The sequence below is a fragment of the Leopardus geoffroyi genome, chromosome B4, assembly GCF_018350155.1.
Source record: "Leopardus geoffroyi isolate Oge1 chromosome B4, O.geoffroyi_Oge1_pat1.0, whole genome shotgun sequence".
Taxonomy (NCBI): Eukaryota; Metazoa; Chordata; class Mammalia; order Carnivora; family Felidae; genus Leopardus; species Leopardus geoffroyi.
In genome coordinates, this window is record NC_059341.1 from 41,811,421 (window position 1) to 41,953,129 (window position 141,709).

Sequence of the window (141,709 nt, forward strand, 5' to 3'; positions counted from 1 at the left end):
GCTTGTGTTCTCTTTCAAAATAAATAAATAAACTTAAAAAAAACATCATCACAGATCTTTATTTTTTTTTTTTTTAACGTTTATTTATTTTTGAGACAGAGAGAGACAGAGCATGAACGGGGGAGGGGCAGAGAGAGAGGGAGACACAGAACCGGAAGCAGGCTCCAGGCTCTGTGCCATCAGCCCAGAGCCCGACGCGGGGCTCGAACTCACAGACCGTGAGATTGTGACCTGAGCTGAAGTCGGACGTTTGACCGACTGAGCCACCCAGGCGCCCCCATCACAGATCTTTAAAAAAAGTTTTAAAGTTTGTTTATTTTGAGAGAGACAGAGAGAACATGAGAGGAGAGGGTCAGAGAGAGAGAGAGAGGTAGAGAGAGAGAGAGAGTATCCCAAGCAGGTGTCACACCATCAGTACAGAGCCCAACTTGGAGCTTGAACCCAAGAACTGCGACGTCATGACCTGAGCCGAAATCATGAGTCAGATGCTCAACCAGCTGAGCCACCCAGGTGCTTGTCAAATTATCACAGACTCTAAAACTCTTTGAAAAAGAAATTGAAACAAAGAAATGGGATTTTACCTTTATGCTTGAAAGGACAAGAGAGTCCCAAAGGTCTAACAAACAAACAAACAAACAAACAAACATCAATCTCACAAGTATTTATGCCTTTGAAAACTGAAGAGGTTAATTTAAATATTGTTTTCAGAGTAATAAGTTATCAACGGCCAACCAGAGTTGCAGACTTTTAAGATTTATAGATTACATTGTATTGGTCATATAGCAATCATCGCTGATGGCTGAATGTCTTAAAAGATTCCTTTGCACAAATTACACTTCCAAAGATGATATAAATATAACATAGAACAGGATTGCATGTTTTCACACCAGTGGGACTGAATGTTCTTGATTTACCACCTTATCAGAATCAACTCTATGAGGCAGAATCGTGTCTGATTTTCTGCAATTCTAGGATAAGAGGGAATATAGTCTCCTCATCTTGCCGAGATTTATTTTGTTAGTATTTGTGGGGCTTGCTTTTTAAAACCAGGCACCAGAATTTCATTTTAGGGTATTTAGAGGGTAAAAAAGGCAGGCCTGAGAAGCTTAAAATGTACAAAAGAGAAAGTTGACAAATGGAATATGAAATACTTTCTGGTTTTCATCTACAATTGGAAGACAGGTCCATCTTACTCCAAGTCAAGTGAGAAGGTTTGGCCCAAGTGAGGGCTGTGGCCTGGAGAAGCAGGAGGAACAGAAGATCACTGGAAATATAGTAATTCCCAGAATGACTGTTAAAAAAAATCTCTAGAGTAGACACAACTTACTGCCTGGCTCAGGAACGGCTAAAATATTGGAGATAGTTTTTGCCCAAATTGAGGCTTGATATCTCTGAGATTGAGAAGACCTCTTATCCACCAACACCCAGACTTGACTTGAAGGAGAAGCTGAAGGAAAGTTCTGTGGGGACGATGCCAGGGGTTCACTTTTAAAAGCTTCTCTGTTTCAAAGACTGTTTCTATTTCTTTATGCTCCTGGTTCTCTGTTAATCACTCCCCAGCCTGTGGTTGTCTCTCTCTGTGCCCTTTCTTTCCATACTGGGTGCTCTGGGGAGAAGAGCAATGGCCATGTGGAGGCCCCAGGATGCCACCTCACAGTGGAGAAAGGAAGACTCTGGTGGAAGTGAGTAGAATTCACCTCCGTGGACTCCTCCTCAGATCCTGGCCTGTACTCTTCCTTCCACCTGGCCTTGAAGAGGAAATTTTGAGATACAGCCGCTGTCTGAGGTCCTGCCTTCTCATTGGATGTCCGAGTACGTAAGGCAGCTGGCTGTGGCCTGCTTGGCCCATGGGCAGGAAGCATGATGGGCCTTGGACGTCCAGATTGGGTCACTTGGTGCCAATGGCAGCAGGAGGAGGCAAATGGAGCCGCAGAAGAGGAAGCCTTCTACTGCCCTCTGCAGGTAAAGCTGGGACCTGCAGCAACTGCCCATGAATAAGAGGGACTATGGCACGAGCCCCAAGAGACCTCTTCTGGGAGGAAGGGGACCATGGCATGAGCCTCCAGGGATCTGCCCTGGAAGGAAGGGGTACCCAACCAGCCGCTGGATCATAAGGCTTACGGGCTGGGTACTGTGTTCTTTGTCTCCGACGTTCTTTTGGTCATGCTTCACTATACCTGTCCTTCCTCATACACCCGTCTAACCACCTATCAGCCCTAACAATACTGGCCACTTTAGCACTTGTTTTCACCCGCCCTGATTCACTTTATTGCCTCTAAGAAATTCTTAGAGGCAAGAGTGTTCCTACCTCCCCATGATGGTCATCGGCAACCTGAGTGAGTCTGATAGGCCTAATAAGATTGTTAGTGCTTTACCCACCAGGGTATTAACTCTCTCTCTTTCTCTCTTTGCAGCTTTGGTGGACCAACTTTATCCAATATTCCAGAACACTCTTTTGGGTCACCCATTGGGAGAGCATATGTCCCCGTTTGGTTGGAACAGTCCCAGTTTACGCTGGTTGTCCTGGTGTAATTATTAATAGCACCCTCCTTCTCTTTCAAAGGAGTCCTGGTTTGGACAATAAGCTATATCGTCATCTTTGTGCAAAGTGCTTTGCAGCTACTTCAGTATGCTGCATGAGACCTTCCTTCCTCTCTCCAGCCCTTGTCATTGTCATTGTGGTCACTTGTCACTGTGGTCACTACCCCAGGCTGAGCTCTGGATACCTGAAGCACTTTCTGGCAGCTCCACACCCACTGCATCGGTCAGCATGCTTTCATGAGCAACACGATACTCTCCTGGAATAACATGTGGGAAATGTGCTCAGTAACATATCTCTGCTCTCTCCTTCTCCACCAAAATCAGAGCCTTCCTTTTTTTTTTTTTTTTTTTTAATACTTAAAAAAATGTCATCTTAGTGTACTCAGGCCTGAAAGGTGTTTGTGGATGGGTTTGTCCCAAAGTTCTGAGGTCTGTCTACTAGCCCCTAAGAACTCATCATGAGAAAGAGGCTGGGAATATCCCCCAAAGGACTCTTCTATTTCCACCCTGCCAAGGTGGCTGGAAGGAAGGGCGGGGGTGGGGGGAATCCTCAAAACAGAAAAAAAAAAAAAAAAAGATCACCACCAATGTGGTGAAGTAGTGTTGTGCTTCATTCTGCCTGTTGGGGGCAGTATAGGCTGCCCTGTCCAAAACAGTCATCGGAGAGGGGGGTTTGAGGCTGAAGCCTTTCGCCCACAGATTACTCAGTGAAATAATTCATGTGGAATTTGGGGATTGTTGTAGAAGGAATTCTTCATATGGATGGGAGAATATCAGGCCTAAGAAGAACTTACCATTCAGGGATGCCTGGGTGGCTCAGTTGGTTAAGCATCCAACTCTTGGTTTTGGCTCAGGTCATGATCTCATGATTCGTGAGTTCAAACCCCTCGTTGGGCTCTGAGCTGACAGCATGGAGACTGCTTGGGATTCTCTCTCTCTCCCTCCCTTTCTGTCCCTCCCCTGCTTCTGCTTAAAATAAACATTAAAAAAAAAAAAAAAAAAGAACTTACCATTCAGACCCTGAGACATGCACATGTAAACACGTTCATTTATTCAACCAATATTTCTTTTTTATAAATTTTTTTTTCAACCTTTATTTCTTTTTGGGACAGAGAGAGACAGAGCATGAACAGGGGAGGGGCAGAGAGAGAGAGGGAGACACAGAATCCGAAACAGGCTCCAGGCTCTGAGCCATCAGCCCAGAGCCTGACGCGGGGCTCGAACCCATGGACCGCGAGATCGTGACCTGGCTGAAGTCGGACGCTTAACTGACTGCACCACCCAGGCGCCCCACAACCAATATTTCTTGAATGTCTGCTATGTGCCAGGTGTAAGTATGTGGAATGTATGGAAACTCTTACATTCCATTTGGTCCTACATTGTAGACACACACACACACACACACACACACACACACACCATTTCATAGAAGACTCCATTGTTTCTTCCACTTTGCAAGCAGTAATGTGAATCCTCACAAATGTAGTAAGTTATAGACCCAAACAGGGTATGTTCTGGATCTTTGGCTTTCCCAAGTTGGAAAGTTTCAGGAGAACTATGTTCATGGTTCTGAAAGGGATGACAGAAGGGAGATGGCCAAGTCATACACAATTTCCCAGACACAGTCCTGGTATCAGTCTACCTGTCTTCCATATCCAACACCTACCACACCTGGGAACAATCTCCCATATCCATATTTTGAGGAGTAGGCCCCTCTGGCCAGGATTTCTCCCCATTCCTGGGAGCACTGACACCTGCCCTCTTATATAATAACCCTTAGGATCACATGGAACATCTGAGAAGCCAGAGACACATCCATAAGAGTGAACAGCGGTCTTAGTCTATGACCCATCTGGTGGGAAGAAATCAGATAAGGCTGCAGCCAGAGCTGGGAGTCCACCCTCGTTTCCCTTCAGAGCATCATTCCCTATTCTCTTTGATAGTCTGTGATGGGTAGGATTGTACTGTGCCCCTAAGCTTGTACTCCATTCTAAGAGGGGCACATACCAGAGTCCCTAGGTTAGCCCATCAGAGAAGACTTTCTTGAGATGATCTGGAGGAAAGGAAGAGAAGAGCCTTAGAAGAAAACTCCGGGGCACATCAGATGACCAACTGTTCAGACTTGCCTGGAACTGAGGGCTTTCCTGGGATGGGGGCCTTTCAGTTTTAACACTAGGCAAGTTCTGAGGGAACCAGGATAATTTCCACTAATGGACAGGGGTTCAAGTGCTGGGTGGAGGCTGGGTGGGAAAGAGGCAGGGAGCTAAGAGTGTGAGGAGGCAGTGGCCACACTGCAGCTGATGCCTTGAGCGGTCTTGAGCCCAGACGTGGTCCCTGTTTTGAAAAATCTGACACTTTGACTATAAAGGCTTGCCTTGGTCCCATATAGGTGGTGTGGCTGCAGTGAGCATTGGGGTCAGGGACAAAGCCTCCAGGGATGTGGGACTGGAGAAGGGGCCTGATGGTTCTCTGTGCAGCTGGTTGATGCAGGCCCATGTGGAGGTGGGATTGGGTAGCTATGCCCCCATCCTGCTTTCAGGACCATCTCTCTTGCACTGGGGCCCCCTCTCTGGCTGGAAGAGAGAGATAGAAGTGATGTTGCTCTGCAGGTTGTAGCCTGGCAGGAGGAGCAGAAGTGGCTACCAAGCAATTACGGCATTAACACAGGTACAGGGGCTCTTCAGGGCTGGTGCCATGTGGGATGCTCCCTTGTTCACATCTGGGAGTAGGGACACAGAAAGAATGCCAGGAGTTGACGACTTGGGCTCAGGAGCCTTGGGGAGGGGAACACGTCTGAGGGAAAGCTAGCACTATTTTCTTAATTTTATCATCATGAGACACTTTTGCTTCCCTTACTCTCTCTAGGGGCACAGGTGTTGGGACTGGCTGTGGGGCTATAGCCCTGAGCCTTTGAACCACCTCCCTGAGCTTCTGGTTCGACAACGTGTTGTTCTCTCATTTTGTGATGTCTGGCTCATAATCAGGTTGTCAGCTACTTGAGTGACTCAGAGATTTCTACCTTCGTATCCCTAAACAATGAATGCATGGGTCAGACTCCAGGCAGCCTAGCTAAGACAGAAAGAATTCAACTTAAATTTGAACTACTCCTCTGTCAAGAAAGCCTGCAGTTTGAGTTAAGCCAAATTAACTGCCTACTTGAAAAAAAAAATCAATACTCTTTCGAATAACATCACAGAATCCACAGTCTTTATAATGTATTATCGCCATGTCCAGGATACAATCCAAAATTACTCCAAATATGAAGAACCAGGAAAACACAAACCACACTCAAGAGAAAAGACAACAGAGAGCATTTCCCAGGATGACCCAAATGTTGGAATCAGTACACAGGCTTTTGGCACCCAAAGATGCAAAGAGGAATATGTTCATGGTACAGAAAAAAAAAAAAAAAAAAAAAAAAAGGAAACATAAGCAAAGAAACAGAAACTTTAAAGAAGAACCAAATGTAAATTTTAGAATTGAAAGATGCAATACTCCATGAAATTAAAGAAAAATCATTGGAGGGACTTAACAGAAGAATGGAGATGGCAGAAGAAAGAGTCAATGACCTTGCAGATAGATACATAGAAATGATCCAATCTGAAGACCAGAAGAAAAAATTTTTAAAAATGAGCCGAAACTCAGGGACCGGTGGGACAAAAAAACCCCTCTACTATATGTGTTCTTGAGTACCAGAAGGAGAGGAAAGAATGAGGCAGAAAAAGTATTCAAAGAAATATGCTGGAAATTTCCCAACTCTTGTGAAAAAAAAGAAAAAAAAAAACCCAAACATTTTTAGATCCAAGAAGCTTGGTAAACTCAAAGCAGAATGGAAAATTAAAAACACAAAAGGCACATCTAGGCAGGTCATAGTCAAACTGCTAAAAACCAAAGGTAAAGAGAAAATCTTGAACACACCCAGAGCAAACAAAACAAAACAAAACAAAACAAAACAAAACAAAACACCAAAAAACCACACTGCACACAGAGAACAACATTTTCAATGCCCCTGTTTTCCCATCAAAAACAACGCAGACTGGAAGTGAGTGGAGCAACATCTTTAAAATTCTGGAAGAAAAAAAAATCGTCAACTCAGAATTGCCTTTCCGATGAAAATCTTCCAGAATGAAGATGAAATAAAACCATTCTCAAATAAAAGAAATCTTGGAGACTTTGTCATCAGCAGACCTACAGGATGAGAAATGCAAGAGACCAAGAGAGAGAGAGAGAGCGCGCGCAAGCAAGAGCATCTGGGGCAGAAGGGAAAGGAATCCAGGTGGAAGAGGAAGCTGCAAGTTGCAATAAAGAGAAATGGTAAGTTTGTAGCTAAATATAAATATCTATGTTTTATTCTTAAGTTAAAAATGTATATACCTGTTGAAAGCAAAAATTATAACATTGTATCATGGGTTTTATAACATATGTAGATGTCACATACATGAAAACCATAGCATAATGGAGAGAGTTGGACTACAGTTCTTCATGCAGTATTAATTCTAAGGAGATGAAAAAGCTAAGGATGTGGAGAAGAAATTCTCTCTGGGGCAGTGGCTCTCTACTCTACCTGTGGTCTGGCAAGCCCTGGGGGTCCCTGAGATCCTTTCAGGGTGGTTGTGAGGTCAGAATTATTTTCATAATAATTCTAAGATATTATTTGCTTTTTTCTCATGAGAGTACCATGGAGTTAGCAGAGGCCACGTGAGGTGTGGAGACATCATCTCCTGACAACTAAAGGAAGATGTATTTGTGTATCCTTGTGTTTTACAATGTTCTCTGTTTTGAATTGCTCAAAACAGATATAAACAATATATCTGAACAAGAATTTAGAATAACAGTTATAAGACTAATAGTTGGGCTTGAAAAAAGCATAGAAGACACCAGAGAATCTCTTGCTGCAGAAATCAAGGAACTAAGAAATAGTGACGATAAATTAAAAACTGCTATAACTGAGATGCAAAATAAACTAGATACAGTGACAGAGAGGATGGAGGAAGCAGAGGAGAGAATAAGCAAAATAGAAGAAAAAATGATGGAAAATAATGAAGCTGAAAAAAAGAGGGAAAGGAAACGACTAGATCACAAGAGGAGAATTAGAGAACTAAGTGATTCCATGAAATGAAACAACATCCATATCATAGGAATTCCAGAAGAAGAGTGATAGAAAGGGGCGGAAGGCTTATTTGAACAAATTATAGCTGAGAAATTCCTTAATCTGGGGAAGGAAACAGGCATCCAAGTCCAAGAGACACAGAGAACTCCGTTTAAAATCAACAATAACAGGTCAACACCATGACATATCATAGTGAAACTGGAAAAATACAAAGATAAAGAGAGAGTTCTGAAAGCAGCTACAGACAAATGGTCCTCAACCTACAAGGGTAGACACATAAGGCTAGTAGCAGACCTGTTTACTGAAACTTGGCAAGCCAGAGGGGGTGGCAGGAAATATTCAATATGCGGAATAGGAAAAATATGCAGCCAAGAATCCCTTATCCAGCAAGGCTGTCGTTCAGAATAGAAAGAGAGATAGACTTTCTCAGACAAACAAAAACTAAAGGAGTTCGTGACCACTAAACCAGTCCTGCAGGAGATCCCAATGGGGACTCTGAGTGGAAAGCAGCACTTTGTAGTGGAAAGACTACAAAGGACCAGAGATATCACCATAAGCACGAAACCTACAGATAACACAATGACACTAAATCCATACCTTTCAGTAATCACTCTGAATGTAAGTGGACTAAATATCCCAATCAAAAGACATAGGGTATCAGAATGGATAAAAAAAACAAGAACCATCTATATTCTGCCACAAGAGACTCATTTTAGACCAGAGGACACCTGCAGATTAAAAGTGAGGGGATGGAGAACCATCTATCATGCTAATGGACATCAAAAGAAAGCCAGAGCAGCCATACTTTTATCGGAAAACTAGATTTAAAAAAAAAGACTAGGGCACCTGGGTGGCTCAGTTGGTTAAGCATCCGACTGTGGCTCAGGTCATGAGCTCGTGGTTCATGGGTTTGAGCTCCATATCGGGCTGGAGCCTGGAGCCTGTTTCAGATTCTGTGTCATCTTCTCTCACTCTGCCCCTCCCCTGTTCATGCTCTCTCTCTCTCTCTCTCAAAAAATAAATAAATAGGGGCGCCTGGGTGGCGCAGTCGGTTAAGCGTCCGACTTCAGCCAGGTCACGATCTCGCGGTCCGTGAGTTCGAGCCCCGCGTCGGGCTCTGGGCTGATGGCTCAGAGCCTGGAGCCTGTTTCCGATTCTGTGTCTCCCTCTCTCTCTGCCCCTCCCCCGTTCATGCTCTGTCTCTCTCTGTCCCAAGAATAAATAAACGTTGAAAAAAAAAAAATTAAAAAAAAAAAAATAAATAAATAAACTAAAAAAATTAACACTACAACCAGAGATGAAGAAAGGCATTATAAAATAATTAAGGGGTCTATCCATCAAAAAGAGCTAACAGTAGTAAATATTTATGCCCCCAACGTGAAACACTCAAATATATAAATCAATTAATCACAAACATAAGCAAACTTATTGATAATAAACTGTAATTGTAGGAGACTTTAATACTCCACTTACAACAATGGGCAGATTATCTAGGCAGAGAATCAGTAAGGAAATAACAGCTCTGAATGACACATTGGAGCAGATGTACTTAACAGATATATTCAGAACGTTTCATCCTAAAGCAGCAGAATACAATTCTTCTCAAGGGCACATGGAACATTGTCCAAAATAGATCACATTTTGGGTCACAAAACACCCTTCAACAGGTACAAAAAGATTGAGATCATGCCATGCATATTCTCAGATCACAATGCTATGAACCTTGAAATCAACCACAAGAAAAAATGGAGGTTAAAGAACATCCTACTAAAGAATGAATGTGTTAACCAGGAAATTAAAGAAGAAATTTAAAAATACATGGAAGCAAATGAAAATGAAAACACGACAGTCAAAAGAAAAGGAGCAGCAAAATAAAGCCTAAAGCCAGTAGAAGAAGGGAGATAATAAAGATTAGAGCAGAAATAAATAATGCAGAATCCAAAAAAAAAAACAAAAAAAAAAAAAACAAAAAAAACCCAACAGAACAGATCAATGAAACTAAGAGCTTGTTTTTTGAAAGAATAAACAAAATTGATAACCCCCTAGCCAGACTTCGCAAAAAGAAGAGAGAAGACCCAAAAAGATAAAATCACAAATGAAAGAGGAGAGATCATAACCAATAACACAGAAATACCAACAATTATTAGAGAATACTATGAAAAATTATATGCCAACAAACTGGACAATCTGGAAGAAATGGAAAAATTCCTACACTCACACACTACCAAAATTCAAATGTGAAGAAATAGAAAATTTGAACAGATCCATAATTAGCAAAGAAGTTGAATCAGTTATTAAAAATATCTCAACAGGGGCGCCTGGGTGGCTCAGTCGGTTAAGCCTCCGACTTCAACTCAGTTCACGATCTCACGGTCGGTGAGTTCCAGCCCCGCGTCGGGCTCTGGGCTGATGGCTCAGAGCCTGGAGCCTGCTTCTGACTCTGTGTCTCCCTCTCCCTCTGCCCCTCCCCCGTTCATGCTCTGTCTCTCTCTGTCTCAAAAATAAAAATAAACGTTAAAAAAAATTAAAAAAAAAATCTCAACAAATAAAAGTCCTGGGCCAGACGACTTCCCAGGGGAATTCTACCAGACATTTAAAGCATAGTGAATACTTATCCTTCTCAAACGGTTCCAAAAATAGAAATGGAAGGAAAGCTTCCAAACTCATCCTAGGAAGCCAGCATTACCTTGATTCCAAAACCAGACAGAGACCCCACTAAAAAGGAGAATTACAGACCAATATCCCTGATGAATCTGGATGCAAAAAGTCTCAACAAGATACTAGCAAAATGAATTCAACAGTACATTAAAAGAATTATTCACCATGATCAAGTGACTTTCATTCCTGGACTGTAGGGTTGGTTCGATATTCACAAATCAATCAGTGTGATACATCACATTAATAGAAGAAAGGATAAGAACCATATGATCCTGTCAATCGATGCAGAAAAAGCATTTGACAAAATACAGCATCCTTTCTTAATAAAAACCCCCAAGAAGGTTGGGATAGAAGGAACATCCCTTAACATCATAAAAGCCATATATGAAAGGCCCACAGCTAATATCATCCTCAATAGGGAAAAACTGAGAGCTTTCCCCCTAAGATCAGGAACATGACAGGGATGTCCACTCTCACCACTGCTGTTCAACATAGTGTTGGAAGTCCTAGCCTCAGCAATCAGACAACAAAATGAAATAAAAGGCACCCAAATTGGCAAAGAAGAAGTCAAACTTTCACTCTTCACAGATGATATGATACTCCACATGGAAAACCCAAAAAAACTGCTAGAACAGATACATGAATTCAGCAAAGCCACAGGATATAAAATCAATGTACAGAAATTGTTTGCATTTCTATATACCACTAATGAAGCAACAGAAAGAGATATCAAGGAATGGATCCCATTTACAATTGCACCCAAACCCATAAAATACCTAGGAATAAACCTACCAAAGAGGTAAAAGACCACCTGTATGCTGAAAACTATAGAAAGCTTATGAAAGAAATTGAAGAAGACACAAAGAAATGGAAAAACTTTCCACGCTCATGGATTGGAAAAGAACAAATGTTGTTAAAATGTCGATACTACCCAAAGTAATCTACACATTTAAGACAATCCCGATCAATATAACTCCAGCATTTTTCACAGAGCTAGAACAAACAATCCTAAAATTTGTATGGAACTGCAAAAGATCCCAAATAGTTAAAGTAATGTTGAAAAAGAAAACCAAAGCTGGAGGCATCACAATCTCGGACTTTAACCTGTATTGCAAAGCTGTAATCAAGACAGTATGGTATTGGCACAAAAACAGACACATAGACCAATGGAACAGAATAGAGAACCCAGAAATGGACCCACAAATATATGGCCAACTAATCTTTGACAAAGCAGGAAAAAGTATCCAATGGAAAAAAAGACAGTCTCTTTAGCAAATGGTGCTGGGAGAATGGGACAGCAACATGCAGAAGAATGAACCTGGACCACTTTCTTACACCATACACAAAATTAAGCTCAAAATGGATAAAAGACCTAAATGTAAGACAGGAAACCATCAAAATCCTACAGGAGAAAACAGGCAGCAACCTCTTGACCTAGGCCACAGCAACTTCACACTTGACATGGCTCCAAAGGCAAGGGAAATAAAAGCAAAAATGAACTATTGGGATAAAAAGCATCTGCACAGTAAAGGAAACTTTGAACAAAGCTAAAAGGCAACTGATGGAATGGGAGAAGATATTTGCAAATGACATATTGGATAAAGGGTTAGTATCCAAAATCTATAAAGAACTTACCAAACTCAGCACCCCCCCCAAAAAACCCCCAAATAATCCAGCAAAGAAATGGGCAGAAGACATGAATATATATTTTTCCAAAGAAAACATCCAGATGGCTAACAGACACGTGAAAAAATGTTCAACATCACACATCATCAGGGAAATACAAATCAAAACCACAATGAGATACCACCTCTCACCAGTCAGAATGGCTAAAATTAACAACTCAGGAAACAACAGACATTGGAGAGGATGCGGAGAAAGAGGAACGCGTTTGGACTGTTGGTGGGAAGGCAAATGGTGCAGTCACTCTGGAAAACAGTATGGAGATTCCTCCAAAAGTTAAGAATAGAACTACCCTATGACCCAGCAAGTGCACTACTAGGAATTTATCCAAAGGAGACAAAAATGCCGACTCGAAGGGACACATGTACCCCCATGTTTATAGAAGCTCTATCAATAATAGCCAAGTTATGGAAAGAGCCCAAAATGTCCATCAGCTGATGAATGGATTCAGAAGATGTGGTGTATATACACAATGTAATACTATTTGGGGATGACAAAAAATGAAATCTTGCTGTTTGCAACAACGTGGATGGAACTGGAGAGTATTATGCTAAGCGAAATAAGTCAGTCAGAGAAAGACAGATATCATATGATTTCACATTTCATGCATATGTGGAATTTGAGAAACTCAACAGATGAACATAGGGGAAAGGAAGGAAAAATAAGATAAAAAGAGACAGGACCCCTGGGTGGCTCAGTCGGTTAAGTGTCCGACTTCAGCTCAGGTCATGATCTCGCAGCTTGTGAGTTTGAGCCCCACATTGGGCACTGTGCTGACAGCTCGCAGCCTGGAACTTGCTTAGAGTTCCGCGTCTCCCTTTCTCTCTGCCCCTCCTCCGCTTGTGCTGTCTCTCTGTCTCTCTCAAAAATAAATACACATTAAAAGAAAACAGAGAGGGAGGCAAACCACAAGACTCTTAAATACAGAGAAAAAACAGAGTTGATTGGGGCGGGGGTGGGGGGTGGGTTAAATGGATGACAAGCATTAAGGAGGGCACTTGTTGGGATGAGCACTGGGTGTCATATGTAAGAGATGAACCACTGGGTTCTATTTCTGAAGCCAAGACTACACTGTATGTTAACTAACTTGAAAATAAATTAATAAAAAAAGTTCTGTTTTAAATGCTTTAAAATTAAAAAAAAAATGTTTACTTTTGAGAGAGAGACAGAGAGACAGAGAGACAGACACAGAGCATGAGCAGGGGAGGGGCAGAGAGAGAGGGAGACACAGAATCCTAAGCAGGTTCTGTGAGCTGTCAGCACAGAGCCTGACTCATAAACTGCGAGATCATGACCTGAGCCGAAATCAGACGCTTAACCGACTGAGCCACCCAGGTGCCCCTGTTTTAATTTCTAATACAGAGACTATGAATAGCTATAACCTACATAAACAAAAGTTCTTTGGGGTTCTCAATTTTTAAGGGGATAAAGTTTAAGAGGAACTTCTCTAAACCAACCCCTAAAACTGCTCTACAATAAATACAATACAACGAATACAATACACTATCACACACTATAATAGTTTGTTAAAAAGAAAGACACAGAGGTATAGCTGAAAGGTCAACCTATCAATTAAATTGAAATTGGATTCTGAACTGGCTTACCTTGCAGGACTTGTTTCTAACAGGGTGACCTATTAGAAATCGTTTTGGTTGGTCTGGGACCAAGCGGTTTCCTGGGATGCAGGACTTTCAAAACTAAAACTGGTTCAGCCCCATGCAAATTGGGACAATTGGTTATTTCTAGCCCTTCAATCAGCTACTTTGTCCCCCTTTCCCTTGGCCAAACGTGAGTCTCTGAAGAGCAAAACCACATCTGTGCTATGTGTAGGCCCCTGACAGGTAAGAGGATAGAGGAAGGAAGGGAAGCAAGCTACAGAAGTATAAGCACACCACGTTCACAAAAGTAGGAAACACTCACAAGAACAATCTAACATAACTGTGGCCATCTTAGAGTAGAGGGATGTGGATAGTTTAAGAAATGTTTCTCTGTGTAGTGAAATTTCTGTAACATTATTGAATCACTTTAATAATTACAGAATAAATGTATTTAGAGTTATAGCTGTGACCAGATGGCTCTTTCTAGGCCAGGCAAAATTAGAAGGGTGAGGCCATGGATCCTGAAGATGATGCTAGACCCTGGCTCTGGGGGCATCTTTAATCTGTGTGATTAATGAAGAAGGACTTTCTGTCCTTGGATACAAACTCAGGCCAGGCACAGATCCTTTCAACCTTGGGGGGCTTCTGTCTAAGCACAGGTTGATATCCTGTAGTCTCAACACCTTCCTGCATCTCTGTCTCACTTATATCTTCTGAACCTGCTTCTGGGTCCATTGAATTTTGTTTCTCCTTAACTGAGGAAGGGCAAAGCCCAGAAGCAGAGAGGGGCGCAATCCGCAAAGTTGTGAACGGATTCGAGAGAAAGCAGAGGGAATACATGGTGTGAGTGCAGGAGTGCGGGAGTCCATTTTCAGTTTGGAGTTTTAGTTTTAAGTTTTGAAATTCCTTTTCATGATGCCACCTGCTGTCCAGCATTGGGAAGGGCCTGTGAGGAATAGTGCTGGGTTTTCCAGACCAGGGAGGTTTTCCTGCAGCCTTCATTAGACCCTAGAATTTAGAGAGGCGTTTGCTCTCTCTTGGAATCCAAACAGCCATGGGAGACCCTGGGCTGAGAGAGTGGGGGAAGTTTCCTGTCTTTAGACACCTTGCCCTGGGCTAGGACACGTTGGGCCTTTTATGCCCCACATCAGGTAAGGAGAGAGATACGGGAAAGAGGTGGAGAGCAGAGGGAGTGGAAGAGGCCTGAGTCAGTTGCGCTGGGATCCTGGGCTTCTATCCTTAATGGACACTAGAGATGTGGATAGAGATTTAGGGGATGAGAGTGACTCTATCAAGAGTTGGGTCTGTCCTGCAAGCTCCACTATCCGCAAGTCATCTCAGGTATGCAAGTTAGGACATTGATATCCATAGGTTAGGGATATTTGGGCAGAGGCTAAATCAATGCCAAAGGAGTGCCAGCCACCTCTGTTGGCCCTCCAGTCTACCTTCCCTACTCTGCCAGCTATCTGTCTATGGCATCTTGCTCCTCCCAGCTTAAAACCTTTTAACGACTGGACCCTCTGATGCACAAGATGGAGCCCAAGCTACTTGGCCATCATGGCAGATTCTTCATTGGTAATTGGGCTCTGCTTGCCTTATTCCATGCAGTTTCCTCCTCTCATATGCATTCCAGCCTCACTGGTGATCTTGCTATTTCTTAAACAACACCTTGCATTTGCACATGTGACTCTTTGGCCAATTCTGTGTTTTTCAGTCATCAGAGACCAAAAGGTAGCATAACACGGTGGCTAAAGGAGTGGGCTCCTAAACCAGGCTCGCCAGGTTCAAATCCAGGCACTGCCTCTTAGAAGCTTTGTGACCACAAGCAGCTCATGCACTTTCTCCTTGCCCATAAAGATCCTCACCTATAGAAGAAAGATGAAGACAGTGGTCCCCACTTCCATAGGGGTGTTGTGAGGATTAAGTGAGCTAATCATTTAATTTCTTTGGAGAGTGCCCAGCCTTTGGTAAACCCTCAATAAATATCACTACTTGTTTAGAAAGGCAGAATAGCAAAATGGTTAGGTCAGTGGTTTTCAACCAAAAGCAATTTTGCTCCCCAGGGGATATTTGAAAATATCTAGAAATTTTTGGTTTTCACAGCTGCAGGGATGCTACTGGCATCTAGTGGAGAGATGCCAAGGATGCCGCTAAACATTCAATAATGTTTAGACATCACCTCCCATAACAAAAAACTATCTGGCCTGAAATGTCAACAGTGCTGAGGTTGAGAAATTCTGGGTTAGGTGGCCAGGTTATTCTGGAACCAATTTGTTTGGGTTCAAATCCTGGCTCTGCCTTTGATATGTGACCTTTGGCAAATTACTAAGGAACTCTGTGTTCTTCAGTTTTTGTGATGGTGAGCTTTATGTGTCAACTTGACCAGGCCAAGGGATGGTCCAGATAGCTAGTTAAACATTATTTCTTGGTGTGTACATGAGGTGTTTCCAGAAGATATTAACATTTCAATTGGTAGACTGACTAAAGCAGATGGGCCTCCCCACTGTGGTAGGCATCATCCAATCCATTGAGGACATGAACACAACAAAAAGCAGAGGAAGGGAGGATTAGTTGGGACACTGGTCTTCTGCCCTTGGACTGGGATTTACACCATCAGCTCCCCTAGTTCTCAGGCTTTCAGACTGGGACTACAATTACACCATCATCATCCCTGGATTTCTAGCTTGCAGCTGGCAGATTGTGAGGCTTCTCAGCCTCTATAATCGCTTGAGCCAATACCTTATAATTAATCTCTGGAGAATGCTGACAATACGGTTTCCTTACCTGTAAAGTAAGGATAACAATATGTCATAGGATTCTTGGGAGGAGTAAATGAGTTGAGAGGTGAATGTCTGGCATGCAGTAATCATGCCATGGATGCCATCCATTATATTATGACTTCTCTCCTCATGTGTCCCCTCCTCTGGGAAGCCCTCTTTGACTCGGGGTTAGATTACTTTCCTGTGCTTATCAGCACATTAGCACTTATCTTCATATATGACAACCACCTGTTCGCTTGGCTATCTTTCTTCTAAGACTGTGAGCTCCTTGAGGGAGGGCTTGTTCTATAGGTTTCAATATCCACAGAACTGAGCATGATGCCTGGTTCATGTATCCACAGGATGAATTCATGGGATGAGGTAAAGAAGAAGAGTATGGACGAGGTATTGGAGTTTTCAAGGAAGGTGCCCAGGGAGGAAGAGAGCATGTAAGTAGAGAAAGCAGGCGTATGAATACAAGATGCCCTTGAGAGGGCTTGGCTGGTCCTAACCTGGGCGACCTGGCTTCTACCCGCTCTGATCTTCACTAAGTAATGGGGCTTCTGGCAGTGGTGGTAGATCTGGGCCTGGTGAGTGTCCTGCATCTGTTGGGTGAAAGCAGAAGTTATTATATGGCAGGCTCAGGGGCTGCCCATAGCCTGTGATTGCTGGGGAGAGTATAGCAGAGCAGAGAGCCATTAAAACACCTTCCCTGGTGTCCCCCTCTTTCTAGCCATCAGATTTGGCTACACCTGGTGGCCTCTGCACAGAGCCTTCTGCTATCTATGTTTCTCCATTTCACCCTCTTTTTCAACAAAGAAATCTTTGGATCTGGTATTGCTGTGCTGGCCTCGGAAGGCTGGGGAGGACCCCAAAGATTTCTTACTCTGTGAGGGATAGCTTACCATGCAGGCGTGGGTCTCCATTGCGTTGTATGTCTGGACACCAACTTCCCCTCATTACTGCTGGTATTCAGGACCCTGATGCTCTGCCATCATAGAATTTGTCAATTAGCTTCCTGCCAGTAAAGATCTGATGCTATCTGTGATAATCTCCCTGCCCCTCGATATGCACTCTCTCTATTGACATGAGGTTTATTGAGTTGTATTCTGCTGCAGTTGTCCTATTAAAGCCACAAGGTAAACTTATACATCTGTGAAAGTGGGGGGGGGGTATTATTGAAGATTTGGACATTCTTTTTAACAATTACCTAGGGAAAAGGTGGGTTCTCAGAAAGTACTCCGGCAGGTGGGCCTAAGAGAGGAAGGAAAGGGGGCACCTGCCTATCTCTGAACTTCAATTTCTTTAGACTTCTAGGGGGACACTGAGATGTGGGTCCCTGGTGCTGGGCACGCAGATGGTGTCTGGGCTTAGGGCTAGGATGGAAGGGCCTATAACGCCCTTAGGTGTACAGCCATATCTTTTTTGTGGCTGGACAGGTTTATACTGCCCTAAGTCACTCATCTACATCCTTTTGCCAGCTTGGCAAATACTAAGGCTATGGTGCTAGGAGGAGGGCCATTTGTGTTGAAATTCAAAGCTGAGAATATGTGTTGGTTACCTGTTGTATAATAAGTCACTCTTACATTTGGCTGTTTAAAACAGCAAATATGTATTACTTCACACAGTTTCTGAAGGTGAGAAGCAGCTTAGATGAGTGATTTTGGCTAAGTCTCTCACAAGGCTTCAATCAAGGTGTTGGCCATGGCTGCATTCATCTGAAGGCTTGACTGGGGCTGGAGGGTCTGCTTCCAAGATGGCTCCCTTACAGGACTATGGGCAGGAGGCCTCAGTTCCTTCCATGTGACCCTCTTCACAGGACCCTTCCCTGATACAGTGTAGGAGGAGAATGCACAAGGAAGGGAATGCCAAGAAGCAGGGATCATTGGGGGCCACCTTGGAGGTTGGTTGGGTATCACAGAAATAGACATATATTATTTTAGTACAATAAATCAGAAGATCAGTTAGTAAGATGTTATTTTTGCTAGGCATGGTTGTATTTCAGATGCATTACGCTAAAGTCAGAGTGCCTTTGGGGGCTTCTGACCCTCTCCTTCACCTTAGATCTGAAGGGCTCCTTCACTTGTCCCCATCAAGTAGCAGGACCATACAGATCAAAGTAGGACCTGCAGGAGAACAAACACAGAGGAGGTGAGGCTTTGGAAGGATAGCAAAGAGTTAAAAAAGGACCAAGAAGCTGTTGAAAAGGATAAAGGAAGAGAAGCAAGGAGAAGCCCTAAATAGAATGCTTTTTCCAACGTAAGGGAGGGTAACCATAGCACGAGTCTTAAGAATCTAGGACAATGGTCCCACACCAGCAGATTGTCTAACAGGACAAGTTCAGAGGCTGGAGATTCCAGTTCCGAAATCTCCCATACCCGATGGGCTTTGTGTGGACTTTCAAGCCTGAAATAAAGTCCTCTAGTAAAGAACTCTTTAAACATACTGCGTATGTGCTTTGCTTGTGAATAGGAAGGCAGTTCTGCTATATCCTGCACCATCCCTGCCATTCACAATGAGTTTATGGGTGAGGCTGCATTTGGACCTCAGATAATTGACTCTGATATTACTCTCTGTTCTATTTGGCTTTTGCTTTCTCCAAGACTTTAATAAACCCTTGTTCAAATGATGCACCCTTGTCCCGTCTATGCTCCTCAGTAACAAATGAGTGGAGGGGAAACAAAACAGGGTGGTGAGTGGCAGTAGAGATTAGGGGAGCCACCTTAAGGAAAGAGAGAATGCTCTGTGATCTAGCCGTTCCTTCCCACGTTGGGGTTCTCTCTCCAGTGGGGACGCTGCAGGCTAGACTTCAGTTACATTAAGGATGACAATTTCTTGACTGCTGGGTCAAGGGCAGGGAGCAAAGCTTTTCTAAAAACAGTGGCGGAAAAGAAAGGAATCCAAGGGGAGGGTGTGGGTGTGGAAGGCGAGATAGATCAGTCATAGAACGCTGAGGCTGAACAGGACCAGTCCTGCGGCACAGAGAAGTGACATAATTTCCCCGAGATCATGCAGCGAGGCAGCAATAATGACTCCTCAGGCAGTGCTTTTAGCTCTGCCTTGCGGTCTGATGAGGTCAATGAGTACCCACAGCTATTGTGTGCGTGAAGGAAAGAGAAGGGTGGGTGCTGGCTTTCGGCAGACTTGCAGAACACTGGATGAAAAGGCCACGTGGACAATACGCACACCTCTCCCCACACACGGTACGTGGAAGAGACGAGTGTGAGACAGACTCAGGAGCGACACGCACATTTCCATGGGAGGAAAACTGTAGTTGATACTTAAGTAGACCCTCCTCCTCCTCCTGGCTCATCTGTGGGGTCAGCAGGGCTGGTGAAGCCCAAACTGGGGCCTGAATGGGGGGTTGCTGAGGACAGGGGATATTCTGCAGGGGATCAGGGACGGCGGGGTGGGGGAAGGCTTCTCGGGCATGAGGGAAGCATGAGGAAAAAAAACTTACGAGGAAGAAAACAGGGTGCTGGCTGGTTTTGGCATCCATGTGGAAGACGAGTGAGGACCAGGAGGGCCAAGGGTTAGTGGCCGCACCTGCAGCTGGTAACTGACGGAGCTCGTGCTGGGGGTCCAGTCCCTTAAATGGTGCGGCTTCAGTGTGTGCTGTGGGGGAGAGACCCCTGAGGAACTCGGGGGTGCTGCTGGAGCCTGATGGCTCTGTGTGAGCTATCACTTCAGTGGCAGTGGCGCCGGGGCTGGGCGGCTGCCTGCCATCGGCTCCCTCTCCCCTGCAGAGAAGCCTTCTCTTGATGGGAAGGCAAGAGTGGCTGTTACTCCTGCAGGTCTAGCAGGCAGGAGCAAACGTAGCTTTCCAGTTTCCAGCACAGGGGCTCTGCAGGGCAGCACTGTCTGGGACAGCACACTTGTCCTCATGGGGATGAGGGGACCACAGGATACAGGGAGAGGTTCTCTTTCTGGAGGCCTGGGGGAGGCAACACCCCTCCATCTCCCCACCGGCCCCGGGCAGACATTTTATCTGCCTGAGTAGCCAAGGTGAAGGCTATACTGTCTCTGAATCTCTGATCTCAGTCCCTTAACACTTGGGTATAAATATAAGGCACTGTGTGACTTCACAGGCATTGGCAGGGGTGCCTTATCCTTAACGGCAGAGTGCAAGGCTTTGCTTCCGGTTAAGAGAATTGCGATCATCAAGTCAAGAGGTAAGAGAGAATCGAAATAATAATAGCTAATACTCACCAGTTCTTATTCTGTTCCAGGTATTATGCTGAGTGATTTCACATGGAATTGTCACAAAATTCCCTGGATGAAGGAAATACCCGGTATTGCTTTGTATGACCAGCAAATGGGTCTTATTTACTGAAGGTTAGTGGATGGATATGCTCACACAGCTGGTAAGATGTGGCAATTTGACACCAGACCCTACTCACTTGACCACTGTGGAATACTCCTTCCCAATTTTGGTGCGATTTTAGGTTGATCTAGAGCCTCTGAGGCAAGTGATTTATCCGTGAACCCAATGGCTTGGTGACACTGGTGACCCTCTGCTTGGGCACTGGCCATGGGGGACAGAAAAGAGGCTCCTAGGGATGCCCCCTCTCTCGAGGAGCCAGAACAAAAGTGAGGGCAGAAGGAAGTGAGACATGGGACTGGGTGGGTGGAGGAAGGCAGGAGCCCCAGCTAGACAGTGGGCCAGGAAGTCCTTGAGAGAACAGTGGTGCCCTTGTCTTGCTGGAAGGTCAGCTCCATCTCATGCCTTTGGAATCTAAATGACCTCTGGTGAGAGTGGGTATACAGTGTGGAGCTGTCCCAGAGCCATCCTGTTGGCTGAGATCTAGGGGAGGAGGAGGCCCTGATGGATGCAGATCCTGGCTCCTGGTCAGGCAGGGCCACTGCTTGCATGCTTGGCCTCAGAGACTTTGGCTACCTTCTTTCTTTTTTCCTTCCTTCCTTCCTTCCTTCCTTCCTTCCTTCCTTCCTTCCTTCCTTTCTTTCTTTCTTTTTCTTTCTTTCTTTTCCTTCTTTCTTTCTTTCTTTCTTTCTTTCTTTCTTTCTTTCTTTCTTTCTTTCTTTCTTTCTTTCTTTCTTTCTTTCTTTCTTTCTTTCTCTCTTGCAAACCCAGGTCACAGAGCCCCTTTGATTTAGCCGTCATCCCCTCACCTGCTATCTTTTCCCCTTCTGCTATACCTACAAGGTCTCCCCATCCTCACCTGACCATAATCATGGACACAGCCCTGGGATGGCTCCAGATCAGTCCCTGGGGACCCTGATGGCATGGGTGCTGCTGTGATTGAGGGGATTAGAGCCAGGGGGAAGTGGGGGGGAGATATGTCAGAGAGCTGGATGGAGGTACCGGAGGTGGTCCCCAGGCTGGGGAGGAGCAGCGAGTTCCAGAAGAGGAGGAAGAGCCTGTGGAAGAGCAGGGAGAGGCAGGAGGGGAGGGGCAGGTCATGGTCAGGGTCAGCCATATCAGCAACTGCTGGCCTCTTACTGGCCTTTGGGTACTGAAGTCTAGACCAGATGTAGTTTTTGCCTCTTAGGGGATAACATTTGGGTTGGGGAAAGGAGTCAATATGGCCAAGCCTCTGCTGTCTCTTGGGCTCCCAGGATTTGCAGTGCCTTTTAAGGGTTCCCTTCTGCTAGTAAGGGGTCCAACCCTGTTATAGAATGGAGCTCCTGGCTGCGATGGCCTTTGTGCTTTAAGAGTTGAGGAAATTTCCTGCTTTTTTCCTGAGCTTTCTTTTCAACACGCGGGTCTGGGCATGTGGAGTGGGGGGGTCACATGGGAGACAGTGGCTGAAGGGAGGGGGCAGTGGGGAGGAGCGTCTGGCTAGACTTTGCTGCTCCTGCCTACCCTCTGGTCCCCTACCAGAACGTGGAGCCCGAGGCCTCGGGCAACACGTGGCTCTCTGCTTCAGAAGACACACACCTGCTCTTGGCGTATACGCTGTTGCCTACTTTCTTCTGAGATGAGGATCTGTATTGATATAAGGGATCAAGACTAAAGGACCATCTGAATTTCAGGCCAGAAGGTCGTTTGTGACCATATGGTGCTATCTGGGCCTGAGGAAGAGGGAATGGGGTAGGGGCCCTGCATGGGGCTGGCTCAGAGGGATGCAGTTATTCCCTCTCACATGGAAATAAACATTTTGGATCCCTGATCACCTCCCTGGGGGCGAAGATCCTGGTCAAAAAAGTCAAAGTTGGTCCCCTGGATTCACAGCTTTGTGTGCTCCAAGACAGGCAGGTGGTGGGACTTTCTTTGAGGGCTATTTCCCTCTGGCCTGGTTTTTCTTCTTTCACAGGTTGGTGTCCCTCCTAACCATCTCTTCCATCTGAAGACAGAGGGAGCAGCCTGATCTGAATGAAGGGTTGGGGTTTTGTCAGGGTGAGTATGTGGGTTCAAAATTGATGGGGGTGGGGGTGTGGTGTGTATGTGCGTGCGTGTGTGCGTGCGTGTGTGTGGTGGGGAATGGAATATTCGAGAATGTGGCAGAAGAGGGAAGATTAAACTTGGTGCTTCTTCAGCGCCCACTGCACTGAGTGGCGCCCCCTGCTTCCCACACAGGGGAAACAGCAGCCCCAGCTTCCCAGTCTCAGGTACCTGCTTTCACCCACCCCCTTTCCCACCCACCCCCTTGGTGATGTTTCTGAAGCTGCTCAGTCATCCTCTGACTGCTTTTGCTCTTTTGCGGATCTCCAGGCTTCTTGTTGGACTCTGGCTCCTGAAGGGGTGAGGTCAAGTGAAGGATTTGAACTTGCAGTGTGGATGGCTGGATATTCATGTCACACGGGTTTTGAGGGGTTCAGCTTGGACCTGATATTTGCCATGGAGGACTCCAAGCTACTGGGTCAGGCCCTCTGGCAAGACTGCAGCGAGGGGTGCTGGACCAGCATGCAGAGTACAGGGGACTGTCCTGTGGGGAGAGGCTTGGACATGCACTGTAAACTCAGAGTGACCATGACGTTGTATTGCCCTGGTGACTTAGGCAATGGGTGTCTACACATGGAACATCTTCCTTTGCCTTCGCTGTTCCTTGGAAAGGGACAAGGTAGGATCCAGCAGTCCTCAGAGCTTCTGCTGGTTGGCTTTGCCCAGAGGAGGGCTTTCTACATCCTACTCTACTGGGGACATTTGCAGAGAGGCTGGCAGGGAATAAGCTATTCAGTTCCACTCAGTTCTTTCCCAAACTCATTCCAGAGTGTATAGTAGGATCAGTGTTTCAAAACTAGTGACTGTCTTGAATGTGTAGGGGCTTAGCCATTGCAGGAAGAAGGGGCAGCGGTGATCATCTAATGAGCCAGGGACTTTCCAACAAGCCCTGCCTCCCACACAGTCAGGCTCCGTCCCCACCCCATACAGCCCTCTGGTCCCATGGGACTTTTATTCTGAAAGGACCAACGCCCTTGGAGGTTTGGGTGTGTGTGTGGGGTATCCAGAGGCTGGAGCTGGCCCTGACCCTGAACAGGCCCTGCCCTCTGGGCTGTTTTCCCGGTAGTGATTCCAGGACCCTAAAGGAGGGGACTTACTGTCCTCACTTCTCCCCCTTATCCTCTGTCCCGGCCTTGCTGGCCTTCAAGCAAAGGGTCCCAATAGCCAGGCGTGTTGGTCTTCTCCCTACTGTTGCCTTCACGCCCCTGTGTCCTCATCTTTCTAGCCCTTAGCCTTATATCTTCCATCGGTTTCTAGCCTTCTTGCTGCCTGTCCTTCCCAAAGCAGACATGGAGGCCAGGTCACTATTCTGAAGCTTTGTAGCCTCCCCCAGCACTGAACAAGGGTCTTACTCTGTCCCATCCTCTTCCCCAAAGTGTAGGATGGAAATATAAGATAGCTAGGATTCATTCAGACATTGGCACGTGTGGTCTGTTGAACTCTGTGTGGGTGAGGCTGTGCCTTGGGATGGGTTCTGTTGAGCACATGAGGCTTTCTTGAGAATAAGGACAAGGAAACAGACGACAACAACAACAACAACAACAACAACAACAACTCTACCAGTAGCTCCTGTTTACATTCTTGAACCCAACTCAGTTTTCCAGAAGTTTCACCAGGAAGAGTTCTTACTAGTCCTCAAATGCTCAAAGCTTAGTTCTTTCTTAGATGGAAAAGAAGAAACCAAATGAAATGAAGAGAGTTGAGATCCACTGTTCTCAAGGGGTCTTTCCCCTTTGCCTGTTTCTTTCATCCAGGAGGCCAGACCTTGAACCAGATGTGAGGCAGTGGAGTGTGACAAAAGACTTTGGCCTGGGGGCTACAAGTTATAGATTAACATGGGGAGGAGGGAGGAGGGACCTGGAGGGAGAGTAAGTGGCCCAAAAAAAGGGACTGCTGACCTGAACAATCTGGCTTGAAGGGGTACAAAGCCTCCTCCCCAGGAGGAGCCTGGGGATCGGTGCAGTCTGGAGGGCCCCTCAGCTCCTCTCTGGCTATTTGACCTTCCTGAAGACCTGCTCGCACACTGCATCCCTTGCAGTCAGTTCCTGGGGACACAGTAGGAATAATGAGGAGAGAGAAAGAAAGTTCTTGCCAGCCAGAGTTCCTTTCTTGAGGTCCTGGAGCCCCATTTAATCCTTCAGGATACAGCAGTCGGAGTGCTTGATGTATGGGGAATTGTATCATTGTCCCAAACCTTCAACTTTTCACCCCAGAGGAAGGAAGGAAGCTGGGTCACAGAATGTGAAATGGCTAAGTCTCCATCTCTCCAGTCATGATTTATGGACATTCATCTGATTTGTAGCCAGGGGCCCAACTGGCCCCTCTATTTCTTCCTCTCTCTCCTCTTCCCAGTGCTTTTGTTTTCCTTTCTTGCTTGCCTTCCTTGGAGGGGGGCAGGGAGTGGAGTAGGAGACTGCTTTGATTTGGGCAAGGGGATGAGTCGTAGCCCAAATAGGGGGATGAAACCCCTCTCCCAGCCCTCACCGAGCTTACCAGATACAGCTTCTCTCCCTCCAGCCAGTGTCTCCAGCCTCGGTTGGGGACCTCCCCTTTCTGCACACATACTAGCTGCTCCTCCTCCCAGGTTACTATGGTCTATAGGGAAAGCAAGAATAAGGGAAGATTTGGAGGCAGAACACCCCAAATGCATCCAACTCACTCTGGGCTGCCCCACTTCACACTGCAGCAGATACTGTCTTGCTCCAGCCTCTTCATTCTGAGTGACAGGGTGGTTTTGATTCAACATGACCCCCCCCCCCCACCCCCACTGCCAACTCCTACAGGCTACTGAGGCCATAGTTTGTCTATGGTGACTACTAGGGTAGGGCAGGGATGGCACAGGATAAACCAGGGGTAAAATTGGGTGGTGGGTGATGAAGAACAAAGACTTGGTCCTTGGGATACTTCCAGCTGGCCTGGAAGGTCATTTGCGAAAGAAGAGAGATTGGTTGGGAGTCCCACCAGGGAATCTCTCCTCTTTCTCAGTTTCAAGGACGGCTGAAGTGTCCCTGAGAGTAAAGAATCACCCCTCCTCCCCCATCGGAGTGGGGCGGGCCTGGTATTCCAATCAGCATTTCTTAAACCCTCCTATAGAATAGGCCTTGCTAACCAAGGTGCTGAGAATCTTGATCAGATTGAGCAGGAAACAGGTGTCTACGATGCCAGGCAAGCGCTGGGGAAGAGCTGAGTCTTCAAGGAAGCGAGGGGTTGGTTAGATTGGAGATACTGAGACATTTCCAGCAAGGAAAGGAACAGATAGAGGTAAGAGAGAAGGTCAAGTAGTTGTAAGAGGCTCTAAACTAGGGTGTTTGTGGAAAAGACCCTTGTATTCCATAGACCTCATCTGGAACATAATGGATTGTCACTGAAAGGGTTTAATTCATGGCCACTTTTACATTTTAGATGAATCCTTGTGGCTATAGCATGCAGAGTAGATTAGAGGAGGATTAAGCCTGGGGGCCAATTTCGGGCACCAGGCGAGAAGAGAGGGCTTAAATAAAGGTAGTAATTGCAAGAAAGGCTAGGAAGGATCAGTGATGTTCAGTGAAGTAAAATGGGCCATGAACGTAAGTCACATATGTAACTGCAAGATTTCTAGAAGCCACATTAGAAAAGGAAGAAGAAACAGGTGAAATTAATTTCATATTAATTTCATTAATTTCATTAATGACATATTTTATTTAACCTAGAATATCCCAAACACTAAAATTTCAGCACGTGATTAAAATAAAAATTACTGAGATGTTTTACATTTTTTTTGTACTGTCTTAAAAAACTCACTATATATTTATACTTATAACACACCTCGGTTTGGACTAGTTACATCTCAAGTGTTCAGTAACTGTATATAGCTAGTAGCAATTATATCAGACAGTGTAGATGTTATAAGGATTTCTTGACCAACTAGATGTGGGGTGTGTGTGTGTGTGTGTGTGTGTGTGTGTGTGTGTATGTGTGTGAGTGTGTTGGGACGAAGGGGTAAGGGAACAGAACATGTTGACTGTGATTCCCAGGTCTCTGGTCTGCCTGGTTATCACCATTAACAAAGGCAGTAAATATAAAAGCAGAAATAGGTTTGGGTAGGAAGATAATGAATTTGGATTTGAGCTTGGCGCGTGCAGATGGAAACATTGTCCGACAGATGAAAGCTTCACCCTGAAGTTCGGGAGACAGATCTGGCTGGAGAATACAAGTTAAGGACAGTTTATAGATGGGAGCAGAATGCATGGGTATAGATGATTTAGCTGATGGCTGTGTACAGACAAGAGAGACAAAGTCAAGAACAAAACACTGGGGGGGGGGAACCCAGATAAAGGGGTTAATAGGGGAACTAGGGTCTGCAAAAAAGACCAAAAAGACGGCATGAGAAACAGAAAGAAATAGAAGAGAGTGGAGTCAGAGAGGCTAAGGGAAAGGAGACTCTGCATTGACCAACTGTGTCACAGGCTAGAGGGTGAGCAAATATTTCTTCTTTGGACTCAAGGTGACCTGCTCTTTTTGTCCTTTAGCTGGTGATAAGAGGGGGCAGGAGAGAGTGGTTTGGGGGAAGCACCCGGAGACTGTTACCTTGGGGATTCTTCAGCCTGCTGTGGTGGTCACTTTCTCTGGCTGGGAGAGGTCCCTTCGTTTTGCCTCAGACTGTTAAGAGGCACCTATCTGCTCTCCCACATGCCCTCCCCCAAGCCCCCCGGAAAAGTACCTGGCATTTTCGTCCATCCACGATCCTTAGATCTTCTTCAAACTCAACTCCCACATCGAATTCCAGAATGTAGTTGCGGAGGGTGCTGAGGGTCTTGACTATCACGTGGTTGCCCTGATGGTCAATCTCCTTGTCTGGCTTGAGCAGCAGCGCTATCTTCCGCAAGGCCATGCCGATGTCTGTGGGGGGCTAGCTGTTAGCAGGGGTCCCACCAGCCAGCCAGGAACTCCCCTCCTGCAGCAGTACCTTGGGGCTGTGAGCTTCCCTTTAGCTGGGTGTAAGACTAGAGACTGACTCTCCTACCAGTGCTCCTGGCTAGAAACGGATCCCAGCTCACCTGCCCCCACCTGAGCCTTTCCACAGCTTCTAACCCCAGCACTCCTCCTTCTCAGTGGGACAGAGAGGAAGGAAGGGAAAGGGGAAAAGGGGAGTGAATGGGGCCTGGGGGAGGGGTGAGGCCATTACTTAGGGCTTGCAGGTAATGTTCCATGTTCTTCTGCGAGACAAAGCGGTAGTAGCCGGTGAGGTTGGGAGGCATTGTCTGGGCTGGCCAAGATGGAGATGGAAATTTCAGGAGAATACAGCAGACAGGATGAGGAGGGAGCAGATGTTGTCTGGCAGGTGAGGTTGAGAGACTCCAGGCCAGCCTCTATACACACACACGGTCACACGCGCGCGCACACACACACACACACACACACACACACACAGAACACTCTCGGACACAGAGGCTGCGTAAAGGTCTGTCCTTACCAGGGCTTTTATAGGGCTGGGCCCTGATGCAATAAGAGCTCCTACCAGACTTTCCCCCCTCCCCCCATGATGAGTTTGGGACTGGTGCCTGCAGCCTGAGGGAGGGGTAGGAACTTGGCAGCTTTGTGCCTGACCTCGGCTTTTCCTGAGGAAGGAACCTGAAGTAGTATCTGGGGCTGTCTGTCATCCAAGACTTGACCCTTTTCGAAGGTCAGTTTTGGCTTCCAGCCCATTTCTGGCAGGTTTGGGAACTGTTCCAGAGCTCTGAGGGGGGCAGTCTCCCCTGGGAGAGGTCCGGTCCTGCTGTGTGGTGGGGGCAGGGGGAGCTTCCAGACTCATCCAGGGACGAGTTCTAACAATATCCTGAGATCCTGGGATTGAGTCAGGGATCCCGAAAGGTATGAGGGGGAAGAGGTGGGGAAAGAAGGGGTGACAGTCAGCTGGCCAGGAGCCACCGTGAAGAGAATTCTCCAGTGCTGCCTCCCACAACTCCCTCAGACAGCTTCACCGAGTTGGGGCCCCAACTCTGGATTCCAAACTCTTTGTCCAATAGTGCTCTTCCCAAGCACAGAGAGGGTTGTCAGCGCGAGGTATTGGGTTCAAAGTCCAGAGCAGAAAGTGAGGGAGGAGTTTGGTTAGCTATTTTGGAGAATTTTCTACTCTTTGGCTTGGGACCCAGGGGTTTCCCTCTCCCTCTGAAGTCACTGATGGAACCATCACCCCCCAGTTCCCAGCCTTTGGACAGCCTATGCTTACCAGATGTATTCCCGTGGCTGGGGCTGCCTAAATTATTGTGTACCTCGCCTCCACCCCCTACCCCCTTCTCTCTCTCTCTCTCTCTCTCTCTCTCTCTCTCAGACCTACCAACTTCCCTGGCTTCAGAATCAGCTGGATTGGTTCATCATGGTTTAAGGTGGGAAAAGCAGGGAGAGGGAGGCAGAGAGCCTAGGCAATGGAAAAAAATCCCACCTGCTAGTGACTTGTTTCCACAGGTGTGTGTGTGTGTGTTGGGGGGTACACAAACAGCACACTCTTCTTCCAGTCCCGGAACTCTTTCCACCTCCCTGCTGACCATCCCATGGTTTCCTCAGATACTGGGGCCAGAAACTGAAATGCTACCATCTCTCCAGTTTAGTCTGGGTTTTGCTTCACGGGCTCCCGGGAGGCACGCAGCAGGAACCTGCTGTTGGAATGGGCTGTGAAAAGAGGTTAATGCAGAGCTGCTGCTGGTGGTGGTGGTGGTGGTGGTGGTGGGGTGACGTGAATAGTGCCCCTCCTTGCCTAGCTCAGGTCTTCGTTGACGTCTCCCCTTCCCTCCCCCGGGCATCTAGCTTCTCCCTATGTCCCTCTTATTTCCCACCCCCTCTACGGCTTTCCAGCTTCCTCCCCAGCCCCCGCAGTTCCCTTGCGCCCGCAAATTGCAGTCTAGGGAAAAAGCCCTAACACATTCTCCCGCCCCTGCTCCCCAGTCCCATTGGCTCCCTCCCCCGCCCTGCAGCACCTGGGCCCCCCCCGCCACCCGATTGGCCAGCGACCCCATCAATCCTCGCCTGGCTGTGCTGACGTCATCCTGCAGTAGCGGGGATGGGTTGGGAATGAGGGAGAGAGTGAGGACGCCCGGCTCCAGAGCAAACGAGAAGCCTCTGCAAGTCCCCCACCTCAGCCACCCGGGTTGAGGTCTGCCCAGGTCTGCTGTATGGACCAGTGTGGGCGGCAGGCTCCTTTCTGTCTGTGCCCTGCTGCCCCCTAGCTTCCCCCCCACTGCTTGGAGAGCCCCTGCCTCCCTCCCCCAAGGTGGAATCAGCCGGCTAGAGGCTCTCCGGGGAGAGCGATCGCCTGGCCCTGCCCTGCCCTGCCCACACCACACCATGACCCTCCTGCTGTTGCCCCTCTTGCTGGCCTCCCTGCTCCCCTCCAGCTTCTGTAACAAAGGTGAGTGAGGTGGGGGAGGGGGCCACTGAAAGAGGGGTATGGGGAGAGCCATGTGGGGGTAGGGGTGGGCAGGGGCTGTTGAAGCTCTCGGGCAAATGACAGGTGTGGGTTCTTGCCACCATCCCCCTTCCCACCCGTTTTCTCGGAGCTGCCCCCTTCTCAGCCTCACATCCCCTTCCCCACACCATCCTTTCTGGTCTGTTTCTACCCATGTGCTTCTCTTGCTCCCGTTTAGTCCTCATTTCTATCCTGGGCTCTCTGCATCCTCCCCCCCCCCCCCCCTTCAATTTCACCTCGGGGAGCTATCTCAGGTCTCAGAAGGCCTTGCCCCTGGAGGGTAATGTACATCTCTGGGGGGTTCTCCGTTGTCACTGGGGTGTGCCCGCACTAAGGGTGTGTGGTAGATCCATCTGGTTCATTTCCCTCCCATCCTGGATGGAAACAGTTGCTTGCAGCAGCTCAGCAATTCGGAGCACGTATGTTTTGGCGTGTTCCTCTGCGTCCATACCCGGCATACAGCTGGGCTGAGGGTTACCAGAGCTGCCCTCTCTGGCAGACAGCAGATAAATTCAGCTGGGTGAGGCCATCAGAGGGACGAGGGACGAGGGGTGAGGGGCTAAGGCTCAGGTGGGTGGAGGAAAGCAGGCAAGGGCAAAAGTGGGTGTGTAGGGGGTGCCAGATGAGCGGTGAGAGGAAAAAGCTGAGGACGATGGACATGAGGTGTGGGAGGGGGGTAAGAAGGAGATGGATGGAAGAGGGTAAAGGTGGAGGCAAAAAAAGAGAGAGGATTGAAAGGGACAGAAGAGGGGGAAGGGGAAGTCGAGGAAGGAAGGGCAGGGAGCCAGCAGCGAGTGAAGGAAAAGAACACAAGGAGAGTCTGTGGCCAAGAGGAGAGGAGCAGGGAGACTGGGGGTGAGCTGTGGAGAAGGCGCCCAGCCCTGGCCCTGCGGCACCACAACCCTTCCATCTTCAGGCTGTGGCTCCTCGCCTCAGTGTCTGACCTCAACCCAGCTTCTTAGCCTCCTGCCACTTCCTGTGCTGCCTTTTGAGCACCATCTTGTGGCTTCCTCCTCTGCCATTCAAGAAGGGGGTTCTGGTGGTCATCTGCTAGAAAGGGGCAGGCATTCCGATACCAGAAGCCTTTTTTTTTTTTTTTTTTTTTTTTTTTTTTTTTTGTGGTGTAGTTGGAGGAAAGACTGGAAGACGGGATTTTTTGCTCACCATGACATCCTGGGGAAGTTTCCTTTTGGTGACTCAGTTTCCCTCTGATGATATGTCTTCTTCCACCCATGTTCCATTGATGGGCCATCATGAATGTGCTTTGGGAGTCTGGGGGCTGGCATGGTGGGATTACATAGAGCAAACGGTGGCAGCTGAGGTGGAGGTGATGTAGAAGGGAAGGGAGCACACTGTGCCTTCCCCAAGGCCCCTCACTGGGCTAGGGGGAGATCGGTCCCGGGGAGGAGACACAAGTGAGCTGAGTCTGGCAAGAGGTAGGGAAATCTAGAGGCTGAGTGAGTCCTGTATCCTTCCTGGCTTGGCTGGTGGTTGAAGGGAAGAAAGGGGTAAGCAAGAAGGAGGACTAACTCATGAGTCTGAATAAGAAGTGGGGGTCAGGGAGTGTGGGGATTGGTGGCCTTGTGGGGGACGTAGCAATGTGCTGGCTGCGATTGTGCTCTCTTGGGTGTAGGGATGAGAGGCAGGCAGGAGATTTGTCGTGTTTCTAGGCCAGCTCAATAATCCCTTAGGATGTCGGCTGTGCTGGGTCCGGTCATTTGGCATTGATTCCTCACCTCCATCCCTGCCCCTTTCTGTCCCCCTCCTTCTGTCCTATATATTTTCTCTTCTCTTAGGCTGGATGGATTTAGGCTGGGGCTTGGCTTGGAGAAGGGCAGAGTGAGGGGATCAGGACTGAAATGGGGGTGGGGGTGGTGGTGGTGGTGAAGATAAACACGCAGGATCTTAGGAAACGTCTAGATCTTTTTTCTCTAATCTCAACTCTGCCCTTTCCCAGGGCCTTCTGATGGCCCACCACTGCTCTCCGAATCTCCAGTCTCCACTCACTAGCACTTGAAATCCCTCAAGAAAATTCTTTACCCCCTGACCATGTTTCCCAGGGGAGATAGTGGTCCTCCTCCTCCTCCTCCTCCCCCAGGGTAGGCTGTTGCCATGGAAACAGTCTATCCTGCCATGGGCAGAAGGCTGTGACATCCCACAGACCCTCTGACTCCTTTAAAATGCTGATTTCTTGACCTCAGCCCTTCCTCCTGCACGTGCTTCTGCAGAGGGTGGAAAGGGGGATAATAGTGGAGTGTAAGTGGGTCGGGGTTGTGCAGGAGTGGAGGGCCAGCTCACAGGTGCGTCCTCTCCTCTCCCTGGGCGGGGGTCAGCCAACAAGCACAAGCCATGGATCGAGGCAGAATACCAGGGCATCGTCATGGAGAATGACAACACGGTCCTGCTGAACCCACCACTCTTTGCCCTGGACAAGGATGCTCCCCTGCGCTATGCAGGTAATTGGGGTTGGGGGATGCCAAGGTGGGTGGGACGGAGAAAAGTGGTTGGGCCGGCAGAGGGCAAGGTGGGGAGAGGGGAGGTCCTGGGAGAGGAGAGCAGAGGAAGTGGGGAAGAGGCCTCGGCAAAGTGGTAGAAGTAGGCTTAAGGATGGTGGCTGAGTACAGGGAGCCAGAGAGAAGGACGCGGGCAGGCAGAGGTTAACTGCATCACGATTTGGTCACATCTCAGACCCAGTAGCTCTGAGAGGCTGCAGCTTGGGGACGCTGGTGTTGGAGCTATACGTCTGATAATTAACACTGTCACGTGTACAAGAGAAGGGACGGGGGTTTGGGAGGGAAGGCGAAGTGGAACGGAGGCAGGGAGGCTGGGCAGAAGGTGCTGGAAGTGGTGAAGGAGAAGGAGCCTCATCCTTCCTTCCCCACCCCCCCTCCCCGGGTCAGGTGAGATCTGTGGCTTCCGGCTCCATGGGTCTGGGGTGCCCTTTGAGGCCGTGATTCTGGACAAAGCAACCGGAGAAGGGCTGATCCGGGCCAAGGAGCCAGTGGACTGTGAGACCCAGAAGGAGCACACCTTCACCATCCAGGCCTACGACTGTGGCGAGGGCCCCGACGGGGCCAACACCAAGAAGTCCCACAAGTGAGGAAGCCCTTGTCCCCTGCTCCTGGCTGCTGAGCCCTCCCTGCTCCTCCCAAGCCCCTCACCCTCCTCTGTCCATGCTGTCATTGAATACCTACCCCCTCCCCTCTCTGTTCATCGGGGTCTTTTCTTCCAGGAGCTTTCACTCTAGGTGACAGAAACATGTAGAAGAACTCATGGGATCTAATCCTAGTTCTGCCTCTTATGACCTTGGGCAACTTACTTAGCCTTCCTGGATCCGCTTTTCCTGCTCTATAAGATGGGGCGAATGACGATCCTCCTTCCTTAGATTGCCGTGAAGAGTAAAGGCAATGGTTTATGTAAAAAGCAGGCACCACAGTGCCTGATGCACGGGAAAGGCTCAGTACATGGGTCATGAGGAGGAGGAGGGGAACGAGGAGGAGGAGGATGAGCACATCAGCACACATCCGGATTTCTTCCGCCTGCCCCACCAGTCTGCAGCGCGTCCCACACTCACATACTCATGATGTACACATGCACGATGCTAGGTGAGGGTGCGCAGGAAATGGCTCCGGCACGGCCAAGCCTGGGGCCCGAGACTCCTATGTCTGTTCCCAGCCCGCTTCTCATCAGAGAATGGGAGAAAGGTTGGCAGTCAGGGTTCCTGGGCCACTAAGAGGCACCGCACCTTGTGACTCAGTTTCCCATTTGGAGACAGGACCCTGCCTCTGGGCCCCGGGTGCCTAGATCTTGGTGGGAGGCCGCGCTCGCATGAAAGGCATAGCCCCAGGGCTGTCCGCCCCATGGGCCCCGAGTAGGGGGGCCACACCTGTCAAACACGTTGCACACATGTGCACAGAAGACGGCCCTCCGCTCACGCTCTTGTCGGATGACTTAATGGCTTTTATATAAATACCACTTCCCTTCCCCTGGTTGGTTTTAAAGATTTTATTTTTAAGTAATTTCTACACCCAATGCGGGGCTCGAACTCACAACCCCAACACCAAGAGTTGAATGCTCCACCAACCGAGCCAGCCAGGCGCCCCACCCCCCAGTTGCTTTTAATTTGGCTTTTATTCTGTGTCTTCCTCGGTTATCCCGTTGGATCTGACTTGTTGTGGAGGAACAACCAGCTGGACGCAAAATTCTGTCTTAGCCCTTGTCTTAGCACCGAACCTATAGGACTCTGTACAGGAGTTCTCCAAGTCAGCTGAGGGTGTCCTCTGAGGTTGTCCTTTACCCCTGACATCAGTCACCCCTTCCTGTGTGGTGCCTGGTGCCCTGGAGGGTGGGATGAGCATGCCCACAGCCCCAGGCTCGGGACGCACTGGCTCCTGTGTGCTCTGACTCCCGGTCTGCATTCCCCTCTTTGGGTTTTGAGGCCGGCTGACTCTTGCTTGTCCCTCCTTCTGCTCGGGTACTGTGCAGGGCGACTGTGCACGTGCGGGTCAATGACGTAAATGAGTTTGCCCCCGTGTTTGTGGAGCGGCTGTACCGCGCTGCGGTAACTGAGGGGAAGCTGTACGACCGCATTCTGCGGGTGGAAGCCATCGATGGTGACTGCTCCCCCCAGTACAGTCAGATCTGCTACTATGAGATCCTCACCCCCAACACGCCCTTCCTCATCGACAATGACGGTGAGTGCATCCCCTGCGGCCCCGCCCCTGGGCGCCCACATCCCTCCGAACACCCCGGGGGCTGAACTCTCCACCTGTGTCCCTCAGATCCTCTTTCCACACCCGCCTTCCCAATGGAGAGCCTTTTTCCCCCAGATACCTCCTTCCCCGTCTTCCTGCTGCCTGATTCACCTGTTGCCCAATTGGCTCACGAGTCCTCCCCTTTCCTCCCTAGCCTTTCCCTGGCGCACCTTATCCTCTTTGTCTTCCCCCCACACCTATCCCAGGAAACATCGAGAACACGGAGAAGCTGCAGTACAGTGGCGAGAGACTCTACAAGTTCACGGTGACAGCTTACGACTGCGGGAAGAAGCGGGCAGCGGATGATGCCGAGGTGGAGATCCAGGTGAAGCCCACCTGTAAACCCAGCTGGCAAGGTGAGGAGCTCTGCGCTGCGCTGTCACCCATCTTGTAAATCATCTCTCACCTGGGTCTCCCTTTTGTCCCTTCTGACAATCACAGGGCTAGGTTAAGAGCCAGGGGAGAGAGATTTGGGGGCAGGCTTGCAGCTGTCTACCTTGGCTGTCTACCCAAGGGTGTCAGCGGACACGACAATGGCAGAATGGATAAGAGGGGCTGCCTTCCTCTCTCTCTGCTACCCTCTCCTTGTCCCCCGTGCAGGCTGGAACAAAAGGATTGAATATGCACCAGGCGCAGGGAGCCTGGCTTTGTTCCCTGGTATCCGCCTGGAGACCTGTGATGAACCTCTCTGGAACATTCAGGCCACCATAGAGCTACAGACGAGCCATGTGGCCAAGGGCTGTGACCGTGACAACTACTCAGAACGGGCACTGCGGAAACTCTGTGGTGAGTGTGCCCTCCTCTCCCCAGGCTTCTGCCTGACCCTCCTCTGCCTCTTTCCGAAGAATCTGCCTCACATCTTCCCTTGCCCGCCCACAGGTCTATATGTATATATATATCCACAGAGGTTGTAGCACGTGGTTAACTCCTGTGGCCCCCAAAGCAAATCATTGGGTCATTGGCAATGATGCATAATCATAATCGTAGCACAAGACAGTCACCAGGTACATTGCGGAACAATGGTAGGGAGAGATGACGAGTTGGAGATTGAGTTCATTGGAGAGCCATTTCTAGAAGAGAGGTCCACCCTCTGGTGTCTTTGAGGGGCTGGGAGAGGGGGTGAGACTAGCTGTGGGGAAACCTCTCTCCTTCATTCGCTCTTTCCCTGGCTGCTTCCCATTTCCCCATCTGCTGTGTCTCAGCTCTGACACTTGTGCCTTCTGGGGCTTCTGCAGGTGCCGCCACCGGGGAGGTAGACCTGTTGCCCATGCCCGGCCCCAATGCCAACTGGACGGCCGGACTCTCGGTGCACTACAGCCAGGACAGCAGCCTTATCTACTGGTTCAACGGCACCCAAGCCGTGCAGGTGCCCCTAGGTGGCACAGCCGGGCTGGGCTCTGGGCCCCAGAACAGCCTCAGTGACCATTTTACTCTGTCCTTCTGGATGAAGCATGGTGTGACCCCCAACAAGGGCAAGAAGGAAGAGGAAACCATCGTGTGTAACACTGTCCAGAATGGTGAGCCTTCCCCAGGCCACTGGTCTGAGAGTGAGGAAACTGGCTTTTTATCCTGTTTCTGTCACCATCCAGTGTGTGGCTGTGGACAGGCCACTGCCTCTTTCTTCACTTGTAAGAGGTGGTGCTGGCTTTGGTGCTCCCTGAAGCTGTGTGGTTTACTGCCTGCATGAGTTGAGACCTTGCTTACTCTCAGAGGGCAATGGGACTGCTCACTGCCCTTCTCACCTGCAGTTGCCCAATCCCCCTGCCTCCCGCCATGTGGTAGGCTGCTCCCCAGTCTACTCCCATTAAAACCTGTTCACTGCAGTGGAGAAGCCTGGATGGTGGTGTGCCCCATTCTTCCTCTCCTACCACTATCCCGTCCTCCTCTTTGAAGGGCTAGTTGGCTCCATTTCCAAGTCCCCATCTTCCTTCAACTGCATAGCACGTCCTTCCTAGGAGGGCTCAGTCTTGACCTGACCTCTCATTTCTGCCACTTCTCCGAGCTCACTTCTCTTGACCTAAGGAAGGGTTGTCACCCATGTATTAACCAAAGGAGTAGTAGAAATCTGGGTGGGAACAGGCTGCCCAGTGTTGCACCTTGGCCGATCAGAATGCTCGAGAAGCCCTAGTTATCGCTTGGCCTGGACTCTGCGCATGTGTCAGAGAGAAAGAGAAGAGACACTAGGGAATACGGGAGGGAGAGCACCTAAGAGCGTAATGAGAGTAATGAGAACCTGTTCTTGCCTCAGGCCCTGTGTTTGACCCCTGTCTCTGTCCTCTCTCCTCAGAGGATGGCTTCTCTCACTACTCGCTGACCGTCCATGGCTGCAGAATTGCCTTCCTCTACTGGCCTCTGCTTGAGAGTGCTCGCCCAGTCAAGTTCCTCTGGAAGCTGGAGCAGGTGAGGCCAGTGCCAGGCTCCTGGGAGAGCTGGGTGGATGGAAGGAGGGTCCCGGGACCAGGGTTGGCATTTTCTGCATTGCCCTGTGCCCCTCTTCATGCTTCACCTTCAGTTCCTGACCATTCTACTCCCAGGTTCTCTGGTTCTTTTCCAAGGCTTGTCTCCTGCAGGAAGCACTCCAAGATTAAAAGGAATTTGGGAGCACATTACTACTAACACCATATCCAACCAACTATCTTTTCCCTCTTGTTTGATTTCATCTCTTTCTTACCTAGAACCTTAACAGTGCATATCCCTGACTCTCAAGCAGTTAGCATGCTGTAGTAAGTGAGAAAGTAAGTAATTCTGGGGGACGCAGCCAGGGGAACTCACTAGCCAAGAAATCTCTATTAGTCTGTCTAAATCCCAGTTTCTTGGCCTATTAAATGGGAATAATATGAACTTTATTTAAAAAAGTTTTTTTTAATGTTTTATTTATTTTTAAGACAGACAGAGCATGAGTGGGGAGGGGCAGAGAGAGAGGGAGACACAGAATCTGAAGCAGGCTCCAGGCTCTGAGCTGTCAGCACAGAGCCTGACGCAGGGCTCGAACTCACAAACTGTGAGATCATGACCTGAGCTGAAGTTGGACGCTTAACCAACTGAGCCACCCAGGTGCCCCAATAATATGAACTGTATATCCGAGGGTTGTTGCAGGAGCGAATGATGGACTAGACCTTGTAGGCAGGAAGGATGTCAATTTTCACTATTATTACGCATGATTATGAAGGATAAATAAAAACGGACAAAAAATATGTAAAATCCTCTCTTGAGTCGACAGTTACAACCTCTTCTTTACTCTCTCTGTAAGCTGACCGTGAGGACAAATGGGGACTAATTTGAGTTCCCATCTCCTTCTACTTTTCTTGCAGGCCCCAGTAGAGTGGCTGAGTAAGCAAATAGCTGCAAAAAGGCAGGAAGTGGAAGAGAGAGAAAGAGAAAGGAAGGGCCTAGAAAATCCACAGACTGGATAATCGAGGGCTGTCTACAAAAGCTTTTGCTTTCTCTGGTACTCCGTGAAGGAGACAGTCTGCCATTTGCTGCTTCTTGATCTTTCCCTCTTGTTGCTAATGTTAGTAACATCTGTTTTTCTTTTATTTTCCTTTATTTATTCAACACATGTTAAATATCAAGTACGTGTCTGCCATTCTGCTTGGTTCTAGGGATACAGTGGAGTATAAGGGAAAGAAAATATTTGCCTTCTTTGAGCTTACATTTTAGTTGGAGAGGTAGATTTTTAGAAAGTAGGGAGACATATGTAAATGGTAAATTGTGATGAATTCTCTGAAAGAACAAGCAGGGGCTGAAGTAGAGAGTGGGGGAGGACAAAGAGGGGGAATTCACTTTAGATCTAATGCTCAGGGAAGTCCTGATGGAGGTGAAATCTAAGTTTTGTTCTAAAGGATGGGAAATAGCTGAGAAAAAAGTGTTCTAGGCAGAGGGAAGGGCTGATGCAAAGGCCCTGAGGCAGGAAAGCGCTTTGCCTGTTCCAAGCATGGGAAGAAGGTCAGTAGGCTGGAATACAATGAACAAGGGGGAAAGACTGGACATGACGTTGGAGAGCTGGGCAGTGATCAGGTTGTGCAATGGACTTTGTCCAGCTGTAGTTTGTTTAGATTTTTTTAAGGTTAGGTTTTTAAAAATGTTTTATTTATTTTTTTTCGAGAGAGAGAGAGAAAGAATGTGAGCAGGGGAGGGGCAGAGAGAGAGGAGGACAGAGGATCTGAAGCAGGCTCTGTGCTGACAGCAGAGAGCTCAATGTGGGGCTCAAACTCAAGAACCATGACATCATGACCTAAGCTGAAGTTGGACGCTTAACCAACTGAGCCACCCAGGTGCCCCAGTTTGTTTAGGTTTAGCCCTGTAAGAGGTAGGAAGCCTTTTGAAGGGTTTAAAGCAGGGAGGTGATCTAATCAGATCAGATTTATATCTGCAACTCTAATCAGATGTGTATTTTAAGAAGATCCCTTTGGCAACTATGGGAAGAACTTATTGAAAAGACATAAAAAGGTAAAGACCCAGACAAGACTGTTGCCATGGTAAGGTTGAGGACTGGACTGATGCATGGCATTATAAAGAACTGCACAGAAATCCACAGCTTTTGGCTCCGTTTGGATCTGGGATCAACAACACTGCTGATGGGTCGGATGTGTAAGGTGATGGAAAGAGAAGGATCAAAGGCATCCTGTAGGTCATCCGTTTGAGCAACTGGATGGACAGTGGAGTGTTTATGCTGCCCCAGGGAAAAGTGAGGAAATTGGGAAGGGGTGTGGGCTTCTGTCTTACACATGTTAAATTTGAGATACCTCTGAGACATCCAAGCGGAAAGCCCAGGGTTCAAAGGAGAGCTCTGGGCTGGAGATGCAGATTCTGGAATTAACAGCATAAATATGGTACCTGAACTCATGGGAACAGATGAGGTAACTCCTAGGAAGAGTGTGTAGAGAGAAAAGGGAGAAAAAGGGCCTAGGTTGAACCGTGAGGCATTCCAGCACTTGGAAGCTAATAAGGCAGAGAACTGGCTACCCTTCATTCCTCTGACCATCCCCCACACCCATCTTGATTGACCCTAGGAGAAACTGCCAAGGAGAGCGGGTTTGTTTTTACTGTTGGGATACAAACTTCTGTGGACCTTCCAGTGCCATGCATACATACAGTTTTGGGCAAAAAATTATTCAGAAAATAGTGTGTTACTTCTCTTAGGAATGTTTATAGTTTTAGAGATTTGCCTGAAGAACGGAATTTTAGGTACCTACTTGGTTGGTGCCTGATAGATTTTGGGCAGGGATGTTATTTCCTGAGCTGGGTAGGCAACAATTCACTCGTCAGCCCTGCTGATAGAGCTGAGAATATAAGGGACTGTACCCTGTCTCCCAGGAGAAGGGGCAGTGCCTTGTGTTAGTTCCCTGGAGATAAAGCACCTGCGGGTTCTTACCCTCACACTGCTTTGCCAGGTCTGCGATGATGAATGGCACCACTATGCTTTGAACCTGGAGTTCCCCACAGTCACGCTTTATGCCGATGGCATCTCATTTGACCCTGCCCTCATCCATGACAATGGTCTCATCCACCCGCCCCGAAGGGAACCTGCTCTCATGATTGGGGCCTGCTGGACTGGTAAGTCCCTCTGAGCTTCTCAGTGAAGACACTGAAGGTTGGAGCCTTTAGAAAGTTAGGATTAATGAAGGAGCAAGGGTAGCCTGACTTCATGCATCTCTCCTTGCAGTTGGGCATGGTGACTCAGAGAGATCTCTGTGGAGGAGACCACAGGACCCCTCCCCCCCACCCAGTATCTCCCACCTGTTCAACTAGTCATTACCTCAGGCATCACCGGAATCTCTCTTTCTGTAACTTTGGCCAATGCCCACATTGTTCCATCAAAGAGATGATGTCCACAGTGCATTCCCTTGCTGGAGGCCAGTAATACCAGTAATACTTCAGAGAGTTCTCAATCTTCCTTAAGCTCTTTCTTTCATTTTTTTCCCTTCTGGGAACTTGGGTGCATGCCTGCATTTGTGTGTGTGTGTGTGTGTGTGTGTGTGTGTGTGTGTGTGTGTGTCTTACCAAAGCCCTTGTGTTTTCTCAGCCGTGTATTTGGGGGCTGGTTTTCAACAGAAGCTGGAGAGATTGAGATGTGAAATTGGTGAACAGGTTGCAAGCCCTACATTGGCGGGGAGAGAACAGGGAAGACCCCTTCTTCCTTGCGGTCAGTCTGTCCCCACAACGCTGAATTCATTGCTACTTTTTTTTTCCTCCAGAGGAGAAGAACAAAGAGAAGGAAAAGGGAGGAGACAACAGTACAGACACCACACAAGGTACTCTGTGCACAAGAACTGGAGACCAGAGAGCTCTCACCTTAACTTTCTGTGCTATGCTCCTGACTCCACCCCAACCCCAAATCCCAGCCAGCCTCATAGTTACTGCTGCACATGCCACCAGGGGGCAGAGCCTCCATGAACTACTGCAGGGCAGGGCTCCCTTGGAGAGGTAAGGCCAGATGGAGCTTGGTGGCCTCCTGAGTGTCCCTTCCTGCTCACAGAAGGAAGTGGGAGAGTTCTCTCGCTGGCTTTCCACGTAGCAGATCGTGGGAGGCAGGAGGTGGTCCCACACAGGGAGATCTGGGCATCTGTGAAGCTCCACACGTTCCCCTGGGTCCCCTTGCATGCCCTGTGACCACGTCCTCTCACCCTCCCCTTCTTTTCCTCCGTGGGCTCCTCTTTCCTCCCTTTGGTCCCACTTTCCTCCTTCCCTTTCTCCCTCTCCTGGGGGCTTTTCTCATTTCTGTTGCTTCTGTTTTTCACCCTTCTCTTCTCCTTGGATTTATTCCCTCTTCTGTCCTCTTTTCTGCATTCTCCAGTCCCCCCCCCCCCCCCCGCCCCCACCAAGCCTCACTTTCTGGTCTCTTCTTTCCTTTCCATTTCCACATTTCTCCTTCTTACACTTTTACTCCAGCCTTCTGCCCTTTCTTTCTGCCCCATTTCCTGCTCCAGCTGCCTCTCCCCTCACCTGCTCTTACCTCCCTTCCATCCCTGTGTTCCTGCCCTAGGAGACCCCTTGCCGATCCACCACTACTTCCATGGCTACCTGGCTGGTTTCAGCGTGCGCTCAGGCCGCCTGGAGAGCCGCGAGGTCATCGAGTGCCTCTATGCATGTCGGGAGGGGCTGGACTATAGGGATTTCGAGAGCCTGGGCAAAGGCATGAAGGTATCGCCCCTTCCTCTAGCCCTGTCCTTCCGGGCATGCCCCCTGCCCCCGACCTCTGCCCACCTCTCTCCCTCTGCTCCCTTCCTCTCCCACCTCCTGGTCCTGCTCTCAGCTGTCTGTGTCTGGGGCCCAGGTCCACGTGAACCCCTCGCAGTCCCTGCTCACCCTGGAGGGGGATGATGTGGAGACCTTCAACCATGCCCTGCAGCATGTGGCTTACATGAACACTCTGCGCTTTGCCACGCCTGGCGTCAGGCCCCTGCGCCTCACCACTGCTGTCAAGTGAGTGTTGGGTGGGGCGGGCAAATCACAGCGCAGAGGTAGACGGTGTCAGAACTCCTTGGTCTCAGAGGTCACCCAGGGCTAGGCGCACCTCCGTCACCGTATGGATGGGGAGATTGGGCCCCAAAGACAACTGACCTGCTCAGTTGACAGCCACGTTTGTAGAAGAGCCTGGACTAGACTCGGCTTTAAACAACGGACTCATTACTCTTTCCACTAACCACCCTTCCAGGACCCTGGGGTTTTAGTTTTCTCTGTGCCTCTTTGCTGATACGTAAAGTGGTACAGAGAAGGTACTGGATTGGGAGCTGGGAGATCTGATGTTGCTTCTGATACTGTCTTAATCGCCTGGATGACCTTGAGCAAATAGCTCTCGTTGTTTCACCTGTTTTCATCTCGATTCAGCAAGCCCTTGCAAGATCAAATAGGATCATTGAAGTCTAGGGATTGGTAACCTGTGGCCCTGGGGCCAAATCTGGCCTGTTGCTTGCTTTTGTAAGTAAAGTTTTATTAGAACACAGCCATTCCCATTCATTTGCATATTATTTCACAGTATGATGGCCGGGCTAGCGGTTGGGACAGAGTCTGTATGGCCCCAAAAGCCAAAAATATTTATTGTCTGGCCCTTCACTGAAAGTTTTCTGACCTTTGAATGCTAAGTAAATAATTTTAATTCTTTAAAAGAAAAGTTGTACATTATTTTCAAGGTTTGAGTATGTTGCTAAACATGCAGAATAACTGAGAGGCACCTGGGTGGCTTAGTTGGGTGAGTGTCTGACTTTGGCTCAGGTCATGATCTTGTGGTTCGTGAATTCAAGCTCCACATCAGGCTCACTGCTATCAGCGCAGAGCCTGCTTCAGATCCTCTGTCCCTCTCTCTCTGCCCCTCTCCTGTTTGCACTCTCTCGAAAGCAAAGAAAACATTTTTAAAAATGCAGAATAACTGAGAGGTCATGAAAGCATAATAGTTATGGACACAGAGTCTGTTATGTACTGGCTTTCTGCACTGAGCAAACGCTATAAAACAGGGATAACAATAGAATCTAACTCCTGGGATTGTTTTTTTTTTTTTTTTTAATTTTTTTTTTCAACGTTTTTATTCATTTTTGGGACAGAGAGAGACAGAGCATGAACGGGGGAGGGGCAGAGAGAGAGGGAGACACAGAATCGGAAACAGGCTCTAGGCTCTGAGCCATCAGCCCAGAGCCTGACGCGGGGCTCAAACTCACGGACCGCGAGATCGTGACCTGGCTGAAGTCGGACGCCTAACCGACTGCGCCACCCAGGCGCCCCTCCTGGGATTGTTTTGAGAGCTAAATGATACAGTCCAGATTGACCACCTAGCCCGGTGCCTGTTCCGCCAATGCCGGCTATTTTCACCCCCTAGAATGTTTGCGGGGCAGTTTTTAGGAGATACTGCTATCTGGTGGGCGGATTACACAATGCAGGAGACTAGATTCCTGAGCAAGCATGCCTTTCTCCCCTACTGTGCCTCAGTTTCTCCATAAGCAATCTGAAGATAAATATCTCTGGCTTGTTCCTATCCTGGAAGGGTGGCTTTAGAGAGGAGAGAGAGGAGAGGGCTCTGAGCCCTACACAGTGACTGGGCATGATTATCAGGCCTCACAATTACAGCTCTGGAAGGCAGAGGCAGCAGCTTTTGGGAATCGGGCTGCTAGCCCACAGGGGTGGTCACAGCGTGGAGCTGAAGGCCACAAGTAGCTGGGGTCATGTGGGCACAGACCAGAGCTGAGTGTGCAGCCCACCACATTCTAGCCAGAACTCAAGTTGTTAAAAGGGCAGTCGTGCAGCTATGAAGGGTTTAACCCACTAGAAACCGAGTAATTGCCTCCTCGCCTTCACTCTGCTCAGAAGCCACATCAAGGGAGGGCGCTGTCTTTTGGCTTATGGTGGAGCTTTGCAAGGGGAGGGGAGTCCCACAGTGGGAGGAGGTGACATCCTTTGTGGATGGACTCAGCTGAATTCCTCCTACCTCTTTCATGCCTGGGAAGAGGCTTATCCACCAGCTAGGAACCTGACTTTGATCCTTTAGTGGGGGGGGGGCCTTGTTTTCTTTGTGAGAGCTCTCAGTTTTTCCGTTTGTAGAGCTATCATGTGGGTAGTGCTACCCTAGTACTTCCTTGAGGTCACTGGAGAAAATATAGGTGCGTGCGTGTGTGTGTGTGTGTGTGTGCGCGCGCGCGCGCGTGCACCTGTGTGCATGTGCACGCACGTGCACCTGCTTATGCACATGAGTGAAAGAGAGAGAGAGAGAGACCTCCTCTTCTCTGATACACATCCTTGCCCTAGTCCATGTGGCTTCCCCAAGTTCCAGGGTTCAGTTCTTGAAGCTCTGTCCGTTGAAAGCCAGATTTATCTATTTGGTCAATGCAGACTTTCCTTAAGGTATTTTGTCCCCCTACCTCTTTCTTGGAAAGCCCGCCTCCTTTCTGGCATTAGCCCCTGAATAAATGGTTACCACATCTTTTTTCTCTAGCTTTGTCTTTTTCCCATAGACCTTAAATTTCTGCTTGCTATAACCTCTATCTAGAAAGTTCTGCCAGCACCTCACAGAAACGAGCTCAAGATGGAATAATGGCCTTCAATATCCAAACGTGCCCTTCCCCCTGAATTCTCCATTTCTGTAATGGTGTCTCTGCCCTTGCGGTTATCCAGGCTTGAAACCTCTGAGTCATCTTGGATTTCTCCCTGTCTATCCTCCACGCTCCATCCGTTGCCAGGTCACCCTGATCCTGCCTGTGCTGGGTGCTGGGAATCTGTCTCCTCTTTTTCCATTTCTGCTGTTATTACTCCAGCCCCGTCTCTGATTACCTCTCGCCTAGCCTGTTGCCATAATCTCCTAACGAGTTGACCTATCTCTAGTATTCTAACTTCACCAGAGGCTAGGTTAGTGGTCATAAATCAGAATTTTCATCTTCGTTATTTCCTGATATAGAAGAATTTAATGACCTGCCTTTGGCCAGTGCTCAAAATTTGCACTCAAAGCCCTCAACCATCTGACCCCAGATTTCTGCCTCATGTTCCTTCGTTCCCCTTGGTACACTCCTCACCATCCATTCTATGGTCTACCTTCTGCCTAGCGAAGTCCTACCCTCCTTGAAAGGCTATCTCAGTTGCTACTTCCCTTGATTATTCCTATCCTCCGTGGCCAAATGCCCCATTCCCATCCTAGCCAGAAATAACCTTTGCCTCTCTAAACCCTTGTGATTTTTCGTTTGTTCCACTTACACAATGGTGACCGTATTTGCCCTTATTTTAAGGTTGTGTGCCATATATAACTAAGCTCTAGACCAGATCATCAGTGCCTTTGGGTCAGGGCCGGCCCCCTGTTCCCCTTTGGGTCCCCTTTGGGTTGCTCATTGCAGTGGGGATGTCTGTTGGAGTCTGGGCTCTCAAGGTCAGCTTAGGTGGTTTTCCAGGAGGCTTTGATCTGGGCCCCTCAGAATGACCGTGCAGATTCTTGGGCCCCACCCCTTGTGGCACAGGAACTCTGCAAGCTGTGGACATTGGCAGCTTCAGGGGCTTTGAGTTCATCGTATCTGCTGAGGTTACCCCTTCCCGTTTTGGCTCCTGCAGTCAAGCTGGGCATTTCAGTTAGCACAAGCATATGGACCACAGGCCCTGCTCCTGTGCTACTAACTTCCTTGTGAAGGCTGCTTGTTCAAGGGGTGCTTCTTTTTTTTTTTTTAAATTCTTTTTTTAACGTTTATTTATTTTTGAGACAGAGCATGAATGGGGGAGGGTCAGAGAGAAGGAGACACAGAATCGGAAACAGGCTCCAGGCTCTGAGCTGTCAGCACAGAGCCCGACGCGGGGCTCGAACTCACGGACTGCAAGATCATGACCTGAGCCGAAGTCGGCCGCTTAACCGACTGAGCCACCCAGATGCCCCAGGGGGTGCTTCTTTATACATAAATCAGACTGGTGCAAACCCAGGTGCCAAATAGTGGCTGTGGTTCAGCGGAAAGAGTGGGATCTTGGCATAAGAACTGTGGGTTTAAGCCTTGACTCTGATGCCTATTTCTTTTTCTAAAAAAAATTTTTTTTAATGTTTGTTCCTTTGTGAGAGAGAGAGAGACAGCGTAGGAGTGGGGGAGGGGTAGAGAGAGAGAGGGAGACACAGAATCAGAAGCAGGCTCCGGGCTCTGAGCTGTCAGCACCGAGCCCGATGCGGGCTCAAGCTCATGAACCGCAAGATCATGACCTGAGCCGAAGTCGGATGCTTAACCCACTGAGCCACCCAGGCACCCCTGTTGCCTATTTCTTGTGTGGCCAAGATGCTTGATCATCTTTGGTTTCTTACCCCTTTTCCACAGGTTGAAATAAGGTTGCATGAAAGAGTATGTGTAAACGCTTCAGAAACCAGCAAGTGTGATGAGAAAGTGAGGTGTCATTCTGATCGACTGGCAAAGGATGGGGTGGGAGGTGACCCTGGGAGCGCCTTCCTGAGCAGCTGTGCTGTGCATTGGTTGGCCTGGCTGAGTGCTTGAGGGAGTCTGTCCTGGTGCCAAGGTCCACGAGGCTTCATGGGACCATGGATGCGGGTCCGAGATTGTCACATTAGCTCACCGACCAAAGGAGGTTTCTCTGATCTTGAAGGGAAGAAACACCAAGGAGGAGGACATCCTTCGATAGGCTCCCCCACCACATCCTTCCCCTCCACTTTTGTTGTTGAGTATTTTTTGGGCATGTGTCTGCCATGTGTTCTACTGAACACACTTCTTAATTCAAATCTCCTGAGTAAGGAACTGTGTATGTGTAAACATTTTGGCAAGTTCGGTTTGTGAAATGAAATTTGATAGGTGTTCCATAGTCTTAGGTCAGGGCGTTGGTGATGTGATCACCCCTGCAGGTCTGGGTTGCCTGATCTGTCTCTGACCCTTTCCCACAGTGGCATCTTCCCAGGAAAGGGTATCTCCTCTCCAGCTTTGCCCCGGTGGGGTAGTTGTGCTGCGACAGGGACACTATCCCTCTTTCCTCCCTTCCCCTCCCTGACGTGGGGTGCTCTGTTGTAGAGATGGACGCCCGGAGGGATGAAACAGAATAGGGATCATTAGACAGGAGGTGTTGGGGTCACAAGCTGCCTCTCTCCCCTCTGCTCTGCAGGTGCTTCAGCGAAGAATCCTGTGTCTCCATCCCCGAAGTGGAGGGGTACGTGGTGGTCCTTCAGCCTGATGCCCCCCAGATCCTGCTGAGTGGCACTGCTCATTTTGCTCGCCCGGCTGTGGACTTTGAGGGACCTGAGGGGATCCCCTTGTTCCCCGATCTTCAAATCACTTGCTCCATTTCCCACCAGGTGGAGGCCAAAAAGGATGAGAATTGGCAGGGCACAGGTAAGGATGACTCCAGGGAGTGATATCATCCCGAGAAGGGGCTCATGTCCGCAACTGGGGTGACTTCATCCCACATTCGCTTGTCTGGAACCACTTAACATGGGACGTAGAGCCGGGAGGAGGCCTGTGGGTGTGAGGAAAGTACTGGGTAACGACGTTCTTGAAGATGCTGCCGACTGCTCTCGGGGAATGAGCCTGGAAAGGGAGGAAGCATGGCCATGAGGTGGGCCCTGTGGCTCTGATCCCGGTCCCGACTCTCTCCCATTCAGTGACAGACACACGCATGTCAGATGAGATCGTGCACAACCTGGATGGCTGTGAGATTTCTCTGGTCGGGGATGATCTGGACCCCGAGCGGGAAAGCCTGCTGCTAGACATGGCGTCCTTGCAGCAGCGAGGGCTGGAACTCACCAACACGTCTGCCTACCTCACCATTGCCGGTCAGTGGGGACGGAGTGCCTGTCCTCTTTTTCTGTGTGCGCCCCTCCCCAGTATCAGGTATCTAGGAATTCGAGAGGGTCCTCCTCCCAGGTCCCCAGGGATAGAGGCAAGTGCCATCTTGTACCTTCCCAGACTGGAAGCTCCTCAGGTTTCCAGATTGCCCCTAGAGGAGGTGTGCTGGGGTTCAGGCTCCCAAGTGGTTCTTTCTCCCCGCTTCTGTCTATAGCCTGGCTCCCCTCTGCTGCTCCCTCCTCCTGTGGCTCAGCCTTCTCTGACGAGCCTTCGATCCTCTAGCTGTTTGGTCCTAGCCATCTTCTCTACGCCTTCCATCTCTCTGATCTCATGTACACACCAGATCTTTATAAATTTTTTTTTTAATGTTTATTTATTTTTGAGACAGAGACAGAGCATGAACGGAGGAGGGTCAGAGAGAGAGATGGAGACACAGAATCTGAAACAGGCTCCAGGCTCTGAGCTGTCAGCACAGAGCCTGACGCGGGGCTTGAACTCACGGACCGTGAGATCATGACCTGAGCCGAAGTCGGACGCTTAACCGACTGAGCCACCCAGGCGCCCCCACACCAGATCTTTAACTCGTGTGCTCACGTCGTAGTGAATCGTGGCCATGACTTGGTAGCTTTCAGAGGAAACCTGCTATTCTCTGAAGGAAACCTCCATAGGTGGGGATGGGAGAAGCTGGTCATAACCGGCTCCCTCCTGTTTCCATCCGCTTCCAGAACCTCACCGAGGACTTCTGTATTTTCCCCTCTCTCTGTTTCCCCCCTGCTGGCCTCCTCCCTTCTGTCTTGCAGGGGGTCCTTAATGCCTTCTCTCCATCTCTACCCAGAAGCTGCAGAGTTTTCAGAGAAGAGCAGAGCAGGAAATGGACCCCAGTCACTCTCTCCCAATCAGTCAGAGCCGGGCTGGGGGCGGAGGGGTACATCTCTTGGGAGAACTCAGGTCATTCCCCTGCTGAGGCGCGGGACCGACCCATTCTGTGGCTGCGTCTGCTCTCAGCTGGCGGGAGTCTGAGAGAGAGGGGCCTGCCGGGCCCTCTTGGCCGGCTCCCCGCCCTGAGCTGCTTCCTCGTCCCCCAGGGGTGGAGAGCATCACTGTGTACGAAGAGATCCTGAGGCAGGCTCATTATCGGCTGCGACACGGAGCTGCCCTCTATGCTAGGAAATTCCGGCTGTCCTGCTCAGAAATGAATGGCCGTTACTCCAGCAATGAATTCATCGTGGAGGTATTCAGAGAGTCTCCTTCCCTCCCCTCCTCCCCCACTAGCGAGGAGCCCTGGAGGAGTGGACTGAGACCCATAGTTGGCGGGAATGGACATTGCAGCACGGAGGAGCCCAGAACCTGTCTGCTCAGAGGGGGAGGAGCTGTGTGGCATGGTTAGCAGATGGCCTCTAGTGGGGTGGGACAAGACTCTAGTGGATAGGAATAGGAGAGTTGGGTGCCCACTGAGCTCTCCCTCCCCCAGGTCAATGTCCTGCACAGCATGAACCGGGTCGCCCACCCCAGCCACATGCTCAGCTCCCAGCAGTTCCTGCACCGCGGCCACCAGCCCCCTCCTGAGATGGCCGGACACAGCCTGGCCAGCTCCCACCGAAACTCCAGTACGTAAGAGTGCGCGGGGCCAGGCAGGGCAGCGAGGGTGGCGGGGGGGTGGGCTGGGCACGGGCATCCTCTCTCCTCTACCACTGGGAGTGGGGCAGGCCGGTGGAGCTATGGTTGTGTTCCCTGTGCTACCTGACTTAACTGATCACTCTGTTCCAATCCCTGTAACCCCTGTACCATTAACTTCCCTCACGAAGAATATGAGTCAATGTCATTCATCGCTGGGGTGCTCATGTCTGGAATCATAAAGTCGGTGTGGGGTTTAGGCGCCTTTTTTGTTCCTGCTCCCTCCCCCAGGAATATCAAATTAGCCCTGGACCTAGTGAAGCCATCAAGTATTTATGAAGCACCTACTGTGTACTAGCACTGTCCTAAAGTGGTATTAGGGACATAAAAGAATTATCGGTTAGATACAGTCTCTATCCTCAAGGAGAAAGTTGGGGCTAATACGTGTGTAATTATGTGCTATCTATAATGTCATAAGTCTTTTTTTTTTTTTTTTTTAATGCTTATTTTTGAGAGAGAGAGAGAGGGAGAAAGAGAATGAGAATGAGCGGGGGAGGGGCAGAGAGTGAGGGAGACTCCAGACTCTGAGCTGTGAGCACAGAGTCAGATGAGGGGCTCAAATTCACCAACTGTGAGATCATGCCCTGAGCCAAAGTCGGATGCTTAACTGAGCCACCCAGGCGCCCCTATAATGTCATAAGTCTTTCTAACGCCAAGTGTGCAACTTGGCAAAGTATTAAATCCAGATGGAGAGCTGCCCTCATGTTCCCTGGCCGTGGCACTTTACCAGTGATGCGAGTTTTAATTTCCAATTTAAGAGTTGGTTTATTGTAGAAAAACTAGAAACTACAAGTATGAAGAAGAAAAATCAGCCATAATTCCACCCCAGAGAAGAAGCCATTGTTAATGTTCCTTTTTTTTTTTCCTATGCCTTATTTTTTTTCTTTTTACAAAGTTGGGATCAAACTATTTTACTTAACCTGGTATTTACACATAATATTATGAAATGAGTTTTCTTCCACATACTAAACACTGTAAAATGATTCTGTTGATGCCAAAAATGATTTTTGGAATCCCTTTTAGAATTGCTTTCAAAGCCTATTTACATGATGCATTTATGTTTATTACTTCTTAGCTATGCTTTGCTGTTGACCCATTTCAGTTTTACCCAATTTCATCTACTTTTGTCAGAGTTGGCTCTGGATATCATTTTAAGTTCTTAAATATACAAACCCACAAAGGGCACAGATTTGTCACTTTTGAAAAAAGCCAAAAGGTGTATCACAGGCTCTGAAGGCAATTCCTTAAAGAATTCTGAAAATGCTTCCTTGAAAAAGCTCATTTCAATACATACAATAATAAGAATATTGAACACATCAGTGTGTGCCATGAACTTTTCTACATATTGACTCATTTAGTCATTACAAACAGCAAATGAAATGGGTAATAGCATTATCCCTTTTAAAGGGGAGGGAATGGAAGCCCAGAGAGGTTAAGCATTTTTTTTTTTAATGTTTATTTATTCTTCAGAAAGAGAGACAGAGCACGAGCAGGGGAGGGGCAGAGAGAGAGGGAGACACAGAATCTGAAGCAGGCTCCAGGCTCCGAGCTGTCAGCACAGAGCCCAACGTGGGGTTTGAACTCACAAACCTGTGAGATCATGACCTGAGCCGAAGTCGGATGCCTAACCGACTGAGCCACCCAGGGGCCCCATAATTTTTTTTTTTTTTTTTACATTTATTCATTTTTGAGAGACAGAGGGAGACAGAGCACAAGCGGGGAAGGGGCAGAGAAAGAGGGAGACACAGAATCTGAAGCAGGCTCCAGGCTCCGAGCTGTCAGCACAGAGCCCAACGCAGGGCTTCAACTTAGAAACTGGTGAGATCATGACCTGAGCCGAAGTTGGATGCTTAACCGACTAAGCCACCCAGGCGCCCCGAGAGGTTAAGCATTTTATTCAAGATCACACAGCTAGGAAGTGGTAGGAGCCAGGATTCAAATCTAGGTGGCAGGATTCCAGAGCCTGTACATTACTGTGCATTAACCATTGACCTCCATACCTTTTCCATTTACGCTTGATGCTTGCCCGCTCTTCCTTTTTCTTCCTTTTTCTTTCTTTCTTTCTTTCTTCCTTCCTTCCTTTCTTTCTTTCTTTCTTTCTTTCTTTCTTTCTTTCTTTCTTTCTTTCTTTCTTTCTTTCTCTTGTTAGTTTATAGTTGCATCTAATTTGGTGGGGGGGCTCCTGAGGGCTTCCTAGGGCTTTTTTGACTGAGGCTAGCTCCCTGGTATCCCCAGGGATTCCATCTGGCTTCCTCCCCTTAAGTGGTGGCCACCACTACAGAGTCTCTTGTGTTCCCTTTTCCCTGGGGCTGGCTCCCTTTTTCCTTCCTCTCTCTGAAAAGAGAGGCCTTTTTAAGTATTTACTCACTATGGGAAAGCAGATGGGGGTAGGGGTATACGGAGTAGGGAAGTAGGGGTGAAGAGGGGAGCATAATGTGTAATCAAGTTGCAAAGGTTCATAGAAACTTCATACAATTTTTAGAGACCTGTGAGCAAACTAACCCTGTTTGTTAAATAGACCCTTGGGGCCAGCTTTTTTTTTCCCCCTCATAATTTCCTAGCTCTTTTTCCAGTTCTTTCCTTTTTTTTTAATGTTTATTTATTTTTGAAAGAGTGCAAATGGGGGAGGGGTAGAGAGAGAGAGGGACAGAGAATCCGAAGAGGGCTCTGTGCTAACAGCAGCCAGCCTGATGTGGGACTTGAACTCAGGCACCGTGAGATCATGACCTGAGCCGAAATTGGACGCTCAACCGACTGAGCCACCCAGGCGCTCCAGGCAGGCGTCGATGGTTTTTAAAGATCCCCAAGTGCTTCCAATGTGCAGCAAAGTTTGGGAACTGTTTCCCTACCTTGTTTCTTACAAGTACCTGAAGCTTTGCAGACAGACCTACAATGAAATAGAGTAAGCATAGAAAATGAACTCGGGAGTGGGGAGGGAAGGACGATTCTGAAAGAAGAATAAGATGTAGGAGGGGAATAAAGTCAGTTCATAAAATTTTGACATGCTCTGAGAGTTGCTAGAATGGTAGAATGGGCCAGCATGTTGGCTCTGAGCTTCCTTGCAGTTTAAGCAAAAGGAAACCTGAGCAGTTAGGAGAGTCATGTGATGAGAGCCAGCCAGTATTTCAAGAGAAGCCCTGGGACTGAGAGCGGAAAGAAGTTTCTCCCCAGGGTCTTCATAAAGGGGGCACCATGCAGGACTGGGGATGGGGCTTTAACCGTGTCCTCACACCCACCTGAAACCAGAAGTTGCACAAGGGCCGTTTGATAAAACACCCCTTCATGTCGGCGGTGCCAGTCATTCAAGGCCACAGTCACCTGCTCGGGTCTCATGCAGCAAGCGAGGCTGATTGCGCTTTTTTAAACTCTTGATTTTTGTCTGTGGCTAATTGAAAAATCCTGCCATCTCGCTGGCTTCCAGCCTCATTTTAAACTAATTAACTCTACTTGTTTGCCTGCAGATAACAGTGTCTGCATTTTGTCTTTCCTGTGGTCATTTCTTATTCCTGGCAATCGACTTGCCATTTCCTTCACCAGGCTGGGGGCTCAGAAGAACAAATGCATTTGATCAAGGCACAAACCAGAAACTTTGGCCTGTCATCATCAGTGTGCTCCTAGAGTAGGTTCACCTGCTGCGGCCTCCACTCGGAGGTGTGGAGGGGCGGGTCTCCATTCCTTCTAGAGCCTGAGCTTAGCTACAGGGGCCACCTGCTGGCAGGGTCACTGTTCCTGGATCTTGCCCACTGACATGGGGACCTGGGAGGGACCATTTCCTGCAGATGGTCGGGAAAAGCACCTCTGTCCCCTTTCTCCCTCCTCCCCCATCCCCAGGCAGTTGAGAAGTGCTGATCCAGCCAGGCCCATCTCTGCCCTAGAGCCCGTGCCCAGGGAGCCTGCCTGCCCTGCCAAACAGGATTGGCTCTCCTTGGCGAGCGGCCACAGGCAAGCTATGGGTTGGGTCAGGATAGGGACCAACTTGGCAGGGAGCCTTCAGGGTGGCCTCAGGGAGGTGTGAGGCTAGTGTGCCCGCTCAGGCAGGGCCTTCTGCACACACCTGGTTGGCCCCGGAGCTTGTGACAGCCTGCTGTGCCGCTTGCCGGGGAGGAGTGGTGTGTGTGTGGGACAGGGTGTGTGTGCAGCTCCCGTGCTCTTGGCTTCTTTGCGTTCCGCTCTGTCTCTCAACACGTCTCAAAGGCTGTGGGTAAATCGGGGCCTGGGAGGTAGATGTATGGGCTGGAACACAGTGTGATTACACGGGTAATCACCCCTTAGCAACGGGACTCTCCAGATTCGGGGCCTCACGGGGCCTCTGTGGCTGGGAGAGCCGCTGCGGGCGCAAACAGTGAGCAGGGGTGTGCACCCATGTGGGGTGCAGCGACCCAGCTGCCTACGCGGGCCCTCAGCCTGGGGACACGTGTGCGGGGTCTCTGCCTCCACTTGCTGTCCCGGGGGCTGCAGGCTCTCCTGCTCTGCGTGCCCATGCTTCCCCGAGCGCTGTGTGCGTGTGTGCGGAAGGTGGCCCGCCCTGTGCTCACGGCTGCTGGCTCCGTGGCCCTCGCGGCGCACATCTGTGGCGTTTACATCTTCCTTCAGGGGGTCGCCTGGTGTGCCCAGCTGGCGGGGAGCTGGGTGACGCTGCACGTGTGGTTCTGCCATGCCTTGCTGGAGGCCCTTGGACGCAGCCCTTTGCTCCTGCTGTGTGAGCAGGCCGCCAGGCTGCTGGTGCGGGCAGGTGTGCAGACCGGCAGAGTCCTGGCTCGGGTGAAGGGGGTGGCCGTCCTTGTTCAGCTGTGTGCCCGTGCGGTCCTCCTGGGCACGTGCTGGTGCATGCACGTCTGCTTTGCCGCCATCAGCTCCACGGTCCACGTGAGAGTGCACACGCCTTTCTCTGTCTCACTGCCCTTCAGGGTCCTCGCTCCCCTGAGCCTAGGCATCAAAGTGAGGCTGAGGGGCCAGAGGCATGACAGGGCCGAGGGGGAGGTAGGTAATCCTCAGGGGGAGATTCGGGAGGAGCAGAAGCCCCAGGTGTCCAGGAGGCCCAGGCCCGAGAGAAGAAGGGAGGAGTCACAGAACAGGAATGAGTGCGGTTCAGGTGGGTGAGTGAAGGGCTGCTCCCGGCCCCTTGGACGTGTCCCCCCAGCCTTGGGTGCCAGCAGCTTCTCCTGGCTGCCAGGCCAGCTTGGGGCCTGTTTCTCAAGATGCGGGAGGACATTCTCTCCGATTACACCGTTGAGCCTTTGTGGCGCCTTTCACCTTCCCCCACTGGGCTCGAGCTCCAACCTGGCCCTCTGCCTGCTGAGAACAGGGCTGTTCTCATAGCGTTGGGCCAGGAGCTCTTCTCCCCCTGCCCGTGCCTCCCTTTGCATACCTCCCTCCCTCTGCCTCTCTGTCCCTTTGGCCTTAAGCGGCCCTTCAGCACCCTTCCCTCCCTACGTCCTGTTCTTCTCAATAGGGGTCTCTTTCTCCTCTAGCTCGTACAGGGCACTCCCCGCTCCGGGACCATCCTGTCTTCTCTCTCTCTCTCTTTTAAAATGTTTATTGAACATTTATTTATTTATTTTTTATAATAATGTTTATTGAACATTTAAAGAGAGAGCGCATGCTCGCAGGGGAGGGGCAGGGGCATGTGAGCAGGGAGAGAGAGAGAGAGGGAGAGAGAGAATCCCAGGCAGGCTCCACGCTGTCAGTGCAGCGCCTGCCTCGGGGCTCCGTCTCACAGACTGCAAGATGGTGGCCTGAGCCGAAATCGAGACTCGGATGCTTAACCTACTGAGCCACCCAGGCGCTCCCATCCTTCTTCTCTTATTCCAGGACTCCCTCTTCCCCCGTCTCCCTCCATCCCGCCCCCCCCCCCCCCCGCCCCGCGGTGCCAAGTCCCTTTACTCTCCCCACAGTGGTCCCCAGCGCAGCGACTCTCATCATTGTGGTGTGTGTGGGGTTCCTGGTGCTCATGGTCATCCTGGGCCTCGTGCGTATCCACTCCCTTCACCGCCGTGTCTCAGGGGCTGGCGGGCCTCCAGAGGCCTCCAGTGACCCCAAAGACCCTGACCTCTTCTGGGATGACTCGGCACTCACCATTATCGTGAACCCCATGGAGGTGAGTGGCAGTGGGAAGGGGGGAAGCCTAGAGTCCAGATTCAGCTGGAGCACAGAGTGGCCAGGCCCTGGGGAAAAAGGCTCCGGGCAGAGCTGCCATGAGTGGGAAGGAGAAAGGTTAAAAGGGAGGTCGGGGGTGGGGCAAGGGGCCTGAGGGGAGCACGGCCCCCAAAGGAGAGGCTCTGGGGTGCGTGCAGACCATTGAGCCCTGTGCTCTCTGCTCCTGCCTCATCCAGTCCTACCAGAATCGGCAGGCCTGTGTGGCGGGGGCTGCCGGTGGCCAGCAGGAGGACGAGGACAGCAGCGACTCGGAGGCAGCCGACTCCCCCAGCAGCAACGAGAGACGCATCATCGAGACCCCTCCACACCGCTACTGATGCTGCACCCTTCCCCGAACAGAGAGAGATTTCTGCCCTGGTGAGACAGAGACACCCCCAGAAAAGAGAGAAGGACCTTCTGAGAGAAGAGACCAAGAGGGAGAGAGCTCTTTGGAACGAGTCTTCCTTTAATCCCCAAATCCTAGTGGGCCGCGCTGGGGTCTGCCTCCCCCCCGGCCCCCAGCCCACCTCCCTCCTGTGCCTCTGGGCTCCTGTTCCCTGGAAGACTGGCTGCCTTCTCTGCCCCCCAGGCAGTGGCCCCTTAGCTCGCCCACGTCTCTGTCTCTCCCCCACCAGGCGCGCCCTGCATGGAGTGGGGGTCACTAGCAGTGGCAGGGGCCCGGGTGGAATTGAAGGGGGAACCCTTCCCTACTCTCCTGTCCACGGAGGCCTGTCTTCCCCAGGGCTTCCGCAGCTGGGAGGAAGCTTCCGTCCTCTCCTCCCTCTCTTTCCACTTCATTCTGGGGATCCCTGCTTCTTCACCTTGCCCGCTCTCCTTCCTTTTCTGTCCTCTTTCCCCTCTTCTCCTTGCCTGAGGGCCTGCAGCCCCTGCCCCTTCCTACATGACCTGGTTGAGGCTGGGTTGTGGGGATGGCAGGGGGAGCGGGGGCCCCAGGTGTATTATATATAATGTATATTTTTTCATGTTGCTGTGAGCGCAGCCCCCGTGTTCTGTGTGCAGCTCACGGCCTTGTGTGTGTGTGTGTGTGGCATCGTCATGTCCTGGGAGGGGGGAGAGGGCGGAGGGGGATGGGTGTGGTGAGGGAGGGGATGCACCCTAGGGTTTTCAAATAAAACAACCAGAAAAAGCTCTGTGAACTGCCTCCTGCCTGCCTGATCCTGTGTGGGTGCTACGGAGGTGGTAGGAGCTCAGGTCTCAGGGTCCATTTGGGGTCTGAGCAGGGCTGAAGTGAGGGGGCAGGGCCATCAAAGCAACCCCCCCCCCCCCAGATAAATCCCCAGAAGGCCAGGCCACTGGGTATGTGCGGCTATGGTGCCCACTGCCTTCTTCCTTCAGCACTGCCTAGAAAAGCACGGACAGTTCAGAGGATGCCACAGATGTCTGGGCCTTGCGGGAGACACTGTCAGTCCCTCCCCATCTCTTGGACATTCTGCCTGTAGCTTCTAGCCCCAGAGTCCAGGGCAAGAGGGCAGGAAACCCTGCTATTTGTAGCAAGAGAACGAGCTTTGGTTCATCTTCCCCACATAGTCGGGGGCAGTAACAAGACAAGCTCATTTCAGAAGAGGGAACTGTAGAGGGAGCATCCTTCTGGTGCCTTCCCTGTTACAGGAAAGACCGGGGATCCATGTCTTAACCCCGTTCTGTTGAAGAGGGGGCTCCGACCATCAGTGGTTCTCCATGGTTCTCGTTAACACAGGTGGGGTGAAGGGGAAGCTCACTGGCCCTTCCCAGGCTCCATCCAGGACCCGGTGTTACTTCTGCCAGGTGCCCTATCCTGGCCCACGGCTTCGTCTACCAGCTCTGTAGACGTGCCGGCACATCTGTGCCGACGTGTCCCCATTTATGTCTCCCACCCAGACCTCTTTCCCCACCCCCGGTCACAGCTACATACTGGTGCCTCTGCCCAGGCAGCCTGTGCCTCGAAGCCAACCTTTGCCCAAATTCTGCTCTAGTACCTGTTACCTGTCCCTTTGCCCTTTCGTGAGGTTACCTAAGCCAGAATCTTGGGAGGCAGTCTTTCTCCCTCACCCTTAACCTCATGTCCAAGCGGTGAGTAGACCCTGTCCTTTGTACCCCTTAACATCTCTCAGATACGTCTTTCTTTCTCTTCCCCCTACTGCCGCTGCTGCCTCAGTTGATTCTTCTTCAAGATACACCTGTTGCTGATCTGTTGCAAGACCCTTCTACCTGCCTCCTACCTGTTCTTGCCCCGGGTGCCTTGCTCTGGTCCAGCCCAACTCCGGGCCTGAGTCACCTTGCTAAAGTGCAACTCTGGTTACGCCACTCTGCTTTTTACAGCCGTCCCAACCTCCCCGTCACCGCCAGGGTGAAGTCCTGATACCTTGGGAGGCTCCCTAACCCAGTGGGTCAGGCCCCGCCTCCCTCCCTGGCCCTCTCTGCCTCCACCACCCCCGTGTACCTGGGCTCCAGTTGCACAAACCCCTGGGGCTGCTCCAAACTCACCCTGCTCTTCCTTTGCCTCCGTGTCTTCGCAGGTACTGTTCCCCCCGCGCCTGGCACGCCCTTTCCCTCGGTGTGCCTAGTGGTCTTCCACGTATCCCTGAAGACTCAGTTGGGATATTGCCTCTTCCAGGAAGTCTGTGTTCTGGTGCCCCTTATTCACGCCTCCATCACAGCACTTCCTCCTGGGCTGTGGCAGATATCTGTCTCCACCACTGGGTCTGCTGGGTCCCCAGCAACTCGCATAGTGCCTGGCACGGGGTAGGAGCTCCATAAATGATGCGCGAGGTGATGTGTGTGGCTCTCAGGCTGAGAGAAGACTTTATTAGCTGGGGGAGAGGGGCTCTGGGAGCGTCTGGCCTGGGGCGTCAGTGCACAGAGGACCTCGCAGGTGCCCCGCAGCAGCCTGTCTATAGCGGGGCCCTCCCAGATGCCAAGCTGATGTTTCCGTGTCTGGAGCAATACCAAGTGGGAGGCAGTGCTACCTGTCCAGCCTGCAGACCCTCAGAGGCTCAGGCGATGGCTCCAAAGGTAGAGCCTTCAGACATCTGAGAGCCTTGTTCTCAAAGGGGTGCAGGAGAGAGTGTTCAGCCTGCGGTCTTGAATTTCAGTGAATTACCTCCTTCTCCTCCCTCTTACCATCCCTTCCAGTCTTCACCCAGCCCCTAGTCTCAGGGGCTACAGCTTTCCATGCAGTGGAGTGAAAGCCAAGTAGATCCCATTTTTCTTGGGTTTGCCCTTGGACCCCCTACTGTGTGGCTGAGACTGGTGATTTGGGGTCTGTGTTGACCTCTGGTTCAAGTCCTGGCCCTAGGGAGCAGGGGGAGGAGAGGGCCACCCTGTTGTGAACTCTGTCCCCCGCTTGATGTGCATACATGTGCAGCATGGAAAGCACGTGGCAGCACGAAGTCTTGCTCCTAACACCTGCCCAAATGTATCATTCTGCACTCGTTTCCTGGAGACTCCCTCCAGAATCAGAACCACTGACCACCATGTCCTATAGGTGTAAGCTTTCCTCTCCTTTTTACCCTCAATGTCTGATACCATAGACCTCAGCCCTTGCTGACCATTATCTCCCTGTTTGACAATTGGGCAGGTAGACGTGTCATGGCAGGCTGAGCGTATAAGTAGGAGCCTGGAGGCCTGGAGAAGACCTTGAACTCCTTATGCCATCACATGCCCCAAACTGCTGCTCTTGCTTGCTGGCCTGCCTTCCCTCTCTCAGTCTCTCTGTCTCTGTTTCTTTGTCTCTCTCCTCCTCACTTTCCATTACACACACACACACACACACACACACACACACACAGTAGGAATCAGGAGTGAGGCAAAATGCCACCTCCAACCATGTAGACGAAGGGCACCAGGCAGGAGTCCACATGGGTTTTTATTTTGTTGCTCAAAGTTCTCCTGGAAGGATGTTCCCTAACCTCCCTCACAGCAGCTGGCAAAGCCTCAGGATGCCAGGCCTTGGACAGGGTTTCCAATTTGCCTCTTCTCAACTTAATTAGAGACAGCAAACACATCTCCTTTGGCCTAACTCAGATCTTTCCTTCTGCATTGGAAGGCTGTTTTCCCCTTAAGTTCACTCTCCACACTGTAAATTGATTAGCTTCCTAAGAGGCGTGCGCTGAAAAGCTATGCCCTTGGGAAAAGCCACGCTGTAGAAGCAGATATGGTACCGCTAGTTCAAGAATAGGTGGTATGTGCCCTTCTTCCTGTTACCAGACCAGAGACCTGAAAACCCACCTGTGCCTTCCAGGCAGGTGGACACAGACACTTTGGTGGTATTTAAACACGGCACGCTGGCCACTTCAGGCATCGCCGCAACCTTCGGGAGGATGCACTAATCAGCGCCAATTTGGAGGCCTCCGTTTCCCCACCCACCAGCCCCCACCCCCGTGGGCTTTGTTGGGGTAGGTCAAGGATGACGAGTTTGCTGCCGGTCGTCTAGGAGCTATGAAGATCTCCTATTCCCTTCAGATTTTAATCTCCGTGCTGGGCACTCCTTAAAGCGTATCCCCCAGATCCCCCAGACTTCTCACACCTCAGGGCGCCTCTGGGCTGTGTGTTGATCCGCGTGTCCCTCAGACCCTGGGGGTGTTTGGTGGAGGTGTCCGTGAGCCCGGACCGAGGTGAGCTTGTGTCCTCTGTGGTACTGCGGGTACCGCTTTCCTGGTCTCCACCTCCTGGGGTCCTCTCCTCACCCAGTGCCCTGCTGCGGGCTCACGGTGAGCTCTCTCCTGGGAGAGAGTCAGAGCAGGAGGCAGGGGGCTAGGTGCGGAGGGAGATGGGCGAGTCCCTGGTGGGCAGGTTCATCTGACAGACAGAGAGGAGGAGCTGGCACGCTTATTTTCACCGCGCTGCCATCACTGCTTCTCCTGCGGCCCCACGCTGTCACTCCCTTAAAATACCCACATCCGACAGGAAGAGGACAGATGAGGGTGTAAATTTAGCAACAGTGGGTAGGAGGAGGGGATACAGGCTCTGGGACGTGGTGGAGTTGCCTGTGTCAGAACAGGAGTAGGAAGCCCATGGTGCCCGGTGGGGATTCTGACTCACGAGGATAAGGGGACCTCTGTCCCGAATATCCAGTCTCAAAGACCTGACCCCAACTCTTGAAGTTCTCACCCCAACTCTACAGCCCTCTCCCATCTCCCCCATCATATGTGGTCTTTTCTCCTCAAGTACGTGCATGTTGGGATTATGCCGACCTTTTCCCATGCACTGCAGTGTGGCTGGCTCTGGGGGTGGGGTGGGGAAGAGGTTGTTAACGGGCCAAAGCAATACTTGAGAAGACCTCTGATCTTTACCTAGGCCCCTGGAGGGGGAGCAGTCTTCCTTCATTCCATGGCACCACAGAGAGGGTAGAGTCCAAAAAGCACGAAGCAGTGAAGAGAGTCTAATACCACCTTCACCCAACAACTGGACAAGGCCCCGGGGTACCAGGCCTAAGGTGGACTTGGGCTATTCATGCTACCGTGTCCCCTGAAAGTTCAGCCGTCCCCTCACAGACTGCTGGGCCAATGACCTTCTACCTCAGGACTCTCTACTTGTGAACGGCCATCTCATTTGGGGAAATCCCAAAGCCCAGAAGGGCGTCTCTTGCCAACCTCACCTGGCAAGATGAGGTGGTGGGGAGGAGAGCTTGAGGTGGGCTTTGCTCTCAGTCTCCTATGTTCACATCCCAGACCCGTAGTGGTCTTGGTCTTTAACTTCTCTAAGCTTTGGTTTATCACCTATCAAGGGGAATTGTTACTCAAAGGGTTGAATGAGGCTTAACTAAGATAACTTTTTCTGAAGTAACTCAGAATCAGCATGTTGCGTTAGCTATCATTATCCCTGATTATCGGGAGATGGAAAAAACCATCCCCAGCCCCGGGGGGCAGTGGGGTCTTGAGAAACACAAAGTCTTGAGGATGGAAGGATCCCCGAAGTTCCTTTCCTCCAAAGCGCAGGCTTATGGTTTTGAACACATACCTTGGAGTCAGGCACACCTGGGTTTTCTTTCATCTTAGCAGCTTGCAGAAGCTTAGTGTGGCTAATGCCCAAAGGAGAGTGACTATTTTTACAGTTGCCAGGCTGTTTTAAAATAACAAGGGTTATTTTTTAATAGATGGGGGCTTAAGCAACATGAGCTGCCAGGGTCTTAATAAGCAGGAGCTCACAGGCTTTCAGGTGCCGACTCCTGCGGCTGACCCTGGGCTAGATGGGCGACGATGACCTGGAACTGCGGTTAAAGCACAAACAGGGATTAGTTCACCAAAGGGAGGGTCTTTTGGTCTCACTTCAAAATGGGCAGAATTTTAGCTATGAAGTCTTTCCAGGTAAGGTGGTGGTGAATGGAATAGCTTTTTGTTATGCTGTGTTTTTTCAGCCAGGGTTTCAGGTTGGGTTGCGCACCTCGAAGGAGGGAAGTGTGTGAACTTTGTGTAGGCCCGAGTAGGCCGCGCCCGGTCAGCCTCTTACTGTCATTGTGAGCTGTGTCATGGGACAAGGGGATGGAGTGTGGAGAGGCCTGGAGTTACCTCCTGTCATCTCAAGGGGGATCTGGAATTGTAACCTTTATACTCCTTTGGTTAATGATCCAGTCCTTGGCTGTGACTTTGAGTCTTGTAGGTAGACCCAGACTGCAGCTTTCCCTACCAAAAATATTGGCATATTTTTTCCAATAAAGAGATAAAAAGAAGTGGGGATCCTTTAGTATACAGGGGACATGCCATTTTCTCGGTGAGGTAAATAACTGAACTTACAGCAAGCCCAAAGACTCAAGAAGGTGATTAAAAAGGCCTCTGTCTGGAACTTTCAGACTCCGAGAATCGCGTTTGCTCAAGTCGTCAGGAAGAACGGCTTAAAAACAGCAGCTTCTTGGCCTCCTGGCTGAGATCAAGTGAGAAACGACGCCAGCACCAGAACAATGTAGGATTTGCTTTTACGTAGGGTTTTGGAGAGGTAGAAAATTGAAAAAATAGAAGGCTGATTAAGCTGGAGGAAGGGACAGATTTCACTGAAAGAAAGGTTTTATGGTCTTTCGAGACAGGCTAGACACATAGGAGAGGAGCATGAGGTCTCAGAGGCCAGGCCAGGCAGGTATGAACGGGAAGAGATTTCTGTGGGACTGATGACCCTGAATCAGAGAATTAGAAAAGAGGCCAGTGATGGGGCTCCGGAATTGGATAAGACAAGAGAAACAGAGAAGGAGTGGAGGACCTGATAAGTAAAGGGAAGTGTGCTGAGAGCTAGGTGGGGGTACAGTCGCAGTTCATCTATCCAAGATGGGACGAGGTGCCATGCAAAAGATGCCCTGATTTGAATTGCAAATTGTGAGCTGGTCCAGCTGAAAGCCCAGCCCTGTGGTCCGCACAGGTTAACGCCACCAGGAGCATGCTCAGTGAGTTCACCAGTAAAAATTACTTTGGCATCAGGTAGCCCCTTACCACCGCCCCCCAGCCCCTGCCCCGCTGTGTGTTCCTGTCTTGCTCTTCACCGATAACAGTTTTATGGCACTAATTGTTTGACCTAATGATCTCAGCCTTCCCGAGACAGTCAAATTGATCTTCTGAGAAGGTATAAAATTTAGCATAGAGACAGTGAATCATAATATTTTGATGTGAAGTTTCAGGGAAGTTTAAAAATCTGTACGCACTTAAGGTAAGCTTTGCATTTTCAACTTGGAGTATCTGTTGATTTTAGAGTTATGACTTTTAGTTGAAAGTTGTAAGGTATTTCTCAAGCTTATAAACAGGGTTAGAACAGTTAAGACAAATCTAACATCCGAACAAGGTAAATCAAGTAATTAGATTTACAAGAGTCGCTTATGTTATAAGGAAGATTTTGCATGTTAGGATTTCAACTCTACCTTGTCAGGCAAATGAAGTGAATGAGGAAAAAAAATTAAAAAAGTCAAGTATATTAAGCATATGAATGTGGTCTAAACCAGTTATGGAAATTTTAGTACGTTTGTAGACGGAACTAATTGTAAGGAAATTTAAATCTGTTCAAGTTGAGTTAAACACCAATCAAAGAACAAGTAGGAGTGATTAAAATGGACCATTCAGTACATTTATATATAGCATGTCAGGATTTGTAAGTTGAATTTAAAGATTTAAGCAAAACCAGATTTTATATTTACAAGGTTGATAAATTAAATACTAAATTTAAAACCCAGAGCACCGGAAGTAGTCTCTTCCACACACATTGGACGTTGTAGCTATTCACAACGATGCCGTGTGGGTGGGCCTCCTATCATTGTTGGATCAGAAACGGTGATGGGGGTCCAAAGAAATCTAAGATAGAGGAGTCCTGTACCACAGAAGACAGGAGATATCATGAGATATCTCGAAATTACAAGATCGAAAGATTGAAACAGCTATACCAACCTGTTTATTGGAAAATTCTCTCAGTGGAGTTTAATTTCATAGTTCTACTGGTGAGCAAAAGGGTAGCCTGTCATAGAGATTGCCAGGTGCTCACCAAACCTTGGTCCAGCTCACCATGGGGTACAGCCAAACTACATTTCCCAGCTTCTGGACGACTGAGCATTGGCCCAGATGGAACGTGAGCATTCCACTACATCAACCTTGCGATTGGAGAATCCTCTCACTGATGTTTAATTTCATGGCTATGGGCATAGCCTGACATCACAAACACTATTTTCATTACTCTTTTTCTCTAGTTACTCCTAAGTTTCTACTATGGCTTTGGCTACATCCAATTCTGAAATCCCCAAATCTTTGAAAAGCAAAAGTGTTTTTATTTTTTATTTTATTTTTAAATTTCCAACTCTTAAAAAAAATTTTTTTTAATGTTTATTTTTGAGAGAGAGAGAGAAAGAGAACAGGGGAGAGGCAGAGAGAGAGAGGGAGACACAGAATCTGAAGCAGGCTCCAGGCTCCAAGCTGTCAGCACAGAGCCTGACGTGGGGCTCGAACTCATTAGCTATGAGATCATGACCTGAGCTGAAGTCAGATGCTTAACCTACTGAGCCACCCAGGCGCCCCTCCCCAAAAGTGTTTTTAATAAGTCTGATGCCAAAACTCATTTGGGAGCAAAACCCGGCCTGAACAGGTGAGGCTCTTTATAGACTTCATCTCAAAGTAAATATTCACGTATTTTTGCAGAAAGAAGTATTAATGTGTTTGATTCTAGGGTGCTGGCTGGGGAAGGCATGTAATTCAGGTACTGTATTTACCTTATTAAAATCCCACAAGTTCTGAATAGTGAGACACATCTGCTTCCAAGAGTTTAAGATGAGGGACTGTGGACCTGAGAAAATGTAGGTCTCGGTTGTAAGTGTATTGTCCCGGATTCTGGGAAATCTTGCTTAGGATAATGACTTCTGAGTTAGAGACTCAGGTGCCTCTGCCATTTCAACACATGATTTCCAAGGTCACTATGCACGGATGGCTGCACCAAGCTGGAAAGAGCAAGAGTCAGAGGATGTCACATGGCAAGATTTCACAGGCCAGATCTCCAAGTAGTGCTTATCATTCTGCTCAGGTTCTGTGAGCTAATGTTTGGTCATCTGCCCCCCTCCCTTACAGCGGAGGAAGCTGGGAAATGTAGTTTGGTTGTGTGCCCATGATGAGGAGGAATGAGGTTTAGTAATCAGCCTGCAGTCTCTACAACAGACCATCTTTCTGGTATTTTTGGCAAAATATCAATTTAATCCTTCTTCCCAGAAGGGTGCTCCAATTCATCTCTCCCTCCTCCCTGTCCCTGCTGGAAACTATTGATTTTTTTTTAAGTTTTATTTATTTTTGAGAGAGTGAGGGGGGGGGGTGGCGCATGAGTGGAAGAGGGGCAGAGAGAGAGGGGGACAGAGGATCTGAAGCAGGTGCTGTGCTGACGGCAGTGAGCCAGATGTCACGCTGAAACCCATGAATCGTGAGATCATGACCTGAGCTGAAGCTGGACACTCAACTGACTGAGCCACCCAGGTGCTCCAGAAACCACTGATCTTTTGTTCTTATTACTGTCTCCATAGTTTTGTCTTTTCCAGAATGCTACACAGCTGGAATCATACAGCACGCAGCCTTTTCAGATTGACTTCTTTCATTTAAGATTCCTTTATTTCTTTTTTAAGGGGTGATACCTCATTTCTTTTTCCTTTTAAATTTTAGCCCGTTTCTTTTTCTTTTTTTTTATCATCAAATAATATTTTTTTAAAAAGTTTTTTTTAATGTTTATTTATTTTTGAGACAGAGGGAGACGGAGTGCCAGTGGGGGAGGGGCAGGGAGAGAGGGAGACACAGAATCTGAAACAGGCTCCAGGCTGTGAGCTGTCAGCACAGAGCCTGATGCAGGGCTCGAACCCACAAACCGGGAGATCATGATCTGAGCCGAAGTCAGACGCTTAACTGACTGAGCCACCCAGGTGCCCCTCAAATAATATTCTATTGTATGAATGTATCACAGTTTATCCATTCACCTGCTGAAGGATATCTTGGTTGTTTCCAAGTTTGGGCAATTATGCATGAAGCTGCTATAACATTCATGTGTAGGGTTTCATGTGGACAAACGTTTTCAATTCATTGGTTAAATACCAAGGATCACTACTGCTGGATTGTTTGGTAAGCGTATGTTTAGTTTTGTAAGGAAATTCCAAACTGTTTTCCAAGTGGCTGTACCATTTTGCATTCCTACCAGCAATAAATGAGAGTTCCTGTTTCTCCACATCCTTGACAGCATTTGGTGTTTTCAGAGTTTTGGATTTTGGTTATTCTCATAGGTGTTTAGTAGTAACTTGTTCTTTTAATTTGCAATTCCCTAATGACATATGATCTTGAGCATTTTTTCATATACTTATTGGCCACCTGTAAATCTTGTTTGGTAATGTGTCTATTCAGATCTTTTGTTCATTTTTAAATTGGGGCTGTTTATCTTCTTTTTAAAAAATTTTTTTAAATGTTTTTATTTATTTTTGAAGGAGAGAGAGACAGAACATGAGCAGGGGAGCAGGGAGAGAGGGAGACACAGAATTTGAAGCAGGCTCCAGGCTCCGAGCTGTCAACACAGAGCCTGATGTGGGGCTCAAACTCATGAACTGTGAAGCCATGACCTAAGCGGATGTCGGATGCTTAACCACTGAGTCACTCAGAGCCCCGGGGCTGTTTATCTTCTTATTGAGTTTTCTGCTCTGATCTTTATTATTTCTCTTCTTCTGCTGGGTTTAGGCTGCCTTTGCTGTTCTGCTTCTATTTTCTTTAGGTGTGCTGTTAGATTTTGTATTTGGGATTTTTCTTGTTTCTTGAGATAGGCCTGGATTGCAATGTATTTTCCTCTCAGGACTGCCTTTGCTGCGTCCCAAAGCGTTTGGATTGTTGTATTTTCATTTTTGTTTGTTTCCATATATTTTTAAATTTCTTCTCTAATTGCCTGGTTGACCCACTCATTCTTTAGTAGGGTGTTCTTTAACCTCCATGCTTTTGGAGGTTTTCCTTCTTATTGAGTTTTAAGAGTTCTTTGTAAATTTTGGCTACCATTTTTTTTAAGTTTATTTTTTTTTATTTTGAGAGAGTGAGAAAGTGTGAGAGGGGGAGGGACGGAGAGAGAGAGAGAATCCCAAGCAGGCTGCATGCTGTCAGTGCATAGCCTGACTCGGGGCTTGATCCCATGACCCTGGGATCATGCCTGAGCTGAAATCAAGAGTCAGAGGCTCAACCAACTGAGCCACCCAGATGGTCCCCACAGTTTTTTATTTAGTGTTTTGCTGGAGCAGAGTGGCTGTCTAAAAGATTTTGTCTTTGCAGGCCACCCCGTTCCTGGTCTTTGGCCAGGGAGAGCAGGGCTTTTATTGGAGCTTTAAAATTTTTTTTTTATCTGTGTATGTTGGTATTTCTAGGTTACTGACCTTTCTAGCACCCAGTCTGGCATATAAGAGGCAAAAAGGAAACCCATAGAATGCACTACTATGTTGTTTCTTGGGTACTGAGGTCCCTAGCCAGTCTGCTTTCTTTTTTCCAACTTTTGGAATCTCCTTATGTTTATTTTACCTACAATGTCCAGGGTTTTTTTAGTTGTACTTAGTGGGAGGAATAGAGAAAAGTAGATCTACTCCATTCTTCCTGAAAACAAACACATTGCTTGTCTGTGTACGCTACAGATTTTTGGTGAAAAGTGCTGAGGAAGGAGCAAAACTCATTTGGGGAAAGACCCCCAAGTCAAAAACCTTGACTTCTTTTTTCCTTCCTTCCTTCCTTCCTTCCTTCCTTCCTTCCTTCCTTTCTTCCTTCCTTCCTTCCTCCCTTCCATTCTTTGAGGGAGAGAGAGGATCAAAAGGTTCCCAGTTGGATTTTGGCAAGGGTGACCTATTCTGACACTTCTCCGGATTTCCGAAGGTGGTAAAATTCTGCTATCAGCAGGGATAGAGGGAGTATGTATTACAGTCCTTGTTGTTACCTGGGGAGTTCCCTGCTGTGTGGCCAGGAGATGGAGTTGGGTACTTTGCACCTAAAGCTAGGTTGATAGCACTGGATACACCCAGCTGTATCTAGATCTCACTATACTGAACACTTGAAGGAAACGGAGATTTTTATCCAGGTATATTTAGATGGGCCCCGCTTTGGGATTTGCTGTGTCTCACTACACATACAGTTTTCTTTCTCTGCCGAGTTATTTCTGCCAGCGATGGCTACTGAGAGGAAGGGAGGATGGGCGAATCATAGCCAACAAGCCCTTCCAAATGTACAGGTGTAAAGACTGTACCTTGATATGCAACTTCCAGAGCGTGGACAGTGGCATAGCACTACATCTTACAGCATTAAGAAAGCAAAGAATCGAACCAGAGGAGGTGGTTCCCGTTTCCAACTCCTCTTCCAACCAAAAGGAACACCGAATTCAACACTTCTACAATAATTTGTTTACTCAACTTCAGTCGAGTAAAGAAATTAGTTGCACCTAAAGGAGACAACGAAAAAACAGGTAAAACTGTAACCTGTGAGCTGGATGCTGCGCTAGTTGAAGGAAATGGCCTTAGGGACTATGACACAGCAGACAGAACTCATCTCTAAAATTGGGTTGAGAGGGGCGCCTGGGTGGCGCAGTCGGTGAAGCGTCCGACTTCAGCCAGGTCACGATCTCGCGGTCCGTGAGTTCGAGCCCCGCGTCAGGCTCTGGGCTGATGGCTCAGAGCCTGGAGCCTGTTTCCGATTCTGTGTCTCCCTCTCTCTCTGCCCCTCCCCCGTTCATGCTCTGTCTCTCTCTGTCCCAAAAATAAATAAACGTTGAAAAAAAAAAATTAAAAAAAAAAATAAATAAAATTGGGTTGAGAGTGTTTACTCGTGATTCAGATAGCACTGTCTTGGGAATATGGAGCTCCTAAGGTTTGTGCCTTGGTCTCAAATATGACTTTTAAAGACCTTTACTGTGATTCCAAATTTAGCCTAGTAATCTTGACCTACCTGAGCCAGTAAGTTTGCTTTCCAGAGGTATAGGTAAGTGACTTTACGAATTAAAATATTTGATGTTGAAGAGAATCTGATGTATTAGCCTGCCATTTGGGAAGTAAAAGTTTGGACTTGAGATTTTAGGAGGATTCAAAGAATTGGATAAATGTTTATAAGTTTAATGTATTAGGTGCACAGGGTTGAATAAGTTTAGAAAAGTTTTGCCTGAAAAGGTTGTTTGCCCTGTTAGGTATTTAAAATGCTTAGGGGCCCCTGGGTGGCTCAGTCGGCTGGGGGGTCCTGACTTTGGCTCAGGTCGTGATCTCACGCACTGGTGAGTTTGAGCCCCGTGTCAAGCTTTGTGCTGACAGCTTGGAGCCTGGAGCCTGTTTTGGATTCTGTGTCTCCCTCTCTCTCTGCATCCCCCCCCCCCCCCAACCCGCTCATGCTCTGTCTCTCTCTCTCTCAAAAACACAAGCATTAAAAAAAAAAAAATGCCTAAAAATATACGTATATTAAATGCCAGGTCGTTAAAAATGTTCAAGGAAATCTAATTTATATTTTTAAAAAGGTAAAGTCTAGCATAACGTTTCAGAACATGGACTCTGGAACCAGATTATGTAGAGAGGTCAGCAAACTAGGGCCTGCTGACTGTTTTTATACAGTCTGCAATCTAAGAATGGTTTTGACATTTTTAAATGGTTAAAAAAAGATCGAAAGGATTCTTTTGTGATATATGAAAATTATATAAAATTTGAATTTCAGTGTCCGTAAAATTTTTTATTGGAACATAAACATGCTCATTCATTTGTGTATTATCTTTGGCTGGGTATGTGCTGTGAGAGCAGAGCTGAGTGGTTGTGACAGAGACTGTATGAGCTGAAAAGACAAAAATATTTACTGTTTGGCTCTTTACAGATAAAGTTTGATGATCCTGGTGTAGGTTCAAATTATAGCTTTGCTATTTAGTGTGAACTTGGGCCAATCATTTAACTGCTTTGTGCCTCAGTTTCCTCATCTGTAAAGTGGGGATTAATTATAGTTGCTACTATTAAATTATTGTGAGGATTAAATAAATTGATATTTAAAAAATGCTTAGAACAATGCCTGGCACACAGTAAATATAGTCTATATCTAAAATTAAGGGGGCTTTAACCTGTTCAATTTGAATTAATCAAACATTAATTAAAGAATATGTAGAATTAAAAATTAAAGCATGAAGTAAAATTTCTATTCTATAAAAATTATTACTGGGGCGCCTGGGTGGCTCAGTCAGTTGAGGGCCCAACTTTTGGTTTTGGCTCAGGTCACAATCCCAGGGTTGTGGGATCGAGCCCTGTGTCGGGCGCTGTGCTGAGTGTGGAACTTGCTTGAGAATCTCCCTCTCCCTCTCCCTCTCTCTGTCTCTCTCTCTTTCTCTCTCCCTCTACCCTTCTCCCCCGCTCACACAGTCTCTCTCTAAAATTAAAAAAAAAAAAAAATAGAAAATAAGTCTCTTTAAAAAAAGTATTACTTTTATGAATAGAATAATAATTTAAAGTTGAACCTGGGATTTTAAATCTAAAACATCAATAAATTGAATGTTGAACACCTAACTAGCTTTATTAGTCTTTTCTTAGCACCAGAGTCCCCCTTGAACTTGTGGGCCAGGTTCTGTGCAGAATTCTATGGCCTGGGAGACAAAGTTCTCCAGGGCTTATAAACAAGGCTTCTCTAAGACTGGGAGGCAGTGTTGCATAATGGGTAGGTATTTGAAGTTGTGTCTGGATTGAATTTTGACTTCCTAGCTGTGCGTTTTTGGGTAAGTGTTATCTGTAAAGTGGGGTTGGTTGGCGATTCCTATTTCATAGAGGGTATTATGAAGATTAAAAGCACTAATACCCATGAAGTGTTTAGTGCAATGCCTGGGTTTTAGTAAGCATTAAATAAACATCAGTTACTATCATTATTATCATTCTCCTAGCAGGTGGGCACATTATGAATTATTGCTAATCGGTTACTAAACTCCTAGCAGAGTAGGTGGTTATGTGTGTGCTACGGTTTGAATGGTACTTGGAAGTCTTTTCCGGTTGCCTTGATTTTCTAAAATTCTACCATATCATATGCTTTCTGTTAAACATTGCCCTCTCCAGGGATCCTTTACACTTTACAGAGAGCACGCCTTCCTCCTTGGCATGGTTTAGTTTATTAGGTACTAGGCATTTTCCCCTCTCCTCTGACGCTTGCTCTGTCTCTCGCTCTCCCTCTCTCTCTCTCTCTTCCTCTCGAGAGGGCAGCCTGGGAGCAGTGAACAGGCAAGGGCGGGGATATGTGTTCTCCAGGGAAAAGGGGGTGGGGGTCTGGAAGATAGTGAAAAAGTAAGGAAAAGGAGAAATTTTGCACAATCTTCAGGTCTGCCCTGCCATTGCGTTCCCCTGAGGTGTCATAACAGCCTCTTTACTTTCCCAGGGATGAGTTTACCGAGCCAAGCCCCTTTGGTCCCCTTGTGCCTCGGCCTTTGAAATCTGCGGGACACCAGGAAACAAGCTTGGTCCGGAGCGCCACCTGCTGTATACCTGCCTCCTCTCCTGCACCCCGGGCTGGGATGGTGCTTCCGTGTTTTGGTACTAACTCATCCTTGCTCAATTACCAGCAGCTCTGAGCACCTTCTGCCCTTCTTTATGGCACCGGGACTCTCTTGGTCTTGGAGCCAGGGGAGATATTAGGGTTTATTTCCCAGTGAACTTGAAGTTTGACACCAGAGCCAATTCTGTGGCAGATGGTGAGCCTGAGGCTTATTCTGTGATTAAAAATCATTTCTTGCATCATGTCTATCCTTTCAGTCTGGAGCAGTGGGGAATATGGCCACCATGGTGACCTTGACGGCGGTGAGGGAAGAAGGAAGGGAGAGGAGTGATTCACTGTGCACCTTTGTTGTATGTTACCAGCTTAGGACTCAGGATGCGTTGGACCCAATTTTAGTCTCCGGAATTGTCATCATCCAGTGCTATTTTCCCCATTACGCAGAGGTGGCAGAGGGATTGGGGGGGGGGGGGGCAGGCCTCTGTCTCCAAGGAGACTGTGACGATGTCCCAGTAGGGGCAATTTGGAAGTGGGCATCCCTAGAAGGCTGAGGGAGGCCTCGGATTTGACCCTCGCGACTCCCGCGTTAGGGACTTTCTCTTACCAAAAGACTAGTCAGCCAGCCCCTTTTTAGAAGGGGAAACTGAGGCCCAGAAAGGGCAGGGAATCCCCTTGGGTCACAGTGTGCCGTCAAGGAAGGGTCAGGAGGAGCTGGGTCCAGGATTATGCGCCCTTGGCTTTCCCCCAAAGCTCAGGAAGCCCCTCTTGGCTCCACTCTTCTTTGAGGTTTCTATCAAATAAGTCCTAGCGCCGGTGATCTTTTTGAACGTTCTGCGTCTCCACTCTGAGACTTCCCCTTTAAGGCGTTCTTCCCCTTTAAGATTCACGGCCCCTCCCGTCACGCTGCGTCGCAGTCTTAAGGCCCCGCCCCTTCAAACAGCTTTCGCCGGGCCGCGGCTGCTGCGCGACCGCCACGGCCCCTTTAAGCTCGAGCCCCGCCCCTGGTTCCCCATTCCCTTCCCTCCCCTCCCCTCCCCCTTCTGCCCGCACCAGGTGCCCCGGCCGGTCGTGCGGCGCGGCGCGGCGCGCGACGGTGAGCGCCGGGCCCCGAGGGGGTGTGAGGACACGTTCCGGGTCTTCCTTGGCCCTGGCCAGATCCTCGGGGGTGCCAGGGGGCGGGGCCGGAGCTGCGACTGGGGCGGAGGAAAGGGGTGGGCCGGGGGCGGGAGGGGTGGGCCGGGACCGGCCGAATGCGGGGGAGGGGCTCAGGTGACTTACGGGGGAAGGAATGGCTCCCCTCGGAGCTCGCCTGACGACGGCGGATGTGGGGGACCCGGCTTACGCTCGGCGGCGTTCCCACTCTCCGTTGCCCGGCCAGTGCTCCGGTACAGCCCGATCGCGGAATTGTCCCCCTCAGACCCATGGGGTCCAGGCCCTTCTGTAGGGGGTAGCTGCCGGCCGGTCCCGCCGCCTGACCCCGCAGTCGTGGAGGTGGCCGGAGAGGCCCAGACTGAAAGCGGTGGCCTTTGAGGGGGGGCGGCAGGAGGGCACCGGCCCCCTCTCGGACCTCCTGGCAGAGGTGGGGGCCGTAGCAAAAGGCACAGGGGTGGAGCGTGGCCAGCGGCTAACCAGCTGGGACGGACGTCTGCCCGCTTCCCCCAGATACACGCTGAGCTGTGGGCTGGGGAAGGATCTGGCTGCCGGACCTCAGTTCCAAACCCTTGCCCGTCAGTGAGCTGGCGGTCACCATGGCAATGCGGGAGCTGGTGGAGGCCGAATGCGGGGGTGCCAACCCACTCATGAAGCTGGCCGGGCACTTCACCCAGGACAAGGCCCTTCGGCAGGAGGGGTTGAGGCCTGGCCCTTGGCCCCCAGGAGCCCCCGCCTCTGAGGCGGTGAGTATTTTTGATGTAGAAACACAAGCGGTGGCCTGGGATGGGGGGGGGGCCAAAGGAACACTGGGGGATAACTGCTCTCTCTGATGTGTCGCAAATGATAGTTACCACTTAATGAGTGTTTACTTAACACCGCGCTAAGCATTGTGCATCTTCAGACGGATGAAGGCGGTCGTTTTATAGATGAAGAAACTGAGGCTCAGAGAAGTTTTGTGACTTGCTCAAGGTCATTTATACATGCCGGAGCTGGAATTTTAACCCCTGTTTAACTGAGTTGTGTGTGGTCTTCACCACTGTACCATATTGCCCCCCCCCCCCCCCCCCCCTTCTTTTCTTCTGTCTTAGGTCTCTAAGCCTTTGGGAGTAGCCTCGGAAGATGAGGTAAACATGCCAGTCTCTTGCGTTGCATTTTTCTTTTGCCCGTTGCGTTTTCACTTTAAACTTGGCTCACCCATATTTCAACCTGTGGACCTTCCTGACCAAATGAGATTTGCCTTATTCCACCTGCTTGCTTTTAAAAATGTATTCTTTTGAGTGTTTGCAAATCTATAGTTTCTTTGCTTCCCTTTCCTTGTATTTAGCATCCCCCATTCATGGGGCGTTATCTCCTGCTGAGTTCATTTCATCACGTCTCTCCTGGCAGTTGGTGGCCGAATTTCTCCAGGACCAGAATGCACCACTTGTATCCCGCGCCCCTCAGACTTTCAAGATGGATGATCTCCTGGCAGAGATGCAAGAGATTGAACAGTCAAACTTCCGCCAGGCACCCCAGAGAGGTGGGTCCAGAGTCTGGTGGGAGGGGAGTTCACCATTTTCCGTGCACAGAGGGCCAAGGGGGTTCCATATTTGGATGCTGCTGGCGTTGGGGAATTGAGGTGCAGAAGGAGACAAAAGGGACAGAGTGTTTTCATGTGCACTGAGAGCTCCTTAGGCATGATAGAATGATACGTATTTCTTTTTTTTTCTTAGTTCTCTCTGTTTCTTTTAAGCTCCTGGTGTGGCAGACTTGGCCTTGTCTGAGAACTGGGCTCAGGAGTTTCTTGCAGCTGGAGATGCTGTGGATGTAACTCAGGATTATAATGAGACTGACTGGTCCCAAGAATTCATCTCTGAAGTCACAGGTGAGGCTTGCATGGGGCAAAGTTCTCTTTGGTTCCCCAGTTCATCTTAGGATATAGAGCGATTTTAGCTTCTATGACTTTTCTGGATTCTTGACTCATTTCTCTAGGGCACTGAACCTCAGGTGATAATAGGGAATTGTTGAAACTTATATGAAGCAGGGGACTGGGTTTGAACTGGATAAGAGATTTTGGAGATTATATCTCTGCATCTCTGTATCTCTCTCTATTTAAAGAGAATGGGAGAGAGGACAGGGAGGGAGAACACGAGGGGTTAGGTACTTCTTTCTTATCTGGAACTTTATTACTGTAATTTGGTGGTCAGGATCCACAGATTGGATGAATGGCAGTATTGCCCAGGAAGAAATATTCAGCACAGCCTGTGGGATTCTGGCCTTAAGTCATCTTGAAAAGAGTTGAGGCCTTGGAAAGTGGGATTGGGGAGTTCAAGGGCCTGAAGTACAGGGTCTTAGAGGGCAAAGACCATATCCTGACGATGATAATAAAAATCAATAGCTAATATTTACTTATCATGTTCTGGATTTTGTATTAAGTGCTCTGAATGCATTATCTTTTTAATTCCCATGAGAACTCCCGAGGTAGCTACTGTTTTTATTCCTAGCATATACATAAGAAAACAAAAGCTTTGGGATTAAGGGACTTGCCAAAGGTGATTCAGTTTTGTAGGTGGTGGAGTTGGGATTTGACTCTGGGTTTGAATGATTCCAGACCCTGTGGGCTTAACCGTGGTGCTCTACTGGTGGGCCTGCACCCTAAGCTCTTCAGGGTCCCAGCCTATTTCTTGCTCTTTGAGAGGATCCATGCTCATTACGTCCCTCAGGATTGATTCCTCTCCCCCAGGCCTGTCTGAATAGGGGCATGGGGGGAAGGGCATTCTCTTCAGCTTTCCTCTTCTTCTTTGCTGTCAAAGGGAAGTACTTGTTAGCCTTTTTCCAATTTAACAAATTAAGAATAACAAGAGATACAAGTGGACAAAGTTAGAGAGATTATAGACTCTCAGGGCATTCACATTGTCATCGTTTTTAAATATTCCTGAGGTCACTAAAGGGACCTAATTGTTTTCTCCCTCCATCATTTTTATTCTTCTAAAAGTAGGGCTTTCTGTATTTAGGAAAAAACCCCCAAATCTAACAGTTAAAAGCTGTTGGCCTCTTTTAACATGACTCCCTTTCCTCCAACGCTGAAGTTGGAGTTTAAGGTAGAACAGTAGATGTTCTTTGTTTCTTGAATCATGCTTTGCACTTTATAATCTTAAAGTCATTTGGTCTTCACAGTTATACTTACAAGGTAGGTATTCCTTCCCTATTGTGTAGATAAAGAAACTGAGATTTCGAAAGGTTAAATACTTTATCCAAAGTCATTCAGTAACAGAGATGACATTCAGACTCCTATCTTTCTGACTCTAGGTTCCATACTTAGAGCCATTACACTATCATTGAGAATCTTCTTTGTGGAATTTCCTCAAGTGAAGCTCTGAGCTGTAACAAAGACACTCCCCCAGACCAACACTGTTTTTCATACAAACTGTAGACTTCAATGCTGTGTCTTATTGTAGAGAGACTTCTGTTGTAATGTGTGGGCGTCATTTTTGATAACTCAGAAAAAAAAATTATTGCTACCGTAAGCATTGAGATTGATGAGATTTCTGTTATAATTACCTTTAGAAAAACACGTTGGACTTGTCTCATTAAGTTCTCTTTGGGAGATCTCTTCTGTTTTGTCTGTCCTTTTGGGACTGTGCCTGCTTCATGGAGGCAGGGATAGGGAGAGCCGGAAAGGGAAGTTGAGCTGTTTGGGGCCTGCCTTCATAAAAATGTGCAATTGCATTAGTTATTGCTTTGTACGTAGTGGACCTTCAGTATTTATTGAACAAATGAATTGAGATCTGGGAGAAAGCTAAAGGAAATTAATTTTCTGGTCATTCATTTTTTATTATTCTCATAATATTTGTGGCTGATATTATTATATTGATGATATAGGTTACCTATTACTTTATGGATAAGTTGATTTCAAGATGAAAGGTTATATGCTTTAAATCCTTATTATTTTCACACCCCTATTGTTAAGATTCCAGACTCAAGTTTACAAAGAACCTAGATGTGCATTTATTGTCTTGTCTTGTTCTATTTGAAAATAATTGATAGTTTCACTGGAAGTTGCAAAAAAGGTAGAAGAAGGTTCTGTGGATCTTTCATTCTGTTTTCCCTGGTGGTAATATTTTGCATGACCGTTTGTTATGTCCGACATCAAAATCGGGAAACTGCCATTGGTACAATCCACAGAGTGTATTAAATCTCACTGGTTTGACATGCCTTTGTGTGTGTGTGTGTGTTTATGGTTTTATGCGGTTTTATCACTTGTGTAGATTTGTGTAACTACCATCACAGTCGAGTTACAGAATTATTCCATTTGCCACATGAAGCTCATTTTTCAGTCTGCCATATTTCTTGATGGAATCCACCCCCCGACCCCTGCCCCTAAATCTCCTGGGCCAAATAATTCCCCATCTTATGACTTGGCTGCAGGGATGAAATACGTCTTTAAGGGGTTTTGAATTCAGGCAGCCTCAGCTAACCTGGTGTGTGAGGTTCCTATGGTAATCACGAGAGACAGACCTGTGCTGTAGGCAAGTAGCAGTGGCAGACCATGAGGGGCAACAGATCTCCCCCTGTGGCAGAGGAACAGACTGTGGAATAAAAGGAGTAACGATCGCATCGTGATGTTTTCTGCTTTCCCTATGGGTTTGCTCCCTATGTGAGCCAGACAGTGATGTTAATAATAGAGAACATTTGTTACCCTGTGCCTTACGCATGCCTTATCTCGTTTGGTCTTTACAACCATCCCTATGAGGTAGCTGTTCTTATCTCTATTCATAGATCTATTTATATCCGTTTATAGATAAGGAAATGGAAACTTAAGGGTTAAGTAACTTGCACAGTGAATAAGAGGTGGTGTTGGGATTTGGGTGCCCGGAGGCTGACTCTAGAACCTACATTCTTTTTTTTTTTTTTTTTTTTAGGGAGAAACATAAAAATTTATTTAACAGGTGATAAAACTGAGGCCTTGAAAGATTTAATAATTTATCCAATAAAATAGAGAATCATAATTATAGAACCAGGGTAAGAAGTCAGTCTTTCTGGGCTTTTGTGGACAAAGTAGAACCTACATTCTCTACCACTGGGCTATTTAGCAAACTCAGGAATGTTTATGGATGAGGGTGGGAAGTTGTGAATTTTTGACTTTTGAGCTTGGGCTGGATGCGCCTAGGTGGAAGGAACACACAACGAGAAAGTAAGTAAGGTGAACATTCTGAATTGGATATTTGGTGTCAAGGTTGTGGGTTCTGACTCTACTGATTTACGTAAGCTAGGACGGTCCCTTCTCCTCTACAGGCCTTAATTGCTCCAATCTCGAGTATCCAAATAGATCTGATTTTCTGTATGAATTTCTCAAAAAATAGTGTGAAGGCCAAACAGAATTCTTCTGGTTCTTTCATTTTGACTCTGTTGGAGCAGGTTCACAATGCCAGAAAATTCTGAGTCTGATGGCTAAATATGGCCAAATACCAAATTACAGCTATTTGAGGATGACTTTTCTCATCCTGGGATTTTTTTTCTAATCTGCCTCATGTCTCTTAAAGTCCAGATGCTTTATATTTTTTCCGTTGCTTCTTGTCCTTGAAAGGAGCATTTCACAGAAAACAGCATTCTCTCTAATTTGAGGAGCATTTGTGGCCAGAGTATGCTTCTGGAAAACACTCTAGTTGAGAGTAAGGAGTGGCTGGAGAGTAAGAGGAGCGGTGGTTAATTTTCAACAGAATGGGACGAAGGGATCAGAAGGCACTGTAAAGTCTACTTTAGTATTATATGTCTCCTTCTTAGGTCTCCACTTTTGGGCCAGCAGTCTATTGCCCGTAATAACTAGTGAGGGAATCTGGATAAAAATGTTGAGAGTCTTTGAAATTAAGGACAAAAAAAAAAATGTCAACCATATCTTAATTTATTATATTAGTGATATTTATAGTTATGTGTATTTTGAGAGTCTGTATCCCCCTTTTTTTTCTCCTCCAGATTTTGACATTACTTTCCCACATGTTGAGCTTACTTTGTTGAAATTGTTCAGGCAAAGTCTCAGTTAAATGGAGTAGACATTTAATACCAAAGGGATACATCTGCCTTCTGTGTTGAAAGCAATGACAGATCTCCAAACTGGGGACAAAGATAGCATGACCATTTCAGTACTGATGTGGAGAAGTGTGGATGCAGGGCAGAAGGAAAGCACACTGCTGGCTGGTGCCTTGTCTGTGTTGACTCATTCTTTAGGGCCCCTTTGTTGTTTTTTTTTTTTTAAATATTTATTTTTGAGAGAGTGCAAGCGGGGGAGGGGCAGAGAGAAGGCTTCTGAAGCCGGCTCTATGCAGATAGGCTGACAGCAGAGAGCCTGATGCAGGGCTTGAACTCATGAACTATGAGATCACGACCTGAGCCGAAGTCGGACATTCAACTGACTGAGCCACCCAGGTACCCCTCTTTAGGGCCCCTTTGAATAATGTCTTAGTGCTTTTTGTTTTGTTTTGTTTTTTTTCATTTTCCCCCTGGCCCCAAAATAGTAAAGGACAAAGTCCTGGAGGTTGAGAAAGAGTTCAGTGCCCTCGTTCAATCTGTTACCTTGCTAATCTTTACTATGATGTTGTGGCAGTGCCCTTTGTCACTAGAGCTTTTTTTTTAAAAAAAATTTTTTTTTCAACGTTTATTTATTTTTGGGACAGAGAGAGACAGAGCATGAACGGGGGAGGGGCAGAGAGAGAGGGAGACACAGAATCGGAAACAGGCTCCAGGCTCTGAGCCATCAGCCCAGAGCCTGACGCGGGGCTCGAACTCACGGACCGCGAGATCGTGACCTGGCTGAAGTCGGACGCTTAACCGACTGCGCCACCCAGGCGCCCCTGTCACTAGAGCTTTTAAGACAGTTCCTAGAATTACACTTAAAAAACATAGCCCTAAAATGAATCAAAAGTGAGGTGCACCAGGGTGACTCAGTCAACTAAGCATCTGACTCTTGATTTAGGCTCAGATCATTATGATCTCATGGATCATGGGTTCGAGCCCTGCATTGAATCCCTCGCATGGGATTCTCTCTCTCCCTCTCTCTGCCCCTTCCCTGCTGCTCTCTCACTCTTTCTCAAAATAAATAAACCAAAAAACAAACAAACGAATCAAAAGTGACAAGTCAGAATAATGTTTCTTCTTGGAGGAGGGAGGGCCTGATGGAGCCTGTGAGAGGTCTGAAACGTTCTGTGTCTTGATGTGGCTGGTGGTGATTTGCGTGTATTCACGTGTGGAGTTAATGAAGCAGTATGCTTACGCTTGGTACACTTTGTGTACATTCATGTTTGCATGTTGCATCTCAACTAAAAAAATGAAACCAACATCCAGTGGGAAGAGTGGCCCTAGGTATTTTTTAATTCTAGCCCAGCATTCTGCTTCTCAGGTTCTCCTGGTAGCTTTATTACAATGAAATACGAGGCTTGTTTTATTGGGAAAGCGTGAACTCTGTCGATGGAGACCAGACCAGAGGTCTTCCGCTCTCCTTTAGCTCCTTACCAGTTTCTTGCAGTGCCTTTGAGGAAGGTGGAGGCCCCAAGTGCCTGCTCTTTCTTACTGAGGCCTCTGGCACTTCAAGCAAAAGGGTTTGGACTCCTTTCCTGAGTCTCCTCATTTGTTTTCCTGTTTCCAATCCAGTAAACTTTGATCCCAGGCCCCTTGGGAGTGGGTTGGATATTGAGAGTGTAGTAGTGTTTTCTTTTGAGCAGGACTTTCTGAGGAGCTCAGTAGGGTCTTATCTGCTTTGGCTTGGTGAAGAGGGTCAGTTGAATATGCGTGGTACTCTCCTTTTCCCTGACCCTCACTGAGCCCAGTGTGATTTCTCCAAATCCGTTCCTTGCAGATCCTTTGTCTGTGTCCCCAGCCCGCTGGGCTGAGGAATATCTGGAACAGTCCGAGGAGAAGTTGTGGCTGGGAGAGCCTGAGGGAACAGCTGCCACTGATCGCTGGTGAGTCCAGCTACTTCTTTCTGGATGGATCCCTGTGAAAGGAGCTTTGGGTAGTTTTCTCAGCCTCCCTCACCTCCTACATCTTCATTCTCAAACTGATTTGCAGTCCCCTCATTTTCTTTTCTTTTCTTTCTTAAGTTTATTTATTTTGAGAGAGACAGACAGCATGCCAGAGGGGGAGGGGTAGAGAGACGGGGGGCACAGAGGATCTGAAGTGAGCTCTGTGCTGCCAGTAGAGATCCTGGTGTGGGCCTCAAACTCACAGACTGTGGGATCACGACCTGAGCTGAAGTTGGTTGCTTAACTGACTGAGTCACCCAGGAGCCCCCCTGCCCTTTTTTTAAAGTTTATTTATTTTGAGAGAGGGGCAGAGAAGGGGAGAGGGAGAGAATCCCAGGCAGGCTCTGGACCATCAGCGGAGCTTGAACTCAGGAACCATGAGATCATGACATGAGCTGAAGCCGGACACTTAACCGACTGAGCCACCTAAGCACCTCCCCTCATTTTCAGTGTTAAGGTTCTCACTTGTATTATTATCCCTACTCGAAGTGTGAGTGAGTCAAGAATCCTAAGTGCTGTAACCAGAAGTCTGTAACTTTACCTTACGTACCCTATTGCCTCTTTAATATGGAGGCTGCTACTATATTCCTTCTCTCTGCAAAGGTGTGTTTGTGAATGGGAGAAGTAAAAGAATGTAGCTAATACTTTGCCACTTCCGCCCGTGTCCTTTTTTTTTTCTTTATAAAATTTTTTTTGTTTATTTATTTATTTTGAGAAAGACAGAGACAGTGTGAGTGGGGGAGGGGCAGAGAGAAAGGGAGACAGAGAATCCCAAGCAGGCTCCATACTGTCAACGCAGAGCCTGAAGCGGGGCTCGAACCCACAAACTGTGAGATTATGACCTGAACTGAAACCAAGAGTTGGATGCTTAAGGGACTGACCCAGGCACCCCCCCCCCCGCCCCGCCCACCAAGTGTCTTTTTTTTTTTCAACGTTTATTTATTTTTGGGACAGAGAGAGACAGAGCATGAACGGGGGAGGGGCAGAGAGAGAGGGAGACACAGAATCGGAAACAGGCTCCAGGCTCTGAGCCATCAGCCCAGAGCCCGACGCGGGGCTCGAACTCCCGGACCGCGAGATCGTGACCTGGCTGAAGTCGGACGCTTAACCGACTGCGCCACCCAGGCGCCCCACCAAGTGTCCTTTTTTAATGTAAATTGGAATTTGTAGGACCTCAACAAGAATGTGTGTCTTTTCCTTGATAAGAACTGTGATGCCAGGGGCTGGGGGGTGGGGAATAGCATGGGGAAGGTGGTGGCAGACGAGTGTGTGGAACCCGTTTGCCCTTACCTGTTCCAGGTATGATGAGTATCATCCCGAGGAGGATCTGCAGCACACAGCCAGTGATTTTGTGGCCAAGGTGGATGACCCCAAGTTGGCTAACTCTGAGGTGAGCCACATCCCACTGCTATTTTGCCCAGCAGAGCTGGCCTTCAAAGCCAAGAGTCTAGCTTTTCATACCCCAGTTTAAAGAGAAGGAAATAAGATCCCGGGTCCATGCCTTCCTGTCTTGAGAATAGACACTTCGCATCCTGTCTCTTACTTTCAGCATTCTTTCCCTCACTTCCTTGCATACTCACCCTTTTGCTTTTCTGTGTCTTCTCAAATCTTTAAAGCCAGAAATTCCTTTCTTTTTGTTCTCTACATTTTTCAGGGTCTTTTAGCAAATCTTGCCTGTAGCTAGAGATGGTCAGGGGGAGGGTGAGTGCAGGCTTCTCTTGGGCATGGTTGAGAGTGCACACCTGGAAGTCCTCTCCCAAGTGGCCTCTGTGTGTCTCTGTGCCCCAGTTCCTGAAATTCGTGCGGCAGATTGGCGAGGGGCAGGTGTCCCTGGAGTCCGGTGCAGGGTCGGGCCGAGCTCAGGCAGAACAGTGGGCAGCAGAGTTTATACAGCAGCAGGTAGGACATTGTCACTTCCCAGTCCCACTTGAGAGCTGGCTGGTGCCCCAGGCCTTGGGGTCAGTGTTCAGTGGTCCTAGATGGGGAAGGGATTTTATTGCCAGCTTGTCTTGGTAGCATCGAGGTCCTGAGTGGGTGGGAAAGAGATCCTGAGAATGTTCTCAGAAGTGTGCAGGTTGCTGGTGTTTAGTGGGTATTTAGTCAGTAGAAAGTTGGTGGTGGTCTGACCATCCTTCTTTGTCACAGGGTACATCAGATGCCTGGGTTGACCAGTTCACAAGACCAGTAAACACAGCTGCCCTCGATATGGAGTTTGAACGAGCCAAGTCAGCTATAGAGGTGAGAGCAGGTAGCACAGGAGCAGACACCTCAAGAGAAAACACTCCTTTGGAGAGAGTGGGTGTTTTAACAGCAAAGAAACGTACCACGAATGTTGTATGTCCTAGTGTTCCTGGGCCCTCTGTGTCAGAATGCTTGGGGTAGGGCATCAGCTCACACTGCAGAATCAGGATCTGAGGGTAGGATCTAGGAATCTTCACTTAAAAAAGCTCTTCAGGAGATCTTAAATGCATTGACATTTAAGAACTACTGCCTTACGGAATCTGTCCTAGCGGTGCTGAGCGTCAGGTGGGGTGGTCATGATGGATCTCCTTTTTCTATCTGCCTTCCCTTCCTTACAGTCTGATGTCGATTTCTGGGACAAGTTGCAGGCAGAGTTGGAGGAGATGGCGAAACGGGACGCAGAGGCTCATCCCTGGCTTTCTGACTATGATGATCTCACGTCTGCTTCCTATGATAAGGTAAGAACTCGGTTTTCGGATTGCAGGGTTTCCTTGTTTTGTGCCTCCTTTAATCTTGAATTTGGAGGGTACCTACTTTCAAGTAATTACTACCTTGAACCCCTTTCTACGAAGGGAGGTCTAAGTCATTCCCTTGCCCCGCTCCTCTCCAGTGTTTGAAGGTATGCTTTATTCTTAGGGTTAATAGGATTAATAATAATAGACCATCCGTGTCAAATAATGGTAATATAGTGACATAGTACCTATAATAGAGATTTGCCCATGATGCATTCAGAACCTAGATGAAAGAGCTCTGTTTTGGAGGTTGATTGAGAACATTTTTAAGGAGATAGATACCCCTTTGGTAGAGAGTGGTAATTGGTAGATTATCTGTCTTCCCACCTTCATATCTATTTACTTTTTTATGTTTATTTTTGAGAGAGAGAGAGACAGAGCGTGAGTGCCGGTGGCGGGGGGGGGGGGTGTTGGGGACAGGGGCACAGAGAGAGGTAGACACAGAATTTGAAGCGGGCTTCAGGCTCCGAGCTGTCAGCACAGAGCCGGATGCGGGGCTCGAACCCACAAACCGCGAGACCATGACCGAGCCGAAGTCAGATGCTTAACCGACTAAGCCACCCAGGCACCCCTCTGTTTACTTTTTTTAACTCACAAATTCATTTTAAATTTGGATCTGTTCCTGTAGGTACTGACCACCTGTGCCAATTTAGGTGTTTTCAAAGAATTATATTAAATAACTTAAATGTTAGGAAAATATTCCAGCAGTCATTGGTGAAAGTTGATCTAGTTTTGCATATAGCATATACTTTAGACCAAGGAGCTTATGCTGTTTCAGAGGTATCACTGTGGAAAAAAATCTGCTTTGGGACTGTGAGGTATTTAGGGATGTGGGTAATAACTGAACTGCTGAGGGGGCGCCTGTGGCTCAGTCGGTTAAGCGTCCGACTTTTGATTTTGGCTCAAGTCATGATCTCATGGTTTGTGAATTTAAGCCCTGCTTGGGGCTCTGCACTGACAGCATGGAACCTGCTTGGGATTCTCTCTCTCTCTCTCTCTCTCTCTCTCTCTCAAAATAAATAATAAATTAAAAAAAGAATTGAGCTGCTGAGCTGAAGCATGAGGGGGAAGGGAGAGAACTGTTTGGTTTTGGAAGAGACGAAACAGGAACTGGGGAGGAGAGTAGCAATACCTCTTCTCAGCTCAGATCTGGTTGGGAAAGGATTCTGGGACTAGAACCAGCGCCTGAGATGTAAAGCAGGATGGCTGAGGTAGATCTTGACATAGGGGAGCTATGCAAAGGTAGGAAAGAGTAAGGTTCAAGATAACTATAAAAAGGCTAGCATTTGGGGCGCCTGGGTGGGTCAGTCGGTTGAGTGTCTGGCTCTTGATTTCAGTTGAAGTCATCATCCCAGGGTCGTGGGATCGAGTCCTGAGTCGGTCTCCACGTGGAGCCTGCTTAAGATTTTTTCTTTCTTTCACTCTGCCCCTCTCCCCTGCTCGTGCACTCTTGCTCTCTCACATAGGAAAAGAAAAAAAGAAAAGGCTAGCTTTTGAAAGCCAATGAAAAACTTAGTACTGGGAAAAATGGGATTTTGTTTACTGTTTATTTCAGTCTTAGTTTATAAGAGCTATCCTCTTATAGGGAAGAGAGCTTACTTCTTGGACCCTGCCCTATGTTTTGCCACAATAAGAGTTTCTTCTGTGGAATTCTGAGGAGGAAGAACTGAAGGAAGTACCTGTACATAATACATTTATTAATTTGTATAAGCAATTTGATAAGTTGCAGAGTTCCATCATCTTACAAGTAGCAAATTATATATTTTAGATGAAAATTTCCATGCTTTTAATAAATACAGATATATCATTGATTTTGTATGAGTAGCATTTCTTAGCATTTTTTGCTCTCATATTAATGACATGCTAGGTGGAATAAAATTTTCTTGAATGCTTTTTTTTTTTTTTTTTTTTTTTAAAGAGGGGGTGAGGGGCAGAGAGAGAGGGAGAGAGAGAGAGAGAGAGAGAGAGAGAGAGAGAATCCCAAGCAGCCTCCATGCTCAGTTCAGAGCCTGATGCAGGGCTCAATCCCACAACACTGGGATCGTAATCTGAGCTGAAATCAAGAGTTGGACACTCAACTGACTGAGCCACCTAGGCGCCCCTATGCTAACTATTATTGAATTATATGTTAATAGTGCATTTTTTGTTTTTAAATGTGGATCTGATCCTGATTGTCATATAAATTCATGGGTCTCTGAATATACTATTTTTTTACTGGATGGTCCTTACATTTTCAAGACAACATCTGTAGCTCAAGCACATATTGTATCCCTTTAGCATAAAGAAGTTTCTCTGATGGGCTAGACTCTTAATAGTATCCTATTTCTGCTGCATGATCCTGTGAGATTTTGGAATAGACCAGACAGTGGATCAGACTGATTGGCTCGGCTTAGACTTTTTAGGTTGCAACAGCGATCATAAGCTCATGCTGCATTCTTTTGGTTTGAAGCTTCCTCCCGTATATTCTTTTTTCCATTTATGCAAATGTTCTAATTTTGAAAAATTCCTCTTTGATCAGCAGTTGATAAAATGGCAAGGAGGATAGATAGCATGGACAAGAGTGTATTTTGAGAACCTCCTGATGGCATTGATTTGTTCCATTGTCTTTTGAGGATAATGCCTATTTTATGAATAGTATTTTATGCTTTTTGATAATAAGACTTAGGTGAATAATCTCACTTGATTATTAATAATCTCAGAACTCTGTAATTAATAATCTCAGAACTCTCTAGTTCTGAGAGGCAGGAATTGATTTCATTAGGAAATTATGTTATAGATGACAATGATCTCTGTTTCCTACAGGGTGGCTTAAAACATAGATCGATGATAGACGATAGTTGAAGTTGGTTGTGGAGGGATTTATGTCTAGGATGGGGGTTAGCAAACTATGGCCCACAGGTAAATCTGGCCTGCTAACTGTTTTTGCCTGGCCTATGAGCTGATAGTGGTTTTAACATTCTTAAACAGTTGAAAACAAAAGAAATATTTTGTGACCTGTGCAAATTATATACAATTCAAATCGCAGTGTCCATAAATAAAGTTTTATTGGAACACAGTCATGCTTATGTGTTTTACATATTTGTGGCTCCTTTGTCTCTCCAAAGGTGGAGTTGACTAGTGACAGATTACTTATTATCTGGCCCTGATGAGAAAGGTTTGCTGATCCCTGGTCGAAGGTCATTTTCTACCTCAGAGTTTTCATATTGTGCAGAGACATCCCAGGAGCACTACTTATTCTCAACATGAAGATACTTTTAATACATTTATTCCTAATCCATCTCCTGTAATATATCTTGCTTCTTAGACTTCCACTGTAATTATTTAAGTTTTGTCTGTCACAAGTAATTTTCATCTGATGACTTATGATGGTTTAGAACTTGGCTGGTAAAATTTACGTGTTTCCAGTTCTTTAGCAGTTCTGTAGTAATAGTGAAAAAGGGCCTCACTCACGTCTTTATTGTAGACGGTTTCATTCTTATTTGTCCTTAGCTACATTTAGAAGGGCTCTGCCTGGTATTTTGCATCTTTTCATTCTGGTATATTGTTTTGTGATGGTAACTATTTACTCCCCAAAGAGGAACATTTTATTTGCTTGTCCCAAGTCATGCGGCTTACTGGAGACTTCCCTTTTACCTTATTACCTCTTTGCCTAACATGAAATACCAGTAAACAAAGCTTTGCACATAGCATCACAATCCTTCCCTGAAATGAGAAATCCTTAGCCAGAAGAGAACGGTGTTTTTCTGAAGCATTTTTTGCCGTCAGGATTTTGGGATCTAGGTTTCATTTACTATGAGATACAGATTAATATTAGTAACTTTCAAGAATGAAATTAGGGAACAACTAAGGTTTTCATAGTGCTTGAACACATGTTATCCAGGCAATGCACACAGTGATTCTCTGAGCTAGGCAAGAGTGGGATTTGAGTGGCAGGACCTCTGACTCCAAATTGCATTTCTGTTATCTGTTATCACATTGCTGCAGGAAAACAAGAAATGCCCTTTGTTTTTTTAAAATATTTTAATGTTTATTTATTCTTAGAGAGAGAGACAGACAGAATGTGAGTGGGGGAGGAGAAGAGAGAGAGGGAGACACAGAATCTGAAGCAGGCTCCAGGCTCTGAGCTGTCAGCACAGAGCCCCATGCAGGGCCCGAACCCACAAATGCGAGATCGTGACCCAAGCCAAAGTCAGAAGCCCAACCGACTGAGCCACCCAGGTGCCCCAAGAAATGCCCTTTGGATAGCTAAGGAGAGCTTATCTCATTTCTATAAGCAGATCTTGTAAGAAATGTGTTCTGTCCAGTAGTGAGAGTCAAGGATGTAGAAATACAGGCCTTTAAAGACTTCCTAAAATAAGCTTACTCCCAGCATGGATCCCAGTTTGTAGACCTTCGCTTTTCAGTTACTGTGAACAGGAGACAGCAGCATGAGCACGATACCTAATGATTTTACTATAGTCCTAGATGATCCCCTTTATAATTTGGAAAATTTGTTGGCATTTAATTTGGATACTTTTGGAGGCCTTCAACTTCTCCACCTCTGTGTGGGTTGTCATCTCCCATTTCTTCTGCTTTGCCTGCGACGGCTCTGTCCCAGAGGTTTTCACTTGGCTTCCTTTCCCTGTAGGGGTACCAGTTTGAGGAGGAGAACCCCCTGCGTGACCACCCCCAGCCTTTTGAGGAAGGCCTCCGGCGGCTTCAGGAGGGGGACCTGCCAAACGCGGTGCTGCTTTTTGAGGCGGCTGTGCAGCAGGATCCCAAGCACACGGAAGTGAGTGACTCACTGGTCTGCCTTCACATGAGACACAGCTTCCTTCGGTTTTGCGGGAAGCCCCATAGAGCAGTGCAGATGGATGCGGGCCTGGGTGGTGGCCTGAGGTCGGGGGGTAAGGGTGGAGAGGGGGAAGCCAGAGGAAAGGAGGGTTGCGAGGTGAATGCACGAGTAATGGGATCTGGCACCTTCTTTCTAGGCTTGGCAGTATCTGGGTACCACCCAGGCAGAGAATGAACAAGAACTGTTAGCCATCAGTGCGCTGCGGAGGTGAGTGCGTGAAAGGTGGGGTGAGGTGCTTCCGAGGCCCTCCACATAGCCTTTAGAACGCTAGCGTCCCAGCCCCAGATCCTAGTCTTCTTTCCGGTCACTAGCAAGAGTGTGTTCTTGTGGCGAAACTCTTAAGGTTTGGAGGGAATTGGAGACACCTGGTTACGTTTCCTCACGAGCCATTAATTGTATATGTGGGACCCTTACTGGTTCCTTGGCTGCTAAAACATCCCGCCTTCTCATATCTGTAATTTTGTTAGTAACTCGCGTGTGGAGGAGTCCCTTGCCTCGTAATCTGAGGGAGCTGGCAGGTGAGGCTGTCATGACTCTGCATTCCGTGACCGTATTCCAGTGTCCTGCAGGTGCCAGCTCTGCCCACCTCTGTCCAAACAGGTGTCTGGAGCTAAAGCCAGATAACCGGACGGCACTGATGGCGCTGGCTGTGAGCTTCACCAACGAGTCCTTGCAGCGACAGGCCTGCGAAACCCTGCGAGACTGGCTGCGCTACACGCCGGCCTATGCCCACCTGGTCGTGCGCGGCGAGGAAGGGGCTGGTGGGGCAGGACAGGGCCCCAGCAAGCGCATCCTGGGATCCCTGTTGTCGGAGTGAGTGCGAGGGATTCTTGGGAGGACAGATGGGAACCAGAGTCCCAGGAGAGGGAGGATCTTGATTTGGGAAGCTGGGATGGACTTAGACTCAGTGGTTTGAGAGTGGGATGCGGGCGGTGCCTGGGTGGCTCAGTCGGTGAAGTGTCCGACTTCGGCTCAGGCCACGATCTCGCAGTTTGTGGGTCGAGCCCCACTTCGGGCTCTGTGCTGACAGCTCGGATCCTGGAGCCTGCTTCGGGTTCCGTGTCTCCTCTCTCTGCCCCTCCCCTTTCCATGCTCTGTCTCTGTCTGTCTCTCAAAAAATGAGTAAACATTAAAAAAAAATGACACACAAAAAAGAGTGGGATGGGAAACCCAGGATCCACTTGAAGGAGGTCCGCACTCCATGGTGCAGTGCCGGGATGAAACAGAAAAACAGGTTTCTAAAGTGGAGTTTGGGGGTCGGAGGATGACTGACAGACTGATGAATCTCGAGGGTATGAGTGACAAAGGAAATATTTTGGGAGGGTGGGAATATAGACACATCCATCCACCTATGTCTGTGTTTTTGTTTTTTTTTTCTTCCCCCCTACTTATCCAGCTCCCTATTTCTTGAAGTGAAGGAGCTCTTCCTGGCTGCTGTGCGCCTGGACCCTACATCCATTGACCCTGATGTGCAGTGTGGCTTGGGAGTCCTCTTCAACCTGAGCGGGGAGTATGACAAGGCAGTGGACTGTTTCACAGCTGCCCTCAGCGTCCGTCCCAATGTGAGCCTCGGGAGGAATAGAAATAGAACATGACTGTGTCTTACTGAAGAATCATTTGCTGGGAACTTTGGAGTCATGGGAGATTTCGTTCCGGAGACTGGTTGCCATGGGAGAATTGGGAAAAGGAGGCTGGGAGTACAGGGTCATGTGGACGTCGGGGAGTCTGCATGAGATGAGAGTGGTTGCACTGTGGCACACGGGGAACAGTGGAGGACAGAGGAACAGAAGGAACCTGTATTAGCTACACAGAATGGTGAACCAGGGGGAGGGACAGGCAGAATTGGAGCGCCTGGCTCTTGTTTCTAACCCTTCTCCATTCCTATCCCAGGACTATTTGCTGTGGAATAAGCTAGGGGCCACCCTGGCCAACGGAAACCAGAGTGAAGAAGCAGTAGCTGCCTACCGTCGGGCCCTTGAGCTGCAGCCTGGCTATATACGGTCCCGCTACAACCTGGGCATCAGCTGCATCAACCTTGGAGCTCACCGGTGAGAGCAGCTCTTGAGTAATTAACGGGCGAATTCCTTCCCCCTGCCTTTGACCCCGGCTGCTCATTCTTTGATCCTGTATTTGACTGACTAGCCCCAGCCTTCTCCCCAGGCCGGCTGACCTGTCTCCTTCCAGTGATGTTCTGCTCACCATCTCTCACTTTTCTTCCCTACAGGGAGGCTGTGGAGCACTTTTTGGAGGCCCTGAACATGCAGAGGAAAAGCCGGGGCCCTCGGGGAGAAGGGGGTGCCATGTCAGAGAATATCTGGAGCACCCTACGTTTGGCATTGTCTATGTTAGGCCAGAGTGATGCCTATGGGGCAGCTGATGCCCGGGATCTGCCCACGCTCCTAACTATGTTTGGCCTGCCCCAGTGACAGTGGGATGGGCTGCCCTGTGAGTGTCTGCTTGGAGGGGTCCCTGCTCTGGATGTGACTCCCTCTCCCCAAATGGGCCTACCAAGGGGGTGGGCTGATGACCACAAGCGGTACGGCCTCTCAGGAGCTGCCTCAGTGTAGGGGGTGGGGGGTAGTCTGTGTCCTTCCTACGTAACTGTAGGAAAATGAGCTGTGTCGATTCTGAGTCCCTTGGTAATTCAGGGGCTGTACACCCCAGCTACAGATCTCTCTGCTCATCATGCCCTTTCTTGGTGCTGCTTTTTTGGGTAGGACCCAAAGATCTAGGGTAACTGTTGTCATCAGCTGCCATTTCTGATAGGGTCTACCACATTTGTAATGTCCGTCCTTTCCCCCACCCCCCCACCTTTTACTGGGAACTGGTGATAGTGCAGCTTTCTTGGGCACTTGTGGGTGGCAGGTTCTTCTACGGTGCACCTCTGTGATGACTGTACCTGGGATGGGGTGTTAGGAGTCGGCCTGTTGGATTTAAGTGTTGCTTTGGCTCAGCAGAGCTGAGTTTTGATGGGGGTGCCCACAGTTCGGTTGCGCCTGGACCTCTCCCGACTGTAGTCAGGTGCCCTGGGTGCGGTGCCGTACGCAGTAATGCTGGCGTCATCATTGAGGGGTCCCCGCGAGTGGCTGGGGTCAACTGTACAGAGAGTGTGTGTGTGGGGGGTAGGAGGATGCTTGTTTGTGGAATGAACCTAGAAGGGACCAGATGGGATCAGATTAAGGGCTCTGTTCTGGGGCTGTTGGTGGGAGGACAGAGCAAGTGGGCTGCCGGGTGTGGTGAGGGCAGCAAGCCCCCCTCCTAGAAAGGCGTGCGAGTAGGAGTTGAGCCAGCTCTTCTAGAAAGTTGGCTCGGAGATTGCAGTCTTGCCAGATTCCTAGCAGAGAGGCGGTTCAGTGTTACCGTAAGCCTTTTGCTGAACTTCTTTAAATGTTTCTAGGGGAGAGCATTGAAAAATCCCCTTCCCGCATATTACCTTCACAAGGTGTAGATTGAGGGAACGTGAGGGAGCAGCTTGGAATGTCCTCAGCTGCCCCCTGCGTGGGGAGATCCACTAACCCCCAGAAATAACTGCTAAGCCTCTTGCCTTGTCTTCAGTAGCTAATGATCAGAGAGATTTTTTTTAAACTACCACGGTCCCAAGGTTCCATCCTGAAATTTATTTTTCTTTGTATGAATATGTGTAAATGATTTAAAAATAAAACTGTATGAATAAAATTTGTATGAAGAATAAGTGGAACTGACATGGGTGTGAGTTCTGCTGCCAGGGGAGAAGTTGGGGTATGGGAGGTGGGTTGGTGTTTGGAGGATTGGCATTCAACAGTTTTCTTCTCTCTTTGCCTTTCAAACTCTCACCAGTATATTGATTGCCCATCCATCCATCCATCCATCCAGTAATATTGAGCACCTAACACATGCCTGGTACCATGAATAAGATGTACAAGGTCCCTGTGTCCATGGAACTTACGGTTCAGCAGGAGAGACTGATGGTTAACAATCGTGCATTTTTCATACTTAATGATGATACTATAAAGGGAAACACGGGGTGTGATATAATTGGTGTTGCTTTCATTGTGAATTACATGGGAGGATTTTGGTAGTTTTTTCAACGCTTACGCTTTCTAAAGGTTTTCATCTGGCTCTCCCTGGTTTTATTAGGAACTGTATCAAGGGCCATATAAAGACGGGTATCTATCCGTGGGGAAAAGTTTTTAAAGATAAACATATTTATATGTGGAGATACATGTCCATGGCCATGTTAGTGTTGGGGAAAAAAATGTCTAAAAGAAAATGCGTTCAGTAAATTATCCAGACGGTGAAATATCATTTAGCTGTCTAATTCTGTTTATGGAACAATTTCCAATGACCATAAGTGCTAACAATATAATGAGAAAGAAGAGGTTAGCAAACTATTTACAGGTTATCTCAAAAACGTATCCTGAAAAGAGACTAGGGAATACCCCAGTATGCTAAGAGTGTGAAGATGCAAGTGATTTTTCTCCTGCTTTGCCATACTTGTAATTTTCAATTTTTCTTAGTGCATGGGTGGGTAATACTTTCATAGGAAAGACCCCCCCCCCCCACCTCCAAAAAAAAAAAAAAAAAAAAAAAAAAAACCTGGTGGGAAGGGTGAGGCATTTGTTGTCACCACCTGGGTGACCTCAGGACACCCGGTGTCCTGGGCTCCGCAGGACAGGCAGTGCAAAGCCACAGGCCTGACTGGGCCCTGGCATGTTGAGGCAGCAATTTCTACAATGTGTAGATAGATACAAGGAGAGCCGCCTGGCTTGAGGGTCAAGATAGCTTCTGGTTTAATTGAAATCTCCAGGTTTACCTGCTTTGCCTGCCTTTGGGGACGTGAAGATGTCCAAGAGGATGCTTTTCTTGCACGGCCAGGGCTAGGCATCTCTTGCACCCAAATCAAATCCATCCAATAGTTATTGAGCCCCTAGCATGTGCCAGGTGCTGTTCAGGGATACAATTCACAAGGCAGACAAGGGTCCCTGTTCTCATGGCTTAGGTACTAGTTGACGAAAGAGAGAATATACAAGTTAATGAGAAAATACCAGTTAGTTTTGTGTAATTTTTATGTGCTTTAATTTCTAAGAAGAAACCAAAATGGCACATTGCACTACGAGTAAAGAGGAGGGCTGTGGGGTGTGAGGATCCAGCCATGGAGGTTTGGGTGGAAGCACAGCCCAGGTCCCGGGGGGCAAATGTGAAGGCTGTGATCTGAGCTTAAAAGAGCTCTGTGCACCGCAACAGGAAGAGGGCTGCAGTGGAGAGGAGAGGAACACTAGCAGGTGAGAGGGTGGAGGGGTGGGCAGGAGCCCGGCAGGTAGGCCCTTTTCGATTATGGTGAAGAGTTGGAATTATATTCTGAGTTCCACGGGAAATCACTGGAGAGTTGGGACAGAGAAATGATGTGATGCGATTTAGTGTTGAAAGACCCTTTGCCTGGGTGGCTCAGTCAGTTGAGCCTCTGACTTTGGCTCAGGTCATGATCTCGCAGTTCGTGAGTTCGAGCCCCGCCGTCAGGCTCTGTGCTGACAGTGCAGAGCCTGGAACCTGCTTCAGATTCTGTGTCTGCCTCCTCTCTCTGCCCCTCTCCTGCCCACGCTCTGTCTCTCTCTGTCTCTCAATAATAATAATTAGAAACAAAACAACACAAAACAACAAAAAAAGAATGGCGAGCCCTTAACTGCCTGACAAAGGGGAAGCCGTGGGCAGAGTGGGTTTGGGAAGGAAAATATGAAGTTCTAGAACTGAACACATTAGATTGGAAGTAGAGATCTCCAAAAATAGATCTCAAGTAGATAAAATGGATATATAAATCTCAGGTGAGAATTCAGGACGGGGTGTATAAATATAGATGGTATTTAAAGCCATGGAACTGGCTAGGTTTGCCTAAAGAGAGAATAGACAAAGAGGGTGTAAGGCTGCAAAAGGCACTGGTTACCAGGCATGCGGGATCCATCAGAGCAGCTGTTTGTTCCTGGTTGATACAAATCTGTGAAGGGCCACCTTGTTAAACAAAGACAAAAAATAAATGACTGTGGGCCTGCAACTTTAAAGAAACAGTTTAACTTTTAATCCAAGTTTTCCAGTTTCCAGGAAGAAGTGTAACCGGCAGATGATCTGTGTGTTCATTTCAATAAAACCAGGGCATTCTCCCTCCATAAGTAAACCGATCGGTGAATAATTAAAAGGCTGCTTGGCGAGGGAGGGAAATTAGTTTGAGTTAATGGCCTCAGGGTATTGCTGATGGGCTAGCTCCACAATCCTGTCAACCAAACAAACACAGAGGCATCTCAGTCACCCTGTTTAACTGGGGCTTGCATGGGCATTGAATGCCTCCTTGAGGCTCCTCCATATTTTCTCTTTTGTTCTAACTTACAAAAATTATTTTTTTAAACGGGCAGAGAGAGAGGGAGACGGAGGACCTGACGGCACACAGCCTGACGTGGGGCTCGAACTCACAAACCGTGAGACCGTGATCTGAGCTGACTGAGCCACCCACCCAGGCGCCCCACTTAAAAAATTATTTTTAATTTTTAATTTCAGTTTAAAAGTTTCTAGAGTAGTTTTAGGTTTATAAAAAATCGAGAGGAAGGTGCAGAGATTTCCCACATGCCCTCTGCTGCCACACAGGCACAGCTTCTTCACATTAACAACATCAATCACCAGGGTGGTACTTTTTTTTTTTTTTTGTAACCAAGCATGAGCCTATGTTGACACATCGTAATCACCCAAAGTCCATAGGTTTAGGCAAATGTATAACGACTGTATCTATCATTGCACCATAAGAGTATTTTCACTACCCTAAGAATCTTCTTTGCACTGTCCATTCATGTGCCCCCCCACCCCCCACCCCCAAGTGCTAAACGTTGGTGTCCATAGCTTTGCCTTTTCCAGAATGTCATATGGTTGGAATCATACCGTATGCATCCTTTCATATTGGCTGCTTTCACTTTGTAATATGCATCTAAGTGTCCCTCATGTCTTTTCATGGCTTGTTGGGTCACTTTTCCTAGTGCTGAGTGTTAGTCCATTGTCTGTATGTATCACAGTTTGTTCATCCCTTCACTACGGAAGGACATCTCGGTCACCCCCAAATTTTGGCAATTATGAATAAAGCTGCTACAGACATTCGTGTGTTGGGTTTTGTGTGGACAAAAGTCTTCACGTCCTTTGGGTAAATAACCGAATAGCATGGCTGCTGAACTGTGCAGTAAGACTATGCTTATTTCTGTAAGGAACTTCCGAACTGTCTTCCATGGTGGCCGTACCATTTTGTAGTCCCACCAGCAGCGAGTGAGAGTTGCCATGGCTCCACATCCCCACTGGCATATGGTGTTGCCAGTGTCTCGAGTTCAGGCCATTGTCATAGGCGTGTGGTGGTCCCTCATCGTTTTAATTGGCATCTCCCCAGCGACAGGTGACGTATAGCACCTTTTCATACGCTTGTTTGCCGTCTGTGTATCTTCTTGGGGGAGGTGTATGCTCTGCTTCCCCGACTCTTCCCCATCTCTCTTCCTGATGATTGTATCTTTAGACACTTTCTTTAAAACCTTAAACTAAGTTTTCGGTTATTCTTCCTTTGAACTTGGAGGCCTTACGTGACAGCTTTCTACTTGGCAACTCCTTCTCTTCCCTCTCAGCAGAGATCCTGCAAGGTCATCAGGAACACACTGTATACGTGTTTATACACCTGCCCCCTATGAGTTTATCTCCACTTGCACCCGTTGGGTCCTTCTGCCTTCCTTGTGTTTTAAGGGAACACCTACCTTCCTTCTCTTCAAGGATAATCCCTTATTCTGGTTTTCAACTTTCTGTCTTCGCGGGATTGCTCATCTGCCCTGTATCTTTAATGTCTCCCTCCCTACAGGCCCTTTCCCTTCATTAAATAGACATGCTCAACTATTTCCCGTCCTGAACCAGATACAAATCCACCGGATCCACCCATCAAGCAACCAAACAAAATAACCCTTTCTCAGCCGTGAACCCACCCCTACCAGTACGTTCCTCCTTCCTCAGAGCCAGGCTTCCTCAGGGGGTGGGCCATGCTTGCCGCCTCCAGGTCTCTTTCATTCACGTCTCACTGTACTGTCTCCTGCCCTCACCACACCACTGAACCCGCTTTGCTGAGATCTCCAGTGACTTCCGTTGATTGCCAAAGCCTGTGGACACTTCTGATCTTTCTTGGCCTAACTGTGGCATTTGATCCTAAGGCCGCGCTGCCACACCTCGTTGTGCAGATGGTACACTGCACAATTCTTGGGGGGCGGGGGTGGGGGCACCATTAATGTGGCCCACGTGGCCGACGCTAGCCAGTGTTGTGCAGTGAACAATCTATATGGATGCATTGATGGTGACTCTCTTTGTAAAAAAAAAAAAAAAATGCTTAACGTTGATTTATTCTTGAGAGAGAGACAGAGTGCAAATGAGGGAGGGGCAGAGAGAGAGACACACACAGAATCTGAAGCAGGTTCCAGGCTCTGAGCTGTCAACACAGAGCCCGACGCGGGGCTTGAACTCACGAACCGCGAGTTTGTGACCTGAGCCGAAGTCGGAGGCTCAACCGACTGAGTCGCCCAAGTGCTTCATGATGACTCTCTTTTGTCATAAATCCTCTCCCGTTTGTCTTATATTTTCTCTTCTAAGATTCTACTTCTGCTCAGTCTCCTTTATGTGTCTATTCGCTCCTTAAATGCTGATGTCCCTCAGAGCTCTGTTCTTTCCCTGCTTTCCTTGCTTTACAGGATTCTTTGCTGACCTCATCTACCCCTGTGGCTGGAACTGCCATTTGAATGTCGATGATAATTTAACCTAGATCTCCATCCTGGGCCTCAGGTACATCGCACCCTTATGTTCTGTTTCCTGCATTTGAAGGAAACTCAACACATTCCAAACAGGAATTTCCTTCCACACTTTGCTCCTTGTTTTGTACGCTCTTGGAGACATCATGGCAGAGAACAGTGAGTGGATCTGGATGACTCCTTCTTATTGTCTTGTGGTACACCTCCAGTCACCCGGTATCATAGGCGTCACCCATAACATAGCTTGCAAGTGTTTTCTGGTCTCCGTAGTGTGGCAGGAGTCTCGCCCAGAGAGTTGTGACACCGAGGCCTTTCTTTCCAGGAAGCAGCCTGATTTGTGCCGGCACTGGCTCAGTTGGGTTTGTACCCGAACACCTGAGCCCTGAACGCTACTTGGCATAGTCTCTTATGCATTTTCGACTTCTTTGTCTCTCGTATACGGGAAATGTGTAGACAGTCTGATTGGGTGGTCTCATGTCACACGGGCGGGCGTGAGGGACTTCATGTAGTCAGCTTGCCTTCCCTTATCTTGAGGTCTATTCTCACCACGTTCCTTAGGGAGGGGACTCTACCCCAGTAGTTTTGCTATTACTTTTCTTTTAGGGGCATGTCATGTATCTTAGATTACTTCGATAGCTGTGTGTGTGTGTGTGTTGTGTGTGTGTGTGTGTGTGTTTCTCATTTCATTTGTTCACAATCCCTCACCACTGAAACTAACGTATTTTCCTAGACAGGACCTGCTGTCTACTGCCTCTGACGTCTCACAGTTGTGCTTGCCATAGAAGTTTAATCAATGCCTGTTGAAGGAACTGAATACTTCCTGGTAAGGTGGGCTGAGAATCAGGAAACACCAAAGGAGCTGCAGCACGTATGGAGATAGATGTTATGATCCCTCCCTAATTGGGGAAGATGAATTGAAACCCTTGGTCACTGTGCCTACCTCTGGTCAAGACAAAGTGTCCTAATAGGCCAGGTACTTTTCTGGAGGGCTCTGTTAAAGGAGAGACTCTTAAGGGTATATTCTCTTTCAGAACAAAGCCATTGAATGAGTGAGCCAGAGACCTTGTTCAACTGCTTTTGTCCTGGCAGGGAGAGCACAGCTCCCGGAGAGGGACCTTTGCAAGGGATGGGGTGTATGTCCCACACAGACGTGTGTCACAGAGCCAGGCTCACGTGGCAGCAGTTGTGTGGCATGGGGGGGGGGGAGCTCTTTGCAAGCTGCAGCTTGGCCACAGTGCTCGTGAGTAATCAGTGAGGGGACCCTGATGCTTTGTGTCAGAGGAGAGCAGCACGAGAGAGATGGTGACAGTGGTAGGGAACCACACTGACTGTGACTGAGCAGTGATTGCCTTGACCACCAGTGGCATTGCAGAGGCCCCCAATGTCTGGATGAGCTGCTTTTGGGTGCTCGAGTTGGTCCTGCTTTTGAGGACCAGGGAGGGGAGGAGGAGAGTATTGGGGTAGAACTCAACCATAGCCCGTGGCCACATGGTAAGAGAGTCAGAAGAGATCCTCAGCAAATAACACACACACACACACATGCACACACACACAGGAATTCTCAAGAAAATGCCAATAGAGCACAAAAGAACTTTCTAGAACCAATAGACATGATTTTCTAAGTACAAATGCAATAGGGGGGCACCTGGTGGTTCAGTCAGTTAAGCGTCCAACTTCAGCTCAGGTTGTGATCTCACAGTTTGTGAGTTTGGGCCCCACATCGGGCTCTGTGCTGACAGCTCAGAGCCTGGAGCCTTCTTCCGATTCTGCATCTCCCTCTCTCTCCACCCCTTTCTCACTCGAGCTCTGTCTCTCTCTCTCTCAAAAATAAATTTAAAAAACATTAAAAAATGCAATGGGGAGACAAACAAGAGGATGAACCCCACTGAGAACTAAATTAATGACCTGAAACTCAAACAACAATCATGGATACCTATAAACACATAGAAATGCACATGAGGGAAAACAGGATTAGGGGGACAGATCTAGGAAATCTAATACACAAAACTTAGAGAACTTCCAAAAGAAGAACAGATTCACTCAAATAAACGAATAATAGGAAACGTGCCTGGGCTCAAGACTTGATTGAAAAGCTATACTGAGTCCATAGAAAGCTAGGTTACCGGGACGCCTGCGTGGCTCAGTCGTTAAACATCCAACTCTTGATTTCAGCTCAGGTCATGATGTCGCTGTTGGCAGATCGAGCTCTGTGTCAGGCTTGGTGCTGAGCGTGGAGCCTGCTTGGGATTCTCTCTCCCCCTTTCTCTCTCCCCCTCCCCCACATGCTCTCTCTCGCAAAACAAATAAATAAACATTAAAAAAGGCTAGGTTCGCTAGTGTCAATGGGGTAAGATTCTAGACCAGCAGAGGCCATGTGGAAGCACTTAAGCATGAGAGCAAGGTGGGCCTAATTACCATAGTAGACAGTAAGGTTGGAGTGGGAATCAGGGGACCCTGACCCCTAGGAATCTACACTGAAGGTTGCTAGACATGGTGTTCTAAGAGCAAGAGATGGGTAGTCAATAAAGTATTGCAGGGGGTGTGGAAAATCATGATCCCTTGCCCAGGTTCCAGATCTGTGTCAGTTACTGATTCAAAGAGAGGGTAGGTCCCTTTCAAAAGGAAACTTGCAACGCCACCACAAGTGTATTAATAAATATTCTCCAAATCCTCTCTGACGGGACCTACGGCCACATACCAGAGTAACTGTATACTAGGGAAAGGAGAATACCCAGATTTTCAGGGGATTTAATGCCATTATAATCTTGGTTGGTATACTGGGGAGTGAATGAAGTCAGAAGTAAATGGCGTCCTGGCCCAAGTCCTTCTCATAATGGGTCTCATGTGATGTGTTTTTCAACATTTAGCTTTTTCGGACTAATAACAATTAGTTATTATTACAAAAACCATCAGCCCCTTTCAGTTCCCCAGACTGGAAACCTTGGTTCCCAACTCCCCCTCACTCCCACATCTCATCAGTTACTAAATTGTAACTGAACCTTTCTTGTTCATTGTTTAAAATCATTTATTATATAACATTCGATACAAAGAATACATTTAACATGTAATTTACAAAGCACAATAATGAAATTCATTCCCTTCAACTTCACAGCCCAGAATGTTATCAGTAACATTGAAACTCTGTGCTTCTCCTGTGTTTTCTCTCCTTGCCTTTTCCTCAGAAGTAACCACTATTCTGCTTTTTACAAAAATACTTTTATCACACAGGCATGCTTCCCTAAACAATAGTGTGTTTATTTTCGAGTTTTCTAAAAACGGTATCATTCTGTTGTAGTCTCCTGGGATCTGCTTTTATTCACTTAACATTTTATTTCAGACTCATTCATATTTCTGTATACAGCTGCAGTTTACGAATATGCCACAAATTATTTGTTCATTCTTTTGTTGATTAACACTTAGATTGTTTCTACTTTTGGCTACAAGGAACAAACCATTGCTTAAGTATTCTTGTGGCTGTCTCCTCGTGGGCATGTGCCAAGGAGCAGAATTGTGAATGTTTATAAGTTAATGCTGAATTGTTTCAAAAGTGAATGTGCCAATTTCCATTCTAGCATATACACCCGTCCGTGTTTATAAGAATTCCTGTTGATCTATATCACTCCTACACTTAATATTGTTGGATTCCAACTTGTTCTCTAACTCGGGTATTGTTAGACATGAATTTTTATTTTTACATTACTGTGATTTCAAAATGGTATTGCATTGTGATTTTAATTTGCATTTCTCTGATTAATAAAGAGATTGAGCATCCTCCTTTGTTCATATTTCCCCTTTGTGAATTGCCTAATTTATGTTTATTGCACATTTTCCCATTGGGTTATCTTTTTATTTCTGATTTTTAAGAAGATTTTTTATATTCTGGAGGTTAATGTATTATAAAAATGTATTACAAAAATCTCCCAGCCTGTGGCTTGTCTTTTCACTAACTTTCTAGTATTTTTTGATTAACAGAAGTTCTTTATTTTATTTTATTTATTTTTTTAAATTTTTTTTTTTTAATGTTTATTTATTTTTGAGAGTGTGAGAGGTGGAGGGGCAGAGAGAGAAGGAGGAGTCACGGAATCCGAAACAGGCTCCAGGCTCTGAGCTGTCAGCACAGAGCCCGATGCGGGGCTCTAACTCACAGAGTATAAGATCATGACCTGAGCTGAAGTCGGACACGTAACCGACTGAGCCACCCAGGCGCCCCAGAAGTTCCTAATTTTAATGTAGTTGGATTTCTCATGCTTTTTGAAAAACTTTGTGTGTAAATTTAAAAAGTCCTAACCTACCTCAAGGTCATCAAAATATCCTATATATTATCCTGTAAGTTCTCATGCTTTGATTTTCACATTTAAAACTTCAACCCATGTTGGGGTGCCTTGGATGGCTCAGTTGAGTAAGCATCCAACTCTTGATTTCAGCTTAGGTCATGATCTTGAAGCTTGTGAGATCCAACCCCTTATCCAACTCTGCCATCAGTGCAGATTCTCTCGGGAGTCTCTCCCTCTCTCTCTCTCTGTCTCTCCCCTACTCACTCTCCCCCCCCCCCCAAAACACATAAAGAAACTTAAAAAATAAAACATTAACCCGTTTCAAATTGAGTTTTACACTTTGTGTGAGATAAAGACCGAATTAATTTTTTTTTCCTATTTGGATAATTAATTACTGCAGCACCATACATTGAACGACTTCTTTTTTTTCTAGCGATTTACAATGTTGCCTCTATTGTCTATCCAGAGCCCACATACATGTGGGTCTATTTCTGCCTTTCTATTTGGTTTCATTTATCTTTTTGTGTATCCCTATGTAAATACCACATTGCCTTCATTATCTAACTTTCTCATAGTCTTTGTTTCTTTCAGAGAAAGTCTCTTTTGTCAGTTTATTCTAAGTTTTTTTAAAAAAATTCTCATGACTGGGGCGCCTGGGTGGCTCAGTTGGTTAAGGGTCCAACTTCGGCTCACGTCACGATCTTGAGGCTGGTGAGTTCCAGCCTCAAGACCCTGGTGAGTTGTCTGCACAGAACCGACGAGGTGGGAGGTGGGGGGAGTCCCCCCCCCCCCCACCTCGTTGGTTCTGTGCAGACAACTCAGAGCCTGTTGTCTGTTTCGGATTCTGTGTCTCCTCTCTCTCTGCTCTCTCCCTGCTTATGCTGTCTTTATCTCCCCAAAATAAATAAACACCTAAAAATTTTTAAAAAACTTCTCATGACTTTGCTAGAATCTATATTTATTATATGTAAAGAGTTTATAAAGGTGCATGAAAAAACTTATTGAGATTTTAATGAGGTTGCATTTAATTTGTAGATCAATTTTGGGAGAGCTGACATCTTTATAATGATTCTTCTGTAAAACTTGTAGAAATATCTTTCAGCTTTACTTAGATCTCTGTTATTATTATTATTATTATTAACACAGGTGCCTTCTTCTGTTATTGTTTTAACGTAAGGTTTTAGAATTGTTAGATTTGTTTCTAGGTACTTGTGATTATTATTACTATTATTATTATTGTGTTTATTCAGTTATGTGTTAAAATTGTTTATTTCTGGTGTATGAAAATGCAACTGATTTTTTTTTTTTTTTTTTTGAGAGAAAGAGAGAGATAGAGACAACGCGAGCAGGGGAAAGGGGCAGAGGGAGAGAGAATCTCAAGCAGACTCTATGTTCAGTGTGGAGCCCAACATGGGGCTCAATCCCACAACCCTGGGATCATGACCTGAACTGAAATCAAGAGTTGGACGCTCAGCTGACTGAGCCATCCACTCACCCCGCTAGTGATTTTTTTTGTAGAATGATCTTATATCCAATTGTCAAATTCTCTTACGAAATTCAGTAGGTTTAATTAATCTACAATATATTCTTTTATATTTTTGACAATCAGAGAGAATCGTATCATATAAAATCAATGACCTTTTTATTTCTTCCTCTTCAATCCTTGTAACTACTCTCTTTTTTAAACCATACTGTACTACCTAGAGCCACCAACATAATATTTAATAAAAGAGTTTATTGTTGGGGTGCCTGGTTGGCTCAGTCAGCAGAGAGTGTGACCCTTGATATGGGGTTGTGAGTTTGAGCCCCATGTTGGGTGTAGAGATTACGTAAAATAAAATCTTAAAAAAAAAAAAAAAAGGAGTTTGTTCTTGTTCATACATGCAATGCTTCTAATTTTTCACAAGTAGGAATGATTTTGTTGTAATATTTTTGGTAAAAACAATTTATCAGTTTGCGGAAGCTTCCTCATTTGTTAAGAGCTTTTAAAAAAAACTTGTGAATATTACATTTAAAAAACACGAAGGTGTAAGGGTTAAATTGTAGTGTAGCGCTAACGTGTAGCTTGAGAGATAACAGCTTTGTGTTGACACTGTAGCTTGAAAAATAACAGCTTTGTTTTGACACTGAAGGTTAAGAGATAACAGCCTTGCTTTACTCTTGTAAATTACGCTTGATATTCTTGTAAATTAGGCTTCCCCAATTAAGGAAACAAAAGTTCAAAGAAAAGAGCATCAGAGGCAGGGTCAAGGAGATCCACTGGTTGCAATTTAATGGCAGAAAGTCTAAAATAATCACCTCATCCAGGAACTGTTTCTAACTCATCTGGGAACTGTTTCTAACTCATCTGGGAACTGTTTCTTTGTTCTGCTCCCAGGTGATGATAAAACGATGGGATCGGCTATAAAAACTCTGTACCCCGGCTGTTCGGTGCCACACTCTGATGAAGACTGTTGGTCCCAATCGGTCGGCCTTGACTCTCGTTGCAATAAACTTTGTTGTGACTGTCACTGGTGCCGTAGCATTCTGTTTCAGGGGTCATGTGGATGCAACAAAGGGGCATTGAATTTAATGTCTTTAGAAATCTTCAAATAAATATAGACTATTAACTATTACCATTATCATTCCAAAGTTAAAGTCATTTTGGGATGTTAGAAATTATATTGAAGCTGGCTTCAATGAACAATACAATGACTGTTGATAATCTGAATTTATCAGAGAAATATGGCATCTTAAAATTTTACTCAGATTGTGGATATAAGGTAACTCTGCAATCTACATAATTTGTACTAATGACTGTGATTAAGAAAACTCCTTTTATAAAGATACTAATTATTTCAATTATTAAATTTAAATATCAATTACATAAAAGTATGTAAACATCCATTTGTACATATAAACACTTACATGCTGTTAAGTAATGGCAGAGGTAGCAACTTACTTTATTTCCCTCTCTTTTTAAAGTGAATTTATTTTTTTAAGATTTTATTTTTTTAAAGCAATCTCTACACCCAACTTGGGTCTCAAACTCACAACCCCAAGATCAAGAGTTGCATGCTCTCCCACTGAGCTAGCCAAGTGCCCTCAACTTACTTTCTCTTTAAGCAAATGCAAGTTATTTAGTAGGTTTCATTTAATCTAGTCTTTTATTATGTATGTATGTATGTATTTTGAGAGAGGGAGAAAGAGAGAGAGAGAATCCAAATCCCAAGCAGGCTCCATGCTGTCTGCAAAGAGCCTGATGTGGGGCTTGAACTCACCAACCATGAGATCATGACCTGAACCGAAATCAAGAGTTGGACGCTGAACTAAGCCATCAGGCATCCCTTAATCCAGTCTTCAGTAGGAAAAATCCAGTCTTACATAAGCTATAATGTCACATTTGTAGTTTTATTTTAAACTGGGAAAAATGGGAGGAATGTATATGGAAATCTTGTATGTCCAAGATTCACACATCAGTTTAATCCAAGTAAATTTGTATTAAAATTTAACTCTCATATTTATTTTTGCCCTTGTAACTTCTATTTTTGGGTTTTAAGGTCTTAGGATCCTGACAAGAAAATTTTTTAATAAAGTATCTTTCAATTTGTAACAACATATTGGAAAGGAATTTAGACCTGGAATGTTTTGTATTAAAAAAAAATTTTTTTTAATGTTTATTCATTTTTGAGAGAAAGAGACAGAGCACGAGTGGTGGAGGGGCAGAGAGACAGGGAGACACAGAATCTGAAGCAGACTCCAGGCTCTGAGCTGTCAGCACAGGACCTGATGTGGGGCTTGAGCCCATAAACTGTGAGATCATGACCTGAGCTGAAGTCGGATGCTTAACCAACTGAGCCAGCCAGGAGTCCCAGGGAGTGTTTTGTATTTATTTTTATTTTCTCTTCAGACTTTTCATGATAACTTATCATTGGCCTGTTGTCCATTTATATTTCTTTTGTGCTTTTTCTTGTAACATGGAAGGGACCTGAAGGTAATAAACCAAAATAGTATTTCCTTTGTTCTCATCCAAAATCCTTTTTAAAGGGATCAATTGTATTTACTATAGAATAAGAGTGTTTAATTTCTTGGGGCGCCTGGGTGGCTCAGTTGGTTGAGTGTCCGACTTCGGCTCAGGTCATGATGTCGCGGTTCATGAATTCAAGCCCCACATTGGGCTCTGTGCTGACAGCTCAGAGCCTGGAGCCTGTTCCAGATTCTGGGTCTCCCTCTCTCTCTGCCCCTCCCCCGCTCACATTCTGTCTTTCTCTCTCAAAAATAATAAATAAAACATTAACAAAAATTTTTAAAAAAAGATTGTTTAATTTTTTATTAATAATTTATTAGTTTATACACGCATATACATATTTACTTTTAAATAAAGGACTTGTAATTTAAAGCAATTTAAAATTTTTTAAATGTTTATTTTTGACAGAGAGAGAGAGAGAGAGAGAGGCAGAGCACGAGCAGTGGAGGGACAGAGAGAGAGGGAGACACAGAATCCAAAGCAGGCTCCAGGCTCCGAGCTGTCAGCACAGAGCCCAGTGCGGGGCTTGAACTCACCAGCCTCGAGATCATGACCTGAGCCAAAGTCAGATACTTCACTGACTGAGCCACCCAGGGGCCCCTAATTCAAAACAATTTCATGCTTTATTTGAAAAATCCTTACCCAAGTAGAAAATCACCATTTTGACTGTGGTAATGGTTGCAAGATCTCTGTGAATACGCTCAAGCCCACTGAGTTGTACACTTTAAATATGCGAATTGTATGGTATATGAATAAATACCAATAAATACTCAATAAAACTGTTATAAAAAAAACCCCACCATTACTGAGAAAGATATGTTAAAATCTCCTATGATTGTAGATGGTCTATTTTCCTTATTGTCCTGTCAAATTTTGCTTTATATATTTTGAATGCATGCTATCAAGTGCCTACAAGTTTAAAACTGTAATATCCTCTTGATGAAGTGAACCTTTCAGAAGTACAAAGAGATTCTCTTTATCTTTATACTGCTTTTTTGTTGCGGTGTCTGCAATGTATCTATGCTAGCTTTGTTATTTAAAAACAAACAAAAAAACCCCAATAAGCTTCTTTATATACGTGCAAAAAAAAAAAAAAGTCCTAAAAACTATTAGTTCATGGGGATATGGATATATTTCGACAGATTAGAATAGTGACAACGAAGATTGTTACTTTCATTTTCAAGTAGGAAAGGTTTTCTTAGAGCTAGTGTACTTAAAGCATTCAGAGTTTGATGTGATTTTTAGATCTTTTGGGAGGTGTATTAGTTATCTTTTGCTGCATAAAAACCACCCTAAAACTTAGCGGCTTAAAACAACAACGATTAGTGATTTCTCATGATTGTGTGGGTTGCCAATCTGACAGGTTTGGCTGTAGTCACCTGGGATCATTCGTGGGACTTCCTGCAGTCATCTGATGGCCCAATTAGGAATGTTCCAAAAGAGAGAGAGAGAGAGAGGCAGAGCCTAGCAGGGGAGGGGCAGAGAGAGAGAGAGGGAGACACAGAATTGGAAGCAGGCTCCAGGCTCCGAGCTGTCAGCACAGAGCCCAATGGGGAGGTTCCAAGAAGGTCTGGCTGACGCGTCTGGCTGGGTGGGCCTCTTCAGTCGTCCAGGTGATCTGGTATTCTCCAGTTGACTGGACTGGGTTTCTTACAGCATGGTGGTGGCCTCGGGGTGTCAAAAGAGAAAGAGCAGAAACAACAAAGCGTCTTAAGATCAAGTCTTTGGATTTCATACAATCTCACTTCTGCAACATTTTATTGGGTAAGACAAACCATTTGCTTTGCAAACTTCTAAGTCCAGTGCAGGATCAAGGGTGTGGAGAAATAGACTTCATCTCTTGACGGGAAGAGAAGAAATGATGCTTCACAAAGAGATGCAGATTCAGGGACGTGGGCCTTTTTGAGGACTGTGATTGCAGTGATCTACCGCAGCAGCCATTAAGATTCCTCCCAGGATTTATGTAGAATGCTTAGTAGTCTTTCTTACAGCAACTGAAGTCGGAATCCATTGCAGTCGAGATACTCTCTGTCCTTCTGGAATATTCGGTAGATGGGCACACTAATCTAGATCAAAGTTTCTTCTGGCTGGTTTCATTCAATTTACCCAGTTTGTTTTTCCAGAGCTAGACAGCAGACACAGCCTCTGAACCAAAAGGCTGGAGTTTCCCTGGGATCCTGAAATCATCTTGGACTCTTTACTCACCATCTTTCAGTTTTCTTGGGCATTCATATGGAAAAAAAATAACCCACTTGTTCAAACAAAAGAGGATAATCATTGAAGTTCAGTCCCACTAGATATTCACTGTAGCCTTGTATTTCAAAGAAAGGGAAAGAAAAGAAATAGTTAGATATGGGGGAAAATCCCATCCATAAACTCTGGAAAAAAACACCTAATCAGTTTGTTCTAGGATTTCCAGCAACCCACACATCATTCAACTTCTAAGGTAGCAGGCCCCTGATCTTGATGAAGGGCGGCCACTGGGGCCATATCTTTTGTTCTCCTTTAAGCTCTGCTCTAGCCAAAGTTTCCTGGTAGCCTGGGAACTATTATCCTTTGATCCCCGCTGAATGGCTTAATCTCACGTGTCACAAAGAGAGAAACTGTTCGTCTCAAATTGGGTTAATAAATTGGGTTATTGAGGGGCGCCTGGGTGGCGCAGTCGGTTAAGCGTCCGACTTCAGCCAGGTCACAATCTCGCGGTCCGTGAGTTTGAGCCCCGCATCGGGCTCTGGGCTGATGGCTCAGAGCCTGGAGCCTGTTTCCGATTCTGTGTCTCCCTCTCTCTCTGCCCCTCCCCCGTTCATGCTCTGTCTCTCTCTGTCCCAAAAATAAATAAACGTTGAAAAAAAAAATTAAAAAAAAAATAGAGTTATTGAAATAATTAAAATTTCCAAATAATTTACAAAGTTTCCAAGAAGACAGAGTCTTAACCACTTTTCCTTTAAGTTTGACTACACAGGCTTTATCAGATCAAAAAATTCCTATGCTGACTCCACTAACAACATCGGACAACCACCACCATGCAGCAAAAATGAGTGCTACCGCTATCAGATATTTGAGTTTCTCTTACTTTCTGCTGGTTCTCAGCCAAAGTTACCCTAAGTTGTTCAGATCCTGTTAGAAGAAAGCGCAAGTCAGGACCTAGTTGTCAAAGGGAGGTGAACTCATCCTGGAGTCCTCATTCTCTGCGTTTTGCTTCTTCTCCATCGGCTAGTTCAAGGCGCCATTTTTTTTTTTAGCTTAAAAAAGATCCAAGTAATCTCAATCTTTGTTACAATAAATGACCCAACAGTAGAAGAAAACATCATACGCAGATGTTCCAATAAGAAGAGGAAAACATCAGCTGTATAGGAAATCCAAACCATTTGCTATTACCAATCCTAAAGCCACAGCAGGTTGTGCCAAAGGACTTCCCATGAACATAACTGTATCATGTATGGATCTTCCTTCTTCTTCAAGGAATACAACTTTCTTCAAGAAATGAATGTTGAGTGACATGAGGATTTCGATGGGTTTTCTCCTCCACTCTTTCTAATGGGGACAATTCCTGCAGGCATCATTCCAGTGAATTCATATAATAGACAATGGTTCTGGATTTCTAGTTGGATTCTAGAAATAACTCTCTTCTGGGTTCCGATATCTTGATTCTTTCTCCACCCATGCAATTCCTTTTTCTCTGAGACTTTATTCTTAGCACCATAATTGTTCGTAGGGAATCTCCTTGGCAGCCCCCCACTCCCATCCCCACCAAGTACCATTCTGTTAACAGTTTGGGTGGCACAATGGTGGGTTCTTTGGTGTTTTCTATTGAGTGGTTTGACCAGGAGAGCTAGTTTCCTGTTGGTATATTACAGTTTGCCCATCTTGGAAAAGCCACTGTGGAAAAGCCACCATGCTGTCTCACATTTGGAAAGCCATGAGACACAGTTCATGTTCCAAAGGACCCAAACTTCTCATAGTTGATCATGAGCATCTGTGACATCTAGAGGATGGAACAGATCATCTATTAACTTTTCTATACTATTGCCTTTTTTTCTCTAGATAGGCGCCTATGAGTCCCTATTTCTTAGTCTTCTTCCATCCTTTATTTTGATTTCTTTTCTTCCCTTCTTACTGTTAGGGTGACACCTTGCTATGTGACTGGAGCCAATGGGGTAACATGTAGTAACACATTTGTGGATGGCCATTTAATTTCAGTTCTGCATGACTAATTTCTTCAGTATTGCAGAACATTTTTAGTAACATTCTTTTCTTCCTGTTGTATTCCTGTGTGGTTTTACTTGAAAATCAGCCAAATGATAAATACATACGTAAATATCCTATCTCTTCCGTTGTGTCTGATTAAGATTTAATATGAGGACTCAGAGTTTCCACCTGTTAGTAGTTGTGGCTTGTCCTGTGTATCTTTGGAGACAGAGAGATTGGCAGAGTTTGATGTCATACATTTGTGGTGACAAGCTGCTTCTGGTTTTAAATTGGAATTTGCTTTATTACTTGCTGAAATCTTATGCCTTTGGAGCTAAAATATCAATTACCAAGTAGTATTCTCAGAAATGGTTCTTCTTACATAAGATCATTTCTCTTAAATGTCCAGCACAGTGTTATTCATTCAATAAACGTTAGTTGAACATCTAGTAAGTTATAGACATTGGAAATACAGAGCTGCTCCTCTCAAAATCTAGTTTAGGAGATTAAGTGGCACATAAACAAATGAGTTAACATTTTCAGGCACTCTGGTAGCAGTACCTGGGAGGTAAAACGGGGCATGAAGGAGGTATAGCTTTTACCCCCACCGTGTTTCTTCCCAGGCCTCAGCAGATGTCTGTAGCCTGCAGGGGTCTTAGTATGCCCAGATGGGGAAGGATTTAGTGATAAGGAAGAGAGTTTGTTTACAGACGTTTTAGATGTTAAAAGGAATAACAGATTTTTCTGTATTTTCAGTGTTTTCAAGCAGGTCTGCAGGCAGGACTTAAAGGAGCGCCAAAGGTCCATGTACAACCAATATGGGAGCATCTAGCTTTGAGATCTGAGTGCCAGCCATAGATGGCGCAGACCCCCAAATTCTACTCTTTTAATTTGCTTTGAACTTTCTTCCGTGTTAGAGAACAAACTGGTAGCACTAACTTTGGACTTAAGTGGCTTAAGAATCACCACCCACAAGGGGCGCTTGGGTGGCTCAGTCAGTTAAGCATCTGACTTCTGCTCAGGTCACGATCTCACGGTTTGTGAGTTCAAGCCCCGCGTCGGGCTCTGTGCTGACAGCTCAGGGCCTGGAGCCTGCTTCTGATTCTGAGTCTCCCTCTCTGCTCCTCCCTTGCTCATGCTCTCTCTCTCTCTCTCTCTCTCTCTCAAAAATAAATAAACATTAAAAAAAAAAAAAAGAATCACCACCCACAAGAACTCCTCAAATTGCTCTGGAGTTGTTAATCACATAAACTCTGGTCAGTGGTGGATGAATCACGAAACTCACAAAGCCTAATGTCATGGCCTCGCATTGCACCGGCCCTTCCAAGGCCCTGGGAGGGGGCCCCAACACTGTGGTCACAAAGGCATATGTTTTGCATGTGCCATTTTCTTGGGTTGAGGAAAAGACGCAAGTCAGGGAGGTTATTTCTTACCCAAAGGCCAAGAAGGTAATTAAAGGGGGCTGAGCATGGAGCCCTGAATCTGGGAATCAGGTTTGCTCAGGAAACTAAGGAGTGACTGAAGAGGGTTAAAGCACATGCTGCCTTTTCATCAGTATGGGAATGGTGGAAGGAGAAAAATAAAGTCAAAGGTGATAGCTTGATTAACCTGGAGGAAAGGAGAGATGGTTACGGGTTAAGGTCAAGATGCTAAGAAACAACAAGCGGGGCAAGGGGAGTGTGACTGTTAGCACAGACTGAGGTAAAAGGGAAAAGGAGATGCATCCAGGTTCGGTGGCTTTTTTTTTTTCTTTTTTAAAGTTTATTTATTTTGAGAGAGACAGAGACAACAGAGTGGGGGAGGGGCGGAGAGAGAGAAAGAGGGGGAGGAAGAATCCCAAGCAGGCTTTGCACTGCCGGCACAGAGCCTGATGTGGGGCTTGAACCCGTGAAACTGTGAGATCGTGCCCTGAGCCGAAGTCAAGAGTCAGATGCTCAACTGACTGAGCCACCCAGGTGCCCCTGGGTCTGGCTGATCTTAAAAGGGTTTTAGTTCTAGTTGTCAGAAAGTAAGAAATGGTGACTGGGAACCAGCAAAGTCCAACAGAGGAAGCACACTGAGATCCGAGAGAGCAGCTTGGAATGAACACACAGAAGGACGCCTGGATGCAGGAAACTATCGAGAAGCGCCTTCTTCATGTGACAGGTTCTATCTTCTTTCCAGGTCTCCTTTCTCCTTGACATCGGTCAGAACAGACTACTTTATGCCGCTGGAACGAGTTAACACGAAAATCTCAGTAGTTCACATGCACAGAGGTTTGTCTATCACCATGTGGTCAATAGAGGGCTCTGCTCTCTTTAGTAACTCAGAGACCCAGGCTGACTGAAGGCTCCGCCATTTTGTATGTGGGCCATCTGGACCATGCAGCTTCCGGGGCAAGAAAGAGAGAGCGTAGAGAGTCACACTTGGGCTTTTCATCGCCTCCACTTGGCAGGGACACGTAGGACACGTACTCACATTTCACTGGCCAGAACTAGTCATTTGGGCCTAGGAAAATGAATATTTGATGAGTATGTTACTCTCTATGCCACATTCTTCAATCAAACATTTGATAGCAATGCTGTTGGCTGTTTCTGGGGGAAGCTTGTGAGGTCCAGCTTTGTGTAGAAACTGAACATGATTTGAACTTCCCCAGAGTGGGTTTGGAAGACATTTTACATGTGATTCCTTTGGTGGAGTCTCTAACTCCTCACCTCCACTTTAGTCTGTGCCAAAGGTGATTAGACAGACCTGTGTCTTCCCTATTCCTTACCTCCTGTGAATATCAGTAGTTCTTAACTGCAGTGTTGTTTTCATCCTTCGTTCATGCATTCATTTCTTTATCCAATATCTATTAATCTCTTACAATGTGCCTTTACCTGGCCCTAAAGAGACATTGAAGAATAAAACATAGTCCCTGCTCTCAGGAAGCTTCCAGTTTGGAGACGGTAAGCAAGTTTGTTCAGGTTAAGGAGACACGGCAGTAATTTCTGGCTGGAGGGAGTAGAAAGTGTTTCACAGAGATGACAGCTCTGTGCATTCGTAAATTCAGGAAAGACCTAAATGTGAGACCTGAAACCACAAAAATCCCTGACGACAGAATAGGCAGTCATCTCTCTGACATTAGCCACAGCAACATTTTTCTAGATATGTCTCCTGAGGCGAGGGAAATAAAAGCAAAAAGAAACTATTGGGACTGCATCAAAATAAAAACTTTCTGCACAGTGAAGGAGACATCCAACAAAAACTAAAAGGCAACCTATGGAATGAGAGAGAGTATTCACAAATGACATATCTGATAAAGGGTTAGTATCCAAAATATATAAAGAACTGATACGACCCAATACCCCAAAAAACAAATAATCCGATTAAAAATGGGCAGAAACCACGAACAGAAGTTTCTCTGGTGAAAACATACACACGGCCAACAGACATGTGAAAAGATGCTCCATGTGACTCATGGTCAGGGAAATACAAATCAAAACTACAATACGAGGGGCACCTGGCTGGCTCAGTCTGTAGAGCACATGACTCTTGCTCTTGGGGTCATGAGTTCAAGCTCCACCCTGGGTATAGAGCTTACTTAAAACACACACACACACAAAACCCCAATGAAACAAAAAGCTACAATGAGAGATCACCTCACGCCTGTCAGAATGGCTAAAATCAAAAACACAAGAAACAACAGGTGTTGGTGAGGATGTGGAGCAAAAGGAACCTTTGCGCACTGTCGATGGGAATGCAAACTGGTGCAGCCACTGGGGAAGACAGTATGGAGGTATCTCAGAAAATTTAAAAACAGGACACCCCTAGGATCAGGAATGACACTGCTGTGTATTTGCCCGAAAAATACAAAAACACTAATTCAAAGGGATACATGCACCCCTATGTTTATAGCAGCATTATTTATAATAACCAAGATATAGAAGCAGCCCCAAGTGTCCATGGAGACATGAATGGGATAAAGAAGATGTGGTATACATACACAATGGAAGGAATATTATTCGGCCTCAATAGAGAATGAAATCTTGCTATTTGCAACAATATGCATGGAGCTAGAGAGTATTATGATAAGTGAAGTAAGTTAGAGAACGCTAGACACGTGCCATATGATCTCATTCATATGTGGAATTTAAGAAACAAAACGAATGAACAAATGGAAGAGAGAGAGAGAGAGAGAGAAACCAAGAAGCAGACTTTTAACTATAGAGAACCAACCGATGGTTACCAGATAGGGGGATGGGGAAAATAAGGGATGGGGATTAAAGAGTACACTTATCAGGATGAAGAAAGAAGATAAAGTGAAAAAGAAAAAAAACCTCAGGTAGATTTAGGAATTATCTATCTTCAGTGGACTTAAGAATGTCCTCTGGAACTCAAATCTGCACAAGTGTAGTGTTTTCTATTTTTATAACTCATCTCGTTGAGCCCACTAGCAAGAGGTGTTTGTGTGGATTAAAAATATCCGTAGAGTTAACTCATACTCTACCGCTTAAAATGTCTTCTTCAAGTTAGCTCAAGTTCAGCGCAGTAAAATACTTTGCCAATCCTAGACTGCAACTCTCTGTTGGAGTTGGTTTGGGTTTTCCAGGAAGCGTTTCTTCTGTTTCTCCTTCCAGAGGTGCTGTCTGGGACCAAGGGGCTTGTTACCTGAAAGGCAGTGCAGCGTCCTTGGTCTCCTTCCTTAAGTATCTACCTGTCTTCCATTTAATAGGTCTGATCTGATCTGGTTTCTGGGCACCGTATTGGATTTGTGGACAAAGGAATGTGGCCTATTCAGTGCCAAGGTCTTTGCTAGATGTTGCTAGCCACAGGCGGCAGGAGGCTCAATAAACATGATGGGTTGGACCTGAGCCAGCTCATGACTCTTGTCCCTTGAAATGAAATGGGCTTTGGTAAAGGAGCCTTTACTAACCCTTGCACCTTCTACACGAGGCACACAGATTGGTGAGGTGGACCTCCATTACTCTACTAAAACAACTCAATTACTAATTTCTTTTTAATGTTGTATAGGTATTTTGTAATTCATAAGGGTTATTTTATATCTTAGTTGGAATGTTTTAATTCTAATATCTTAGTCACTCTATTTCTGATAGCTCTCGAGGAACTGTCCCTTGTGCAAGAATGCTTCCTGATTAACTTCCCACAAAAGAGATCATTTAACCTCTTAAACCACTTTCCCATGGATAAATTGGGAATGATAATCTTATGTTATGACACTGTTGGGACGCACTGCATTGCTTTCCAGTCCGTAAGGCCAATCAAGCAGCTATCCTAAGTAAAAAACAAAACAAAACAAAACAAAATTCTTTCTGCTCTTTACTTCCGTATTTTGTATTCAGTATAGAAGATGCTGAATGAATATTTTTTTTCATAATACAGTTTTCTTCCTGTTACAGTCATGTGTGGGCTTAGCTGGCAATGTGCCAAGTGATAAATCTATAACATCCTGCTGACTTAGCCGTATCTGATATATCTGATTAAGGCTAGAGTTAGAGGCGGCATGGTCTTCACCTGTCAGTATGTCGTGGTTTGTCTTCTGTATCTTGGGGCATGCAGAGAAACCTGCAGCATCTGTATATATATTTTTAAGTTTATTTATTTTTGAGAGAAAGAGACAGAGTGAATGGGGGAAGGGCAGAGAGAGAGGATGAGAGAGGAACCCAGGCAGGCTTTGTGCACTCGATGCGCAGAGCCCGAGGAAGGGCTCAAACCCACGAACTGTGAGATCATGACCTCAGCCCAAACCAACAGTCGGTCAGTTAACTGACTGAGCCACCCAGGCGCCCCTCCACTGTATATTTTTAAAACTGCCCGTCTCATCGCTGCTCTGGGAATGGGCTGCTTTGGTTTCTAGAATTGGGAATTTAACTGTATTCATGGCAGAAACACTGTGTTGTTTTGAAGCCTCGCTCATACCTTTTAGTGGTAATAGAATAGCATTTAATGCTACTGGATTATCATTCTATCAAATGATATAATTTGCACTGCGATGGGAAGCCCTAATGACATCAAGTTGAATAACATTCTCAAAACAGTTATTTTTTTTCCAGTTTATTTATTTATTTATGTTGAGAGAGAGAGAATGTGCACACATGGGGGGTGGGGCAGAGAGGGAGAGAGAGAGAGAGAGACAGAATCCAAAGCACTGCCAGCACACAGCCTGACATGGGGCTTGAACCCACGAAGCGTGTGATCACGACCTGAGCCAAAACCAAGAGCTGGACGTTTAACCCACCGAGCCACCCAGGTGCTCTTCAAAATAATTCTTTTTAGTTGAGATAACTTGTGTAAAACACCTACCTGAGTGCCATTTTATTTATTCATTCACTTAATACATATAATTTGGAATTTTTTTAAATGCTTTTTTTTTAAATGGAAGATATAGAGGTAAATGAGACACAGAACTTTTACCCAGAACACTAGAACTTATGAAGTAAAATTGGCAAGTCAATAAATGAGTTAATATAAGGTAGCTTTCTCTTTCCTCACATGAACGTAATCACAAGTCCCTTACATCTTCGTGAATTCGGAAGATGCATATTAATCCAGATCTTCAAACTTCACTAATGTAGCTGTCTTCTCACAAATCCAAGAAATTTCAGTGCTGCAGCAGGAAATAGAAATCTTTCCTTTCTGAAAATAGGCACATCCTCTGGATCCATTGATCTGGGCATATTCTTTAGTGCTGAATCTGGAAATTCATCCATTTAAAATTAATGCCACCCCGGCACCCCTAAATGGAAGGTTTTTAAAGGAAGGAGGGTGGGGCAGGAAAGTTATTAGCAAAAGAAAAGGATCGGTCCAGCCAAGGTAGGCGCCTGGGTGGCTCAGTTGGTTGAGTGCTGGCTTTGGCTCAGGTCGTAATCTTGCGGTTTGTGGATTCGAGCCCCGTGTGGGGCTTTGTGCCCTCAGCTTGGAGCCTGGAGCCTGTTTAAGATTCAGTGTCTCCCCTTCTCTCTCTGCCCTTCTCCCCTGCTTGTGCTCTCTCAAAAATAAATGAATATTAAAAAAAAAAAAAAAAAGGTACATTCCCCTTAGGGGGAAGAGCAGGGGTCTTATGCAGATTTCCTTATTTTCCTTTCTGGAAGGGAGAGGGCCCAAGTAGCCCTGATCATTGGCCTTGATCAGAAAATTCCTGACGGACCATTTAAGACTACATTTCTAGAGGAGGTTGAAACTGCAATTCGATTAGGTATCAAGTCCCCGTTTGGCGACTTGGCCTAAGAGATGCCATTTTGGGACTGTGGTTTTCTTCTTAACAAAGGTCACTCTTAGAGTATGTGGCAGAGCTGGGAGTCAAGACTCGACAGTTTGGCTCTTGGGTCTGTTCTCTCGACTACCGCATTGTGGCTCTCTCAAGGTCACGTGGGACGCAGCTGGATTGGTGTCCTCTCAAACGTTCCTCCCTCTCATCTTCGAAGAGATTGTAACACTGATATTTCCTCGTGTGTCAAAGCAGAGCTTATCTTTATTGGAGGTCAAGTTGGCTCATGTTGACCTTGTACAGCTCTCGAGTACAGGGTGCTGTGTGGAGACAGCACCCCAGCCCTGAGTTGAGATCCTCCTTTCCAGGAGGATCACTCCCTATCACAGGGTGTGGAGCCCAGAACAGTGCCTTCTGGATGAGTTCTCAGTCCTGAGGGAAATGAGATCCTGTGAAACTGGTTACACTAAATGGATTGCATTCAATGCACTCCGTCTTGGGCGAAGGCATGTCTGGATTCCAGCAAGCATATTCTGTGTTCTAGGTTTCTGGTAGATGGTTTCTGGTGATGATGTAGAATCTCAAACTGGGGAAGGAATTTTAAATCTGGGCCCCAGAGGGAGGATAGCATCAACTCTAAGTGAGTGACCAGATCCTCATCCTGCCTGTGGCACCTGAGTTCAAATCCCATGTCTGAGATTTATTATCAGTTATTATTATTAATATGTAAGATTGCCGACACAGAAGGAGACAGGGGTCACGTATAGCCATGGGACTTGGTGGAAGGAACAGATGACAAGTAAGTGATTCTTGGGAAATTAATAGGTCAATATTAAGATATTTAGGGGGAGAAGTGCCTGTGTTCAATTGTTTTTTCTCTTTTTTAATTTACCTCCATCCCGAGGAGAAAAAGTGGGCATGGCAGGGACAGAGAACCTGTGTCTGCTGGCCTGGATGAGGTGGGTCCTTCTCGTGGAGAACATGGCAAGGCTGTGGACTGACTCATAGCTGTCCTCAGTGTTTGCCCCAGGGAGAACTTCCTGTGTAGGTTGAGGCAGAGCATGAAGCTGTCTCCGTGCTTCCGGGGTGCGGGTGGGGGAATTCTGCGAATGGGGATGTCGTCGGATGCTTCCTTCCATATCTGTGTGCTTACATGCTGAGGGCCAGGGTGAGAGGGTCACATGGTGGGTTTGTGTGCACCACAGGGGTGCATTATGGGAGCACTGAGCTTGAGGGGGCAGGAAGAATGGGGTGGTAGCAGGTGTTGCCAAGGTTCAATTTTGAAGTGGGGGCCCTATTTTGCTTTTCCTGCTCACTTTCCTTCTTTGCCCTTCTCACTCCATACCTACCCCAGGGCTACTTTCTGGGGGAACATTTGGGGACATCTCTGATCAATGGAAACCAGAGTAAGGCAGTAATGGCTAAATTGGTCATAAGCCCCTTCCACTTTTGGCTTTCCCTGCAACCCATCAGGGCTTTCATCATTGCCCCCACCTTTCCTCATGGCCTTAGATCTAAGGACGTGGCGGGGGGGCGGGGGGAGGGGTGTCACTGGCGGTTTCAGGCAGCATCTGTCCCCTTATATTTTTTGTTTCACATGCCTCTCCTTTGACCTTTACCCTTTGCAGCCACCCCTTAGCAAAAGACTTTCTCTTTCCCCTTTCTGTCTGGGGCAGTTCCCTTAAATTATATTTTGTGTCTTCTTTAGCTGTGGTTTATAATATAAGTGTGTTCTGTGTCCTACCAAACCAAACTCTTAATATACAAAGGGGAAAAATTTGAATTTTAGAAAACCATAATCTTTGGAAACTATTTATTTTCTCCTTAGGACCTAAAAATCTTATTTTGGAGGGCTGGAGTTGAATATCGACTCCTTCTTTCTCTATTTTCTGTAATAACAACCTCTTTTTCTCCCCTAAAGATCGTTTGGTCACTAACGGAAAGGGATAGTTCACATAAAGTGAAACACAATAAAAGAAAAGGGTAGCATCATTAAAAAGCCCCTTATGTCTAGATGTTGTATCCCTCTATTATTTATTTATTTATCTATTCTTCTTCTTATTATTATTATCTGTCCATCATCACCTATCACCATCACCACCATCATCAATCATACCATCTATCTAATCCATTTCTTTAGTGTCTATATTTCTCTTTTAAAAGTTAAAAAAATTTATTTTTTTTTTTATTTTTTATTTTTTTTTTAATTTTTTTATTTTTTTTTCAACATTTATTTATTTTTGGGACAGAGAGAGACAGAGCATGAACGGGGGAGGGGCAGAGAGAGAGGGAGACACAGAATCGGAAACAGGCTCCAGGCTCTGAGCCATCAGCCCAGAGCCCGACGCGGGGCTCAAACTCACGGACCGCGAGATCGTGACCTGGCTGAAGTCGGACGCTTAACCGACTGCGCCACCCAGGCGCCCCAAAAAATTTATTTTTTTAGGAGAACAGAACATACGTTATTTAACGGATTGTGAGCTTGACTTATAACATTTAAACATTCAGACAACAGCAGGCAGAGTTCCATTTGTACTCCTGGCCCAAGTAGGTCCTGCTGATATAGGTCCCTGTGGATGCTGGGCATACCAAATATTGTAGATAAAACTGTGTAAGTTTCATTCCCTAAAAACATCATCCTCAGCACCTAGCACAATGCCTGATGTATAGTTAAGTATTCAATAAATATTTGTGGAACAAAGGACTAAATTTGAGTCGTTCTTGTAAGCCAAGTCATGAAAATTCACATCTCCGGAGCAGACGCTCCTAGTGTGGGAGGTAAGAGCCCATGTTTTCTACAACAACAGAGAGTATATTACTTGTGTAAGTCACTTAGCAGTATTTCTGTCACTTAGTAGATCCACAGTAAATGTTACCTACCATTATTAATTATACAGTCTATTAATTACGAATTCCAGAGATTTCATCAGTTGAGATTCAGTAAGTATAGTTAGTGTCAATGCTTTTATATGTGATAAATTTTTTCACATCATAGAAGTTTCCATGAAACGATCTCTTGCCATCTGAATAATTTAGCATCTATCCTAATTGGTAGGTTCCAACACTTGTCAAAGTATTTACTTGATTAAGTCTATAGCTATGTCATCCTCAGAGTAGATATAAATTTTATTTCAAACTATCTTCTAAGTGGGAGAATTTTGTTGTCCTCAAATACTAATATATTTCTGTCTTCATTAATTTCTTTCATCGTTCAAACAACAGAACACTGATATCTTAGTCAATAGATCTTCTAGGACATTTAAATTAAAAACATTTTTTTTAATGTTTATTTTTGAAAGAGGGAGAGAGAGAGAGAGAGAGGGAGAGAGAGAGGGAGAGAGAGAGAGAGAGATAGAGAGAGAGAAAGAGAGATATGATGAGTGGGGGAGGGGCAGAAAGAAAGAGAGGGAGACACAGAATCTGAAGCAGACTCCAGGCTCCCAGCTTGGTCAGCACAGAGCCTGACATGGGGCTCAAACTTGTGAACCGAGATCATGACCTGAACCAAAGTTAGAAGCTCGACTGACTGAGGCACCCAAGTGCTTCCCATTCTAGGACATGTAATTATGAAATAGATATTGTGATCTTTAAAAAAAAATTTTTTTTTTAATGTTTCTTTATTTTTGAGAGAGAGAGAGAGAGAGAGAGAGAGAGAGAGAGAGAGACAGTGCGAGCCAGGGAGGGGCAGAGAGAGAGAGGGAGACACAGAATCCCAAACAGGCTCCAGGCTCTGAGCTGTCAGCACAGAGCCCAAGGCTGGGCGCCAGCCCATGAACCGTGAGATCATGACCTGAGCGGAAGTTGGACGCCTAACGGACTGAGACACCCAGGCGCCCCAATATTGTGATCTTTTTAAAAAAAACAAGCGATTACATTTCTCTTGGCTCCTTCTGCTTCCAGGAACTTGTCATTCCCAGCCCTGCCACCTTGTGGCGATCCTATAAATGGCACACCTGCAGCCAGGAACCTCAGCATCCACGTAGAAGCTGATGTTTTCACACATGGGACAAGTACACTGATACAGCAAGTGGATTAGAGTTTGATTTTGAAATTTCTTTAAAAAAATTACCATTTAAGTATTTGGAACTCAGAAGCCTGGAACCCATCAAAGACTATGGAAAGACTCCATATCTCCTTGAAGGGAGAGTGGGCAGTGGGCCTAGGGGGAGTCCTCAACACATCTGTGCTTGAAATACTCCCCACTCCAGCCAATCTTAGAAGAGACAGTGACTTAGACATGGAGTGGGATGAAGGAGATAAATTAATTTTTTTCTTTCTCCTGCTTCAAGAAGTTTGGGTGATTCAGAGGAGAACAGAAGGATTTCCAGGTATGGTAAAAAACAATATTTTTGCCACTTAACGAATAATAAATTTTTCTTCTGCAACTGTCATAATAATCATTCCTTTTCTGGGCATCTATTGCAGATAAATAATCTGAGATGTGGACAAATTTATGTGAAAAGATTTTTATGTTGACATTAGCTGGATGAAAATGAATAATATGGAATTTTCTTTTCCACCTTCCTCCTATGCCTCATTCTTTTCTTCCTTTTCCTCACTGATAATTATTGATCAATTATTACCATTAAGAAAGCTGTTAATATGTTTTTATGTTCAAAAAGATATGTCTAGTAACTGCAACTTTTCAGAAAGCAATTTAAATTTTAAATCAGAATACCATTAAAAAAAATCAGAATACCATTGTTACTAATTTACACTGGGAAATGCAACTGTCAGACTGGCCGGATATTACCTGAATATGACCGAGGCATCTTTTGACCATAACCCACAGGGTGGCGGAGGGGCTGGTATGTGATGATTGAAAAGCTAGTTGGGCTGTCTGGGTGGCTCAGTGGGTTAAGAGTTCAAGTCTTGGTTTCAGCGCAGGTCATGGTCTCATGGTTCATGAATTCAATCCCCCCATCAGGCTTTGCGCTGACAGTCCCGAGCCCACTTCCAATTCTGTCTCTCCCCCTCCCTGTCTGCCCTTCCCTGCTCCCTCTCTCTGTCTCTCTCACAATAAATAAATGATAAAAAAAAAAAAAAAAAAAAGAAAAGAAAAAAGAAAACCTGATTAATGAACAGGGGAAGCTGGATATTTAGTTGGAAGGTTTAGTGGCCTCAAGCTCTGAAAACTGACAAACCCATCTTTCCAACAAAGACGGATGTAACTTCCATTCCAAAGAGACAGTATCAGATGTCTTTCAGGAGACCAGACCGTCATATTGACCAGTAAGGACAGTCTCTGGCTTAAAAAGCCCGTTTGTTTTTGATAGCTGTCTTATGCTTCTGGAGTAGAATGTTAAAGCCGAAATTGTCACCAAGTCATCAAAATGTAAATGATAAGAAATTCTGAAGGCAGACAACTAAATACAGAATTGGCAAAGGTAATATATTGGATTTGGTTCATGGCGCTTGGCCCCATTAAACAGATCATGGATATTAAAGGGATCATAGTGTCAAGAAAGGAGGGTTGTTTTTTTTTTTTTTAAGTTTATTTATTTATTGTGAGAGGGGTGGGGGAATCGCAAGCAGGCGCCGTGCTGCCAGTGCAGTCTCATGTGGGGCTCCGTCTCCAGAACCAAGGGATCATGACCCAAGCGGAAGTCAAGAGTCTGATGCTTAACTGGCTGAGCCACCCAGGTGCCTTGAAGCTTTCTCAAACCTTGATGTGCAGAAGAATAGCCTGGAAAGTTTGTGGCAACCAGATTCTGATTTAGCAGGTCTGGGTATGGCCTGACAATTTTCATTTCCTTTTTTTATTTTTTTAAGTTTATTGATTTTTGAGAAAGAGACAGCCTGAGTGAGGGAGGGGCAGACAGAGAGAGAGCGAGAGAGGGAGGGAGAGAATCCCAAGCAGGCTCCTTGCTGAGGCTCAAACTCATGAAAGCACCCAAGGATGGGAGCCGGTTTCCAGTGGAATCCACCATATGCTTGGAATTTCGATTCTATCCCGCCAACAACTGGGGAGAAAGAAGGGGGAGGAGCTTGAATCAACGGCCAGTGATTTAATCAACCATGATTATGTAATGCATTCTCCATGAAATCTGTTAACCTTAAAAAAAAAAACAAAAAAACAAAAAAACAAAGCTGCTGGGGGGCCTGGCTGGCTCAGTAGGTGGAGCCTGTGACTCTTGATCTCCAGGATTGTAAATTCGAGCCCTACATTGGGTGTAGATTTCATTTAAAAATAAAATCTTAAAAAAAAAAATTTAATGTTTATTTATTTTGAAAGAAAGAGAGAGAGAGAGAGACAGATTGTAAGTGGGGGAGAGGCAGAGAGAGAGAGGGGGAGACACAGAATCCAAAGCAGGCTCCAGGCTCCAAGCTGTCAGCACAGAACCTGACGCGGGGCTTGAAGTCACAAAGCGCGAGATCATGGCCTGAGCCGAAGGGGAATGCTTAACTGACGGAGCCACCCAGGCGCCCCTAAAAATAAAATCTTAAACAGTAAGACCCTGGCAGTTAATTTACTAGCAAGAAATGGTTCATTCAGGAATAACAGAGAATTGGAATCTAGGACCAGGGAACTACGGCAAAACCATAAGCAAGTCTGAACAAGGGAGAGGAACACTCTTCTGCCGAGGAAAGTGGGAGGTTTGTTATAAATAAACTGTCCATTGGATTAAATGGGGAGTTCTAAGCACAGTGGCTTTTCATTGGCTGAACTGTAACTGTCTCTCATTGGCTGGGCTGTTGCTGGGTCAGGAGGAAGCCTTCCTTCTCCCTGGGATAGTAAAGTGGTATCCACTGGGAAGGTCTGTTCTTCCTGTTGCGCCTGTAATTGACAAGCAGTCGTAGGGTGTGAGAGCTGCGCTTTCAGAACCTCCCAACTCCATTTTAGTGAGGTTTCCCTTTATTAGTTTTTACAAACCCCAAAGGACTAAGTTCGGAGAGATTCTGGGCTGGTGAACCCATGGAGGTGCAGGAAGAGTGGCCCACCTGGAGAGTGTATGGAAACTCAGCATCCCTTCCCACGAACCTTGCTCTGCACACCTCTTCCATCTGGCTGTTCCTGAGCCGTGCCCTTTTGTAATCAACTGGTGATCTAGTAGGTAAAATGTTTCTCTGAGTTCTGTGAGCTGCTTTCGCAAATTAATGGAACCCAGGGAGGAGGTCGTGTAAACCTCCTCTGTTGTTGGTTTGTCCACGAAGCACAGGTAACAACCTGGGCTTGGGACTGGCGTCTGAAGTGTGTGTGTGTGTGTGTGTGTGTGTGTGTGTGTGTGTGTGTGTTGGGGGGTAGTCTTGTGGGACTACACCCTTAATCTGTGGAATCTGGTGCTCTCTTTGGGTAGACAGTGTCAGAATTGAGTTGAATTCTTAGACACCTGCTGGTTGGCCTGAGAGAATTGCCTGGGGGTATGTCGGAAGCCCGCAACCCCCTAAACCCCCGTAAGAAGTGGGTCCAAGAACCAAAAGAGTAACTTTGGCATTGTGTTGTGCACGGAATGCCCCCAACCATTCACTTGTCTTTTCGTACTCTTCTCAACTTTTGGTAATGCACTCCAAACCCTGCACACCTGAGGCAGGTAGAGCCAGGGAGAGTAGCTCTCCATAGCTCCTGCTTCAGGGATGGACATAAGCCTTAAGCCAGGCCATCCGGTGTCCTCTTCTGGGTTGGTCAAACTGCAGCCAGAAGGGGAGACCCCTTTGGCCTCTTGGGGTACGAATGGGATAGAACTGGTCTGCAGTAGAAAAGAATGGAACTGGGCAAGAACAGCTGAGGGGTCAACGCAGAGACTCCTGGCAGTGGGTAGTCCCAGCTTCCATACCCAATGGCTCAATACGTTGCTCTAGGTCTTTTCAACCCACTTTGTATTTGTTCGTCAGCAGGTGGGTTTCTGGGTTCCTAACTCTGGAAGCTCTGTGTTCTGACAGGTAACTGAAATAACGCAACTTGAGTTTCTCTTTCATTCCCATCAGGGGCAATTGCAAACTTGGTTCTCTCTCTAAACCTTTTGCTAACCACTTCCTTCCTTCCCGTAGTTTTGTCTTCTGTTTCACCGAGAGAAGTAAAGTTACCAGACAAGGATTTAATAAATTCTCTTCTCCCTTCACTACAATTGTCAGCAGCAGCATCAGGATTTTTTTCATCCCTCTTGTCCCCAAGAGTCATTTTCTCTCAGCTCAAGGCCCGTCTCTGCTTCTGTTTTAGATCTCAATCCCTTGAGGAACCACACGAGGAAATGGGCCTAACCTGGTGCCGCCTACTCCGCAGAAGTTTGTAAGAAGCAGAATGTTCTGAGGGCCTCGTGGACCCCGCGTATCCCATCGCATATGCGAAGTGACCCTGCATGGGAATCTTTACAAAATCCTGAGAACGTTCACGTTTACCAGTGTGGTGTGGTAACCTTCCTATACCCTTCTCTTGACTGAGTGTAGAAAAAATGGTCGCCGAGGAAAAATGGTGGAAACATGGAAGTGGATAATTGGAACTTTCTATGCTGGATGGACGTGAAGGTGTTGGGGCCCACCCTGAAACTCTGTGGGCCAGGGGGAGAGGAAAGCCTGGCACTGCTGTCTGACTGCCCGTGGGTCTTTCTGCCTTCGACCCAGTCTTGACAGTGAGCCTCTCCCAGGCCTGGCTCAGTGACTTTCAGAGGGTCCTGGATTAATAGTGGTGAACACCAGTTAGTAAAGATTGAGAGGCATCGCTTCTCGGCCTTTTGGCTAAGATCAAGTGTAGTAAAGATTGAGAGGCAGCGGTGGGGAGCAGGGGAGTGTTGAGGAGGGATCCAGTGAGAATAAAATTGCAGGAATGGTGGTGCAGGAAGTCACTGTTCAATCCTGGAGGATGTAGGCTGACCCCTGCATTGATACTGGAGTGTGAGAGAACCAGCAATGGGCCCGAGGTTCGAAAGTACTCCTGTAAGGGGTACGGAGCTGATGAGAAATCTTCCTTTTTTGGGGGGGAGGGGGACAGACTGTACAGATTTTACAGCGGTCTTTGTCTTCTCTAGCAGTTTCTGCCTCAACCCCGAGAGTTTCATGGCTTTCCCCCCTTCCTTTAGGCTCCTACAGGCTGGAGCTTCCTGAATCTCCACTCCCATTACTGCGTCCAGACATTGGTCTGTTGGAAGTCATGTTTCACAATAAAACATGAAAATAGTAGGGCCAGTTAAGTGACACTGCTGCTCGTGGTATTTTACACATTTGAAGGCTATGGTAGCATCCCTCTCCCTCTTGCTCTGGTTCAGCGTTCCCCACAAATTCAATAATATCAGTTTCGTTCTTTCAAACTCTGAGCCCCGTGGGGCTTTATGTCCCAGTCAACTCAAATACGCCTGTTGGTGATCTAATCTTTCTTTCTCCAACCCTTAGTGCATTCTATCTCAAGTAGAGCAAGAGATCCAAGGGAGGAGGGGTGCTGCTGAGTTCAAGGACAGGTGTGGTTGCAATAAGGACAAGAACTCAAAGAACAAAATTTTGCTATGTAAAAATCCTGAAAGGGAGTGGTTACCAGGAATACCAGAGTCCAGGGAGGGGCTGTGAGGGTCGAGTTGAGGGACCTGAGTTTCCTTGTAAACTCCAACTCCTTCATTTGTATCAGCTGAACTATCTCTTCCGGAAAGAAGCTTCCCCTGGCTGGAGTTGGCTTCCCCACAGCCTCCATGTTGTAACCTCTCATTACTCATGGTATTTTTCTCTTTAGGGATTTTGCACATCTGTTGTTAAACAATTTCCTATAAACTTTATCTGTATAACCTCTTTGGCCACCGGCCGGACTGTAAACCCCACGAGTGCGTGGATAGTGTCTGTCCTGTTGGTTGTTATCACTCCCAGCCCGTGGCACAGTGTGTGTATGTGATGATATAGAGTTGGTGCTAGTAAATGCTAGTTGACGGTATGTTATGCATGGTGCACAGAAACTCACAAATATTACCTCCGTGAGCACTCAGACGTTATGAGTGATTATTGGTTCTGTCTCCCCTTGTTTCTTTCTCCGGTGTGACTAACAGTAAAACCATTAAAAATGGAAAGCCAGCAGACGCGTGTATTAGAGATAGCAAGGATAAGGTGGATTCGGGGTTAAACTTTGCACTACACCAAACTATGACTTTAGAGAGATTCCAAAAGGGTGTATGTGGGGGCGCGGGTGGTGGATGCAGGAAGAAAAATGGTACAAGTGGATCAGTCATTTGGCTGGAGCAAATGGGAAAGTGAGGGGTGCCCAAGGACTGGTTGGGGATAAAGAAGGGGTTGTAGGGGACAGACAGGCTATGGCCTTTGTGAGACCTGAGCACTGGCCTAGCTCTCTGGGCAGGACTGCTGGCCCTAGGCAGCTGCACAGAGAGGAGAAGATGAGGTCTGTAAATATCGATTGTAGCCCCTCCTCATCCTGGTGAAGGAGAATTTAACCCCAGGTGACATGTGTGGTCTGGGCAGGATGGTTTCAAAGGCTACGAAAGATCCCCAAGGGGGAAAAGTTAGGTTCTGTCGAAGCTCCTTGTTATTAGGAGCCCCTCTGTGCTCCAGGGCCCCAGTCTCCAGACCATTCTGAGAAGGGAAGAAAGACCCATAATCACACCTCCCCCACCTACTGATTCCCACCTTAGCCCTTCACATTCACCTTTGAGTTCCTATGCTGCTTGTCCTCATTTTCTGCTGGCCTGATGATTGTTCTTACACTTCAAACCTCCTCGTTGCTGGTTCTCTGCTTCGGCCATGAGCTAAGTCACTGGGAAGAACAATGCCTGACTGAACCAAAAACTTCCTCTCACGGGCCAAGTGGTAACTGATCCGCAGCACTCTGACCCTGAAAGATCTCACTCTGCAGCGATCAGCCAAGACCCTCAGGGGAGAGAAAGCCATTCGTGCTTTTTGATGCAACTTTTCCATCCCAGCCCCCGTCATGGGGGCCTGGTTCTCAGAGACCTAAGGAAACATGGTGTCCAAAGGCCATGTTGTTCATATAAGGAGATTTTGGAGATTCAGAATCTAATTGGTGTTTGAGCTTCAGAAAGTGGCAGATGAAGTCTCCGATCGTATCTTAGATGGTAAAATGTGTGTCTATTGGTTCGCAGTAGGGAGGATGTCAGAGGATGTGTTTGTATTCTCCCCTCCCTTTACTGTAGACCTTTGTTGGTATCCTGATACCTCCTTGCAGGGTTATTTTGCAGCTGGGACTGTGACCTTGATGACATGGGAGTCAGGATGGCTTCGAATCTCCCTCTTCAGGGACTCTGTTTTCTCCTCAGCACCATGGCGGCTGCTCCAGGTGAGAGTTTCCTGGGATCAACAGTAAGTGAGTGGACACCTTGGTGAAGGGAAAGGTTTCTGAAGTCAGGGAGCCAGAACCTCAATGTAAGCCGTGTGTTTTTGGCCAAAAAGGGACCAGATTGACTGAATGTTGGTTCTTCATTTTTTGTTTTAATGTTTATTTTTGAGAGAGACAGAGAGCGAACGGGGAAGGGGCAGAGAGAGAGGGAGACACAGAATCTGAAGCAGGCTCCAGGCCCTGAGCTGTCAGCGCAGACCCTGACGCGGGGCTCGAACTCACGAACCGTGAGACCACGACCTGAGCTGACGTCGGACACTTAACCAACCGAGCCACCCAGGCACCCCTGGATGTTGGCTCTTCTCTGTGGGGTCAACTGGTCATGGTGGCAGATTTTTCAGAGAAATGATGTGGGGCCAGACTGAGATGAGTCCGTGACAGTCCTCTCCAATGTTTCCTTTGTTTTCAGGGAGCATCTGGTTAGTCCCGGTGGCTCCCCGTGTGTGGGAAGGACCAGCGGTTGACCTCCGCTGTATCTCTGGGCTGCTCCTTGCACATTCCATTTGCCTGCTTTGCAGAGGCCACCCCATCAGGATTTCTATGTTTTATAGGTTTATGTTCCTGTAGGCCATGTGCTTGTGTGTGTGTGTGTGTGTGTGTGTGTGTGTGTGTGTGTAGAGTGGGTGTGAGGGGGGTATGAACAATATGAGAAGACTGTCAGCGGGAGAGGAACAGGGTGGCTGAGAAATGACTGAGCCTGTTGCTCTGTGAAGCACACAGTACCCACACTACTTGGAGAGTCACATCAGCTGTAGGTAACCAGATCATAGATAATCTCACACCTGCTCCTCTCCTTCAATCCTTTGGCCTTCTTTCTGCTTGACTGCAGTGTTTGCTGAGCACGGGGTTCTGTGAGAGGCTTGGCCTCCTGGCCTCACCTATACCTACCAAGTGTCTCTTGTAGAGCAGAGGAGCCTGCAGCCATAACAGGAGGCCTCTTGTTAGTAGAGAGTAGCCATGGAGCGCCTGGGTGGCTCAGTTGGTTGAGCGTCCGACTTTGGCTTAGGTCATGATCTCGCGGCTCGTGAGTTCGAGTCCCACGTCGGGCTCTGTGCTGACAGCTCGGAGCCTGGAGCCTGCTTCGGTTTCTGTGTCTCCCTCTCTCTCTGCCCCTCTCCCACTTACACTCTCTCCCTCAAAAATAAATTAACATTAAAAAAATAAAAGGCATTAGCCGGTGCACAGTATCAGTTACATTAAGTCTCCTGGGTCCCCACCACAGTCCTTGCGCGTCACTTCCTGACTTGCCGGGATCCTGGACTGGTCCTTTCTCACTCCCTACAGAATTCATCTGCTGTGAATCCTGCAGGGCACATTTTTCTCTCTCTGCTTTCTTCTATCCCTCTCTGCAGGTTGCTTTCCATTGTGCCTTTGACTCGGAGGACTGCAGGCATTAGGGGTAGGGCTGCAAAAAAATCCAGCCTTCAGGCTGGAGGAGGTCACTCTTTCAGATTTGGGTGCTGGTCCAGGATGAGCCTTCTTCCAGTTCTGACTCCTCTCGGTGCTCATCGTCTGCTTCCTAGAACTCAGTCTCTCAGTCCCTCCCCCACTCTCCTTGGAAGACCCCAACCTTCTAACTTTCTGCTCCGTGAGTATTGGCTGGATGCTAGTGACGATCCTTCTCTTGAGACTTTGAAGGGCAGATAGGGGTTTTGGTCTCACGAGGGGGAGAGGCAATGAGTGTTCTGATATGAGGCCCCCTCTTCTTACTAGGAAGACTATAGGACATTTCCTCAGTAGTAACTTAAGTTGCAAGAAAATTTCTCCAAAGCAAGTGTTCCTTTTATTTTCCCAGAAAAAACACCATTCAGTGTTGTCCTACTAAAAATTTATTCTACTTCATACAACATTGGCCTTGCTCTGTGTAAAACAATAGTCCTTGTCCTTCTGAGCATTTGATCATTTGTGAGTTGGGTACACATTACAGGAGTCTCCACTGTGAAATCCATGATGGGCATTGGCAAAAGATTATTCTTTGAAACACAGTTTATGCCATTATACACATAAATATAGACTCTCAAAGATGGGATAATTCAGTATTTATTATTTTGTAAACTTTTTTTAAAGTTAACAATATATTTTGGATATCTTCCTATTCTTGTACACAGTGAAAATGTTTTATGGTAGTATTACAAAAATGTAGACTGTTATAAGGGTAATATGGAAAATTTTAATTGCTTCCAATTATTTCATTATATGACCAAAATGCAATATACTTACCTAATCACCTGTTTTGGGGCATTTAGTTGTTTTCACTGTGGTTTTTTTTTTTTTTTTGAGACTAAATATTTTAATTAATTATTTTTTAAATTTGCATTCAAGTTAGTTAGCATATAGTGCAACAATGATTTCAGGAGTAGATTCCTTAATGCCCCTTACCCACTTAGCCCATCCCCCCTCCCACAACCCCTCCAGTAACCCTCTGTTTGTTCTCCATATTTAAGAGTCTCTTATATTTTGTACCCTTCCCTGTTTTTGTATTATTTTTGCTTCCCTTATGTTCATCTGTTTTGTATCTTAAATTCTTCATATGAGCGAAGCCATATGATATTTGTCTTTCTCTGACTAATTTTGCTTAGCATAATGCCCTCTAGTTCCATCCACGTAGTTGCAAACGCTAAGATTTCATTCTTTTTGATTGCCAAGTAATACTCCATTGTATGTATATATACCACAATGTAGACAGACAGGTCCTAAAGGTGCAGTGATGAGAGAGTTGGAAAGCAAGGGGCTAAGACTCTCCTGGAGCTGAAGCATTGGTCCCCTGGCTCAAGCCTCTTTTATTTTTGCAAATTGTCTGATAAAGCAGGACATGCAACATAGTATTTGGCATCTTGACAGGTCATGAACCTGCAGTATATTCCGTACTGGGTCATGAGTACATCTGGTGCCAGATAAAACGTTCTTATCCCAAGCCTGATGCCCATATGATGTCCTTCTGAAGAGAATGAACAGTCCTGGTGGCTTTCCGTTCTGGGAATGAAACTGCTTTCAGTTCCTTGCTGCTCTGTCCCTTTCCTTTAGGACATTCTTACGGTGCCTCTGGGTTCTTGTTCTCTAACACCACATCTTCTTTATCCACTTATCCATCAGTGGACATTGGGGCTCTTTCCATACTTTGGCTATTGTTGATAGTGCGGCTATAAACATTGGGGTGCATGTGTCCCTTCAAAACAGCACACCTGTATCCCTTGGATAAATACCTAGTAGTGCAATTGCTGGGTCGTAGGGAAGTTCTATTTTTAATTTTTCGAGGAAGCTCCATACTGTTTTCCAGAGTGGCTGCACTAGTTTGCATTCCCACCAGCAGTGCAAAAGAGATCCTCTTTCTCCGCATCCTCGCCAACATCCATTGTTTCCTGAGTTGTTAATGTTAGCCATTCTGACAGGTATAAGGGTGGTATCTCATGGTGGTTTTGATTTGTATTTCCCTGATGATGAGTGATGTTGAACATTTTTTCATGTGTCAGTTGGCCCTCTGGATGTCTTCTTTGAAGAAATGTCTGTTCATGTCTTCTGCCCATTTCTTCATTGGATTATTTGTTTTTTGGGTGTTGAGTTTGATAAGTTCTTTATGGATTTTGGATACTAACCCTTTATCTGATATATAACTTGCAAATATCTTCTCCTATTCTGTTGGTTTTCTTTTAGTTTTTCTGATTGTTCCCTTTTCTGTGCAGAATATTTTTATTTTGATTAGGTCCCAATAGTTCACTTTTGTTTCTGTTTCCCTTGCCTTTAGAGACGTGTTACTAAGAAGTTGCTGCGGCCAAGGTCAAAGAGGTTTTTGCCTGCTTTCTCCTCAAGGATTCTGATGGCTTCCTGTCTTACATTGGGTCTTTCTTCCATTTTGAGTTTATTTTTGTGTGTGGTGTAAGGAAGTGGTCTAGGTTCATTTTTCTGCACATCGCTGTCCAGTTTTCCCAGCACCACTTGCTGAAGAGACTGTCTTTATTCCATTGGATATTCTTTCCTGCTTTGTCAAAGATTAGTTGGCTATAGGTTTGTGGGTCCATTTCTGGGTTCTCTATTCTATTCCACTGATTTGAGTGTCTGTTTTTGTGCCTGTACCATACTGTCCTGATGATTACAGCTTTGTAATACAGCTTGAAGTCTGGAATTGTGACGCCTCCAGCTTTGGTTTTCTTTTTTTAAGATTGCTTTGGCTATTCACAGTCTTTTCTGGTTCCATACAAATTTTAGGATTGTTTGTTCTAGCTCTGTGAAGAATGCTGGTTTATTTTGATAGGGATTGCATTGAATATGTAGATTGCTTTGGATAGTATTGACATTTTAACATATTTGCCCAGGAGCATGGAATATTTTTCCACTTTTTTGTGTCTTCTCAATTTCTTTCATATGCTTTCTATAGTTTTCAGTGTATAGATTTTTCACCCCTTTAGCTAGATTTATTCTTAGGTATTTTATGTTTTTTGGTGCAATTGTAAATGGGATCGATTTCTTGATTTCTATTTCTGTTGCTTCATTGTTGGTGTATTGGAAGGCAACCGATTTCTGTGCATTGATTTTATATCCTACAACTTTGCTGAATTCATGGATCAGTGCTAGCAGTTTTTTTGGTGGAATCTTTTGGGTTTTCCATATAGAGTATCATGTCGTCTGTGAAGAGTGAAAGTTTGACCTTTTGGCTGATTTGGATGCCTTTTATTTCTTTGTGTTGTCTGATTGCTGAGGCTAAGACTTCCAATACTATGTTGAATTACAGTGGTGAGAGTGGACATCCCTGTCTTATTCTGGACCTGAGGGGGAAAGCTCAGTTTTTCCCCATTGAGGATGATATTAGCGTTGGGTCTTTTATATATGGCTTTTATGATCTTGAGGTATGATCTTTCTATCCCTACGGTCTTGAGAGTTTTTATCAAGCATTTTGTCAAATGCTTTCTCTGCATCTATTGAGAGGATCATATGGTTCTTGTCCTTTTTTTTATTGATATGATGGATCACACTGAGTGTTTTGCAGATATTGAACCAGCCCTGCATCCCAGGTATAAATCCCACTTGGTTGTGGTGAATAATTTTTTTAATGTATTCTTGGACCCGGTTGGCTAATATCTTGTTGAGGATTTTTGCATCCATGTTCATCAGGGAAATTGGTGTATAGTTCTCTTTTTAGTGGGATCTTTGGTTTTAGAATCAAGGTAATGCTGGCTTCAGTTTTCCTTCCATTTCTATTTTTTTGGAACAGCTTCAAGAGAATAGATGTTAACTCTTCTTTAAATGCTTATTAAATCCCCCTGGAAAGCCATCTGGCCCTGGATTCTTGTTTTTTGGGAGATTTTTAGTTACTAATTTGATTTCTTTACTTGTTATGGGTCTGTTCAAATTTTCTATTTCTTCCTGTTTCAGTTTTGGTAGTTTATATGTTTCTAGGAATTTGTCCATTTCTTCCAGATTGCCCATTTTATTGGCATATAATTGCTCATAATATTCTCTTATTATTGTTTGTATTTCTGCTGTGTTGGTTGTTGTGATCTTTCCTCTGTCATTCTTGATTTTATTTATTTGGGTCCTTTCCTTTTTCTTTTTTATCACACTGGCCAGGGTTTATAAATTTTGTTAATTCTTTCAAAGAACCAGTTTCTGGTATCATTGATCTATTCTACTGTTTTTTTTTTGTTTTTGTTTTTGTTTTTTTTTTATTTTTGGTTTTGATAGCATTGATTTCTGCTCTAATCTTTATTATTTCCTGTCTTCTGCTGGTTTTGGGTTTTATTTGCTGTTCTTCTTCCAGCTCTTTAAGGTGTAAGGTTAGGTTGTGTATCTGAGACCTTTCCTCCTTCTTTAGGAAGGGCTGGATTGTTATATATTTCCCTCTTATGACTATCTTTGCTGTGTCTCAGATGTTTTGGGTTGTGGCGTTATCATTTTCCTTGGCTTCCATGTACTTTTTAACTTCCTCTTTAACTTCTTGGTTAGCCCATTCATTCTTTAGTAGGATGTTATTTAGTCTCCAAGTATTTGTTATCATTCCAAATTTTTCTTGTGGTTGATTTCGAGTTCATAGCATTGTGGTCTGAAAATATGCATGGAATGATCTTGATCTTTTTGTACTTGTTGAGGGCTGATTTGTGTCCCAGTATGTGATCTATTCTGGAGAATGTTCCATGTGCACTGGAGAAGAATGTGTATTCTGGTGCTTTAGGAATGAAATGTTCTGAATATATGTTAAGTCTATCTGGTCCAGTGTGTTATTCAAAGCCATTGTTTCCTTGTTGATATTCTGTTTAGGTGATCTGTACACTGTTGTAAGCAGGGTGTTAAAGTTCCCAACTATTATGGTATTATTATCAATGAGTTTCTTTATGTTTGTGATTAATTGATTTATATATTTGGGTGCTTTACATGTGAAGCATAAATGTTTACAATTGTTAGGTCTTCTTGGTGGATAGACCCCTTGATTATGATATAATTCCCTTCTTCATCTCTTGTTACAGTCTTTACTTTAAAGTCTAGATTTCCTGATATAAGTATGGCTACTCTGGCTTTCTTTTGTTGACCATTAGCATGATAGATGGTTCTCCATCCTCTTACTTTCAATCTGAAGGTGTCTTTAGGTCTAAAGTGGGTCTCTTGTAAACGGCATATAGATGGATCCTGTTTTCTTATCTGTTATGTTACCTTATGTCTTTTGATTGGAGCATTGAGTCCATTCACGTTTAGAGTGAGTACTGAAAGATATGAATTTATTGCCATTATGTAGCCTTAGAGTTGGAGTTTCTGGTGGTGTTCTCTGGTCTTTTCTAGTCTTTGCTGCTTTTTTTTTTTTCATCTTTTCTCCCCTCAGAGAGTCCCCCTTAAAATTTCTTGCAGGGCTGTTTAGTGGTCACAAACTCCTTTAATTTTTATTTGTCTGGGAACATTTTTATCTCTCCTTCTATTTTGAATGACAGCCTTGCTGGATAAAGAATTCTTGGGTTGCATATTTTTCTGATTCAACACTTTGAATAGATCCTGCCACTCCTTTTTGGCCTGTCAAGTTTCTGTGGATAGGTCTGCTGCAAACCTGATCTGTCTTCCCTTGTAGGTTAAGGACTTTTTTCTCCCTTGATGCTTTCATAATTCTTTCCTTGCCTGAGTATTTTGTGAATTTGACTATGATGTGCCTTGTTTATGGTCAGTTTTTGTTAAATCTATTGGGAGTCCTCTGCGCTTCCTGGATTTGATGTCTGTGTCTCTTGCCAGGTTAGGAAAGTTTTCTGCTATGATTTGCTTATATAACCCTTCTACCCCTTTTTCTCTCTCTTCATCTTCTGGGACCCTTATGATTCTGATGTTGTTCCTTTTTAATGAGGCACTGATTTCTCTGATTCTTAAATCATGCTCTTTTGCCTTAGTCTCCCTCCTTTTTCTGATTCATTATTCTCCATAAGTTTGTCCTCTATATTGCTGATTCGCAGCTTTGCCTCATCCATTCTTGCCGCCATGGCATCCATTCGAGATTGCAGCTCAGTTATAGCGGGTTTTTTTTTCAATTTCATCCTGACTAGCTTTTACTTCTTTTATCTCCACAGAAAGGGATTCTAATCTATTTTCAATCCCAGCTAGTATTCTTATTATCATGATTCTAAATTCTGGTTCAGATATCTTGCTTGTATCTGTGTTAAGTTTCTGGCTGTCATTTCTTCTTGCCCTTTCTTTGGGGTGAATTCCTTCGTTTCATCATTTTGAAGGAAGGAATGGAATTAATAAGGTAAAAAAATTAAAATTAAAAAATTAAAAACAACACAAAAAATCAAATTTATTTGACAGGTTAGAGAAAAAAGGGAAAGATAAGAAAAGAAAAAAAAGGGAAGATGTTTGAAAATTTGAAAAAATGAATAGAGTGAAATAGAATAAAATGAAATGATGGAGGTAAAATAGAATTTGAAAAATTTGGGGCGCCTGGGTGGCGCAGTCGGTTAAGCGTCCGACTTCAGCCAGGTCACGATCTCGCGGTCCGTGAGTTCGAGCCCCGCATCAGGCTCTGGGCTGATGGCTCAGAGCCTGGAGCCTGTTTCCGATTCTGTGTCTCCCTCTCTCTCTGCCCCTCCCCCTTTCATGCTCTGTCTCTCTCTCTGTCCCAAAAATAAATAAAAAAACGTTGAAAAAAAAAAATTAAAAAAAAAAAAAAAGAAAAATTTACAAAAAAGTAAAAAATATAGTAGAAAAAAGTTAAAGAAAAATATTTTTAATAAAAATTGAAAATAAAAATAAATTTTTCTTTCTGTATTCAAGAAAAAGAAAAGAAATGAAAAAATGGAATAGATTCACCAGCGAACAGACTGAAATACAATTGAAATTACATCATTTTCCCCTAGAAGTCAAACTATGAAGCACTTTATAGTCTGTAAACTAGCAGGCAGAGACACTTGTGGTGTTTCTGAAGAGCGAGGTTGGCCCAGTTGGGCGGGGCTTAGTGTAATGGCTCTGTTCTCCACTAGATGGTGCTGCTTAGCTTACTGGGATGGATTGCTGTGGGACTTGTAGGTGTGTATGTGCATGCATGGGAGGGGTGAAATGGAGTCACCCAGCTACCCAGTCTCTAGTATCAGAACTCGGTTCTCCTTGATCAGCAATCGTACACCCATCCTTTGTCTCTGCCTTCTGTCCACTCCCTGCTTTTACACTGTCCGTGACCAAGCTGTCAGGTTGCCAGGCAGTGCCTCCCTCCTGAATTTTATCTCAGATGTGGCTGTGTTTCCCAATCCCTCACTTCTGAGGGACTGTGGCTTTCACTTGCTCAGACCTTCTGGCGGAAGGGTCTCACCAAGCAATGGCTGGGTGCCGGCCAGCCCTCAGGAACGTTTGTGGGACCATGCTGCTTTTGACGCCCAGAAACTGTGGCTGGGTGCCAACCTGCCCCAGAAGCACTTCACCTGATCATGTAGCAGAAGTGTTTCAGGGATTATGGAAAATCACAATACATATCGGCACCAGGCTTTCCCCCTTAACATCCTTGTTCCAGCATCAACGGATGTGGTTGTTCTCTGGGGTCTGCTGGGAACTTTGGCTGTCAGGTGACCATACAGCCTCTACCAAATGTCCTCCCAGTAGGGGAACAGCCTCTCCCCGTGTGGCCCAAGGACCCCTGGACCTCACTCTCTGCTCCTGGGCACTTGTCCTGCCCATCAGAGCACTGCTAGGTATTGAGCTGTGGAGTTGACTCTGTACTCCCCCTGCTTATAGAGTCTTAATGGAATCTAAACCCTTTTCTTTCTCCTTTCTCCCTTTTTGTTCAGTCCCTGCAGCTGTTTCTACTTTTCCACTTTCTCTCCAGCTGCTTTTGGGGAGGGGTGCTTTTCCCATCCTCCCCCCATCTCTGTCCTCTCTCTGCAAGCAAAAAGAGCTCCCTGCCCTCCTCGGCTTCTCTCTTCCCCAGTTCACCTCTCCGCACTGCATACCTGCTGAATTCTGTGGTTCAGGTTGTGCAGATTGTTGTGTTAATCCTCAAATCAGTTTTCTAGGTGTGCAGAATGGTTTAGTGTTCATCTGGCTGTATTTTTTGGACGCAAGACTCAAAAAAACTTTCCATGCTGTTCCGCCATCTTGGCCCCTCTGTTTTCAATGTTTGAGCCATCATGAAAAATGTTGTTCTGAACTTCCTTATATTTAAATGTAAATCACTTCATGATTGTGTTTCTCAATAACATTGTAGGAGTGGAATTACTGTTTTATAGTCTATAAATACCTTCAAAGCTTTTGATACACAAAAGTCATTTGCCTGCCAGAAATGTTTGCACTAAATTTTATTCTCACTAACATTATGTACAAGTTTTAATTTCCATATCCCCTCACCAACATTGGCTATTTATCAAATTTTAAAAACGTGGCCAGTTTTGGAGTACCTCGGTGGCTCAGTTGGTTGAGTGTCAGGCTCTTGATTTTGGCTCAGGTCATGGTCTCACAGTTCATGAGTTCGAGCCCTGCATCAGGTCTGAGCTGATGGTGCAGAGCCTGCCTGGGATTCTCTGTCTCTCCCTCTCTCTCCTTCTATCTCTGCCCCTCTTCTGCTCATGCTCTCTCTCTCTCTCAAAATCAGGGACTTAAAAAAAAAAACTGGCCAGTTTTGTAAACAAAAACGGGTACATATTAGTTAATTTAATCCTTCATTTGTGAATTACTTGCTAATGATGTCTGCCCTTTTAAACTTGGAATGTTTTGTCATTTTTGTCATGATTTATATTGGAACTCTTTATCTTGTTACTACCACTATGACTATGACAATGATAACTACTACCAGCACCAGATACTTACATTGCATTCACTTTTATTTTTTTAAATTTGTTTAATCTTTATATTCTTGAGAGAGAGAGAGAGAGAGAGAGAGAGAGAGAGAGAGAGAGATACAGAGTGCAAGTAGGGGAGGAATAGTGAAAGAGAGGGAGACACAGAATCTGAAGCAGGCTCCAGGCTCTGAGCTGTCAGCACAGAGCCTGACGCGGGGCTTGAACTCACGGACCGCCAGATCATGACCTGAGCCGAAGTTGGACACAACCGACTGAGCCACCCAGGTGCCCCTCTGCCAATTTTTATTGGATTATTTGTTTTTTGGGTATTGAGTTCTATCAGTTCTTTGTATGTTTTGGATACTAACCCTTTATTGGATATGTCATTTGCAAATTTCTTCTCCCGTTCAGTAAGTTGCCTTTTAGTTTTGTTGATTGTTTCCTTTGCTGTGCAGACATTTTTTATTTTGATGTAGTCCCAATAGTTTGCTTGCTTGTTTGTTTGTTTATTTATTTATTTATGGTTTTCCTTTTTATTTAACCACAGATGGGTGGGGTAAATGTAAACAAAGCGCAATTACTCCGGATCATTCTTCATATTGTATACACACCCAGACTGGTGAGCGCAATCTGAAAGAAACCTGCAGTCAACAATGAAACGCATACAGCTGTTCCTTCCCTTGCTCAAAATAATTAAAAAACACACAAACTTAGAATCTCATCATCACACACTCTCCTGTGACAGATGATTCAGACAGAAATAGCAGGTGCAAAGAAACTATATGCTGACACCTGTATAACCTTTGTTAATGAAATAACAGAAGCGGCCATAATGATTAAAATACGCCCAGTTACTGGTAGTGAGTTGTGTCTTAACGGGCATCATCAAAAGAGAAATCATGCTGCAGAGAAAAGTTGTATATACACACACAGGAAGAAAAATAAACTGCAAGATCAATGCATGCATGCTTAATAATGGGAAAATCACAGCCCTCTGCAAGTTCTCCACCTTTGATATAAAAGCCCTCTGCACTCAACTAAAATTATTTTTTTTAACGTTTATTTATTTATTTATTTATTTATTTATTTATTTATTATATGAAATTTATTGTCAAATTGGTTTCCATACAACACCCAGTGCTCATCCCAAAAGGTGCCCTCCTCAATACCCATCACCCACCCTCTCCTCCCTCCTACCCCCCATCGACCCTCAGTTTCTTCTCAGTTGCACTCAACTAAAATTAAAGTGCTCTTAAAAAGGTAATAGTTGTAAAGTTTACTTAAGTCTTTTCAGCCACAGGAACTGCAATGGAAATAAATGTTCAGTCATTTCCAAAACAAAACCAAAAATCTACTCTTCTGATGACATGCATGATTAAAAGGTCTATGCAACGTACACCGCTCTACATTCCCAAGGACTACGAAAAAAAGACGTCAAGTCAACTTTTAGTGTGCAGATGGTCAAAGGAGTTTGTATTCCGGCAGGGGTTCAAATCTCCTGGATCTTTTCGCCGACAGCTACCGGGTTTTCTTTTCTGAGTTTCTCCGTGGCATCAGCTTTGTAATTGTGTGAGCAATTGTGCACGTCTGAGTAACGGTGTACATCACAATAAACATGTCCACACTGGCATTCAAACCCAGTAAGCCCTACTTTCTTCCTGCACATGAAACAGCGGTTCTTTTTCTGTTTTGGTTTTTCAAGAGACTTGCTTTGCTCTTCAGATGGCTGCTGTGCCGTATCTGATACTGAAGCTTGCAGGTCTTCCCTTTCAGGCATTGCTTTGTCCACAGGTATACTGTTCACTTGGGAAGATGTTACAGATTCTGATATGAGTGGCTGATTTGATACAGGTCTCGGCTACACGGATGCAGATATGGAGTCCAGTGGTGACTGTGCATCGGGGATGCAGCCGTCTGAGTGCTGGACTGAAGAAGACTCAGACATACTATCGACAGAAGCTGCAGGTGAGCTGGTTCTATCATTACTGCTATTCTGCCTTTGAAGATGTTCTTTATAGCATACTGAACTCATGCCATTTGTAGAGAGTTTCCATAAAATCCGCAGCCAGTAGAACAAAGCATAGGCACTTGGCTGTGATTGGTTTCTTGAGCCATGTTTCTCTGGTGCACACCCACAAAACCTGCACAATTTTCTGTTTCCCCAACAGTTTATTTTTGCTTTTATTTCCCTTGCCCCAGGACACATATCTAGAAAAATGTTGCTGTGGCAATAGAGATTACTGCCCGTGCTCTTTTTAAGGATTTTAGGTTTCACATCTCACATTTAGGTCTCTAATCCATTTTGAGTTTTTTTGTGTGTAGGATGAAAGAAAGCAGTCCAGTTTCATTCTTTTGCATGTGGCTGTCCAGTTTTCCAGAAACCATTTGTTGAAGAGACTGTCTTTTTCCCATTGGATATTCATTCCTCCTTTGTCAGAGATTAATTGACCATACAATTATGGGTTTATTTCTGGGTTTTCTGTTCTATTCTATTGATCTATGTGTCTATTTTTATGCCAGTACCATACTGTTTTAATTACTACTGCTCTGTAATGTAACTTGACATCTGGAATTGTAATATCTACAGTTTTGTTTTTCTTTTTCAGGATTGCTTTGGCTATTTGGGATCTTTTGTGGTTTCATACAAATTTTAGGATTGTTTGTTCTTGTTCTGTGACAAATGCTGTTGGTATTTTGATAGGGATGGCATTAAATCTGTAGATTGCTTTGTGTAATGTACACATTTTTAACAGTAACTGTTTTTCCAACCCATGAGCATGGACCATTTTTCCATTTCTTTGTGTCATCTTGAATTTCTTTCCTCAGTGTTTTAGAGTTTTCAGAGTACAGGTCCTTTACCCCTTTGGTTAAGTTTATTCACAGATATTTTATTATTTTTGGTGCAGTTGTAAATGGGATTATTTTCTTAATTTCTCTTTCTGTTGCTTCATTATTAAAGTATAGGAATGCAACACATTTCTGTGCATTGATTTTGTATCCTGAGACTTTACTGAATTCATTGATGAGTTCTAGTAGTTTTTTGATGGAATCTTCAGGGTTTTCTATATATAGTGCCATGTTATCTGCAAATAGTGAGAGTTATACTTCTTCCTTACCAGTCTGG

General features: G+C 46.3%; 3 protein-coding genes and 1 pseudogene across 19 annotated transcripts; 2 read left to right on the forward strand and 2 right to left on the reverse strand.

The window, feature by feature from the left end:
- Window positions 1-24,307: 24,307 nt before the first annotated feature.
- On the reverse strand, window positions 24,308-29,572 carry RBP5 (retinol binding protein 5). 4 transcript variants are annotated; one of them, XM_045463257.1, is made up of 4 exons: window positions 29,174-29,529; window positions 27,452-27,630; window positions 25,246-25,347; window positions 24,308-24,797 (listed from the first exon to the last, which is right to left on the reverse strand). In XM_045463257.1, exons 1-4 carry the CDS (start codon window positions 29,277-29,279, stop codon window positions 24,744-24,746), a joined length of 441 nt encoding a protein of 146 aa, XP_045319213.1. In that variant the 5' UTR covers window positions 29,280-29,529; the 3' UTR covers window positions 24,308-24,743. The 4 variants fall into 4 exon arrangements, with proteins under 4 accessions (XP_045319213.1, XP_045319214.1, XP_045319211.1 ...); XM_045463258.1 differs by lacking the exon at window positions 29,174-29,529 and adding an exon at window positions 27,917-28,199; XM_045463255.1 differs by lacking the exon at window positions 24,308-24,797 and adding an exon at window positions 24,804-25,134 and having other exon boundaries at window positions 29,174-29,572.
- A 197-nt stretch (window positions 29,573-29,769) lies between these two features.
- CLSTN3 (calsyntenin 3) lies at window positions 29,770-58,183 on the forward strand. Its single transcript, XM_045463254.1, has 18 exons — window positions 29,770-30,136; window positions 32,527-32,649; window positions 33,094-33,289; window positions 34,679-34,887; window positions 35,154-35,303; window positions 35,548-35,733; window positions 36,183-36,464; window positions 37,235-37,347; window positions 40,341-40,503; window positions 41,145-41,201; window positions 41,933-42,090; window positions 42,224-42,372; window positions 47,500-47,726; window positions 47,996-48,166; window positions 49,265-49,410; window positions 49,651-49,786; window positions 55,748-55,950; window positions 56,186-58,183. Exons 1-18 carry the CDS (start codon window positions 30,073-30,075, stop codon window positions 56,324-56,326), a joined length of 2,874 nt encoding a protein of 957 aa, XP_045319210.1. The 5' UTR covers window positions 29,770-30,072; the 3' UTR covers window positions 56,327-58,183.
- Window positions 58,184-72,845: 14,662 nt separating this feature from the next.
- Window positions 72,846-92,926, forward strand: PEX5 (peroxisomal biogenesis factor 5). Of its 14 annotated transcripts, none has more exons than XM_045462850.1 (16): window positions 72,847-73,007; window positions 73,577-73,809; window positions 74,155-74,190; window positions 74,453-74,585; window positions 74,799-74,930; window positions 80,895-81,000; window positions 82,360-82,450; window positions 82,849-82,959; window positions 83,206-83,298; window positions 83,664-83,759; window positions 88,441-88,584; window positions 88,784-88,854; window positions 89,248-89,460; window positions 90,044-90,209; window positions 90,538-90,695; window positions 90,872-92,926. In XM_045462850.1, the coding sequence occupies exons 2-16, from the start codon at window positions 73,663-73,665 to the stop codon at window positions 91,071-91,073; spliced, it is 1,899 nt and encodes a 632-aa protein (XP_045318806.1). In that variant the 5' UTR covers window positions 72,847-73,007; window positions 73,577-73,662; the 3' UTR covers window positions 91,074-92,926. The 14 variants fall into 14 exon arrangements, with proteins under 14 accessions (XP_045318814.1, XP_045318817.1, XP_045318806.1 ...); XM_045462847.1 differs by having other exon boundaries at window positions 72,849-73,007; window positions 83,640-83,759; XM_045462848.1 differs by lacking the exon at window positions 72,847-73,007 and adding an exon at window positions 73,171-73,299 and having other exon boundaries at window positions 83,640-83,759.
- Window positions 92,927-140,074: 47,148 nt separating this feature from the next.
- Window positions 140,075-140,738, reverse strand: LOC123590610 (annotated as a pseudogene).
- Window positions 140,739-141,709: the final 971 nt, after the last annotated feature.

Coding starts and splice junctions, on each gene's coding strand:
- PEX5 (XM_045462847.1), top strand. CDS start 73,663: ATGGCAATGCGGGAGCTGGTGGAGGCCGAATGCGGGGGTGCCAACCCA. Junction 83,299..83,639: donor GAGCCAAGTCAGCTATAGAG/GTGAGAGCAGGT, acceptor CCTTCCTTACAG/TCTGATGTCGATTTCTGGGA. Junction 90,696..90,871: donor ATCAACCTTGGAGCTCACCG/GTGAGAGCAGCT, acceptor TCTTCCCTACAG/GGAGGCTGTGGAGCACTTTT.
- RBP5 (XM_045463255.1), bottom strand. CDS start 29,279: ATGGTCAGCAGGGAGGTGGAAAGAGTTCCGGGACTGGAAGAAGAGTGT. Junction 27,631..29,173: donor TGGAAACAAGTCACTAGCAG/GTGGGATTTTTT, acceptor AGCCCCCCACAG/ACATCGGCATGGCCTTGCGG. Junction 25,135..25,245: donor AGGGAGAGAAGCTGTATCTG/GTAAGCTCGGTG, acceptor CCCCCCTCCAAG/GAAGGCAAGCAAGAAAGGAA.
- CLSTN3 (XM_045463254.1), top strand. CDS start 30,073: ATGACCCTCCTGCTGTTGCCCCTCTTGCTGGCCTCCCTGCTCCCCTCC. Junction 33,290..34,678: donor AACACCAAGAAGTCCCACAA/GTGAGGAAGCCC, acceptor GGTACTGTGCAG/GGCGACTGTGCACGTGCGGG. Junction 42,373..47,499: donor CGCCTCACCACTGCTGTCAA/GTGAGTGTTGGG, acceptor TCTGCTCTGCAG/GTGCTTCAGCGAAGAATCCT.